Genomic DNA, 144179 nt, shown 5'->3' with positions numbered 1-144179 from the left:
GAGATTCCAGGAACCACACAACACCGCTGTCAGTCTCCCCAGCAACCAGAGGGAAGGAGAGATGGAAAAAGACAGAGAGAAATAGAAAGAGGCAGAGATATTGAGGATCAGCATAAGGGATGCAGAAAGTAAAAAAGAATTAATTGACAGATAGATTTCATTGCTTGAATTTATTAGAATGACAGCAGAGAGACTATGCAGCCCTCCCTTTCTATTCTCATTGACATTCATCCTCTCCCCCCTCTCTCCCTCCCTCCATCCGCCATGCCGTCAGCCCATCCCAGCACACTGAACACAGCTCTGATGCTTTCATTGAGCCGAATCAAATCAACAGCCTTCAGAACAGGCCAAGCATATAATCTCAACCCTAACTGTCAGTTTCAGAACCGACAAAAATCTGCTGTATTCTAATCAGTTTTTCTGCTGAATAAAGAATAATTCAACTTACAAACAATGTCATCTTCAATGTGACATACTCGAGCAAAACAGGCATTATTTTTGTACAGGCAGTCCAAAATTACTGGAAAAAACAAGTGTTGCATTTCATTTAGCAAATATGATGCAGGGCAGTATAATAAATTTAAGGTTTACTCATAACAAGTGGAGACAAAATCAAATGAAAAAATTTGCCAATGGAACCAGATAAAAAAAAAACCTTTCACAATAAATTGATAATAATAAACTACACATAATGTGACTTTAATATTGCGTGCAATTTTGCATATCAGGTCAATTTATCTTGTTTTTTAATATGTTTAGAATATCAGATTCTATTTTGTTTCATGCTGATGTCTTAAAATGTATGATGTTTAGCAGACCTTATTTTAGCCACTGGTAACAGGCAAAGAACTACACTTTAAAAAAGCTCAGTTTCATTTGAAAACATAAAATCATTCATTCTTGCTTTGCTCATTAGTCCAAATTAATGTGCAGAATCCTGCTTACACCAAGAGAATCCCTCATCAAGCCTCCTACACATCTCTCAGCCTATCAGATCATCCATCACAGTCCACGCACACATGACTGTAACCTCCTGCTGACACCTCCACAGCGCCTATTTATAGCCAACTCCAGCAAGACGTGTTTCAGAGTCATCTCTTCAGCATTGTTTTCCCCATCCACTAGCTAGTCTCTGCTAGAACAATCAGTAACAGAGGGGATGCTCTAATATCATTAAAAGTAGAAAATTTAGAAATTCAATGGGTTGTGGATTGATTTCCTTTTAATCTTATTGAGAAAGCTTTTCAGGAGAACTGCTGTGCTGAAACCCAGTGCTCCTCCTGTTTGCTAATGGAAGTCAGTATATATGTATTTTTATGAATCAAGAAACAAAAATAGAAAAGATTGTTTGGTTTCACAGCCATGGAAACATCCCATAATGCACACACACAAGCTTATGACTCATCTGACCATGTGACTGCTCCACTAACGTCAGGAGGACCTCTCTCCCCAGAGTGCAGTCAGCTGACTGTGGGTTATGAGTCCAGAATCAGTATGTGCTAAAAACAATATGCAGACAAACCGCAGAGTGCTTTAAATAAAGAAATAAATGTGCTGCTCTGATTCTGGGCTGTAGGGACTAACATGTCTTTTTTGGCTCTACAGAGTTTAATAGAAGTTCTCGATGTTAATTTACAGCTTATTCAGACCAGCTTATTGGTTTCTGGGTTCTTTAAAGCCCCATATGGATGGTTCTCTAAAAGAATAAAAGTTCTTATGAAACTTAAGCTCATGTTGTCATTTTGAGGTTTTCATTTTCACAAAAATGCCAGTTAAATGTACACATTGGACTAAAACTTTGAGTTTGCTCACACAGGGTATACCAAAATTGGGATCCCCCCACCCTCCCACCTTATTATACTTGTGTTTCCTGTCAAAAATGACCAGCCCACAAAACAATTGCTTAGAAATTATGGTATATTATTAGCAAATATTGGATTCAGTTTTTATATCAACCTGTTTTCTTTCAATTAGCACAGGTACCGTATTTATTTTTGGAACTGATTGATCCTAGGCCTCATTGATTGGCTTATGTGTCTTTGCTTAGGTGCTAATGTACCTCAGTTTTTGGCTGAACACTGGCAAAATGATCAACAACAAAAAATTGTTTAAAAAATAGCTTAAATAGGTCCAAGTAAGGTGGTTTTTGATAACAGATTTTTTTTAATTTTCCTTTTAGTACCTAGAAACTACAGCTAAAAATACTACAAATAATGTGCCTGTTTAAAAAAAAAAACAAATCAAAAGACGAAGCTTTCTCTACAGAGACTTTTTGTCTGTGTTCCAGGAAAAGTGATCAAGTACAAATCCGTGTAATCTTGGCACAAATGTCACTAGGGCACTAGCTGCTGACAGGTCCCACCGCAGGATCTAATAGATGCTCTGGACTGTAGCTGTCTAGGAACAGTGGAAGAGATCTTTTCCATAGGCCTTGCTCTCCTCACAGTCCCGCAGTGCATTTGAGCGTGTGTGTGACTCATCTCCTGACGATTTAACTCGCCTGTGATGCTTGTGTGTAGAGAAAAAAAATAATAATAATAATAAATATTGGTTTGTACAACGAACATCATGATAGTAAATGATTATGGTATTTCCTCAAAACTCTTTAAAGGGCTTCAGAATCATTCTGCATTTTTTTATAACATTGGCAGGCAGTACCAATTTAACAGTTCAATTGCATTATATATTAGACAATTCATTAACTGTAATGCAAAAGAGTTTCTGTATTTAGGCAGAAACTGTGTTAAAATTCTGTAATGAAAACGTAGTTATTGTTGTTCACAAAACGCACTGTTCTTTATGAATAAAACACACCTAAAACACAGACCATGAGGATAATGCATTGCAAGAGGTTCAGTTTCTCAGAGAAAAACGTTGTGAATGGTTACGAATGCATGCACAGCCTCGCTATTGCGTGTGCATCGTGACGCAGACGCACTGGTTAGGAGCCGCCTCATATAGCGCGGGGAGCTGTCCGGTGCTGAAACACAACCGAAGCGCATTGAGGCAACACGGAGGACATGCTGTTCACGCTCATTCACATTTTCTGAGCTCTAGACAAAAGGTACGAGGGCTCATTTTAATTTTTGTTTTGTTGTGTTTTTGTATTCACAAAATGATGCTCTGTGAAAATAATTAACATATTCGCTAGTCTGCTTTGTGAGAAAGAGCTTTTTTTCTTTTTCTTTCTGGCTTTGCTTGCTTAGATACCATCACTCATCAGCAGCACATCTCATCTCTGGTTTATCTGCTCGAATCGTCGCAAAAAGATCAGTGAAATGTATTCCAGCTAGACTGACTTTTTTTTATTTTTTTAATCTTGATTTGTTCTATACAAACATACGTGAAAATATCAATAGATCTGTTCTTAGAGATCCGTAGCCACAAGTGAAAGGTTACCTTGACAACAGGCGGTGACTCATCCGGTGCTGTTGTCGTTTAAAAACATGTTGTGTTCTGACTACTCATTGCTGCTTGAGCGCTCGAAGTGTCTCTTCTGCTCGGTCTGGGAAACAATTTTAGGTTGTAAAGCAACTCTAAGAACTGATTTCATTGTTAGTTTAAATTCGAGCAGAATTTTAGGTACATTGCATGCAATTTGTTTTTAAACACCAAGGATGCAACATAAATAAAAAGACTCCTAGGGTTAAATATTTTTGTGCTTGTTTATCTCTAGGCAGTATGATGTTGTCACAACCGAAACTGTCCGCCGGAGGGGTGGCAGTCCTGCTCGTTACCCTCCTCCAAACACTAACTGTGCAGGGCGCTTCTGTGCGCCACCATCGCCTGAGAGGCGGAGACCAGGGTGGCTTCCTTGCTCCCAGCTCCGATATGATCAAAGCTCTGGAGTACATTGAAAGCTTGAAACAGAGAGCCGATGGATCAGAGAATCCAACAGGGGATTACGACGAGGTGGACAAATTCCGTTTTCTAGTGCAGCTCGCCTCCTTACAGGATGAGAATGCACCCACGCGTGAGGACGCCACCCATTGGCCTGATAACAAGGTGCCACTGTGGGTTCGTTCTCTGCTGCGGGTGCTTGAACAAGCTGGAGAAACTCCAGAAAGCCAGCCAGCCCCCGGAAACGAGCGGCGTTCTCACAAGAGCAGACGCCCAATGGTAGATGCAGAGAGCCCTGCTGGAGACTACGGAGGCTTCGTGAAGCCACACAAGAAGTATCCGCTGATGTTTGAGGATGAGGAGAACAGCAGGGACACCAAGCGGGCAACTGAGGATTTGGATGAGCAGTACACCCCTCAGAGCCTCGCCAACATGCGCTCTATATTCGAAGAGCTTGGTAAACTGACTGCTGCACAGAACAGGAAGCGAGAGAACCAGGATGATGAAGACACCGAAGACGATGAGGACCTCTACAAGGTTAGGAACCTCGCATACGAAGACGTGATCGGAGGAGAGGAATGGATGCCATTAGAGGAGCAGCTGGAGATGGAGGAATTAGTTAAAGGAAGCCGTGAAGAATACGAACGAGGGTTAGGAGATAACAGAGAGCAGGGCGAGGTCATTGAAAGACGAGCTATACCTACAGAAGACGATGATGAGAACCCAGACGATGACACAAAACTCGTGGATTACTACCTGTTGAAGGTCTTGGAGATGACAAACCAAGCTCAAAAACGGGACCTGATGGAAGGAAGGAGGCGGCTACTATCCCAACCTTCTCTAATTGACCCTAGGGCAATCAAACAACTGCTGTCAGCGATTTCAATGAAGCTCCAGGTACCACCAGAGGACCTGGTTGGAATGCTCTTCATGGAGGAAACCAGAAAACAACAACGCCTTCCTGAGAACCAGCTGGTTAGGAAGCCCAGCCAACCTCGGCACAAGAGCCGTGTCATCAAGTATTACAACGGTCGACAGCCAGAAGTCACAGTGAGTGAAATCCCTCCAGATGTCAAGACTGAGGACATCCTGAAAGTCCTTGGGTTAGGGAATCTGGCCAACAAAAATGCTAAATTTTCGTTGTTAAAGCAAAGGCCCTACAAAACAGCCATGGCAAAGTACTTCAACCCCAGTGGAAGACTGGGAAGCTTGTTCCTGTCCGAGTTAAACAAAGCTCCAAGCAAAAGAAAAGATGATTACGATGATGATGCTGTGGATGAGGATGAAGAGTCGACCTTCCTCGCAGCCAAACTCCTGACTGAATACCCCGACACCAGCTCGAGTGATCGCAAGAGAGCCATTGATTCCACCATGAACGGGCAGTTGCCTTATGAGTTGTATGAGGAGGCCATGAAAGATTTCTTTGATCAGATTGATAATGGGAAAAAAAGCACGCACACCAAAAGAGACACCCAAGGGAAAGAGGAGCCTGAGGCACCCCAAAAGCCACCCACTCAAGATTCAGCACAGGAAACCATAGATCAAACCCCACCTGTGCCTGGAACAGAAGAGGGTAAAGAGTATCATGGGAAAATGGTTGCAGGAATGTGAAGAGCCTGAGCATGTATTTATTTTTCCTGCTCCTATTCTGACAATTCCCGCCCCTTGACCTTTTATCTCTTTGATCTGGTTGCTATGGCTACATGAACAACTTCTGAACTCTCCAAATTGCAAACTGGTTGTAAGAAGCTCCTACTAGCCAATCCTGCCACATAAGGGACTTGTCGGAGTATGACGGGGGAAAAAATAATGCTTACTCATGGGACATGCCTATATCTCCTCAAAAGTTATATATATATAAAAAAAGTAAACAGTTTAAAGTGCTTTAGTTTTCATGGAATTCTATATGTAAATATATATGGTATATCAATGTGCAGAAGTTCCAGAGCATTTTATGTCGTTTATGAATTGGTGGTCCTCGAAATGTTTTCTTGTTCCTATTGTTGGTATCAAGAGAATGTTGCTGTAGTCGTAGGACTCCGCTTGCTGCAATCTTTTCAAGCTATTTCATTATCAAACCAATAAAGATGGATGTGATTCTCATTTATAAATCATTTTGTACGTGTTCTAAAGTGTGAGAAGAGATACATGAATAAAGCATTACCGTATTATTTTTCCTCTCGCTGTATTGTGCTGCCTTATTACACGCATGATTCAACACAAAAACAACCATCACTTAAAGAGGAAACATTTATCAGTGCTGGGCTTGATCTTGAAAAAGAATAAATATCAAATCATATATTAATATTTACATCTCATGTCATAGAAAACCTAAGGATACCTGATTGATGATACAGGACCTTATACAGTGGCAAGCACAGTCTCATAATAAGAGATATTAATAGAAAACAAATCCATTACAGCACACAAAAATAAACTGCTGGAAGGATTTTTAGAAAGCACCAGATGCATTTCATCAGAGAAAATAGCAAACATTTGACTGAGACTAAATCATATAAAAAACAATTTTAATAACACAATATCAATATGTGCTCATAAAGCAGCATTAACATTCCTTCAAAGTGTTATAGTTTTTCTTTCTTGAGCTAAATGTCTCCTGAGACATGCAACATGTTTACAAAATATGAAAAGGCACTTCAAATAAGCCAAAGTTTAAAGTTTAACTGCAAACATATGATTATTATATAAAATGATTTTGGTATAAAGAGTTGAAAATTATCAGTTAAATCTATGGTTGCATGTGTATATGCATGCTGGGGCCATCATAAAAATTCTGCATTACATTTATTTTTATAAGTTGACAAGACATACCTATTCAAAAACACAACATGAACCCTGATTCAGTTGCATTAAATTTGAGTGGAACTGATCAAGATGTTCATACAAGTATAGAGAAGAAGAAAAATAATAATAATTTTTTTTGAAGCCCTCATAAATAAAGTCTATAACTTCTTGCAATGAAACTGCATGGACAGGTTTCTTTTCATTTTGTCACACTGTATCATGTCAGCTGCTGTCAGAAGGCTGGTTTGCTCATGTATTCTTCCATCGTCTGAAGAGAGAGAAAAACAGGTAAATGACTGATTACCCTTTTGTAATATGTTAAGTGCTATTTTAGTTTCCCGTGCCGTGCAGAGTTGAAGTCTCCTTCAAATGTATGGACCCTGCTTATTAGAATGATATACAGACAACAAATGATTAGATGCCATATGGGTTTAAAGGCAACATGGACTCAAAAATGAAAATTCTGTCATCATTTATTCACCCTCATGTCATTTATACACCTTATGCTATAGTCCTATGACCGCTCAATATGCCAGCTTCGAAGGTGAGTAAAACTATTATGAACTATTCTTTTAATGTGGTCTCTTTCTTTTTAGGCATACTTGGAAAAATGGCATTTAGTGGTACTGAAGGCTGCTTTGTAAAACCACACTCTCGGACTGACCACCCATTTATTTATCTCTCTCTCTCTCTTACAAATCAATAATGTTTAACGAAGCAGCTGCAGGTTCTTTCAATCTGAAATGTCTGGCTCAGAAACACTGACTGAGGCTGCCACATGTCCTGAACTCAATTTTATTTTATTTTATTTTTTTATTTTTTAATATTTGAAAATTGTCAAAACTTGCACAGATGGAATTTACACAGATGGAAAAAAAATATATTTATTATTTCAATACCGTTGAACTAATAAAATGAATTTTCTGTAAAATATTTCCATTTTAAATAACCTGAAAGTAGATCAAATTTAGTATCTCACCTCTTGCAGCATATCAGAGGCCTCTATAGACCTCGCAACAGACTGTTTGGACGTCTCCTGAATCTCTCCACCCATCAGAAACTCATCCAGGATGAAATAAGCTTTCTCAAAGTTAAAGATGATGTCCAGCTCACATACCTGTAATATTACAAAAACAGAAATAGGTCAATGAAATAAGAGAGTAAAAAATAAAATACTGTGTTCAGTGAGACAACTATGCACAAATAAATCAATTAAAATTAATTAATAACAAAAATGTGATGTATTTAATAAAAGAGACTTAATGTAAACGGATATATCAAAAGATACTGTATAGTATTTTTTATCAGATACATCAAATATTTGCTCTAGAGCTGAGCAACAATGTATTTACATTGCCAAAGTATTTGTCGAGTAACTCCACATAACGATGCAAAGTCTCTAAAGCCATAAGTTCATTATCCTGGTCCTCCAAAGCACAGCAGAAATAAAGACTTGCGTACCTAGTGGAAAAACATATAGAAGTTTAATTTTATTTATAAAAAATCTGAAAATAGTACACATTATCCTCACAACTGCCATCTACACAGTCTCTACAATCCAACTGCTGAAATGGCAAATCTCTGTACTTACGAAAGTCAGACTGGACAAACAACAGGTTAAGAGAGGTGTGAAATACAGATCTGAACCAGAAGAGTGCAAGTAACAGGATTTCAGTAACAAGTGTGAAAACTCACTCTCAGGTTTCAGTGCCTGACAGAAGGATTTGATGCAACATAAAGATCTGAACTGTGACCAAGAATATAGCCAGGCTCTGAAGCATTAAAGTATAGAAGCACAATTCTCTCAAATATTTCTATTCACACCGTCAAAACCAGTGGATTTTTTATTCAGACTATTTTATATTCAAGTCATGTTTACTTCCATTCAGTAATGTAACACTTATATAATCATATCAAAATCAAGCAAAGTCATGTTTTACTTGGAATATCACATGCTGATACTTCCCATTGTGAGCATCTGGGTCCATTTTCAGAAACCATTGGGTAATAGGGGGCCATTGTGTAGGAAGCTGCCACTAGGTTTCACCGGAAAACAAGGGGGACTCAGAAAGTGGCATGTCGTCAGCTAATGACATCAGTAATGGCAGGAGAACTGGAGTGAAGGACAGGACAGGGCAACAAACTCTATATGGACACAGAAACCTTTTCATGTTGTATTTTAATTAGGCCACATATGATCTTGTCTGCTGTCTAGATGTCCGCTTTGCAAGATTTTAGAGTCTTCTGCTCTTACCTTGTGATGATTAATGACCCAACACGAGAGCCTAGCAGCTGGGTGTTTAATTAATGCTGAATCTAACACCATCCATTTTGTTTGAAATCAGCATGCTCTTTAACAATGCATATGTGAAGAGCACATACTGAATATACCCCAAAATATACTCCTTCAGGACATTCTCCTTTGGACTGGGTTGAATGCTCACCTCTTATAGACAATCTTTAGATCCTTCCAGTGCAGGAAGTTGCATGTGCGTGGTTTCCGTGCCAACACCATAGTGGTCATGTCCTTCACAATCTTCTTCCTCTCTCTTTCCGGGAGGGGCAGGAACCATTTCTGCAGCCGTAACTTCCCCTGACGACTGAACAGCAACAGGAAATGCATCTGTTGGAAAAGAGAACAGGCATTTTAATTGGATGGCTCATTCTTTCATCTTTTGGAGTGGGTGTGGCCTAGTGTTTAATGATCCAGGTTGGTTATCCAAAGGTTGTAGTAATGAGTTACCAAGATTGTTCCTTTGAGCACACCCATGAGAAAGGTGCTGACAGTGAAAATACAAAGTCACTCTGTATAAGTGTGAATAATCCTTTACTATTCATTTTAAAATGAATGCTGCTTTTTGTATTGGTCTGTATGAAATATAAAACCAATAATTCATAGAAACCTATAACTGTATGCATTCAAAATGTAAAATGTCATAAATCTATTCATAAAATAATCTTTATGCAGGGTTTCTTCTGCAGATGCTACTGGAACTTTGGTGGATGAAATGCATGTTATTTCCAACTATTTCTTTCTCAAAAGTGCTAAAATAATATTTAATAGAATCATGATCAAATATAGTGCTTAGTGCACAAGATCTAGACATGCTGAGCTGTTGTGCTGCTCATGCAATGAACGTTAGGTTCATATCTGGCCTGCGTTGTCTTCTGATCCCATTTTCTTTCTGCTTCCCCCATAATTTCCTGTCTCTTTTCTTACGGTCTCTGTAAAAATAATTGCAAGCCCACAGATGAAATTTTAGGCAACAGGAAATACAAAGAAAGAGACAAACTGCACTTCAGACAGGCTAACCTTTTCACTGTCACAGAAACCCAGTCAATATGAGATTCAATATCCGTGAGTCAATGATTCGCTGTCAGCTACAGGATGGACCTCTGCGTGAATCTTTTCCACACAAGAACTATCAGCTCAATGCATTGATACTGAGAGCAAAACTTCTGAGAACTCTTCCTAATTTCTCCTCCCTCTCCTCTCAGTTTACACAGAAATCTGGCAATGCTTGAAAAAGCTTTGTCTTCTAATAGACATACGTCACAGCAGGGCAGAGAATATGTGATGCTCTCTTTGTGAGTCATACAAACTTGCAATAAGCTGCTTTTTTCACTGACTTATCAGGTCACAGGCCACACCGAAAACTATTAATAGAATTAATTTACATCGTCACTCATGGCCAAATATGATCCTATAATCCATAACATCGCTTCCTCAAAAAAAAAAATACAAATAAAGTCCATCACATGTTGTTCCCTCACATTAAAATCCAACTACAGATGTGTTTAGAACTGTTTCCACTGTGCTTAATCTGTGGATATTTTTCTCTCCTGATTCAGATGAGTCGACTTTTCACCAGAGAAAGCAATATTATTGACAGAGGACTAGCATTTTAGCTAAAGTGTTTGAAGTTAAATTCGATTTTTTTTATTCTTTTATTTCAAACAGCTTTTCTGCTTCACAAGACATTTATTGATGGACTAGAGTGTTACTTGTGGATTATTGTGATGTTTTTATCAGCTGTTTGGACTCATTTTTGCAGGCACCCATTCACTGCAGAGGATCTACAGGTGAGCAAGTGATGTAATGTTAAAATTCTCCAAATCTGTTCCAATGAAGAAACAAATACATCTACGTCTTGGATGGCCTGAAGCGGAGTACATTTTCAGTTCATTTTCATTTTTGCATGAACTATTTCTTTAAGTACAATGATACAAGAACATGATAATGGTGATGCATCGGTCATTCTTCACAGAACTCAAAACATCAAAAAAGCAACCAGTCCTAAGCTTTGTCCTTCTCTAAAGTCAATTGTTATGTTTAACGATAGAATTAATGAATCTGCTGCAAGCAACTCATTTTGCTCGCAAACACAAATGCACACCGATGCAGGAACACCAGGTGGGAAAATGGAACCATCAGGTGCTTCATTGTTATGACCAAAACATGCTGATGAGGGATGAAGGATGAAAAAACAAGGCAAAAATAAGGAAACAGAAGCATGCACTGCGTCAGGTCTACTATTGTGTTCCAGAGGAAAATTATTCTCTGAATTATTTTTTCAGCGTTGAACACCTATCACATGACTACAGGATAAAAAAAGAGAAAGGAAACAGAGTGCTGCAGATATTAAGTTACATACATCTTTATCTTTACATTCCACACTTTCCACACTCCTCTCTGTCCACACACAAAGTTGCACTATAGGGGAGGGTAGAAATGAAGCCTCTTAGTTTCCTCTTCAGCCTGTTCCTGCTTAGATTTCAGTTCTGTGATGCTCTGATTTCTGATTTTCCTTCTATCGTTAAAGTCGACACAGCTGTGAGCAGCTACAGCACACAGGAGAACATGCTTACAAACACACTCGCTGCAGTTTAAATGAGAACAGCAGACAATATCAGATGAAGCATTTTCAGAGGAGCTGCATGTATTGTGTTACTACTCTGGAGAGATTTTGCAAACACTTACCAAATTTCAATAAACCTAATCTAAGAGCTTAACAAAAACAGTTCTATGAACGTATTTACAAATGCATATTTTATTCAGAAATCAGAACCAGCAACTAGCAACCAGAAGAACAGCAGTCAAACACACAGTGTTTAACTCCTATTTGAACAAGATAAAGGAGTTACCTGGCCAAATCCAGTTAGCTAAACTAAGACTTTACACACAACTTCCACAGTAAAGTTATATATACATAATAAATATTCTTCTTTTGAATGTTCTATTTATTAAAGAATTCTGAAAATAATTCAAAAGGTTCCTTAACAACGAACACACAAAGTGTCAAAACCAGACAATCCGATATCAAGGGTAACGAACCAACCAACCAACCGGTTTATCCAGACAGATGAGATGACTTCACTAAAACGACACCTTTAACTCCCTCAGCAGTTAAAAGACATCCGATTCATTTGCTCAGACTTTGAATAAAACAATTTTGGTGAAATACATCAACTCTAAATGACACTGTTTTCTATAGTCGGCGATAAACAAGCAGCTAATGGACGGAAGTTTTAAAGCTCGCAGGTGCGCCCGCATACACGTCCTGACAGGTGCACGAACACAACCTGTGGAAGAAACTACCTGTCACCCAACACAAAACCTATATGATCTAAATGTGTGCTTTTATGCGAGTCAAAAGAATATACTGTGTAACTTACCATCTTGAAGTAAGAAATACGGAAGGAATACTGATATCCAAAAAATTAGTATTCACTTCCCGGCTGGTCAAGGCCGGAGTCATCGCTGCCCTTCCCAACTGTGTGGAGAGAAAAGCTGCGCATGCGCAGATGCGTAGCTGAGCGTTCGGCCTTGTTTTCGCCTCCACTATCTGACCTCTAATAGGTTGAAACACTGCACCTGGCTTGAAAAGGGGCGGGGCAGCACCCACTCACATATTATTTTCCTTTACGTTACCTTTAAATACAATTTTGTGAAATATCAGCCATCATAAATGATTTATGAAAATAGATATGTGATGAATGAATATGTTGTTAAGCAACACACTTAAGAGCACAATTAACAATAAATTAAAATGATATAAATTAAAACTTTATTTTTTTAATAAAAATAATAATATAATAACAACAATTAAATTACAGTTTGCTATTATGAATATTAATTTATTGTTATCCATCAGAAAAATAACTTGCATTAATAATAAATAATTGTAGTGTTGGGTCCGAGGCCACATTGTCGAGTCCTAGTCCTTAACCAATGGGAAACGATTTGTAATGTATTTTTATCTTAATTTTATGTTGTTACTTTTAATCTTTAATGATATTTTTTAACCTTTTATTACACATGACGTGGATTCGTCTGTACTCAGTCCAAGATGTCCGTGTCAAGTTTGAGTCCAAGTCCAAGTCCCCCAACTCTAAATATGTTTATTCATTATTCTTCATTTTATATTTCATTCTTCCATGAAAGTGTTTTTTAGAAAAATGTAGGTTGACACTTGATATTTCTTGCTGAAGTAATTATTTTGCAATTACTAAATATGTTGGGAATATATATATATATATATATATATATATATATATATATATATATATATATATAGGTCAAATACTTGGAAATTTACTATATTTGTTCCAAAACATTGCAAGTTTTGCAAGCTACAGTGAATCTTGGAGGGGTGTGGTTATTTGGAAGGTCACCTTTGTGCATTAAAAGGCTAAATAATGAAAAACACAATCTGTAGGCCTAAAGTTTTGTAACATGAGCACCTGACTACATTAATTTGCATGACCCTGTTGGTGTGTAATTGATTATCTATCATCTGACACTAGAGGGAGCCCTCTGGAGCTACAGTAGTCACATGCATCTGTCAGCTGTCATAATCACTGCAGTCCAGTTGAGAAGGAACAACAGTGCTACAAATGTGTCTCTACAGGAACATAGTGTGGTTTATCAAGGGAATGAGGGAGTATACAAGGTAAAGGTTTTTTTTTTTTTGTATTTCTTACGGAATTGTTCAGTTCATTGTGCTTTGTTCTTCATAACTTTAGAGTCTTTAGAAAAAGTGTGTTGCACTGTCTTTTGTAATTAGTATTTTTATTGATTCTAATCGCTATGAGACGGTTTTCATTGCCATGATCATTGAAAAAAATTTCTCAAAATGTTTCTGGCCTGAGCATATATTTAGCGGCTTTTCAGAACGGCTACAAAAACACAGTCTTTAATTGTGTTCTCGCAAGCCAAATGTTGTTAGATATAGTGGTTTCTTGCACAAATGTTGTTTTTGTAGTTCCCCGAGTCATCTCTTCTGACATGCATTCATCTAAGCCCTCAGTTTAAGGTCAGTCATCATTGCATCACAATGGGCCCTATTGAGACCCCTGCCACTCTCTCAAGTGCCTTGTCATCCCAAACAGAAGCTCCTTTGGATCAGGGCTCTTGTCTTAGGAGCTCTGTCTCAGATGTGCAGTGGTCACATAACAATTCAAGAACTGTGATAAAAACACACTTTTATGGATAAAAGTGCAGCTCATGCTGGTTGTGTTTCTGATTTGATTCATGTGCTGGATGTTGTCACTAGGTCTGGATTTGAGAATGCCTCTAAGACTTTTGTAGCAAAGGACCTGGATGTGTCCTTGGTGGGCCGTTCCTTCATGATCACCGGAGCCAACAGTGGAATAGGGAAGGCGACAGCCATGGCCATAGCCCAAAAAGGTGTGTTTTTCAGACACACAAAGCCTTTTTTGAGGTCACAATGTTATTTTTAACCATAAATATATTGTGGTGTTACTATAGTACATTGATGGCAGCAGATGGTACCATGGTACTATGGTAATATACCCAATACTGTATATCATAATGTACTGAACGATTAGCATTTTCATATAACATGGTTCATATACTGTACATGTTACGCTAAGTTACTTTTTGTAAGAGTTAACACTATTATTTATTATTCTCATGTAAGGTAAAGTAAGTCAAGTCTGGCCTAAGTTATTAGCATTTCAAATGACTTAAAACTTGGTATGTTCTTACACTAAGTCTTAAAAGGCAAAGCCTTGGTAGGCATATGGTATCAGTATCTGAAGTAGCAATAACGAGTTTGTTTATTTAGAGAAATTTAACTTTACATCACTTGCTCAGCAAAGCTCTACAGAGAATGGGTGCCATCAGAATGAGAGTACAAACAGCGGATAAAAACATCACAATAATCCACAAGTAATCTATACGATTCCAGTCTATCAATTCAAATCACGTAAAATGAAAAACCGCATGTTTGTAAGGAACAAATCCATCATTAAGATGACGTAACCTTAAACTGTCACCTCTGGCCAAAATACAAGTCCATAATCCATAATAAAGCCCATGCAGAACTCATTGTTAATACTAGGGTGTTGTATGGTTGCTTAAGTTTTCTACATTATTCATTTGCATTTGTTCGGAGTGTGTTGCACTGCAAAAATTGCTAATTGCAGAGAAGAATTCTGTAAAATCAGACTTCTCCTCAACAAACCATTTAACATTAAAGAATGTGATACCTATATTTTTTTCCCTCTCGTCCAAGGTGGCACTGTTCATATTGTCTGCCGAAACAAAGAGCGAGCCGAGAGAGCCAGAGAAGAAATCATCTCAGCGAGTGGAAATAATGTAAGTGCCTCATTTATTGCTTATGATACTCCAATGTTTAATTCTTAATGAAAATAAAACACCAAATAAAATGATCATGGTTTAAAAGGTTTCTGAATGATTTTCTTCCACTGGTCTTGTTGCATTCACTTTGTGATGTGCATCTATCTTAGGAGGTTTACGTCCACGTGTTGGACCTCTCCGAGACGAGAAAGGTGTGGGAGTTCGCAGAGGCTTTTAAGAAGGAGCACTCATCGCTCAATGTTTTGGTATGAGTGTCAGAGATTCCCATCATACCTCACTATATTAAAGAAAAAATACCAGCATTCAGCTGAAGCTTACAGGTGCAGGACAGATAAAGAAATATCCTCTCCTTTACTCTCGTCTCCCACACTTATCCCTCTCAGATCAATAATGCCGGATGTATGGTGAACCAGAGGGAAATGAACTCTGACCGACTGGAGAAAAATTTTGCAACCAATACTCTTGGTAAGACACAACAGTCAGAAATAGTGTAAAAACTGCATTATTGTTAAATATTAGTATGATTTAAGATGTTTAAATACGTTTTTAAAGGTAATTTATTCCTTTAATACAAAGCTGAATATTCAGCTTTCTCCATCTCTTTCCTGTCACATTTAATGCATCTTTTTTTTCCCCCCAAATTTTAAATGGTAGTGTATAATATTCTTTTATAGAATAAATATTATGTTATCAAATATTTAATCAAATCTCATTCTCTGCAGGTGTTTATGTTCTGACTAAATGTCTGTTGCCATTGCTGGAGAAGAGCAGGGACCCCCGAGTTGTGAGTGAAAAACAACATTGATCTCAATGTCTTGATTTATTAAATACAATTCTACCTGCAATTGCATTATTTCACAATGCATATGTGAAGACATAAACAGTTATGGTGTTTTTGACAACCTATGGCAGATGTGTTTATATTTTATTAAAAGCGATGTGTGCATATCCACAGAGTTACCTGTTTCTCTCTCATATTGTACCATATTTGGTAGTTTAATGTATTGTGATGATAATAATGTCTCTGGTAGATCACAGTGTCATCGGGAGGGATGCTGGTACAGAAACTTAACACGGACGACCTGCAGACAGAGAGAGCTCCATTTGATGGTACCATGGTATACGCACAAAACAAGGTGAGTTTTGTTTAGAGACAATATTTAGAATTTTTTGAATTAAGAGCATTTTGCCTTGTAATATAATATTTTTGTTTTCTTAGTGAATCATTGCTATTTTTATTTCTCATACATTTCATTTACCTTTCATGTATTCCTTTATAAGAATTTAGGGTTGGCAGCACAGAAAATAAATAAATTATTTAAAAAGTCAATTTGAAACTTTTAAAATTGGAAAATGCTAAATTTAAATGTATAAATTGTTTTTAAGTTAAATTAATATTGTCTCCAATTATGCCTTTCAACTGTAAAAGAGCAACTCCTTTTCAGTTAGATGAAAAATGGCCTCACATTTTTTTATTACGTCAATATAAAATGTTTAAATGTAAAATTAAGATTTAGAAAATTATTTAGAAAATTAATATATTTTTATTCAAAATATTCCCAACTACAGGAATACCACGTTTTTTTTTTGTTTGTTTTTTGGACACTACCAGGGTAGTAATACTATATTTAATACTAATACCTACCAGTTCTGTGGTAATACATTACAGTACTCTGGAATGTAAATATGAAAATTAAAACAGTACAATGAAATATATCAAGATACTGAAAAGTGTTGGCAGACATTTTCTTATCAAATTAATTTACAAGGATAATGTGAAATAGATTATAGATTAAATAATTGTATTCATGAAAAGAGACTAAAAGTCATGAATATTTTTTATTAAATTGAGATGAGCAGGGTTACCTTTCTCTCAGCTGTTGCCAAGCAACAGGTGACACAGATTGCCAGCAGTGGCATCTCCATTAAACAATATCTGATGCAGTAATGATTATGACCTTTTACTAAACACCTGTTATGTTTCTCTCTCTCTCTCTCTCTCTCTGTGTGTGTGTGTGTGTGTGTGTGGCCCCAGAGGCAGCAGGTAGTGATGACAGAGGTCTGGGCGAAAGCAAATCCTAAAATTCATTTCTCTGTGATGCACCCCGGGTGGGCCGACACACCAGGTATTACTCATTTTTAGAAGTCAACAAACAAAATAATGTGCTAATTATTAATTGAGAGCATGGTTATGCCAGTTTGGCATAATGATTCTGTTTACTTACAGTTTTAAGTTTAATTCGTTTGTCCATAAGTACTGTAAAAGAGCAACTCTAGATTTGTTTGCAGTTTAATTTGGGTTTCATTTAGATTTACTATTACTGTATATACTTAACTTATACATGTAGATTTCATTAATAGTTTTTATTTATATTTATTATATTTTTAACATAAAGTTCGTTTTTATTATTATTATTATTTTAAATATGTCTACATTGTTTTTTAAGAGTTTTAGTTATTGTAGTACATCAACTTAAACTTAATGAAAATTATAAATTTTAGCTCGGCAACTATATAAAATATTTTTTATGTATATATTTACATTTTATAAAAAAATAAATGTAACAACCCTGTATGTATAATATATATTTTTTATATTATTTAAATATATAATTTATGTTATGTTTTAAAAAAAAATATTTCTATACTAAAAATAACTTTAAAAATAACATAAAATGAAATGAAAATACAAATTTATTAGATAACTCTATTTTGCAAGCTTCTCTGTCAAACTCATCACTTGTAATCTCTGGGTCTGGTGCTCAGCGGTTGCCAAGGCGATGCCTCAGTTCCATCAGATGATGCGTGATCGTCTGCGTAAAGCGGATCAAGGAGCCGATACGGTCGTCTGGCTCGCCGTGTCACGCACCACCACTGCGTCTCCCAGCGGCCTTTTCTTCCAAGGTGTGCATGTTGGTTAGAAATGGTGACATTTGATGTCATGTGTCTAGATTTTTCCATTAGGACTCTTACAGGTTGTTTGTTTCAGATCGACAGCCCGTTTCAGCCCACTTGCCCCTGGCGTGGACACACAGCTCTCGACGGGAAGTCAAAGTGTTCATGGGCCGGTTGGAGGCTTTGGCGATGGCTGTCAAACCCTCAGAGTGAGATATTTAGGTATTACCTGTCAGATAGCTGAGAGATTTTACAGTATGTAGTACTAAAATAACACTCATGTTATATGTAATAAAGATGATATGAATAAAGCTTTTTTTTCTGTAACAACTACTGTAATTGCAAAATAATCATACAGAAACTAAAAGTATTCTTAAACAAGTATTTCTGAGTGAAATAGGATATTTAACAAGAAACAAAAGTAGGCCGAGGTGTGATTTGATCCATTGCCAATGGATTGGACTGTAACAAATTGTTTTCATACAGTTGAGTTTGTAGACAATTGTGAAAACTGCCATCTCCCTGAATCAAAGTAGCTTTGATTGTCATTAACCATAAAGGAAAGTCATTTAGAAGTAGTTTTAACATTTTTATCAAAGATTCTGAAAACAAACCTTTTTGTCATTATAGAATAACACGCGTTAATGAATTATGCACAATAAAAACCAGAACCATTTAAAACATGAATGGGGTCTGTTTTGATGTTTAGATGTTATGCCTGGCCACAACATGCCAGTTAACCCTGTAAAGCCTCACATATGAAATCAGTCAGATTTTTTTTTTTTTTAATGGAACAATTTATTGAACCTTATATTGAACCTTTATTTTAAAAAAGAAAAGAAAAAAAAGTTAGCATTTTGTTTTTGTCGAGTATCATATTTGATCAATCAGATTTTGCTCATATAATATTCTCATAATTCCATTCCTGCTCCTCTCTCAAAATGCTCATAAATGATAAAACTAAAACAATTAGGCATTTGGTTTTGTCAGGCAAAATACTTCCTGCATGGTGATGGAAATATGTGATATAACTTCCAAAATTAAATTAACACAGCATAACTAACAAACTCCTCATAAAATGGTGATGCTTCCTCTTAAATTGATCATAAACAGCATCCACCTGCGTCATCAATTTTCCGTGAGTATGTTTCTCTCAGCGGTCCCTGTGCCAGGATGAAACAGATTGAAATTCTTAATTTCCTGTGCTGGTAATTGATTTTTCATGCTCACTGTATGATGCATACGATGCTTTAACATCCTCACACATCAAAATAAATACCGCTAATCATCTTACTACTGGAGCACTGAAAGCGGCATGCACCATTGTCTTCTCAGATCATCTGACTGGTACAGTGAGAGTGTTTAGTAAGACAACAGCTGTGTGTTTTGTTGAGATGGGTCTCAGTGAATCCCAAGCACAGCCGTGCAGATCAAAGCCTGTGATTAAATCCACCTTCAGGTACCTTTGCTCCTGTGGTGAGAGGATTCAAAATTCATACATCTACTCAAACATGAGTGAATAAGCTGTCACAATAAGGGCGAAGAACCATTTTTCAATTACTTGTAATCAGCTGCTCTCAAGGTGATTTTTAGCAGACTTGTGAAGGCAGTTCCCCTCGGGTTCACACAGGTGTAGTTCATCACGTTAACCATGAACACAATATGTAACAACCACAAAGACCAAAATCTTCTTTTTGAACAGTGTATCAAATGTTTTAGCATTTAAGACCTAAAAAAGAAATAAACTTGCTATTATAAATGTGCTTGTGCTATTGTTTGGTTTGATACAGGTATCTTGATATCTACACCAGTGACTTTTGAGGCTTATCAAGGCTGCATTTATTTGATCAAAAATACAGAAAGAAAACAGTAATCTTGCAAAATGTTATTACAATATAAAATAATGGTTTCTATTTTAATATAATTTAAAATATAATTTATTTATGTGATTCAAAGCTGAATTTCCATCAGCCTTTACTCCAGTATAAAGTGCCACATGATCCTTAAGAAATCATTGTAATATGCTGATTTGTTATCAGAATGATTAATGCTGGCAACAGTTGTGCTTCTTAAAAAAAATGTGGAAACTGATACTTTTTTCAGGATTCTTTGATGAATAGAAATGTAAAAAGAAAAAAAGAGCAGCATTTATTAAAAATATAAATCTTTTCTAACAATATAAATATTTGCTATCAGTTCTTCCTAATTTAACACATCCTTGCTGAATAAAAGTTTTAATTTCTTTCAAAAAAAAAAAAAAGACAAGAAAAAAAAAGAATAAAAATTTACTGGCCCCAAACTTTTGAACAGTAGTGTACATTGTTCAAAAATATGTTTATTTTAAATAAATGCTCTTCTTTTTACATTTTTTTTTTTTTATCAATGAATTCTGAAGGATCATGTGACACTGAAGACTGGAGTAATGGCTGCTGAGAATTTTAGTTTTTTTTATGCTTTGCATCACAGGAATAAATTACATTTTAATGTATATTAAAATAGGAACAATTATATTTTATGTAGTAATAATAATAATATTGCACAATATTTAAAAAAATCCCTGTATATTTTTCAAATAAATGCAGGCTTGATGAACATAAGAAACTCCTGTAATAAACATACAAACTCGTCCTGATCCCAAACTGTGTGTGTATATATGTATCCTTTCATTGGATAATAAGAATTAAAAATGGGGGGAAATATCATTATGAAATAATTTTTTTTCTCAAATACTCAGACGACACAATTATTCGTATCCCTACAAAATTCTTATGAGTAAAATATCTCTGAAGTATATTCCCAGTCATATTTACAATTTTGAGTACTCTCGCATGATTATAAACATGAAATTATCCAGCCATGGCTTCCTGTTTCACAGACATTTAAAGAGGATGGAAAACGAAGCCCAAATTCACTTAATCATCCATCAAAATGAGAAAAACCAAAGAATATATTTCTGATGTGCAGCAAAAGATAATTGAGCTTCACAAATGAGCAAAGTGGCTTTATGAAAAGAGCTAGAGCAGTGAAAATTCCCATTTCCACCATCAGGGCAATAATTAAGAATTTCCAATCAACATAAAATGTTACGAAACTGCCTGGAAGAAGACGTGTGTCTATATTGTTCTCATGCATGGTGAGAAGGAAAGTTTGAGTGGCTAAAGACTCCAGGGGTCACAGCTGGAGAATTGCAGAAAGTCTATATTGTCAAACAGGACCTACATCACCACATGTTGTTTGGGAGGGTTTCAAGAAAAATTCTCCTAGCTCATCCAAAAACAAACTAAAGCATATTTAGTTATCAGACACGACTGGAACTTCAAATGTGACTGGCTTCTATGGTCAGATGAGACTAAAAAATGAGCTTTTTAGCGGCAAACACTCAAGATGGGTTTAGTGAACACATAGATAAAAAGTACCCCATGTGTACAATGACATATACTGCTCTATTTTTGATGTTGTGGGCCTATATTTCTGCTGGAGGTTCTAGACATCTTGTTTAGACACATGGCATCACTGATTCTATCAAATACCAACAGATAAAAAAAATCAGTAAGTGACTTCCTGTTAGAAATTTTATAATGGGCCATGTTTGGATCTTCCAACCATACAATAATCTAAACACAAACCTCAAAAACAACACAGAAATGGGTCACGGAGCACAAAACCAAGCTTCTGCTATAGCCATTCCAGTCCTCTGACCTGAACCTTACAGAAAATGAGAGGAGTGAACTGAAGAGGAGAAGCTGGGAATCTGAAGGGTCTGGAGTGGTTCTGGATGAAGGAATGTTCTCTGATCTCTTGTCAGGTGTTCTCGAACCTCATCAGGCATTATAGGAGAACATTTAGAGCTGTTAAACTGGCAAATGGAGGTTTCAAAAAGTATTGAAAAAAAACAAAAAACGGTGACGTTATTTGTGGCCAATGTGTATTAGAGAAAAACATTTATTTCATAATGATATTTCCCCACATTTTCTAATCTAAAAATGTGATCTGATCAGTTTGCCAACATACTGGTCTATGACGTATACACCGTTGGTACAGAAGGAAATCAAGGCTGTGGATTTTGCTTCCCGCTGCCTTTTTTTTTAGCTAACTTTTATTTCATGAGGGAGTATCGGTGAAATGGGCTCATCTGCTCTGTCCATTTCTAAAAAAAATTTGATTCTGTTTGGACCAGGGCCACACATAATTCAAGTTTGGCAGTAATGGCGTTTTAGAGCTTTAATAAGAGGAAATTGGAGATGGTGATGTAGCGGCTAATTCTCCCAGTCATTTGGCTGCTTTTTATTTCACGTGCCTCGGGAGACGCGGTCAGCAGGGACAGTGAGGAACATTTGTATTTGTTTAATAAACCAGGAATGAAATTACATTGACATGTTGAGCATCCGCACCATCTCTGTGCCTTGACGTTACTGTGGAAACCACAATGGCTTCTGCAAAAAGCAGCAAATGGTTCAATATCAATGTTTTTTTTATTTATTTTTTTTATTTTTTTTTATTTCCATAGCCACGTTTTTGACTGTTTTGTTAAGGGTTTTAATAATTCTGTCTTTTACACAGTATTTAAAAACAAAAATAAAACAACATGTGCAGTGCATTCACATTTTCCCAAGGAATTATTTTCATTTTGATCTCTACGAGGGTAAAACAGTGAAGAGACTGAAGCTGGATCCATTCATAGCAGAAATTCTCAAAAGAGTGGGAGTGATCTAATTAAAAATAATCTAGAACACAATTATGGATTTCTTATTTTGCTTCCTGATTATTTTCCCGACTGTATGGTTTATATTTCTTGGTTTGCTTTTAAATGAAGTCCGCTACCCAGAGTTCATCTTTTGTTTAAAAGGAACTTCCCAGTCCATGCGAAAAGCAGTCCAGAATCTTTTTATTTTTTCTGTCTTTGTGTTGCTCGCTCATCTCCTTGTGCAGCCATGTGATCCACTATGCCACGTACGTGTAGACTTTACGATCCTCTGGTGTCCGGGCCAAATATTCTCTTTCTATAAGTCCTTCAATGCGTTTTTTAATGACCACGGGGCTCGGCAGGAACCGTGCCTTCAGCTGCTGGGTCACCTGACGGGACACAACCAAACAGGTCATTAGAAATGTGCAGGTACATTATTGAAATTCATAAACAAAATAAAAACTCAAAACTAGGAAAGAACACACGCTCACCTCTGCTACCAGTACGTTGTGCTGCATCTTCTTCCTGGACTTCATGATGCGAACAATGGCAGCCTCAATTTCATGTTTCCTGTCATCGTCTACTTTCTGCCGCGTCTCCTTGCGCTCTGGGTCTGACTCGCCTTGCTTAGCAGCAACTGCAGGAGACAGATTTTGTAAAGCACTTTTCGAAATAAAACAAAATCTACATTTAGATCACTTCAGATTGCAAAAGTACAAAAGATAATCTCTCAATATCAAAGCTTGATTCAACTAACATTTTATTTAAAAAATCATCCTAATTGACCTATAATATATATATATACATTTATAATGGGCGTTCCAGGGGGCGTTCCCGGACCAACCGTCTGTATGTATACGTGGGGAATCAACACGTAGGATCCCTCAGAACCCAGATATTTGTGGCGGTTTCAGAATAAACATGCTTTCCCAGGATAAACGTACTGCTTTGGTGATATGTGCAGTTCTGTGCGCTGAAACATAAAAAAAAAAAAAAGAAAAGGCGTCGGCGTATCTGTATGCACAGGTGGCTCGGGAGACGTGGCCAATATGGTTTATCCATTTTACAACGCGAACTGGAGGTAAGCAGGCGTTTTCTTCCATCTTTTATTTTTCTTTGCCATAACTCCACAAGTTCTCCCTCCATCACTTCAGTCCACACTACACGACGAGTCACCATGGTTTCGTTTATGGTTTCGCGCATGCGCAGTGAGGGAAACGCGTAAAATCGGTTCGTAGCCCTGCTTCAATAGTGCGATACCTCACGAGAGGAGACCAACATTTCTGACATGTCAGAAATCTTTCCGACCAACCAATTGCCGGTCGGGAGAGGTTAATCGCCTCTCGTTTCCCCTTGTACACTGCACCTGCATGACAAACGACGCACGAAAATGCTGAAAATCGGCCCGACCCGGAAAAGAGTCGCACGAATCAGAATTCGGATGAAAATCGGATGAAAATCACACAGAATATGCCCGGCCGACATAGTGTAGCAACTTAAAGGCTACACATGACATTTCTCACTAGCGAAGTAATAACAGCGCTGTTTACAGACGCTGCAGCAGAAGAGTGTTTAGAGACACACAGAGGTACGTTAGCCTAATTCACACAAGCTCGCGTGCTCTCTCTCTCTTTGTGTGTGTCTCTGTCGCTCTCGCTACATTTTTTACATACAGTTTTAAATTTAAGTACAAAAACCGGACGAATCCCTTTACATAAATCATCGGATCGATGTCTTGAGGTGTGGTAACCGCAGTATAAGCAGAATAATTATTCCTTACATATATATATATATCTATATATATAAACTTTAAAACATTAAAATGAAAAATGTTGCATAGGCCATAAACATTTTTTGTGCAAAAATTCTGAAAACTAAAACTGAAGCAAAATCATAATTTTTTTTTTTTTAACTAACATTAAAGTGAAAATGTTATTAATAAAAGCTAATATAATAAGTACTATAATCACAAATTAAAAAAAGTATTAAATGTACTAAAAATAAATGCATGTACGTGCAAAAAAGGTATATTAGTTTCTCTGCTTTCAGGCTTTAACTAACATATAGTTGAATGTAAAGCTTACAAAAAGTCCAGTGTTGTACTGATTTCTTTCTGACATCACTATGTCAACCATTCATACTGAGTCAACAGCGCCTCCTTGTGGCAGCAAAATACCTGTTTGTATTTTGACTCTGTGCAATTTGGAGGTAAACTGGTCGTTGACTGTAAACACGTGGCCGCTCTCGATCTCTTTACTCTTGGGCTCTTTCGTGAGAACTCTCTGGGTGGGTTTCCCGCAGGCTAGAGACTGCAGGGCCCGGACCAACTCACGCTCCGGGATGTCTGTCTCCTGCTGGATCTCCTAAAGGGTTAAAGAAGGGTCAACATGGGTGAAGGTTAAACTGATTGGATAAGCAGTGCGTTTAGATCAGGAACAGGTGGATAGGAGGTTTTACCTCAAAGGTAAACTTGTCTCTGTTGTTGAAGAGCATGAGGATGGTCATCTGGAAGGTGGACACCTGCAGAATGTGCTTCCGTGTGTTTGAGCCTGTTAGTAGTGCCCCGCCGACACCAACATCTGAGCCATCCTCCTAAAGAAAGAAAGAGAGAGAGAGTCATTAAACCATTTATTTAATCAATAATTATAACCATTACAAAAAACCAACGTGTGAGAAAGATTCCAATGACAAGAAATCGTTCAGTCGTCAGTAAAAGAAAAAAATGCTGTGTGAAGCAACAAAATCACAGCCAACCAGAAGAACATATTTGATGTTTAATATGCTGTTATATGGAGATGGATTTTAGACCAATGATATTCCACTGTGGGTGGAGCTACTCGGCACAACAGGATAGAAATAAAAACCAAGTAAATGATAAGTCATGTCACCAATCTTGTCACACTCATGGCTGGTTGAAACTTTTCAAGGTTAAGGAGAGAAAGAAAAAAATTATATATATATACACTGTATATATATACTAATATATATATATATATATATATATATATATATATATATATATATATATATATATATATATATATATATATATATATATATATATATATATACAGTTTGTGTATATATATATATATATTAGTATATATACAGTATATATATATACAGTGTATAAATACATATATATACACTCACCTAAAGGATTATTAGAAACACCATACTAATACTGTGTTTGACCCCCTTTCGGCTTCAGAACTGCCTTAATTCTACGTGGCATTGATTCAACAAGGTGTTGAAAGCATTCTTTAGAAATGTTGGCCCATATTGATAGGATAGCATCTTGCAGTTGATGGAGATTTGTGGGATGCACATCCAGGGCACGAAGCTCCCATTCCAACACATCCCAAAGATGCTCTATTGGGTTGAGATCTGGTAACTGTTGGGGCCATTTTAGTACAGTGAACTCATTGTCATGTTCAAGAAATGAGTTTGAAATGTTCGAGCTTTCATTATCCTGCTGGAAGTAGCCATCAGAGGATGGGTACATGGTGGTCATAAAGGGATGGACGTGGTCAGAAACAATGCTCAGGTAGGCCGTGGCATTTAAACGATGCCCAACTGGCACTAAGGGGCCTAAAGTGTGCCAAGAAAACATCCCCCACACCATTACACCACCACCACCACCAGCCTGCACAGTGGTAACAAGGCATGATGGATCCATGTTCTCATTCTGTTTACGCCAAATTCTGACTCTACCATCTGAATGTCTCAACAGAAAACGAGACTCATCAGACCAGACAACATTTTTCCAGTCTTCAACTGTCCAATTTTGGTGAGCTCGTGCAAATTGTAGCTTTTTTTTCCTATTTGTAGTGGAGATGAGTGGTACCCGGTGGGGTCTTCTGCTGTTGTAGCCCATCCGCCTCAAGGTTGTGCGTGTTGTGGCTTCACAAATGCTTTGCTGCATACCTCGGTTGTAACGAGTGGTTATTTCAGTCAAAGTTGCTCTTCTATCAGCTTGAATCAGTCGGCCCATTCTCCTCTGACCTCTAGCATCAACAAGTCATTTTCACCCACAGGACAGCCGCATACTGGATGTTTTTTCCCTTTTCACACCATTCTTTGTAAACCCTAGAAATGGTTGTGCGTCAAAATCCCAGTAACTGAGCAGATTGTGAAATACTCAGACCGGCCCGTGTGGCACCAACAACCATGCCATGCTCAAAATTGCTTAAATCACCTTTCTTTACCATTCTGACTTTCAGTTTGGAGTTCAGGAGATTGTCTTGACCAGGACTACACCCCTAAATGCATTGAAGCAACTGCCATGTGATTGGTTGATTAGATAATTGCATTAATGAGAAATTGAACAGGTGTTCCTAATAATCCTTTAGGTGAGTGTGTGTGTGTGTGTGTGTATATATATATATATATATATATATATATAATTATTATTATGTGTACATGTGTATAACTGTCAAGAAATGCAATTTTAAAGATAAAAATTTCATCAGAATATTTATAAATATATATATTTTTTTAAATGAAGTATGGATATATATATATATATATATATATATATATATATATATATATATATACACACATATACACATATTTCAGATTTTATTATACAATGTTATTGTAATATATTACATTAGTTATGATACTTTGTAATTGGCCATTAAATGTACAACTGTCATGAAATGCAATATCTAAAAATATACTTTTATATTATTATTTATATTATATTATAATATGTTTTTTTTTTTTTATATTATAAAAAAAAAATAATAATAAATGTAAGTCTATGTATGTCTGTACCTTCTTGATGGCACCGTAGAAGGTGGCGTTGAGGTCTGCAGAACCCATGTGGTGCTGGAGTGTGAGTTGCCTGCCGCTGTGCTTAGCCAAATAAAACCTGCAGAGTAGAACTCGCATGAAACTAAGCTACAAGTGGAGAAATATCTGACATACAGACAGATTTCATGAGGGTTTAAAGTATGTCAAGCGGAGATTATCGGCTTCTTCTGATTCTGTACCTTGACACTTTTACTCATATAATATTATAAATACTGTAAAACTCAAACTGAAAAGAGAACACAATCTGATCATTTAGAGGCGAGTCGTACCTTCTGAAGACCTCAAAAGCATGGCGTGGAGAGGGTGGGATGTTGCATTTTGGCGTGGCTGACTGTGTGGGCCAGTAACCTGTGGTCAGAACTCTCACTGTGAGATCAACACCACAGAGGGACCCCTGCAACATCAAGACAAACCACACAGTTCTGCATTTGCATAGTTTCAATGTTCTTTTTCTGTAAATGTGGACTTGGAGTGAATAGGCCCTTAGGATGCAGTAATTATATTTAGCTTATGTTAACAACAGCATAAGTCAAAGCGGAATCTGTGTGTGAGCATATGCACCTGTGATGTCTGCAGGTGGTGGCGGAATTCATCCATAGTGGTATTAGAGATGCTCATATCCCTAAACATGCCCTCCAGTTTAGAGGTGAACTGACAACCACACTCCGTCTGAGAGAGAGAGAGAGAGAGAGAGTGAGAGAGTATCACATTAGACACAGTGGAATACAGGAAAACAGTGAATAAGAATAACGAAGGATATGTTCACCTTTAGTTTGGAGATCATATTTTTCTCCGAGTCATCTGAAACGCTCTTATTGGTTAAGAGTCTTCTTGCCAGGTGCTGTTTGTAGTAACGTTCAAATACGTCCTTCTCCTGCATGAACCTGAACAGTACCATGGCTTTATCCAAGATAGACTCCACCTCCTGTTCTGTCAGCTAAACACAAAGAATTATAAGGAAACAATTAAGAGATTAGTAATAACTTTGTTTCTGTATCATTTATATACTATAACAACACTTATGGTAACACTTTACAATAACGTCCCATTAGTTAGTGTTAGTTAATGCATTAACTAATAATGATCAACATTTGTTACAGTATTTATTTGTCTTTTTTTAACATGAGTTAATTTAAGAACAACTGTTTTTTAGTTCACGTAAGCTCAGGTACATTAAGTAGTATTAAAATATACAACCTTTGATTTAATAATGAATTAGTAGATAGACGTAGAAGTATTTTTTATTGTTAGATCAGGTTAACTAATATTAACAAATGTAATTTTATCCCGTATTTATTATTTTAATTAGCTTTTATTTTCACATTTTTATTTTTCATTTTAATTTTTGTTTAAGTTCAAAGAATTATGTTGTGTGCTTCTGTCATTTTAATTTACTTATTTTTTTGCAAATACTTCCATTTAGCTTTAATTTTCTTATTTCGGTTTCAGTTTTAGTAATTTTAGAACTTTAACCTTTATAACCTTAATTTTATTTCATTAGTTACCAAGGCAATATTTTAAATTTTCATTTAAGTTCTTTAAGTTTCTAATCTAATGTTTAGATTTTTTTTCATCTTTATTTAAATAATATTTTAATAGTTTTAGTTAACTACACGGTGTTGTTTGTTTATGTGGATGTACATTCATCCATCAGTCCATATCTATAACATATAACAACTGAAATGCATGACAGTTCTTTCACTGGACAGAAGTTGATAAAATTGTCCATGGAGCGTCTTCGATATTGAACCAAATTTATTGACCAAGTTTGTAGGCAGAGTTTTCATCTCAAGAGCTAAAGGTGGTAAAGCTCATCTCTTACCCCCTTCACTCCTTTTTTGAGTTTGTCGTCGATGAAGAGCGAGAGGTACTCGGGTGATCGGGAATTGAGGTTGAGGAAATACTCAAAGTCTCCAGCGATAGTCTGTTTGAAGAGCCTGTCGTTGTTGAAGGACTCCTGCAGGAACCGGTCGAAGCGTGACTTCAAGTCCAACAAACCCTAAATGATTCAGATGAGGAAAATGAACTCATCAAAAAAAGAGCATCCTACACGAATAATTACAATCCTACAGACTGTTGAGGATGTTATATGTACACATTTCCACTAGTCTGAACTCTTTGGCAGATTGATTTCCTCATGTTGGTAAATGTGTACCTGGATGTAGTCAACTGGGTTCTTGCCCTCTCCTTCCTCAGACACCAGCGCTTTACCCTGTTCTCTGAGGTACCAGCTCATGCATTCACACATCGTCTTCAGCCCGTTAGGAACCCGACCGAACAACTTATACATGCACGCCAGGTCTGAGAGAGAAAGTGAGAAAAGATGAGAGCAACTGAATGAAATATGAAGCAAGAGAGAAAAAATAAAAAGCTAGGGATAGATTGCAGATTAAAACAAACAGCTGCTCACCTTCCGTCTTTCCATTCTTGAGCATGTGGACCAGGCCCGAGTTCTCCATCTCCACGATGGTCTTCATATGTTTGGAGATGAGCTCTCTCTCTACCACCTTCACAATGGGCTCCTCTGTCGATTTATCCAGGCAGTGCATCACTCGTTCAATCTCTTCGTTTATCCGAGCCTCCACTTTCTTGATGTAAACGCTGGCGCTGTTCTCCGCTAAGAACTTCTGACTTTCCATCTGCATAGATACACACAAACACATAAAGATAGCATTCCTACCAATGGTCAACACAGCCAGTCAAACATAATATAATAATAATTATAATGACAAGCAAAGAGAGTAAAAGCAATATAAAAGCAGTACCCACCTGGAAGAACTCAGCAGACATGTCTAAAAATGGGATTTCAAAATCCTCCTCGTAGACGGACCGACCTTCTAAGCCCAAAACCATCAGCATCTGACAGGCATTCCTGATGGCCCCTCTGCCATAAAACATGAGAGCACAAACAAGATAAAAACCCATTCCTCTACAACGAGTCAATAGACTGACAGCTGAAAGCTTTCATTCTTTAACTGAAGCACTGTAAAGAGAGACAGAATGACAGAAGAACACACCTGTCCACCACCTCTCCTCTACGTTCTCGAGCGATCATGTCCAGTAGAGTTTGTCTGAGATGATCTCTGATGCAGCCATACCGCACAACCTGATCTCTGAAGATGATCAAGCCGAGATTGTAGACGTTCTCCACGTTATTCTGCTGAACATACACACGATCCTAGACAGAGAGCGAGAAAGAAAGCATTCACGGAGGTTCAACTCCAGGCTTTGTAGTGTCCCAGATGGGGATGCACCAAAATGAAAATTCTGGGCCAAAATCAAAACTTCTGGATGCACTTTAATAATTAGTTATTTTATGAAAGAAAAAATAATTTTGTAAGCCTTAATTTGACCCAATCTTAATGATATGGAATTGAAAGAATATAAAACAAGAATAAAATACAAGCCACACTTTTACTGAAAGTAAAACAATAAAACTGGACAGAAAATATATTCATTTTGAATATCAATATATATTCTGTATTCGGTTCTATGAAAAATAATCAGATTTAACCGTTTTTGTTTTTTTTAATTATCCAAATAATTTTTAGTCCTACAAAGCTATTATTCTCAGAGCATAGTGAGCAGAGCATAGTGTCATTTTACCAGTGTTGCCCAGCACAGAAGCACTATTGCAAAATATATTTTTGCCCATTTTTCTTTTCTTTTCTTGGTGGCAGAAATTTCGGTGCATCCCTAGTCTTTCTGATTTCCACAAATATTTTCACGATGTGACAAGTTCAATATTTTTTTACATTTTATTCTAAGACATAAAATACATCAATAATACTTGTGATCTTTCAATAATGGTGACTTATTTAGTCATGTGACTGGTGTACTTCATTTATAGCCTACGTTTAGCTCTTTACCTCTGGCGACTGTATTTAGGCTTCAACATTCAGAAATTTCATGTTCACTTATTATCATGAACAAAACGTGCAAGAATCAAAAACTTTCGTTGGTCACAGAGCTTATTTTTTGCAATAATCCAAATCCTACTGGGTATTTGTTTTTGTTTTTTGAGTGATGCTAACTTCCGGGTTGGCTTATTACTAAAATGTCACAACTGCAGCGTCTTTGGTCAGGTCAGTAAATCTTTAGGATCATTAAATTTTTTTAGAAGATTGTGTGATCCATGAGTCCCTCCCTGAACCTGCTAAAAGACATCAGAAAATCTGTTACACAAGTTACAACCTGCTAAAAGAATTCTAAACAACTTACCATGTACATCAAAATGTCTCTAATCATGACCATGGCAGTCTGATGATCATTCCATGCTTGATTTAACGTCTGCAGGAAATTGTTATTTAAAGAGTGAAGCACGTCTTCACGCACCTGAAGACAGAGAAAAAAAAATTAAAGCTGCTATGAGAGCAGCTCAAACATGGGTTTCATCCACCTGAGTGTACAATGACAACTCCACTGGGACAGGCAGGTTTCTGCCATCTGCTTCATCTCCAGAACTGACATCATTAACAGCCAGCACCAGAGATAAAACCCCAGGGTCTTCATTAAGCTTTATATAAATATATATGTAGTGAAGATGTGAGACAGTGAGTCATCTCAAATCAATCTGTTCAATTTAAATTCTCATCACATGCCATCAAATTCATTTTAAGATGTAAGCCGTGGTGAAATCACTGTAATGTCGTCTCTTGTGGCTTACTGCTTATTTAACTACATTTAACTTCAGCAACTAAAGATTGTGACACTTCATTGCACTCAAAGCTGAATCCAGATCTCTAGGACCTCATGTGTTTTCTCTAAAAGTGAGACAGGGGCTCATACTTTGTTGATGAGGTGTTCGGTGACCACTTCTCTGAGGCCCGTGTAGAGCTTCTCCCCATGTTTGTGAAGCACCATGGTATAGGCGTTCCTGTAGAGCTCCTCAAAGCTCAGCCCGCTGTTGTTCTTCCGCTGGATCTCCTGGATGGCGTTCTTCAGAAGATCCCAGATGTTATTCACATACTTCTCATCCATGGTCATCTACAAAAAGAAACAAATCAGCAAATTAATAAAACACAGAAACGCTTGTGAAAATTAGCACTGTATCAGCACTGACCAATATTGAATCAATTACCATCATCATTCTAATTGGACAAAGATTGGTTTAATAAAACAGTGTGTATTTTCAAATTTAAGCTGCATACTCTTTCTGATTGGAAGTACTAAAAAGTTATTGCATATCGTTCATATTATTACACAAGCATATTATAATGCCAAGTTATGATTTAAAATTTACATATTATAGTCAAAACAGAAATAATACACTTACATATAGCACAAGATCTGCTGTAAACTAGCATTAAATGTTTCTGATTATGCTCAGCCTAAGTCTGCATTTATCAAAAAATGCAATAAATACAGTTACACTGTGAAATATTCTAATGTAAAAAAATTAAACGTGAATACATTAGGGATGGGACGATAACCGGTTTTATCGATAACCGTGATAAAATGTGCTGAAGGTTAGTAATATCGTTTAAAAATGAATTATCATTAAAACCGTGTTTGATTATCGCGGTTTTAATAACTCGCTATTAAATCATGTCCAGCCAGCAACAGTCTGACGCAAGCGCAGCGCACAATGTTTTTTTGTTTTTTTTTTTCGAGAAGGAATGGCGAAAGTCAGTGACTTTTCTATGCTTTTCTATGCTTTACACTTTTTATTGTAAGGAAGGAAATGCCACAGAATTTAATCTTTCTTTAAATTAAGTGCATAGAGTTGCTTGTTTTATTAGTTGTTTGTTGATTATTAAAAATAAAACTTGCTGAAATGTTTTCAGTGTGAGCATCAACTATTTTTGAACACTTTCATCTCGTTTCAACAAAACCGTGATAATATTGATAATCGTGATAATTTTAGTCACTATAATCGTGATATTAAATTTTCATACCATCCCATCCCTAGAATACATTTTGAAATGCAAATGTTATTCCTGTGATGAAAGCTGAATTTCCAGCCTCATTACTCCAGTCTTCAGTGTCACATGATGAGATATATATATATATATATATATATATATATATATATATATATATATATATATATATATACATACATTTTTTTTTAATTAATGTTGATAACCTTGAGACATTTTTAATGGATAGAAAGTTTAAAAGAACAGCATTTAAATGAAATTAAAATCTTTTGCTAAACCATAGATTTCTTTATTTTCACTTTTGATCAATTTAATGCATCCCTGCTGACAAACTATAAAAAAAAAAATCATACTGACCTCAACCTTTTGAACTGTATCGTATATATCAACTCAAGTTTTTAGACTCTGAGACTCACTTTGCTCTCTGCACACATCACAACCACAACGAATCACATAAAAGGAGACCAAATTGACTATTCAGCACAGGAAACCGTAGGCCGCTTTCTGTCTTTCTTACAACATTCTAAAGTGCATTTAGTGTGCCAACAGGACTGCAGGTCACTTACTTATATGCTCAACCCTAGATACTGGGCCAACAAAATTAATTTTCCTTCACGATCAAATCTACAGGCCAGCTCCAGAGCTCCTGGTAGCTTCAAATGACTCAGCAGAGATAATCTCACAAAGAACAATTCTAATGGCTAATCATATGTGTGAATTACATTTTTAAAGCTGTGAGTAATTATGCAAGTCAAAACAACACTTCACTCATGCTAAATATAATGCTTGACACGGTGTTAGTAATAAACGCCAACTGTGATAAATCAACACAATGTAGATTCAGACAGAGAGAACGCCTCGCTCTCACCCATCTGTCTCTCTGCTAAGACTAAAGACAGACAGGTTCTGAGACTCATTGATCTGTGTAGACTAGTCTATGGATTAATGAAATTAATGTGGGTGAAATCTTTACAAGTGGGTGTGAGTGTGAATGTCCACCTCCTACAACATTTTGCTAAAAGGCTACCTGAATCACACTTGGTTTGGCAATCGTTGGATTCTGCAGAAGCAAAGAAGAACCAGTTTTTCCATGAACAGGAATCCCTGAAGCAAAACGTGTGCATGTGTGTCAAGCAAGTAGGCAGGCCTAGGTTTCCAAACTGGGTTTCTGTAGGATCAGGACATGTCAATACAAAGCCCTGATGAAGAAAGTCCAGGGAGTCTTTGAAGAGTAAGATATACATTACTTTTTTTTAACAAAAATACAGTGAAAACAGTAATATTATGAAATATTATTACCATTTTAAATAATATTTATTCCTGTGTTTGCAAAGCTGAATTATCAGCAGTCATTACTCCATTTTTCAGTGTAGGAAATTATTCTAATACGCTGATTTGGTGCTCAAGAAACTACTTAAAGTGTAACTAAACCCCTGCTCAGAGCCTGACTCCACCCACTGACAATATTTGAAAAATGCTGAAAAGTGGGCAGATCACAGCGGAGATAGAGGGGACGAACCTAGGGCGGGGCTGAGCGAGTGCGGCGTGATCCTGAGACTCGCAGTGACGGATTGATTGACAGCTGCTGTCAGAGACGCTAAAATGGAGAGTGACTGTAATGACGCAAGTAGCTTTGCAACAGAGCGATCATTTGAAGTAGAGGACTTTTCTCCCCCACTTTTACCTGAAGTGGAGGGTGTCGAGGTGTCTGTTCATATCAATTCGAGCCGCTGGCTCAAACTGCGGTCTTAACTCCCGCACTGTGTCGCTTTTCAGCGCGAGCTGTGTGGAGAAGCCCATTTCCACCTCCATTGTGTTGGATAAGCAATCCCGTGTAAAACGCAGTTTGCACACTCGAGCTCTAGGCAGGAACTTGCGGTCTTCCAGGCCAAATGCATGCAACCACTGGCGCTTAATTTTAAAGTCTGCTGGTAAACTATGCAGTCCAGCAGTGCTGTCACAACCAGCAACACACCTCCGTACCATCCTGACCACTGTACTAAATACAGATAAATCTACGCTAACTTGAAGATCTAAATAACTATATAATTGCTATGCTAAATAGATGCTTTATTAGTCTATCCTGGTCGTTACCAATACTCGCAATTCCAGCTCCTGACTCACTACAGTGATTTTGATGGTTTTATACTGCCAAGGGCGTGGTAGCTCGTACCAAGGGGCATGGTGAGCTGGAAACTGCCTACTTCACCTGCCACCGCAACATCCAATAGGAAAAATCAACTGCAGTAGCCACCGTTAAACCTGAAGAAGGCAGCACTCACACGTTTTACACCATATATTGTAGAATTAAAACACTTTATACTCAAATGCCAAAAAAGTTACTCGAATCAATGTACAGCACTAATAAAGCCCCATTCTTATAGATCATTAACTAAAAAAAGTTGGTTTAGGGTTTAGTTACTCTTTAATACTTTTGTGCAAACCATGATACGTTTTTTTTTTTTCAAGATTTAAGAATAGAACGTTGAAAAGAACAGCATTTATTTGAAATGAAATCTTTTGTAACATTATACATGTCACGTTTGATCAATTTATGGCATCTTTGCTTAATAAAAGTATCAATTTGTTTAACTTTGAATGGCAGTGTATGTAAACTATCAAACGTCTTTGCACATTTCTATAAAATGATGAATTCTGGAACAGTGAACCCAATGGTACTGAAGGGCTTGAAGATTAATTAAAGTCAGATCACAAAATTACAGGTGACTATCTGCAGTAACAGGACTCAATGTTTTGGAGGTCATACAAAGCAAGAACAATCAGAAGAATCATAACTGGTTAGGTCTGCTTTCACCTAACCATTCTGACAAAAATATGTCCATGACACCATGACCTTTAATAAGGAACTGCATGTTCATGTTTCAAGGAACAATGAAAAGCTAAAAAGAAACTTGACAAATCATTTGATTGCAGAAGAGAGCTGAGAGCAACATATTGAGAGGGTAATACTATGATGACAAAGTAAAGGCAGCTGTGAGATTTCTAATGAATTCCTCTGACAGGGTAGGACACATCCGACCCAACAAGTAGCCTAAACGCAGCTTCTGAACAAGATTTTATCTGAACAAAAATGCCATTTACAGAGTCCTGCGGACACGCTGAAAGGTGTCAGGGGGTTTCCAGACCTTCAAGAGAAGAATATTTCCGATGCACAAACAGAAAACAACTGCATGGAAACATGTTCAATTCTCTGCATATTATCAAGTAATTGTGACCTAGTTCATTCTATCAGAGCATCACCAACACACTGACAGTCCTGCAATGCACATCATTTGTTCTGAGTGGAGCTAATAAAAGAACAGAAAATTGCAGAATATTGCAGAGAGATGCATGTCACTCTGATGCAAAGTGTGCTGCAGTTACTGTGAAAGACAAAAACACAGCTGCTGAGGAGGACATCAATCATCAGTGTGATAATCTACACAACACTAACAAACACCTATTATACCTTACAATTAACTAAACCTGAGACTTTCCAAATGGGGTCTGGGGAACACCAGGGGGCTAAAAAAGAGTGCTAAGAGGTTCTTAAAAATAAACAAATAAAAATACTGAAATAAAAAAAAAAAATGATTAATTTTTTTTTTTAAAGATTAGATGTGCATACAGTACAGCTGATGGGCTTTATTAACTTCCATAGTAGGAAAAAATTATAATATACTAAAATACTTAAAAAATATCTTATTTTGTGTTCAACAGAGGAAAGAGACTCATACAGGTTTGTAATGAGTGGAGGGTGTAAATTATGACAATCTTCATTCTGAAAGTGAACTAATCCTTTAAAAATTTTCCATTATATAACGGTCTTTATACATAAAAACATATAGCTGCCTTTCAAATTTTAGAAAGGGACCCCTCATACCAGGATGATCATAATAGGGGTCCTTAGCATCTAAAAGACTGGTCTTATCTACACAACATCAGCCTGAGCCTCAATAAAAAACAGCACCAACCTATGATAAGAAACTAAATTAACCAGACAACAAAACCATAACAATCAGTTTAGCTATATATACAGCATCAATGACAATTAAAAAAAAATCAATCATCAACACCACAAACAACAACCAGTCACAGAAAAACACACAACATCAAACCTTTGAGTGGCAACAAAACAGCAACGGGCCAGCCTGACTACCCAAGACCCAAAACCAGATCAAAACACTGAAAGAAAACAAGCAGATCAAAGGGAAAGACTTCATGATCTCTGATGGATCTACGGTGCTGTACATATCTACAGTTTTATGGTGAAAACATTAAGACTCTGTACGAGAGAATCATTGAGTTTTGAACACTTTCTACATTGGCTGTTTCAATGTAGTTACTGACACATATCAACATCTTTAAAACCCTGACGCTAATATTATCATGATTCGACTAATTTTATATTCCGTAGACTCTACTAATCTCTAAAACCCAACCTCAAAACACGTAAACCCGCTGTGGCCTGCTGCTCTGACCGATCCCCGGCTCTCGAGTTTTTCCCGCGACCGCCTGAGGCCCGCTCGTCTCGGCTGATACTCACGGGGAAAGCGCGGATCCGCATTTTGGTGTCCTTCTTGGTGCCGGGTTTGAGGCTGGACATGTTTGGGTTAGGGAGCGATGCCATCAACAGACGTTAGGGTGGGTGTGCTGAGGGGAAACACGGACAAATATCGCCCTCTTTCCCCCCAGGTTTGAGTCCTTGTAGCTTACTCTCTCCCTCTGTCTCTACAGCGATGGCGGACGACTGGATGACATCTCGCGAGAGTGATGATTGTTCTAACAGGAATGCATCCAATGTCGCGAGAAAAAGGGCCAGCTGGGGCTGACATGTGGTAAACAGCAGTTTGGCGCTGAAGAAATAACAGCTTTCATGGATTCACCGGTATCGTAGTTTAAAACAATATCATGAAATGTGATAATGACATCTAACTCCATTTGTATGTTATGGCAGTATTTCTTAGATTTAGTTTCCTAATATTACTATATCTAGGATTATTTGTATTTAACCTTTATATTTAGTCATTTAGCAGACGGTTTTATCGATAGCTTCTTACAAATGAGGAACTTTTACAAACAATTTACTGGTAGGTTATTGTCGACATTAACGGGAGATTCTTTGTTTTGAATCAGAGGTAATATAGAAAAAAAGGTAGCATATAGATTTACAGAAGACATACAGTGGCCCAAAATATTTTGGACACTTTCTTAAGCATCACTAGCATTATATTAACTGAATATTAAACAAAGTTGCCTTTAATTTAATGAAATGTAGCACAAACACATTTTACAAATAAAATTTGATAACACAATTATGCCAAATTTACACTGCTTCCAAGGTGGAACAGAAGGGGTTTCTTAAGTGGCATTTAGGTTGTCTTTACACAGACTGTTTAATACTGCTCAGAAGTGTCTTAAATGCATTTGCAATCAGAATCAGAATCAGAATTAGAATGAGCTTTATTGCCAGGTATGTTTACACATACGAGAAATTTGTTTTCGTGACAGAAGCTCCGCAGTACAACAGAATGACAGCGACAGAACATAAAACACATAATAAAAGAATATAAAAATACAAAAAATACAAATAAGTAGATAAGAAATGACAATATACAAATTGACAATTGTAGGCAGGTATATTCCAAAAATGCAGTTATGTATGTACATGTATATTATACATGTACATATACATCAATCTTATACTTTGATACTTAGGGCTGAGGTGGTTTTGAGCAGGCATCATTTGGTCTTGCTTTGACGAAGCATTGCGTCTTTGCACTGAATTTTGAGCAGACACAGAGCAGCGTTAACATGGCTGTGTAAAGATGCCTTAAGTTTGATATTTTGTTATTATACAATACAGTTCATACATTTTAACTGCTGGTTGTCTGGGAGGCAGTGCACTTGATACCACAGTGACTGTAGGCTGGTTTGGCACATTCAGTCATGTTTTTTACAACTTTATCGTCATGTAACACACAACAGCCAATAGGAACATTGTACAAAGTTAAACTATTCTTGAGAAATGTTTATATAAAATGGATAATAAAGAACAAACCAGTGAAGCGTAGTACAAAGTAAAACAAACAATCTTCACCCTGCAGGTCTTTTCCGCACCATCTGTGTGTTTGGACATGGATAACGACGTAGACAGCTGGATTGTGAGTAGTGAATTGAAACAGTGCTGGACCGAATCCATAGGTATGTTCTGGGTGCTTATGCAGCTCAGTCCATGGGTGGGGAAAATTATACAATTATAAAAACCCTGTTAATTGACTGGGATTGTAGTGATCCCCCTGCTGTTTTTGCCTTGTTTTCTTTTAAAGCTAGTACTAATTCTGTTTTTGGTTGAGGTGTTAGTGAGCCCAGTAGGGGGTGTTCATTCTGTGATCTGCATGGATTTTCATGCCCCAGTATATTAATTAAAACACTTTATTGTGAGAAGGCAACGTCCTTTAGATGAGACATTAAAGCGAGGTTGCTGCGGTCGGTAAAAATCCCAAGGTGTCTCTTGAAAAGAGGGGCCAGATTTACCTGCTGGCAAGCACAGCTTTCTAAACATTGGCTCCTGTCCACTGATAGCTGGTGTGTGGTGGGCTTTCTGGTGCATTATGGCTGCATCTGGTGCATTGGAAGGATCTGATCTCACAATGCTCTGTTTAGGAAACAAAGGTGACGTTTACCCCAGTGACTGTTTGTGTGGTAAATCTGAAGGCTTGATTTTATTGAATAGCTATTTGCATCCTTTGGCTGTTGTCTTCACAGTTGTTTTGCTTATTTAATAATCTTTGTAAGAGAGAGCTCTGCTTTAGAAATACTTTGAAACATTTGATATTTGTTGCTTAATGCATCTCTTTAGAATAGTTAATAAGCTGGATTTCTGTGCTATTATTGCCAATCTATAAATATGCATACGCAAAAAAACATTTGAACAGTCATTGATATAAGCATAAGTAAATTAACTAAACTTATTAAGTTAAAGTTTCTGAAATGAAACATTAAAGGGATAATTCACCCAAAATGTTAAACATCATGTCATCATTTACTCACTGTTATGTCATTTAAAGCATGTGTGACTTTATTTCTTATGTTGCACTTAAAAGAAGATACGTTGAAAAATTAGTTTTTTTTTTTTTTTTTTGTCCACATACTGGAAGTCAGTGGTTTCCACCATTCTTCAAAATATCTTCTTTTTCTTCCACACATACATTTTTGGTTGATCCATGACTTTTTTAAAAGATCGTCTTTTGATATATGGAGGGTCAAATCTTACAGAAATTAAAATAAAAAAATGTAATGATAGGAAAATAAATAAAGGCATTATTAACTAATAATTTTTCTTCTTTAATTTGTATAAATTCATTCGTTTTTTTATTTATGATTATATTTCTTTATTAAAAAATTTTGCCTTGTGCCTATACTGATATGCAATAGCTAAAAGCAGGATTGCCCAATTGTTGCATGTTAATGATAAAAAAGACTTTAAGCACAGACTACTTGAATGTATTAATGCCATATTAATTACACATGTATTAATATATGTTAATGCCTATGATAGTTTTAAAGACTTTCCACAAAGGTTCATTGCAGGACATAAATGGTACTGTTGCGTCAATGGCGATCACAACCAGCAGGTGGCAGTCTAGCAGTTTAATCACGGTGACAAGTATGCAATGTTGTTGCCAAGTGGTTGGATACCTTAAATGCTAGGCGGCTATTTGATATAATTATATATATATTACTTCTTTGGTATGTGTTGGCGCAAAAAGAGTTTCTCCACTAACACATGCACAAACAGTTGATTTACTCGGGTGAAACTGATCGGCTTTGATAAATGTTTACTTGCACGCCCTGAAGAGTGCAAGTGCAATTACAGCAATTGACTTAAAAACGAACTTAAATGTAGTTAAAAATGAAACATAATTTAAGCAAATAGAATCAGTTGAGTAAATCAATGTAGGCCTACTTGTTGTGCTTAAATGTACTGAACCCATCAAACATTTCTAGACTCCAACTGCATTTTGGGTGATGCTGCTGGAAACCTCACACCCAGGTGCAAAAGCTGTGTGTTGCTCAACAGTTAAGACACAAATTAAACAAAGACAAGACAAGACAAGGCAAGAGAGTGATGGGGTGTGGCTGCATGGGTGTCTGTACAGTCTGATAAATGTGTCAGCATGAGGGAATGTTTATGCAGTCACATCTAGATATTCAAATGCACATTGGTCAGCTATGTGTATTTTTGGAGTTGGTCGTGGCGCTTGGCTTGCTGCATAACTGACCATGATACTGGAGTCTTACATATCTGAATGTATCAGCTCGTTTGCCTTCATAAAATGCTCAAAAAGAAGATTAACACAGAGTTAGTGAGCGATTATGAAAAAATTGAAACAGTATTACCACCTCAATTAAAGTGATGTGAAGACAAGATAAACCAGTCCAAAGGCTCAGTCTGCAGCTCAAAGAAATATCATTAATGGCTTGACAGTCCACTCAAGCTATCATTGTTCACAACTCTGTTATTGTTTCACTTTGCCATCACGGGAAAAAGTAAGCTTGTTTAGTGCAGTGTAATTATTTATCACACCAATATTACTTAGTTTTTGTACTGTTAAGGATATCAGTGTGAAGTACCTCTAAAAGTGCATTTTTTGCAAGAAATCATCAGCAAAAGTAGAAAAGGTCTATGCACATATATTCAAAGCACTGTTTAATCATTACAACTCATTTATAATTTATAATTCCTAATGATTTCTCTCCAGTTTTAAATGATTGCTTCATTAATTATGGCATGCCTTTGCAGAATTCGGTATAAGGTTATTTATTTGTTTTATGCATATGACTATGACACAAATTGTGCCTCTGAACTATTTTCAGACGTTATGGTGAAAGCATCTGAAGTGGAATTTAATATTGCTAATAAAGTCTAAATATAGGCCTTTGAGTGCATCAGCATTTCTATGCAGGGGTCAGCGGCCGACTAATGAAGGAATGTGCCAGCAGGCGTCTTTTTCCCTCTTATTACGAATGTTCCTAAGTGCTTTAATGTGTTTTTTAATGTGCTTTTCATTTTAAATGACACCAAATTTGCACTAGCATTGTAGAGATTTTATGCAAGGTCTCAGATGTCTATGCAATGCAAGCGTATGCAGAAAAAATATTGCATTTGATAAAACATAAGACAAACCTGATTAATGGAGTTATTTATTTTTGTCTGAAAGTCCTATCAAAATAGCAGCTTATTTGAGCCAAGAACCAAGGCTTGTCTGGCCATCCACAGCTGGTTTATTTTAAGTGACATAAAAAAAGTAAAAAGTAAGACAAAAAGTAAGTCTGTTGTTACTTAAACCTACTTAAAGCTAAAATAAAGACATGTAGATATAGCTAAAGACAGAGAGAGCCAATGGTAATTAAATTTCACGTTATTTCGTGTAAGCAGCGGTCAGTTTCACAAACCTCGGAATAAGAAACAAATTAACTTTGGGATCCAGACGACCATCCCAGTTAGCTTCAACTCAGAAACCATCTGTGTATTTCCACAAATAATCAATCATCCATCAGGCGAAATCAAAGAGAGAGCAGTCACGCACCGGACTGCATCGCTTCCCCACACCCCCTTCTCTCTCTCTCAAATCCTTCTTTTGCTGAATCTGTGGCCTTCGATCCATGTGAAATGGTTCTCCTTGCAAAAAACACAGAATCCTGCTTTTTATTTCTGTGAGGCTTGTTCATTAGTCAGCTTTGTCAATAGTGAGGCTGTCCTTGTGACTGACGGGCCGTCCTGGTGCATCACTCCCGATTTGATTCTGCAAGTAAGCAATAATATCAGAAAGAACTCACAGCTAAATCCAAACTCAGCATTCAGTTCAGTATCAATCTGATTTGCAACAGAAATGCTAGAGAATCTTTTATTAGTATAATGATCATAAAAAAATTTGCACTATTAACATTGACCAAAATATTAAGAGCTGTTTGCACTACTAAACTAAAAAGTATCTAGAATCAACACACACACACACAAAAAAAATAAAATGATCTTAGAGATCGTATATAATACAGTACAAAAAGTATTTGGACACTAAAACGATAACATCAAACCAAATGTGTTCATTTAAGACACAATTTAAGCCAAACATTTCACAAGAAGAAGTTTAAAATGATAAACCTAAATAAAAAAATAAGATAAAATGCATTGGGCTGCATTGTGGTTTGATATTTTACTTGTATGTAATAATATTCAGACATTTTAAGTGTGATCTATACTCTACAATTTATACTACACTAAATTTAAGATTGATGTATTTGAATTGTATATAAAATTACCATTTATTTGGATTGGTTTTACCAAAGAAATTAATACAGTTAAAATGCATATTGTCAGTCATGAATACATGACACATGTAACAGGTATGATTTTTGCATGTTAAAAAGGCATGGCATAGTTTATTATTTGCATAAATCTGTTCATTGTGAAAACAATTACATATTATTACTATTACCTGTTTCTTTTATTTATGATGAACAAATTTGCATCACATCAAGTTTAACATGTAAAATCTTAAAATTAAATGTTGTACAGTATGTACAGTAAATATCCTAATACTTTTTTAGGGCTGCTGCATGCTTGTCAAATCATATTGTATATAAGCAATTCTAAATAAAAACCAGGTTTGAGGCAAGCATATTATTTAAAGAACAACTGTAATTTAGCTCCCACAGTTTACACATTCATTTGCCAAAAACAACTCTGTGAGAATAAAAATACCTTTTCTTTCTGACAGAAAACAATATACATGTAGATATCTATCTTATTCTGTGTATACTTTAAAAGTACATTTTAAGATCACCCCATCAGGAAACGACTGCTCTTGAGCTTTTTGTTGTATAATGTCGTTGAGTAAGGACATTGTTTTTTGCATTGGTTTATTGCGTTGGATTGACCTCTTCAGATCAGCATATTGGTTTCTAGGTTTTTTAAAGCATATTTAGATTTATATTTAGTTCTTCTGTGACATCAGGCTGTCAAACCCTTTTGGTTCTAAGACCTTTTTATGTTGGATTGGAGTATTAAATCTATATGTAACCTTACATTGGTCTTTTGTAAATGTGTGCAGACCTCATTGCCCTCGGGGGTGGATTCTATCATAGAAATAAATATGTAACTCATTGCATCATCTGCTCACACAGGTAATGTCAGTGCATTATTAAACCCACAGTGTGATGAAGGCCTGGGTGTCTCATTGTGTGGGTTGCACAAATGACTGTCTTTAGCTCAGCTATTTTGTGGCCTGTTGTTTCACTTCTCTCCGTCTCTTATCCCCTCTGCACAGAGAGTGAGGGATGTGACCAATCTAGATCGCTTCCACTATTTTTGACACTGGATAAGTAACATCATTTGGACCATTTTTGGCATGTTCTGGAAAGACAAGTAAATGACCTCATTCCATTTGTATTTAAGATCAGCCTTTCAACCCTGTTACCTAAATTATTGTGAGAAAAGTTAAGCAAACAAATGTTTTTCTTTAATTTATGGAAAATATAAATTTATCAGTAACTATCAACCAAGATTTGGTCCTAAACTACCCACTGATAGAGCTTAATTTAGCTAAATTTATTTATTAATCTATGTTGCTAGAAAATAAAATCAGGCAAATTAGGGTTTTAATCTGTATTTAGAGAAGCCCCAAACATCATTTTATGATGAAATAAAAACAATCATTCACCATTCCTTTTCTCTCTATCCTTCCTTTACAATTTATAATAATATACATCTATTAAAAAAAATAGAAATAAACTTCTGTAGGTTAATAAACCATTATTTTATATGGTAAATCATATTTATATTTTATTTATATATATAAGTGTACTATATTTGTTTGTGGTATTTCATTTTTTACATTTTACAATAACACAAAAATAAGCTTTCTCTCTATTTCAGTCTCTCCATCCGTCCTTCCTTCCTTCAGTGGCAGTGACTCAGGTCTCTGGAGTTTGTTTTTCCCCATTTCTTCTTCTCCCAACCCTCCCTTTTCTCTCTCGCTCTCACTCTCTCTCGTCTTTTAATGCATGAATCCTATAAGCAGATAATGACATCCCAATAGAAGGCATTTGTTGCTCGGTCTGGGCGTGGCCATCTGCTGTTTTCAGGCGCTGTCATGTGATTGGCTCTGTGAGGGTATAATTATGTCCAGTGCATAAGAGAATTCACTTTCTCCCTTGTGCTCTCTCTCGCTCTTGTTTTTAGTGGGGTGATGTTGTATCATGTGGTTGTTAGGCTACAAATGGAACTCCCGTGATATATAGTGAATAATGTAATGACCTTGTTTGTTTACCTTAATCGAAAAAGGCTAACTGCAGTTCACAACACTTGAGTGAAAATGTAAACACACACAGGCAGACTGTTGCTCATGCTTGGTGACTGTTGTAAGCAGTGCTTCTTTTCTATAAACACACGGCATGGCTGCGTGTGTGGAAGCGTTTGGCACTTTTTTGGAAATGGATGGCAGCCTTGTGCCAATAGCATTTGGGGGAAAAAGGCAATGAAGGCAATGAAGATCTATCTATCTATCTATCTATCTATCTATCTATCTATCTATCTATCTATCTATCTATCTATCTATCTATCTATCTATCTATCTATCTATCTATCTATCTGTCATTGTGTCTGTCATTCTATTTATCAATTGGTTTGTCTATCTATCTAAAAGTGTATTGAAGGTATAATGTTTGAAGAGCTCTGAAGAAGAGTAATGTTAGCACCTTTGAACATGTCTAGATTGATCTGACCAGCAGCCCATCAGTATATCTGTCACAAATGAAATCATGAGCGGAGAGCATCATGATTTTAATAATGAAGAGAGCTCGGCATTAACAGACATGCGCCACGTGTGAATAAACCATTCATTAACTTGCTAGGAGTGATCGTCTGGGAACAAGAGAGCATGAACAATACGATTATGTTAGAATGAAAAAATGCGTAACCTCAAGACAGCTTAGTCGTGTCTGGATTCTTTCTCTCATTCTCTGCCTCTCTCAGTTTCTCTCTCCCTCAGAGTCTAATCCTTTTTTCTATTTGCACGGGATTAAATTCATAATCAAACGCATCCTAACAGCTGAGATGAGTCAGACAGCCATCTGGATCTTTGAAGTTTTTGTGTGCTATGATAATTAGAGCATTTCTCCAAACTAACTGGACAGAAACATTCTTTTAATACAATTGCGTTTATTTATTGCCACCGGTAGGATTTTATGCATTCAGTATTGTTTATCAACATAGTGTAGAACATCACAATATGTTCTCTGAACACCCATCATGTTTTGTGAATGCTGTGTTGACATATTTCATATTGAAATTGGAAGCTCGTGGGACATTTGACATTGAGGGGGACCTGGAATACTGTAAGAGTTAGACAAAATCTTTTTTACATTTTAGATTAAATCTGAATTCTTAGATTTTAAATTTATTTTAATTGTTTTAAATATTGTATATTATATAAATATTATTATATAATTATATATAATTGTAATGTTATATATATAAATATATATATATATATATATATATATATATATGTGTGTGTGTGTGTGTGTGTGTGTGTGTGTGTGTGTGTACACAAGGATTATATATAATATAAAGCATTAAACTTTGTTTCATTGAATTAAAAAAAGAATTAACAAAAATAGAAGTAGACCATTAAATTATTGGCCTGATATTAAAGTTATGTGTTGTTTTTCTTTATACTGTACAGCTTTCCTTTAGTTTTTTTCCATCATGCCCAAGTTTTGTGGCTGACACTGCAGATCCTTGTCTCTTCACGTGATGTGGCTCAAGTTACAAGTCTTTGTGATTATTCATCCACTTAAATAACTATCATTTTCTTTGCACATATGTACCTACTTTGGCATTGTCATAGAAAGTAATAATTTTTGGTTTAGACATGAACACTTCATAGAAGAATCTCTGAGTTGTCATTTTGTAATTATAATGATTCCAAATGTATTATAATGTAACAGTGATGGCAACCTTGATTTGCTTCTTACCATCATTAGGCTGTAAAATAAGAGTGCAGGGACATTCTCATTCAAGAGAGCATTTTATTGGTCAGAATTTGCATAATAGCCAAACTGAATTTTCAGAAGCCATTAATCCAGTCTTCAGTGTCACATGATCCTTCAGAAATCATTCTTAAATGCTTATTTAATGCTCAAGAAACAATTATTATTACTATTATTATAAATGTTGAAAACAGTTCAAACTGCATAATAAATTATTTTTCAGAATTCTTGAATAAAAAGTTAAGAAGAGCGGCATTTATTTGCAATAGAAATGTTTTTTTACATTAAAAAATGTCTTTATTATCACTTGCTGAATTAAAAATCTTACTCACCCCAAACCTTTTAACAGTAGTGTATTTTGTCAACTTGAGCTAGTACACTAGCATATCCATGACCTCAAAACTCACAGACATGGACTAAATGGACCATAAAACTCCAATTATGCAGTCATCTGGTCTTTAACTGCATTTTAATTACATTTGAGTGATGACTAACCAACATGAGGACAAGAAAATGGCCTTGTTACTTTATAGTCGTCGCTTTAGGTATCATCAGGGAGATGTCAATAACTGCTGATGTGTCTGCTTTGAATAATAATGCTTCTGTTCGTGCAGTTCCCTGGGAATTGAATGAAATAATAAGAGGTGCATTATGCGGTTTCCTCATGTTGTCTCAGATCAAGACACTCATTGGCTGATCAGCATCTGCTGACCGCACATTCACAGTCGATGATTTGTACAGTATGTTCTTACCCTGCGTTTTCTTTCCCTCTTTCCCTGTCTGGCTTGTCTGCTCTCCTCTATCTCTCCTCTCTCCATCAGCTGAGGCAGAGCGCAGCAGGAATGCACCAGCTGTGAGCCGTACTGCAGTGCCAGGGGACTGTAAATAGGGACGGACTGAAAGTGCTTCCTGTCTGCAGCCAGCAAAGAGGACATACGGGACTAGATCTGAGCAGCTCAGAGTCAGGTAGGACCGCAAACTGTCTGTGTGCCATTATTCAGAGGGCTAGACGAGGACTTCCTGTCCACCGGTGGCCTGGGAATGAAATTGGAATGGGTATTTAGTAATCTAAGGATGTTTGGCGTCCTGATATTCAGCGAGGTGCCAGGGTAGAAGTGAGCTCGGAAAGGTTTGAGATGAGGCATTGTATGTTGAGCACGCTTTCTTTTCCTCTGTGGTTCATTTCTTCAAGTGCTCTCGTTTTTCATTCCTCTGCCTTTTTTGCATCACTTTAAAGGTTTTTCGGTTCAGCTATGGTTTCCATTGGGAAGTTATTGGTGTGTTGGTTCCAGGTTTCACCAACAGATTAAGGGTTCTTTAGAAAACCACAGATTGCTTCTCTTTGGAAGTTCATTGGAAACTTTGGAACATAAAAAGTTAATCTATTACATTACAAGAATTTGTAAAAATCCTCTTATCGGACTATACTTAAGGGCTTTTCCTGTGGTGGTTTTTCTTTGATATTGTTGGAACTTCATTTTCATTGGATTTTCTTGGATTTTTATTAAAACTCAAATAAATTTTCCCGTGGCATTATGGCAATTTTTTAAAAGGTCATCTTATAGCATAATTGGAACTTCGAAATGTTCTCCCTTAACATAATTGAAGCTTAAAAAGATGATACGGTCAAATGGTCAACATGAAATTCAGGTACATCCTATTTACTTTTTTAAAACTTATTTAAAGGGGTAGTTCACCAAAAATTACAATTCTGTCAGCATTTACTCAACCTCATGTCATTCTTTTTTTTGACTGTGCATGGAATACAGAAGAAGATATTGTAACTAATATCTCAGTGTTTTTTTCATGCACCAAAAGTTTAAGGGGTTTAAAGGTTTTTGGACCCCATTGTTCCAAAAGTTTTGAAGAAGAAAGAACATCATAAAAGTTTTGAACGACATGAGGGAATGAGAGAGTAAATGAGAGTAAATGATGACAGATTTTTTCTATCATTGGGTGAAATGTTTTCAATGCATTAACATACAATAGTGTACATACTGTGTAGTATGGTTTTTATTAATATTTTGAATTATGTTTTTATATTATAATTTTTCATTAAAAGTTTTTTTTCCTTTTGTATTTTGGCATGTTCTTTTATCATTTGTATGTGTTTATATATACAACCCGAATTCCGGAAAAGTTGGGACGTTTTTTAAATTTTAATAAAATGAAAACTAAAGGAATTTCAAATCACATGAGCCAATATTTTATTCACAATAGAACATAGATAACGTAGCAAATGTTTAAACTGAGAAATTTTACACTTTTATCCACTTAATTAGCTCATTTAAAATTTAATGCCTGCTACAGGTCTCAAAAAAGTTGGCATGGGGGCAACAAATGGCTAAAAAAGCAAGCAGTTTTGAAAAGATTCAGCTGGGAGAACATCTAGTGATTAATTAAGTTAATTGATATCAGGTCTGTAACATGATTAGCTATAAAAGCTTTGTCTTAGAGAAGCAGAGTCTCTCAGAAGTAAAGATGGGCAGAGGCTCTCCAATCTGTGAAAGACTGCGTAAAAAAATTGTGGAAAACTTTAAAAACAATGTTCCTCAACGTCAAATTGCAAAGGCTTTGCAAATCTCATCATCTACAGTGCATAACATCATCAAAAGATTCAGAGAAACTGGAGAAATCTCTGTGCGTAAGGGACAAGGCCGGAGACCTTTATTGGATGCCCGTGGTCTTCGGGCTCTCAGACGACACTGCATCACTCATCGGCATGATTGTGTCAATGACATTACTAAATGGGCCCAGGAATACTTTCAGAAACCACTGTCGGTAAACACAATCCGCCGTGCCATCAGCAGATGCCAACTAAAGCTCTATCATGCAAAAAGGAAGCCATATGTGAACATGGTCCAGAAGCGCCGTCGTGTCCTGTGGGCCAAGGCTCATTTAAAATGGACTATTTCAAAGTGGAATAGTGTTTTATGGTCAGACGAGTCCAAATTTGACATTCTTGTTGGAAATCACGGACGCCGTGTCCTCCGGGCTAAAGAGGAGGGAGACCTTCCAGCATGTTTTCAGCGTTCAGTTCAAAAGCATCCAGCATCTCTGATGGTATGGGGGTGCATAAGTGCATACGGTATGGGCAGCTTGCATGTTTTGGAAGGCTCTGTGAATGCTGAAAGGTATATAAAGGTTTTAGAGCAACATATGCTTCCCTCCAAACAACGTCTATTTCAGGGAAGGCCTTGTTTATTTCAGCAGGACAATGCAAAACCACATACTGCAGCTATAACAACAGCATGGCTTCGTCGTAGAAGAGTCCGGGTGCTAACCTGGCCTGCCTGCAGTCCAGATCTTTCACCTATAGAGAACATTTGGCGCATCATTAAACGAAAAATACGTCAAAGACGACCACGAACTCTTCAGCAGCTGGAAATCTATAAGGCAAGAATGGGACCAAATTCCAACAGCAAAACTCCAGCAACTCATAGCCTCAATGCCCAGACGTCTTCAAACTGTTTTGAAAAGAAAAGGAGATGCTACACCATGGTAAACATGCCCCGTCCCAACTATTTTGAGACCTGTAGCAGAAATCAAAATTGAAATGAGCTCATTTTGTGCATAAAATTGTAAACTTTCTCAGTTTAAACATTTGCTACGTTATCTATGTTCTATTGTGAATAAAATATTGGCTCATGTGATTTGAAAGTCTTTTAGTTTTCATTTTATTAAAATTTAAAAAACGTCCCAACTTTTCCGGAATTCGGGTTGTATATATATATATATATATATATATACAAATAGGTTTTATTTATTTAATCTAATATTAGTATTTTATATTATTTTTGATTTATTCACTTAACAATTATTTAACTTTTTTAATAAAAACTGCAAAACTGCAAACTGCACTGATGTAATAAAGTTCATGGCAATAACTAGGGCTGGGCGGTATGACGGTATGTATCTTTTGATTTGTTTGGGTGAAATAAAGTGTCTATCATTAGGGATTTTGCTATATCGTGTATTCCGAGGTATGCAAATATATTATACACCTTTGCGTGCTAAGGAAACATGAATGTGGAAGTTTTTTTGAATGCGCCCCTCAGACAGCATGTAATTGCGAATTTGGGGCGTGCATTATGTTTAATAAAATTAAGTGCAATAAGCAGTGAAAAATAACTCAATGCGGTGTGCTTGCGCTGACCGACACACAGCCGAAGTGCGTGCACTGAAAGCACCTCAGCATGCGATAGCGAAAACAGATTTTTTTCGTGTTTTATTGTGTTTGAATGGTCAAATATGCACAGTTATGTTATCCCCATCATATGGAGTTTTCAAGTAAACAAGCTGGTTATATGTAAAACAGTTGGATGAAAACCAGATCTGTTTCAGTATACTGGATCCATGCCTTCGGTATTAAAGGGACAGCAGCCTTATTTACCTGCCATTGTCTGTCAATATTAATGTTAATCGTTTTTGATTGATAAAGTGAAGACTATGCAGTTTTATTTATACACTTTATTCAATTTCTGTAATATTTCTTACTACAAGTTAAATAAACCTAGCCCACTGTAGCTGAATAAATTAAAAGTTTGTTTGATATCTATTTGTTCTGTTGTGCTTGTAATTTGTTTCTTTTTCTTAATTTTAATGACAAAAATAAAATAAAAACAGTTATTTCGATGTACTATAGCTTGACTTGAAAAAAGTTTTTTTTTCTGTCATTGTAAGAACTAAAAAGGTTCTTCAAAGGCGTTTGACCATTTATGTTTTATATGTACAAATGTACTAGTTTTAAATCTGTTTCTCCTCAATTAGAGTTAAATGACACTCCATGGGGTTGCTTTAGTGAGATGTGTGAGTGTTTTTGTACCAGGTGAGTGATTTTAGAAGAGGAACTCTACCAGCGGCTAAGTCATGTGGAACATCTGAGATAAAACACCTGGCATGAGTGAACTACAGACCTCAAGTTACCTCTCAAACACACACACACACACACACACACACACAATGCGTGCATGCACAGAACTTCACATGCAAACACAAGTACCTGCTCTCACAAATTCATGCAGTGACCCACATTAAAGAAACGTCATTTTTCAAGCAAAACATTACACAAAAGGATGTTTATTACTTTAGGTTTCAAATGATAAAACTATAGATGCAATGTTTTAACATTATTTTTTTGCAGATACCACTTGGTTTAAAACTTTTCAAGTGTAACTCACTTGTTAAAAGCTTTTTTTAAAGTGTGACTCACATGTTAAAATAGTTTTGCGGGGCTTTCTGTTTAAAGCAATTGCTACCCTCTTCCTGTGCAAGACGTAGTGCTGTGTTATCTTTAGCAGTGTATGATGAAAGTTGTTTCCTCATTTTGAAGCCTTGACTTTTAGGGCGAAAATATTAGTTTGAGGATTATCGCTGTGTTTTTTTATACGCTCAGGATTTGGGAAAGTGTTTACGAGTGTGGCAAACTTCTCAAAGTCTCTGAGGAGGGCAGTGGTGCTTTCTGGGAGAAAATGACACAGCTCTCTCTGTGGCTGGTACACCCAAATGCAAATAAGATAAAAGCAGGTTTCTATGGTGATAGAGAGAATGATCGCTGAACACACATTCCCAGTTGCTTCGGTCTGTGCTTTATCATGTGATCACACATTTAAACTGTAAACACGCACGCATGCTTACATCTAAATGCAGTGTTTTGCATGCATGCTATTCTATGCTTGGTCGTGCACTGTGACACACCAGAGCATACGTTAGTATCTGTCCCAGAATGCATTGCGGTGAACCACATTGGCTGGTGACCCATGTGTGAGTTCCTGTCTTTCATTCAGTGGAGATACAGCTCTCGCACTACACGCAGGTAAAAACTAAGCCCACGCAAACATCCTCAAATATATACATTTACTTTATGTATTCTGTTTGCATCTATTGCTACGAAATGATTTATGAGAAGAAATTTCTGAAAAATAATGCTCGTTTCATTATGAATTTATCGGTGAATTATATATTTTATATTTTATATCAGTTTCACTCTGTGATGTAGGTTTTTATTTTTTTATTTTATGTTTACCTTTTTTGCAGTGTTTTAAGTATATACAGTTGGAAAAGTTTTGTATCATTTTGAAAATGTGGTTTCAGTAGCTTGTTGATATGTACTGTATTCAGTATGTATATACTGTACACTGTAAAAAAAAAGTTAATTTGTTTAAAAAAAAAAAAAGGTTGCAAGGTTGCCTATTTTTAGGCATTTTGGTCACTTTATGTTTTGCAGTTTGTAACCATAAAAATATTATTTTAATACTATACATTTAGTAATTATTATATTACAATACATTTCAATTATTATAATTATTAATATATTTATATATATTACTATACAGTATTTTTCACTGTATATGTACACTTTATGCATATTTACATAGTTTTGTCTTAAAATGACATTTTACTTTGTGTATTCTAACATGCATGACCGCTTCCTCTTTGTCTCTTTGTCTTGTGAACATTCAAGTTCTGGCATGCAAGACATTTACATGGCCTTTTACGTACATATCACTTTGTAGGTTTCCATTTGTTGGATTTTGCTGAAGTCTAGTAGCTACCGATCACTGTCTCTTTCCTCTGATGTTGCTCCACAACTTATTTGATTATATTCAAAGTCGGTTTGAAGAATAAGTGATGTAAATCTGCTGCCAAACGCCATTGTCCGTGTAAAACACATCAGTGACTTTGCTTCCGAATGTATGTGAGGTACAGATGACGATTTGTTATAAGTGCATTAAGCTGTTTTTAGGCACTCTTGAAAGTTGTTAATGTAGAGCTTGACATGAGATTGTGGTTTTTGTTTATTGCGATACATCTGTAACTGGTGATAATAATTGGCGGGAGGAGATGAACAGCCGTTCTCTTTAGTCATTGAAAGTGGTTGTTATTTTCCTGTTTCTCTCAGAGTAAACTGAAATGCTTCTTTCTCAACATGCTTTGGGTCAAACAGTATTAGGCTTTGTTAGGTTTGTAAGACCTTGTTCAAAAAGAGGACGTTTGCAAACTTCTCACTCACTGTTACTTGTAAACTTCCTGTTTTCTCGCTGTTTTAACTGTTTGAGCAAGTGAAACTAGTTTAGTTTCCTAATTTAGCAACTGAGCTGAGCTGAGTAAGTACAGAGGATTAACTGGACAAAATTTTAACATCAAATACAACTAATAGCACTTCATGAGTTTAACAAATGACATATTTTCTCAATACATTTTTGTTATTTAACAAAGAAGGTGTAACATTATATATATATATATATATATATATATATATATATATATATATATATATATATATATATATATATATATATATATATATATATATATATATATATATTAGGGCTGCACGATTTTGACAAAAATCATAATTGTCGATTATTCCCCTGAAATTGTAATTGTGATTATTAATTACAATTATCACGATTTACATTGAATGAGGTTTATACCATTGTTTGATGCAACTGCATGCCGTATTTTTATATGAGAAAATAAACAAGCTGAAAACACTAACTGAAAAACATTTAATGCTTATAGTATTAAGCCTTAAAATGTCGTCTATACATCGGATTGGTTTCATCTTTAAATTATAAAAAAAGTAAAAATATAAATGATATTATAATGTGAAATATGTATACACACACACACAACAAATAATGGCATGCCTTTTACATTACAATATTCTTTATTTTCATTTATTTTTATAATATTAAAATAGTCTCTGGATTTTTTGAGTAATTACAGAGTCTCTGGACTTTAAACATGACATTAGTTGTAGCACTGAATCGTTTAATGAAGCATAAAATTGGAATGAATATATATATATGGAACTTGGACTGAAAAACCATAAGGGTGTATACATCATACATATAGATTTATATACCATCTGAAAGCTGAATAAATAAGCTTTCTATTGATGTTATTATAGTGCATTATTTGGCTGAGATACAATTTTTTCAAAATCTGGAATCTGAGGGTACAAAAAAAACCTGAGAATTTTTTTTTTTGAAAATCACCTTTAAAGTTGTCCAAATTAAGTTCTTATCTACGTATTTTATCAATCAAAAATTACGTTTTGATATATTTACAGTAGGAAATTTGCTAAATATCTTTATGGAACATGATCTTTACTTAACGTCCTAATATATATATATATATATATATATATATATATATATATATATATATATAAATTTCATAAATGAATAGTTAACTCAACAAAGCATAACATTTAAAGAAAATAAATAATACTTTAATATATAATATATTTAAATAGCAATTCGAACAACTGGGTCAGTATGATTTAGATTTTTTTTTGGTTTTTTAATATATGCATTTAGTGATTGTTGAATTTTGGACATTAGACTAGTTCATTTCAATAGGTAAATCATGACATCACATTTATGTGTTAAAATGGATAAGACAGAGATCGATTCGCTAGGTGATGAAGACATTGCAAATATGTAAACATAGTCTCCCCAGAAAGCCATGAAAAAGCATCAGTGTTGTTACCTTTGAGGAGAAAGCCTCCAGAGATCAGTAGTCCTGGAGAACTCTATGAGTTTTGCTGTCTTTGCATTTCAGTTTGCTACAGCTTTAGATTATTTCAAGCTAAATAATGAATCTGTGCCACAAAGAGTAGCTTCAAAATCCTTTAATAGTGTTTGCGAACCGATTATAGTATCATCAGAGGTAATTGCTAGAAAAGTGGTTCTAGCTTCCTGATGTAGAGCAGTGCTTTAATTTGGGTCGTGTAGTAACTCCTTCGATAAATCAGTAAAGTAGGCCAGCACGATGCTGCTTTTATCAAGGGCATTTGAAACATCGCCGGTGACTTTCAGCAATGCAGCTAGACGCCGAGACCCAGCGCCGAACCCTTGAGTCACATTCACGTTATTCAGACGATAGCTGTGGTCTGTGAGCGTCATCTTAGCAAAATGCACAGAGAGAGATGGCCTAATATTCCGAAAAGCAGGGATTTTACTGAATAATTTATTAGATCATTTAGCTTCGAGTAGCTCTGCTCAGATAATGTACTGAAATATGAAAGATGTGAGGGACCGTGCAAGAGAAAGGGTGTGGTTTGCAGGGTTTAAATGAGGCTTTTCGACGACGTGATGAACTGTAGAGGCGAGAGGTGTCCAGACTTACTGAGTAACGAGAATATTCTCTAACCCAGCAAGAGTTCACATCCACCAGCCAGCACAATTTACAGCATCCTGACACATACCAGTGCTGAGACGAGAGAAAGAGAGAGAGAGAGGCATCACTATGAAATACTGGGGGTTTTTGTGCACTAAAAAATGTCTGCATCGTTCAGAGTGCGTATCTGTACTTTTGCTGGCACAGGTTTGCGAGCTAGAAAAGGAGTTAATCGGAGGCATCATGCAGTGATCTTTGATAATGATGGTGCTCACAGCTGTCTTTGTCACCTCATGGTTATTTTTCTGTTCAGAAGGCGAACTTCCTGTCTCCGCTGCATGTTCAGGTGTGACTTTCATATTTTGCATGATTCAAAATGGCCCCGTGAGCACATAAGCCATGTGAGTTACTCTCTGATCTCCAAATGGGTTATAACACCAGCAGGGACTTTTTCTAATGTGGTGGGGTGAGCGAAGCTAGAAAACAGTGGATGTGGTGAGAGCCGTTGGTTGATTTTAAAATAAACAGAAAATATTTGTAAAAAATTGTTTCTGTTGGAAATTAAGATCAGCCCATTTGAAAATTTGCCAGAGTTTGTCAGGCTAGTGATATCAAATTTTTGGTAGCTAGAACTGCAAATTCTTGTTTGTTTTCTGAGTTTTGTCTTTAAAATAATCAGTGCTTTTTTGTCAGGATCCTGTCACCAAACTATCAACGTGACTGACCAAAATATCCGAATCCTAACTTTGGATGGTCATGTTCTTAATTTGTAGACAGGATCCTGAAACGTTTTGACAGGCAGAAATTCTGTTAACCAAGTTTACACGACTTTTTAATCACTATTCACTGATTATTTGTGAAACTTTTTATTTGAATATTTTTTTCATATTGTGGTATGATTTATTACCCCACCACTAATTTACGGCATGTAAAAACAAAGCAATAATAAGTATTATTCTAAAAAATAATAATACTTTTATCCAGCAAGAGTGCATTTAATTGATCAAAACAGTAAAACCATTAATCATGTTACAAAAGATTTGTATCAAATGAATGCTGTTCTTTTGAACTTTCTGTTCATCCAAGAATCCTAAAAATGTTCAAAATCACACTTGCCTAATCACTTAAATATTAGCAGCACAAATGTTTTCAACATTATTAATACTAATAAATGTTTCTTGAGCAGAAAATCTGCATATTAGACTTATTGTCATGGGTCATGTGACACTAGATCACAGGAGTAAATTACATTTCAAAATGCATTAAAATAGAAAACAGTTATTTTATATTGCAAAAATATTTCATAATATTACTTGGTTTTTAATCAAGTAAATGCAAAGAGTTAAAAAGAGACAAAAATATATTACCGGCCCTAAACTTTGAATGTTAATGTTGGTCAGAAGATCTCTCCCTGTTTAATTTGGGCTTTGAACACCAGACTTTACGCTGCTAGTTAAATATTTGCCATGGTAAGACTACTTTACACCAGCATACCCATCTCTCTTTCTGTAAACTATATACTGTCGATCCAAATGACTTTGACCTACTGTGTAAACAGCCACACCCAATCACTTTCATTTCTTGCTTTTCAAACTTGTTCACTCAGACATGTTTAAGCTTAAATGGTGAGGCATTAAAAAAAGACATGTGAGAGATGGTATGAGCGTTTGAGAAAGAGAGAGGCACGTCAGTCTAGTTGGAGCCAGAAAATTCGATCTGAATGTGTGTTTGTCGATCGTGTGTTTCTAGATGTCTGTTTGGCAAGTCAGAGGTCAAGAAAACTGAAGAGTTCTGATGTCATGAAGCCAGAGTGACATAAATCAAGTCACCCCAGTCAGCTTGTGCTTTTACTCACTTCTCTGTCCATTAGAATGCATTGTTAGAATAACACAAACACAGAGTCCACATAAATATGAGCATTTGTTTTATTTATTGATTTCATTTACTGAGCTAGCATGGACATGTTTGAGTTTGTGCACACCTATGCTGGGGAAGCTGCTTCGAAACTGTCCAACCATCGAAACTGCCAAGCTAATTATCATAAATAGTAGTTAAGTCAAGCTGTCCTTTTGAAACTATATTATATCAATTTAATATCAGTATAAATATACACTACAGTTTAAAAGTCTGGGGTCAGCAAGATTTTTATTATTATTATTTTTAAAGAAATGTATATTTGGATGCATTAAATTGATTGAAAGTGACAGTAAAGAGAATTGTAATGTTGCAAAAGATTTCATAGAAATTACGTTCTTTTGAACTTTCAGTCAGAAAAAAAGTATCACAATTTCATACAGTTTTTACTGTGTTTTTGATCAAATAAATGCAGCCTTGGTAGCACAAGGGACTTCTTTCAAAAACATTACAAAATATTACAGACATGAGTTGTTTCAACTGTAGTGTACGTCTGTCAGATTAACTGTGCAATTACGGGATTTATCTGTCACAAACATGTAGTGACAGGAATTTAACTTTATTATAAATACAACTTAACTTCATTTTAATATAACTTAATACAACTGATAAAATTCTAAAATATACTAATTTAAATAACCAAAGTTGAAAGAGTTGCGATGAAAAGGAGCATTCGGCTAAATATTAAGCTTCAAAAAATAAATTTCAAATGTTCAAATGGATTAGCGTAATATTACTTGGTCACTGAATCATTATTTATATGAATCACTATTCACTGAAATGGATCAGACTTCAATGCTAGACTTTTTTGAAAATGGCTGAACAATGTTATTTAGTTTTGTCCCAGCGCTGGTGCTCACACACAAGCAGTCATTTAGAGTGATACACATGTAAAATTATAGGGATGCAAAACTTGAGTATTTGGACATTTTATTAGTCTGCTAATAGATTTCCATTTATCTTATAAATAGAGAGCAATCGAGTCTTTTCCGTGGAAAGTATGACCGTCTTTTCTTCTCGTGTGACTATTTCTGCCATTTTCGTCACTCTTATACCAGAACAAGCCTTTAGAAGTATGAGGACAGGAAAGCATGATCGGAAAGGAAAAAGACGAGAATTATTGGATAAGACATATTTTCCTTTATGTGTAATAGTTGAAGGTCAGTTGAAGGTAATGGGGAGTGAAATGAGAGTGCATGTGTGTGTGGTTGTTAATATAAACCAGAGTTGTACTGTAGCTTTGGTTTTTGTGTCAACTGCATAAATTATCATATATTTATATCACTGATGCCGGCCAAAGAGTTCCTAAACAGGCTAACGATTTTAATATTGGGCCTAATGTATTTCACATGAACGTTTTAAATTACAAGTAAACTAGTGTGTAACTTAAATAGGATTTATTAGGAGTTTAAATGGCCACATGAACCACCCTGATGTCTAGACATGGGGAAATCAACTTTACAACTGTACCTTTAATAAGAATTTATTTTATGATGTCAAAATATATTTCCATTTATATTCAAGTGAGGTTGTGTTTTATTACCCATACGATACATGCACAAACTGAAACAATGGTAGATTCTAAAATAGGCATAATTCATTATTATTATTTATGGCACAAATGTACATAACAAATGTTACAGAATCCACAATGCAGAATTTAACCTAAATCTCATTTACGTTTCTAAAATTGAATGAAAACGAGTGCAGTAGTTTACATGGAAATAAAGTTGTTTTTAGTCTGTATATTCTGTATTCTCTTTTAATTACTCAAATTATATAATTTGACACCTTCTACAAACAATTTGTTTTGTATTCTGTTTGTCTGCAATTATATGAAAAAGGTTTTTTTTTTCAATACCGTATATCAGCTATTACATATAAACTATATTATATATATATATATATATATATATATATATATATATATATATATATATATATATATATATTAGAAAATATATAATTTTTTGTAATATATTTCTAATGTTCTGTCTTATAAGTTATAAGATGTACTAAATATATATATATATATTTTTAACTTATAAGGCAGAACATTAGAAAAATATTTAAAAAATAATAATAATTAACAGAAATTCAAATGTTGTACTGACATCTAACTGATATAAGTTTAGGTTAAAGTACTAAAAGGACTAAAACTAAAAAATATATAATAATTAAAGCTAACCAGAAAACAAATAATGAAGTGACAAAACTACATAAAATTACAAAATGAAAAACGAAAATATAAAAACTAAATCAAATTAAAAATATTAATAAATACTATAATAGTATATAAATAATACTAATATAACACTAGTTTGATGATGCTAGTTTACCTCCCATGCACATGCTGCTGACATTTCAGGCTCTCAAGCTGTGGACTTAAAAGAGCCAGCTCTTCTGACCCCACACACACTTGAGCTTTTCACACTTCCCTGAACCTGCTTCATAAGTCAGTCTCTAAACAATTCTCACAAAAACTAAATTCCTTGAGTTGAAGGGCCTGTAAACAACAGCAGAGTAATTATTTTCTGATGTTTGTATTGACTTAAGCCCAGATCATCTTATATTATTATGATTATTTCATTGTGAGTTGTGTGTCATTTTTCCAGAACTCAACTAGAGTCATAACCGCAGTCATTGCTGGGTGAGGCTCAAGTATGCAAATAATGCAATAAAGTTTTTTTTTTTTTTTTTCAGAAGATAATGAATAAGTGTCCCAGTTTCAATGCTTTATGGCCCTCCAGGAAAATATTGTGTAGTTTAACTCCCATGTGGGAGTTTGTTAGTATTGAGGTGAAGAAATGTAATGTCCGCAACACTGCTAACTCCCATAATTTATTAAAAAACAAGCAACGTTTCGACCCTCAGGTCTTCATCAGGCTTAATATTTCATCAGGTTAGTATTAACATCAGTGAAATAATTGAATGCGACCCAGTTTTCCTCCATGCCATTTAATAAATCGCTTATGGTGTAAATATATCAAACTTTCAAAGCGTATTATTGGAAAAAAAACGCTTCTTTCTAAGCCACCTCGATGATATATTTCCCTCCTGAAATGGCCCAGATACTGATGATTCAGAGTCGAATTAAGACCAAATCCTGCCTTTTCCAGCAGCAGATAACGTTCCCACACAATGCACCAGGTGTACAGCTGTGTGTGTGCGCGTGTCCCACTGCAGTCTGGTGCCCAATGCAGACAGACTCCTGGGAAAGCACGATGTAATCTCACAAGCACACTCGTTTTCTTTTCTTTACCGACCTTTCCTTCCTTTTGTCCCCTCCCCTTCTCATTTTCTTCTCTCTTCGGTGAGGAACTCACAGAGCAGTGGCAGCAGCAGCAGCACTTCCTGGTTGTGTCGGTGGGCGGTTCCAGCCAGCGTGATTGGCGCTTCAGTGTTCTGCGCAGTGCTGCTGTTTCTCGCAGGCTCTCAGCTCACACAAACACAGTGGCGCAACCAGAAGCCACACGCGCAGCCTTAGCGCTCTGTCTCTCTATCTGTCTCTCTCTCTTTCTCCTCCTCTCTGAGAATGGTCCACCCGGTGCCTGAGGCTCTGCTGTCGCAGCCTGCCGCCCGTGTCTGATCTCTCACACACATACATGCACTCAATACTAATCATGATGTGAGAGGTAAGAACTGCTTTTCTGTACCGTCTCGCTCTCCTGTCTGTCTGTCTGTCTTTTGCAGTTCTAACAGCCACGGCTTGAAGCATTGCACCACTTATATATGCTTAGTGTGTGTGGGATTGGGGGTTGTTCAGTGTGTGTGGCCTGTTTTTGACTTTATGGGGTGCCTTTGTGGTGAACTGCAGTTTGTTATGTCTAGGCGATCGCAAACAACACAGCACGCCGGGGGAATCTCAGCTGCATTTGGAAAAGTTACGTGGTTGCGTGTGCATTTGGCAGGAAACTCCCCCACCCCTGCGCGAACGGCTACTTGTTTAGACAGTGGCAACCATGCGATTGGTTAACTGTTGAACCTGAGAGCACTTCTCCTTTTTTAAACCCCCCTCTCGGGTCTCACTTCCCTTCTGTTTGTTTTATGCGCATACTAGCGTGTTCAGGTTTTTTCTTTTTCTCTTTTTTTCCTCTTACGACAGAGCTGCACTCTCCACTCCCCCCACATGTAAATTACGTGTGACATGTTTAACTGCTGATTCCTAATATGGCTCGTGCTAGATTTCAGAGCGGTAGGACCCAGTCAGGCACCCTGTGACTGCACAGGGGCGTGTGTGTGAGAGCGTAACTGTCTGCGAGAGGGAAAAGAGAGGGGAGAGAGATGTTGACGCAGGTTTTCACTTCTGTCTGAGTGCGTCACTCTTCTGTGCAGTCATGTAAGTAAACGCTGAACACACTCACACTGCAGAGAGAAACATATGGATTCGAGCTCTCGCATGTCTGCTCGTCGGCTGCTCACGGTAGCTTTCCTGCATTGAAACGGAAACATGTAAGGAAAGATTGCTTAAGGACAGGTTGTGCTGACTTTTATTGCACTTATATGGGTTATTGTTTCACTGTGCTGCAGAGTATTTAGAACGGTGGGAAATTAGAAAGCGAGAAACGAATGTCGTCGTTGAGAAGTCAATGCTAAGTACTGACTGGTGGCATATGATTAAAGCAATTGTTTCGGTTGTTTGAAGAGACCATTTTTTGTGGGGGGGGGGGGGGGGGGGGAATAAACAAATGATCCGTCAGGGTGGTCTGGCGCCAAGTCTTTGGGTTTGGTCGACAGCATCCTGTAGTCGAGAAAGTGAAAGTGTTGCGAAAATGAGCACATGGAAGCACACTTCACTGTATTTTGCATTTGATTCTGTTAAGACTAGCTCGGCTAGACACCATTAGAGACGAAAACAATGAATCATCATGGATTTTAAAGTTGATGCTAAAAAACTGGTTTAATCCCATATGCTAACTTTTAAACAATGGTTGATATGATTAATGTGTTGCACCACCATTAGGTATTATAATAGCATCTCACATCTCCTAGCGAACACATCTTATCCTCGTTCTCGTTAACATTCTTGCATTTCTTTCTTCTTTACATGCTAGAGTTTTATCTGGGATATTTTTTCCATGCAAACAATTCCTGTTGTCTTTAATTCTACTAATGAAATGTGTCTGATGGCAGCCGCGTGTTGGACGTGTCAACATGTTTGTGAGTTTTGCGCATCTAGAGGGCGTCGTAGAAAAAAATTACTTCTTGTTTCAATAAATTCCTAACTCTCATCAAACTGCATTACTGTATTGCTAACTATTTTCATTTGAATTGGTAATAACATACTAAATAGCATACTAAATCATTAATCTTTGATCTCTCCCATTCACATAGCTTTGTAGAACATTTAGAGCCGTGCACTACTGGGTTAGAAGTTACTGAGTTACTGGGTAGAAGAGCATTTGCTTGAATCTTTGTGCTGTGTAACCATGGTGATGATGCTATTTTCAACCCTTTCCAACATGGCAATCATCACCTACACACATCTGAGTCAAACGATGGAAGGCTGTGGTTTAGATAATCATCTTAGCTGCCCGCACACCTTTCTGATCTCCACCCAGATTCAGGCCAATTTCTTCATGCATTAATGCTGGAAAAAGATGCTAATTTGGGTTCAGCTGAATTGGAGCATTGTAATCAGCATTTTAGAGCATCCACACGGTGCCTGATTACAGATCAGAAGATTTTTGGTTCTGAATTGCATAGTGACATTCTAAAATACATTCTTTTTCTCAGACTGTCTGATAAGTTGAGAAAAATTCTCAAGGTATGCCCTATGAAAATCCTATTTACTCCCCCTCATGTCATTTCAAACTTGTACAAGTTTCTTTCTTTTGTTGAGCCCAAAAGATGTTTTGAAGAATGTAGTCTACCAAATAGTTGACAGTAGCCCTGGACTTCCATAGCATGGAAAGAAATATTATGGAAAGCAATGGATACCGTCAGCTTGGTTACCCGTGTTCTTCAAAATGTTCTTATAAGGTTGTAGTTGTGTTGTTTTGAGGATTTTTCTGAAATAAACTGACAGATTTGTTCTTGAAAGTTTAATGCTATGGTTTGATCTTCGACATTACGGTGATGTGCGTCACATAACCTTAATTTTTGAGTGTATTTGTTAAGATTCTTGGGTTGCTATATGGTTCTTTGGAGATTTGAAGAATTTCTTTATGTTGAGGTCAATGGCTTGTTTTCTGGATTCTTTCATGCAACTAAAGCTTTTAAATACACTGATCTCTCTATATATTATAACTACTAACTAACGACATAAAGTTCTTTTTGGAACTTACTAAGGTTCTGTGACATCATACTGTTAAAATCTTCTTGGTTAGTGTTGTATTTCCTTATCCTTCTATTTATAAAGTTGTTGGTGCGGCTCATTAATGACACACTTTTACAGCCTTAAATGGTAACGTTTTCCCATATAGGATGTAGCTAGTTTGTTTATTACAGATGTTATTTAAAATCTGCTTTTTTAATATTAATACTCTGCGTGTCAAAGCTTTATGCAGGGAGAGTTTGTTTTCTGTTTCCTAGACACAGACTAAACTCAGACGGATTTTAACATTTCATTATAATTCCTGCATTTAAAAAGCTGTTCTTTAATATTGCACGGCTGTCCAATTACAAACAGAGCCACAGAAGATCAAATGTTCAATCAAGCATTTCTCACTGGCAGGAGCATATTAGACATCAGTACAGATGTAAATAAAGCCATGAGCCAAAGTGCAAAAAGAATGAAACGCTTAATATCTCATTCATGTGAATCATTGAAATAGTTTCCATTTCTGAAAAGAGAACATAACATCCAGTTCTCCTCCCAGTGGCAAAAATGTTTGACTTTTTAATGGGCTTTGATTGGCACGCTTCCAGATCATTCTGTCTCTCCCTTGCTATCATTCTTATTTTTCTCTCCTTGTTTGACCTTGCAGCAACTTCTAAGAATTGTTATTCCACTGCAACGGATTGTGGGAGATATACAGTGATATATTAGCCAAATCATTTAACTGAAAAAAGGGACCAAAGAAACAGCATCATGTTCAAGTGAAAGTTGATCTTAAAGTAGAATCCAAGTCTGAGCATGAATTTCCTCTAATTGTCATGGTGATTATTCCACTTCTCAGTTAACACAGATAACGCAGGCATGAGCCTGTTTAATGCAAGATCAGAATCACGCTGCATGGCCACTTTATCCAGAGCAATCACTTTCTTTTCATTTCACAAAATCATTTAGCCTGTTTTGAGTGTCCATCGTTCCCAGGATCCAGTTTGCCTCAACACTGAAAGTCTTATTGGATTAAAATATGTCATTCCATAAACAGAGCTCTGTGTGTGTGTGTGTGTGTGTGTGTGTGTGTGTGTGTGTGTGTGTGTGTGTGTGTGTGTGTGTGTGTGTGTGTGTGTGTGTGTGTGTGTGTGTGTGTGTGTGTGTGTGTGTGTGTGTGTGTGTGTGTGTGTGACTCTGTGTGTGTGTGTGTGTTTTGTGGACATTTGTTTCTTTTACAGCTCTTTGAGTGAACATAGCGGTTTGATTTTGTTTTATAGTGTACTTGACCAAGGTAGCATAGTGCTCTTACAAAAATTTACCATGATAACCATATTTCTGCTAATGAACCAAGGTTGTTTTTATTTATTTATTTATTTATAATATATTATATAATATATTATATATTATTAAACATTTATATTTCATTGAATGTATTATTTGTTTTACATGTATGTATTATGTATTTATTTATGTTTTATTCTAAACTATTTAAATTATTGTAATAAATTGTTATAAATAGTTATAAACTATTTAATTATAATTAAATATTTAACTTTATTATTCGTTTTGATTTATGTATAATACATTAAATATTAAATATATAATCAATAAAAATAATACTAAAATAAATATAGTTCTGTTTCATTTATTATTTGTTTTAACATGTCTTTTAGGGATGGGATGGTATGAAAATTTAATATCACGATTATAGTGACTAAAATTATCACGATTATCAATATTATCACGGTTTTGTTGAAACGAGATGAAAGTGTTCAAAAATAGTTGATGCTCACACTGAAAACATTTCAGCAAGTTTTATATTTAATAATCAACAAACAACTAATAAAACAAGCAACTCTATGCACTTAATTTAAAGAAAGATTAAATTCTGTGGCATTTCCTTCCTTACAATGAAAAGTGTAGAAGTATAGAAAAGCGTAGAAAAGTCACTGACTTTCGCCATTCCTTCTCGAAAAAAAACAAAAAAAACATTGTGCGCTGTGCTTGCGTCAGACTGTTGCTGGCTGGACATGATTTAATAGTGAGTTATTAAAACCGCGATAATCAAACACGGTTTTAATGATAATTCATTTTTAAACGATATTACTAACCTTCAGCACATTTTATCACGGTTATCAATAAAACCGGTTATCGTCCCATCCCTAATGTCTTTATTATGTATTTATTTATGTTTTATTCTAAACTATTTAAATTATTGTAATAAATTATTATAAATAGTTATTATAAACTATTAAATTATAATTATATATTTAACTTTATTATTTGTTTTGATTTATTTATAATACATTAAATATATATAATAAATAAAAATAATACTAAAATAAATATAGTTCTGTTTCATTTACTATTTGTTTTAACATGTCTTTATATATTATATTATATTATATTATATTATATTATATTATATTATATTATATTATATTATATTATATTATATTATATTATATTATATTATATTATATTATATTATTAAACATTTTATGTGTTTGTTTGTTTTTACTACTAAAGAATGCTGATTACATTTTTAAGATTTGTAACATTTTCTGTAAGTGGTGCTCACACATGCAGAATTTGTTGCACCAATGTCAGGGTGTTGCTTTGCAGTTACCAAAGACTTGAGACTGGTTTTTAGCAGTTTGTTGTGGATGGTTACGAGGGCTCTGATTGGTTGATAGGTGGTTACTGGCCCAAGTCAAAAGAGGCCACTCTCAAGTCTCAGTGATAATCTGGTCTCTAAATAAGAATCATTGTGTAAGAAACTTTGAAAAACTTTGTCATTTCTGTTAGTTTCTTTTCTTTTTTTTATGAAACTGGTGGCTAATACCAAGCTAGCACAGTTCTATTAATAATAACTGGAGTAACTATGTCATGTAACTTACGGTGATTTGTTTTGTAAAGGTGTTGTTTCTGACCCTCTCTCGGACTGGGCTGCTGCTCTTAACTGGCATGTGGTCGGGAGCATTGCTACATCTCTTCAGATGACTGGCTCACCACGAGTCGCGCAACACTTTAGAGAAACAGGAAATGACCTCACCATTCACTTTCCACCTTCACAGTCTCTGTTAAATGATATGTCACCGCTCTTAGCTGTAGCTGTGATGTGCTATTTGGGTCGGTTTTCCTCAACCTGCACTGAACTTCAGATTGTGAAGGGCTGCTTTGTGTGTGTTTGTTTGTATAAGAAAGAACCCTGTGTGTGTGTGTGTGTGTGTGTGTGTGTGTGTGTGTGTGTCTATCAGTTAGGTGTGTGTTAGTCCAGGAATGTGTGTGACATTGTTTGCTCGGACTGACAGAATTCTGCAGACTTCAGTGCATTTCTGGCATTTTTAGGGGTGTGAAGGATTTATGCTGCTGGAGAGAGTCTAATAGAGAGTGAGGGAGAAACAGAGCGAGGGCGAGTGACAGAGAGATAGTGTGATAAAGTGGAGGATGGGCTGCGTTCCAATTCTACCTTTGCTGTCTGTCCTAAATAGTATGCAAGATCAACACAATTTCAGAGAATTGTGCATTTTCTATATGTATAGAATATCTGTATAATCTATCACATCCGCTAAAAGGTGCGGTAATCAGTATAATATGCATTGAATATTGCAGTGCACCCAACTTTATCAATTTTTAGATGAAACTGGATCAAAAATATAAAATAAGTTTATTTCTGAGATGATAACTGGACATTGCTTGCTGAAGTAAACAGAGGTCATGTGATAGTCTTATGATGAGGACTTCATGTGATGATAATGTAGCATGATATAGTTTGAAATGCTTATTGTTGCATAATGCAACATATTTTGAAAGAAATTATAAGGATTATACACTTAGTATTTGGGTGATTTTTCTTTCTTTTTCTGTCCCATAAGATGATTTAACTTTGGTCATTTTTGACCGAAAATTTTTATATTTTGAAATTGTAAAAATTGTGGCTTCATTAGAATGAGACAATACTTGGTGACTTTTGTCACATTAGCAATATGATATGTTAAAGGGTCAAAAACACACACACACACACACAGACTCCCAAATCTTTTTTTTTAAGAATTTAATAGTCAAAAGTGCTTCTTATTGAGTTTGGTTCAGTTAAAGATGCATAACTTCTTCCATAGTGAAATGATTTAATCACAGACTCACTTGATGAAAATGTTTGCTGAAGAGCCCTTTAGGAAGGTCTTTCAAAGCTGTTCTGTCATTTTCTCTGTTGCAGGTGGGTACTGAGTATCGTGCCCTTTCTTGCGTCTGCCGCTGCTTGAACCTGCTTATAGTACCAGCCTCAGCTTTCCTGCCTGCTTGCTGCCCACATCAGTGAAAGGGCTGCTCGCACAACCTTAAAATCTCTGTGACCCCACAAGACCCCTACACAAACACACAGAGCTGAAGTGGGCACTATTGAATCAGCCAATCAGATTCAAGGATTTTTTGCTTTGGGATCCATTACTGCAGTACACTTTTTACCTAGCAGCAACATTTTTTGTCTATTTTGCTTTGGCCTGGTGTGCATCCACAAGGAAAGAGAAGCTTAATGATCTAAGGAGAGAAACATTCTTAAAAGGACAAACACAAGCACACCCAGAGCACTTTGGGATTTAAAGGAATTGAAGTTTGCTTGCCGCTAAAGCGTGTTGAGATGGCGATGAATATGGCTCACATGCGGGACACAAAATGGCTGACTCTGGAGGTGTGTCGGGAGTTTCAGCGGGGAACGTGCGCTCGCTCCGATGTTGAGTGCAAGTTCGCGCATCCTGCCAAGAGCTGCCAGGTGGAGAACGGGAGAGTCATCGCGTGCTTTGACTCACTGAAGGTAAGAAACACATCAGACTCAAGCGTTACTTGCAGGTATATCATATAAATAGATTTAGTTTCTGGTTGAAATCTGCCTGATCTTTCATAACTGAATATGTCACATTAATGTATTGATTATTATTAATTTTAATTGTATAAAAATGTATTTATTTAATTAGATTTATTTATTTACTTTTTTTTTTGCAAGCTGGTTTAGAACTATCATCAACCACATTAGTATGCCCATAGTTTGTCAGATGATTGTTTTTAATTTTATTTTTATTATGTATTTTTAAAAAATTCTGTTCTTTTGTATCTTTATTTTTATTTATTTATTTTTATTTCTATTTTACTTGTATTTTTATATTTATTATCACTTTAGTTTTATTTGTAGTAATTTTTTTTTTGTATTTTTGAAATTCTTTACATTTATTGTTATACATGTATATATATATATATATATATATATATATATACATGTATGAAAAGTTAATTAGCAAAAACAGATTTTATCAATTTTCAAAAAATATGTTTTTTTCATTGTGCATTTCAATCTAAATCAAACTGCAGTTGAGTTATTTTGATTAAGTTAAAAATGATTTAAAAATACAGCTAACACAATAAAACAAAATAATACAATACACAAATGAACTCTTCATATGTGTGTGTGTGTGTATATATATATATATATATATATATATATATATATATATATATATATATATAACATTTTATTTCTAACCTTTTATTGATTTATTTTTAACATTTTAATATTGTTTATATTTTGCTTTATTTTAATTTTTATTATTTTATTTTATTTTTGATGGTTTGGACACATTCTATTTTTGACCATTGTAGAGAAAGTACAGGAAAGGAAGAGCAAGAGGAGAAACAAAAAAAAGATGTTGCAAGCTAGACTAAAACTCTCATTGCCCACGTGAGCGGGCTTAATGTGTCAAAGCATTTGCGGCAACCACTTGGCCACAGCAACTTTTGTTTTTAATTTTCTTTTTCTTCATCCCTTTGATGCAAATATTCTGACTAATTCATTCATTAATGATAGATTTTTACAAGGTTTTACAAGTTTACTCATTTTACTAGTCAAACAGCACTTTTATGAGCATGAAAACAAGCAAGATTAGTTTCCATATTATCTGGCTGTATAAATGGCCCAGTGTTTTACCTCAGAATGACACAGCTGAGGCTTTAGCTGTAAATTCCTTCTTCCTACTTACTTTGGAAGCTAACAAGAGCGTTCCACACACTATATAAAAATGTAAATCAGCTGCACTGTAAAGTGCAGGGACTTTTAAATGACCATTTATTTTACAGGCTTACTAGTCTAGACCACAATACTTATGGGAGGAACCATCACCATGCCAACACATCTGCATTGCCGTCATGATTGTTATTGAAACTGATGATCATTGTCACAAAAAGAACAAGCCTCAGCCTTTATATGACAGGAATCCTAAATGTTTTGCAGAGAAGTTCCTGAGTTACAAAACATTTCGACAAATGTTCAAATCCAGGTCTCTCACAGAAGAAGACTAAACATAAACTGATTATTCTGCACTTTGCCGTCTTATAATAACACACTGAATCTCTTATGTTTGGACAAGACTAGCTGAGGTCTCTGCTTTTTTCTGCAGTTTTGGTTCAGTTCCTCATTTGTTCGAGTCAAATAGACACTCATCGCAGCTAATGCACTCTGAAACCACCAGAACCCGAGCCTGGATGAATAAGAGGACATTAAGCTGATTTGGCATTCACGATAATGGGTTTCATTTAATGCTGATAATTATATGGCATTATTGTATTTTTAAACCCTTTGACTATTCAGCACAAAGCCACTAGTAATAGTACAAATCCTCAAAATATGAGAATATATGTACAGAGAAAGAAGCTAATGCCCATGTTTCCGTCCTTCCCATTTCCCTTCTGAATGGAGTATTTGCTCTCTTCAGATCCAAATCCTTTATGATGAACAGCCTGATACAGCCAGTAGCTGCTCCTCCATGAGCCCCCTGCTCTTCCCGCTAATAACTCCAAAAACCACATCCATCAGTGCAGACCCCAAGATTGGTCCAAAGACAGAAAAGTCTGTAATGCCTAGCAGAAGCCATTTGGATGCGTATATTGGGACGTATATATAATTAATACTTTACTTTTTATGTAAAAATATGATTCATATTTTCTATAAAAATAGAATATACTATAATATAATTATATTTTAGATAATATTATTATATTATACATAACATTTTACTTGCTATAAAAAAAATGAGGAATTATTATTAATTATTTAAAATAAATTAATTTTAAGTACATTTTAAATGGATTTCTTTTAAATAAAATTTGTGGCTCAAGAAAATGTGAGTAGTGGTGGTACAAGTGTATTGTGGATGCTACCAGGACATCCTGTGGTTGCTAAGGTATTCACAATGTTTTAGAGCATTGCTATGATGTTGTTGTATGTACTGTGATGTTGTATGTACTGTGATGATGAGGGTGTACTGTGTGGTTACTAGGGCATTGCAAATTTGCTAGTTGGTTGCTATAGGGTGTTGGCCCACGTCTAGTGCTCTACCGCTGCGACCAAAAATCAAATACTTCACCTTGTGATTTTATATGACTCATGTCCATTCTTCATCTTAGATTTTTTTTTCACCCGTTTTATCATCCGCCAACACTTTTTTTTTTTAGCACACCTTTTCTTATTAATCCACATAATCTGACACATCATTCATGTCTATAGCGCAAATCAAGTGACTTTTTTTAAACCATCTTAACCAACATATGAGCAATAATAATAATAGTGATTTGTCTTAGCAAGCGTGTCTAAAAGGTTTTTCCACTATCGTTTATGCCTGATGCTTTGATAAATGAATTGTGGCCTATGTCACATCTGTCCAGGATCAGTTTCTGTGAAGTTCTACCAATCCATTACTCTAGTTTATGTCATCCGATGTTTGGCTTAGTGTTGAGCTACTAAATTATTCATAAAACTAAATATATTTAAATATTAAAAAGACCGCATGTGCTGAATTATTAAAATGTTTAAATTTGCTGAAATATTAAAAACATCAGTTATGAGTTTATTATGTGTTAATTTGCATCGCCAGGACTTTGCAAACAACTCCAAGTACTGTAAAAGTGTGTGTGTGTGTGTGTGTGTGTGTGTGTGACCACTTCCTTCCAGAGCAGTAGGGAATGCCACTTTGTAATTTTCCATCTATTTTTACACGGCAGGAGAAAAGCAAATACACACACACACACACGCACTCACACACACACACACACACACACACACACACACACTCACACTCACACACACAAACACACTGGCAGGGGGATTCAAGCTAAGTCTCAGGTCTGCTGGGAAAGCTTGGCAATGTTTCAGGTGTTCCCCTCCGCAGACACACACTCACTCACTCACTCACTCACTCACACATACTGTACACACACAGACATTTGTTTATATTGGACACATGCAGTAGTCGAGACCCTTTAAAAAAATACACAGCATTTACAAAAAAATACTATAGGTTTTTTTGACATTACAATGAAAGTAATAACATTTATTTTTTTATGACATTGAATATTTTTTGTTTGTTTGTTTGTTTATTTATTATTTTCATTATTTTTATTATAATTTTCAAATGGGATTTAAATAACACAGGAAAATTAATAAGAGTGTAATACCAAACCATATTATATTATATTATATTATATTATATTATATTATATTATATTATGTTATGTTATGTTATGTTATGTTATGTTATATTATATTATATTATATTATATTATATTATATTATATTATATTATATTATATTTTATTTTTTGTATGATACTTTATGATAAGTTTGGAGTCAGTAAGTTTTTTTTTTATGTTTTTGACAAAAGCCTCTTATGCTCACCAAGGCTGTATTTATTTGAACAAAAAAAAAAAAAAAAAAACATTCATACTGTGAAATATTATTACAATTTAAATAAAGTGCTTTCTATTGTAATGTATTTTAAAATATAATTTCTTCCTGTCATGAAAAATCTGAATTTTTTTGAAAACGTCTGCATAATAATTTTGTGGAAACCATGATAAAAAAATGTCATGATCCTTTGATAATTAGAAAGTTCAAAAGGACAGCATTTATTTAAACATTTAGAACTTTTGTAAAATTATGAATAATAAATATCTTTACTGTCACTTTTGTTCAGTTTAATGCTTCCTGAATAAAACTGTTAATTACTTTATATTTGTGTGTGCGTGCGTGCGTGTGTGTGTGTGTGTGTGTGTGTGTGTGTGTATATATATATATATATATATATATAAATACAGTACAGACCAAAAGTTTGAACACACCTTCTCATTCAAATATATATATATATTGGTCTGTACTATAAATATATTTGCAGTGTATTTATATATAGCCTAACCCACCCAAACATTTGCAGTGTATTTACTTTCTTGGAATGGATTATACAATATTATGTTATATTATAGTATTTAATTTATTCTATAAAATATCTACATTTTATATTTTTTCTGAAAATGTAATGTAAAATTTTTTATATATTAAATATACTAAACATTAATTTGTTGACCTTTTATTACCTAAACAGTTCAAACTAAAGGGCAAGATAATTTATTACAGTTAATAATATTTGTGACCCTGGACCACAAAACCAGTCTTAAGGCGCTGGGGTATATTTTTAGCAATAGTCAAAATAACAATTATATGGGTAAAAATTATTGATTTTTCTTTTATGCCAAAAATCATTAGGACATTAAGTAAAGGTCATGTTCCATGAAGATATTTAGTAAATTTCCTACCGTAAATATATCAAAACTTAATTTTTGATTAGTAATATGAATTGCTGAGAACTTCATTTGGACAACTTTAAAGGCGATTTTCTCAGTATTTAGATTTTTTTGCACCCTCAGATTCCAGATTTTATAATAGCTGTATCTCGGTCAAATATTGTCTGATCCTAATAAACCATACATCAGTGGAAGCTTATCTGTTCAGTTTTCAGGTGAAGACTGGTTTTGTGTTCCAGGGTCACATATACCGTCATACACCACAGACACAGAGCCACAGTACTGTTTTCTAAAGGAGGAAGAGTAAAAAACAGATGAACTATGAACATGTGTTTTGCGTCAGACGAGTTGAGTCGTATGAGAAGATCTACTGTGAATTAAGGCCAGTTAGAGTCGTGAATCTAGTGCTGGACTCGTGTTAGTGTGTGTTTTGGGAGAGAAAGAGAGGTAAAGAACTAAAGAAATTGTTTCAGTGCAGATGTGGACAGAAGAACATTGTCTATTGTGTGTGTGTGTTTGTGTGTAACAGCTCTTTTGGCCATGTTGAATCGTGCTGGCTGGATGAAAAGCACACTGTGAGGCTGCTGACGCTGACTGCCATGGGCCAAAGTCCAGACACACACACACATACACACACTGCTCAGCTTTATCTATCATCCTTCCATCTGACAGAATGATAGATCTGTTATCACTGGATGTATAAATATTTCCAGACTGGCAGAGAGAGAGAGCGAATGTGACAACAAATGAAGTAAATAAAACTGACAGAAAAGGAGTTTTAATATGAAGGAAAAAGAAACCTGTAAAAAAAATAACTGCAATTTTCAAAGAGAAAAGAAAGCGAGAGAGAGAGAGAGAGAGGAACAGCTATGAATTTGGTGTTGTTTTACACTTCTGCTCTTAGCAAAATGGAAGATCATAGAGTGGAAAAGTGGCTTTTGAGTGAAGCTGATGTGGGTGAGAGATGTTTGAGCCTGCTGGCCAGTTTCCTCATCTCTAATGAGAAACAGACCAGCCATATGGCTCCCAGAGCCAAGATGGCCACTGCACAGGTTTTGGTGGGAACAAAGAAACAGGAAGATCTACGTGTGGGTCAAAACAGACCAAATAGGTGCATCTTCATCCATGAAAACATTTGACTATATGTAAATGTTCCTGACTTGTATGCAATTCATCGTTGTTTGTATAACTTTGAAGTAGATAAATCCTTTTTTCATGTCAGAATGATCGTGTTTAATGTCATAATTACCCCCGGGAGCTTTTAGACCCGATTTTTTTTTATACTTTCTTTTAAAAAACATATAAATCTTACTGATCCTTAATCTTTTGAAAGGTAGTGTATGACACATTATGGAAGTTAAATCTGTTTCATGTAGTGGTTTTATGTATGTCACTGCGTTATGAGTGCAGCTCACAGCTTAACGATTAGAGCAGATCGTGGATGGCCTTCTTTAAATGATATAATTAGAACAGGTATCACATGACCAGGCGCCTAAAACACACTGGTGCAGACACACACATGCGCACACACATACTAATCCAGAAACAACACAAAGTATCTATGCTTTCAACAGTGTATTTACATTCATGCAAATCATTTGACTGAATATAGTCAAATATACTTTCCCTTCCCAGCAGCCCTCATGAGATCCGACAAGAAAGAGGTGAAGTTGAGATCACCCAGTAGTAGGGCGGACCAGCACTCCCCTTTAACGCTTTTCTCTCCATTTTGGCTCGAGTAAGTGCAATTATGCAATATACCAGAGGGATCTTTCCAGTTTAATGGCGCTGTTTGCTGGTAACGAACGCTCCTTTGACCTTATTCAGTCACACAAGACAAATCTGAATGCTAAATAGGATGTTCAAAGCCGATGTAAAATAGACGATATTTGTACACCTGCAACCGCACATCAATTAAATTCTGTTTTAGTTGCTTCCAATGGACTACATAGTCTAATGAACTGAATTACATTCATCAGTAAAACACTGATAATAATACATTTTTCTTGATCACCTAATCAGTGATTTCTAGTTTCTGGTTTCTGACGTTTTTTTTATTTTTTTAAGGGTAAAGTGTGTGATTTTGTGCCACTAGCATCACAAACCTTGCTAAAATAATGATTGCTTTCAAACAGGTTTCCTGAACATTTGGAATTGGTCAGAAAGACAGATAGTCCCGCCCCAACCTCACGTCATTGGTTGAGCTCAAGAAACGACACACTTTTACACTTAGCTTTAAATCTGAACTTATTTAGCTGTAAGGACCTTTCAGGGTTACATTAGCATTCATCCATCAAGCTTGAACCTGCCCTGCCCTTTAATATTGATCCTCGTCAAAAGAAAAGACAAACAGATCAAGACATAGCATGAAGACATCAGAAGAATAACATTTCTAAGGCTAGATGCTCAGAAGAGATGTTATGTGCGATTTGTTGTCAGTGGCGAGGTGTGGAAGCCAGAATCTCTTGCGAATGCTACTGTGTAGCTACAGTGATGTTGCTTGACATTAGCATGTGAATTTATGAAATTACAGATTTTTTGACATTTAGCTGTTGTTAATTGCATTTTATGTACTTTGCATTGTTATGTATGACTTCACCAGCTGCAAAACTGTTGCCTGCAAATCCATTAGCAAAGGCATCTTACTGTTAATGGACTTAATTTTGACAGCAAATGATTTAATCTGGGTTTTCTTGACTAAAGATGCCAAATGGTAACTAATTTAAAGGGTTTTCCTGTGACGGTGGCAGCTGTAATTATATAGAAGAGACACTTGGCTTAATGTTCCTGCCCTCTTTTCAAATCAACACAACGCCTATGATTATTTCAGTATACATTCATTATGTTCTCTCCCACAAGCTTGATACTCCTAGGAAAGAAAAATGACAAACAACGCCTATTTAATATCTTCATTGTTTCTCCTACAATGGGCACTTTTTTTTCTGAGTTAAAAAAGGTTGCCTGGCTTGAATAAAAGTTAAATAAAATATCACATGAAAAATAAATAAAAATATTAAATGAAAATCAGAAATGTTGAACTGGTAACTAACAGAAATAAGTTTAATTTGAAATAGCATATAAATTAATAAGTTGACACATGTTTTTTTACAAATTTACTAGAACTTAAAGTAGTTACAATAAAACTGAAAATATACAAATAAAAGCCAATACAAAAAATTCTACATTGTCAAATGCTAAATGTTTTTATTTTTCTCAAGTAACTTTAGGAAACATTTGATACTGAAACATAATTAAGAAGAGCGAGCAACCTCTGATCAATAAAGTTTTCCTCTGGGTTTTCTTGCAGTTCAACATTCAGTAATAGATTATTGTTTTTTTCTTATTTTGGACCATTTAGCTAGCTCAGCTGAACTCAGTCAGCTTCTACACAAGTCATCATAGCGGCTGGGTCAATCTCATGTTGCACACACTCGAAGCCTTCAAAGCTCACGTCATCTCTGACCCCATATCAACTCAAGTGTGTGTGTGTGTGTGTGCTCACTCTTTCTGTATATGGCTATTTTTGACACCAAGCTTACATTCCAAAGTCTGAGACCAAAGTCTTTCTTTTTAGTTGTGTGTGACTCACTTTATTTACATTCGTTAGGTAATGGCAAACACACAACACTCTTGTCAGGGTTTCACTACACTAAACACCTATTAAAAACCAAAGCTAAACATTATCCTGCTACTGAACTCTAAAGTCAGTTTATTGTATGGCTAATGTTTGGTTCCATCTGTTAGATTATACTCCACCATTAAGTTAATGAGATATCATTATTATCTCAGTTATTTCTATTTTTTAGGTAGAGATAGAGAATAAAGAGTTCGAGAAGAGCTGCCTCAGACATTTTGGGCCAAGATACCAAAGTCTGAGATTTCAACATGAACTCAAACATTTCTTATCAGCTTAATACAAAATCGAATTATACGGACTGTGCTACGCTAAAAAGTTTTTGTTTTTATTTCTCCAAAATCATTTTAAGAGAAACATCTTAGAAAAAAAAGATACCTAAAATGATAGATAGATAGATAGATAGATAGATAGATAGATAGATAGATAGATAGATAGATAGATAGATAGATAGATAGATAGATAGATAGATAGATAGATAGATATTTAGTAAATTTGATTAACAAGCACTAGAGAATGGGACTGAACCAGTCTCACCATGTATGGAGACAGAGCAGTGAATGGCCTACAGCAGCCCAACCAGTGTTAGTGACACGCTCATGGAATGTACACTCACAGAAAACACAGACACACTGGGCATTCATTAGAGAATAAATGACTGTTTGAAAGCATAAACATGAGCGCAGTAAATCCACAGAGGACGTTTTCATTCCTGGATCACGCCATAGAAACAAACCAGCACTGGGATCTGACACACACACTCACACCGAGCATGAACCCAACCAGCAGACCGATAGAGCTGTTTATCTGACATACTGTTTTAGTGTGTCCTAACAAAATCATCAATTCCTGCTCCTTCCCTTTCTCTCCCGCATCTTTTTCTTTTCTTTTTTTTGTTTTATTTAAACATTTACACTAAAAATGTAACTCACACCAGTGAGTTACTTGTTAGGTTTTTTTTGGAAATTAAAAAATAAAGTTTGCTCAAATGCTATGCTCTCTGGGAGTCATGTGCACTGGAGGAAATGCATATAAGTTTTAAACCTGAATTGGCCCTTGCAAGAGTTAGATAGACTGCTTATCGGGAACAGCCTGACCCTGACCTACTTCAGTGTGTGTGTGCGTGCGTGCGTGCGTGCGTGTGTGTGTCTGTGTGTGTGTGTGCGTGTGTGTGTGCGTGTGTGTGTGTGTGTGTGTGTGTGTGTGTGTGTGTGTGTGTGTGTGCACTGGTCGTCCAGCCCTGTGTGTCGCTGTGAAAGAGAGCGATTTCATTGCTGCGTGACTCAGCTTCTAGTGAACTCTGGGAGTGGACCCTGCACTTCCTGTAGAGCTGAGTCATCAAAGCTCTGTCTGACAGGAAATGCATCATCAACCTCGACGCATCGATCTTTAAGAGGGAGGGGTCACCAAACTGCATTATTCATTAGCGCATTAACCATAACACACGGATGGTACATGTGATACACTTCATTTCTAGAGATTCAAATTGTTCTCGTATCACATTAACACATTGTTTGTGTGCTTTTAATGCGCATTTTGTGTGTCACATTATAGGTGAAATTAATATAGTTGCAGATATTTTTGAGGCAGTGCGTGTTTGAAAACACACACTCGTAAGTGATGGTACAGATGTGACCAGCCCTCCACAGACTGTTTGCTCAAACCTTATGTCTGTCGTGGTCATGGTATCCTAGCAACAGAGCCCTCCATCTAAGCCCAGCTCTTTCTAATGTGTATTTATGAAAAAGGATTGAAAACACACTGAATGCAATTATCAAAGCTCTGGAATAATGATGAAAGACAGACGAAAGGAGTCCGTTTTTTAAATGCTTGTGAATCTGATGATAGATGCCTATAACAGAGTATATAGTTACTGATTATACAGCTCTTGATTTTGATTGGTCAATCGCTGCATTCTGCAGTAATTTTTTTGTGTAATATCTGTTAAACATTATATTTGAGTGTTTTTTGTTGTTGTTGCTAGTTTTATGTCTTTTATCACATGGCTGTATCAAATTATTTCAAATCAATATTTCATTTGTTTATTTGCTAAGAAGACACAGAATAATATATAGTCAGCTGGTCATTATCCCAAAATAAACCCCTTTGGGGTGAAATGGGATCTCTGTGGTAGTTTATTTTGCGGTAATGACCAGCAGATTGTACGTTGTCTCATAGGAGCTATGATTGAAATGCAATACTGTTTACTGCATACTTAGCAGTTTATACTACCTAATATCTGTTTATACGACATGCTATTAAAATAGTATGTGATATTGTATGCAACAATAAACATAACAAATATTAATATAATTCTCACTATGACCTCACTTTGTGCACATCTTATCCAGAAAGTGGATTAAAAAATGAAGAATCGGGAATAAATAGATGTTTATTTTGCATTTTTAGTCCAAATTTATGAAAAAATCTGTTAACGTTTGACAGTCTGATCAAATAATGAGTAAAACTTAAATTTACTTCCATTCCATTCATATCTCTGGAAATGGAAAATTGAGAACACTGCATCGTGGGATATAATATATCCTTATAAATTCTGTATACAGTTCTAATATTTATTTATTTATTTCGTAAATAAATTTATTACTCCAGTCTTCAGTGTCACATGATCACTCAGAAATCATTCTAACATGCTGATTTGACCAGTAGTGAGTGTGTGTGTGTGTGTGTGTGTGTATATCTGTTTATTTTAATATATTTTTTGTATTTTAATATCGTTTTGTTATTATTTTTGCATATATTTATACTTTTTTGCTCCATATCAAATAATAAATAACTGTAGAAAGTATTTCAAACACATGCAGACCACAGCTGCATTTTAGAAGTTATCAGCTAAGTGTCTTTGAACAATGTCAATGTCAATGTCAATTTTATTTCTATAGCACTACTAAACACAACACCAGATGACCAGTGTGCTTTACATCAATACAAAATACAAATATAAAAACAATACAAAAACAGTACATTTCATCTTTAGTCATATGCTAAATCAAAAAGATAGGTTTTTAGCCTAGATTTAAAAACAGACAAGGATGGAGCAAATCTAATACTAAAAGGTAACGCAGTCTTGGAGCGGCCACTGAAAATGCACTATCACCCCTGCTTTTCAGCTTTGATTTCGGTATACATAATAATCTCTGGTTTGACGACCGGAGAGACATAGCTGGACGATGTTCTACCAGTAGATCCGAAAGATAAGTAGGGGCCACACCATTTAAAGATTTAAAAACCAACAGAAGAATTTTAAAATCCACACGGTATCGTACAGGTAACCAGTGCAAGTGACGTAATACTGGAGTAATATGGTCCCGTTTTTTAGTACCTGTTAGAAGTCTCGCCGCCGCATTTTGTACCATCTGCAACCGGGATAAAGCTGATTGGCTGATCCCATAATACAATGAGTTGCAATAGTCAAGTCTCGATGTCAGAAATGCATGAATAAGTCTTTCAAAGTTATTAAAAGATATAATTGTTTTTACTCTGGCTAAAAGACGGAGCTGGAAAAAGCAGGATTTGACCACTGAGCTTATCTGCTTGTCAAATTTCAAACCATCATCAAACACAACACCCAAGTTCTTTACACAAGTCTTTGCAGACAGTGTTACATTACCTAGGGTTATTTGAGTAAGAGTATTTGATGAGCCAAACACTATCATTTCGGTTTTATTTTCATTAAAATTAAGAAAATTTAGAGATAACCAAGCTTTCACATCAGATATACAGGCCCTAATTTTTTCCAGTCCATCACAATTTGATTTTAGGGTTAAGTAAACTTGAGTGTCGTCCGCATAGCAGTGGAACGACAACCCATGTTTCCTAAAAATAGACCCTAATGGAAGCATGTATAGCGAAAAAAGAATTGGAGCTAAAATGGATCCCTGCGGAACACCACAAGACAGAAAAGTGATACCTACCCAATGCTCCAGACGAGCAAGAAGAATAGAATGATCCACCGTATCAAAGGCCGCACTCAGATCTAGTAGTAATAATACAGTAGAACAGGGAAACAGGACCTGAAAGAGATCACCCCGACTTTGGGGGTAAAGGAGGGAGGGTCGGATAATCCTATGGAGTCTATACGGATAATCCTGGAATTATAATCCTAATCCTGTGTCATACTGGACAGCTCACATTGCTGCTAATCAGCTGTAGCGCCCTAAAGCCACTGTGAACACTCTTAATCCTGTTACTGAGATCCACGTAATCTCAGGCTGATAAGGAAATCATACAGAGAGTTAAACGTCTATGTGGATGCCAGTTATTGCCTGCATGGGGACCAGCCAGTCATCTCAATGTCTTACTGATAATATGAAAATGCTTTTGTGTGAAGCCCTCTCACAAACGTGTTTTAGGTTTAGGGATAGAACATATTATTAGCTCAATAGAACTAAATTTCGAGAATAGAGTACACATATCTGAATGATGTTAATTACTGCAGACAGCTCTGTGACCTTTAACCCCACCCTTTCGCTCTAGATGAGCCAGGCGTGTGGTCGCGTGAGAAATGTGTAAGTAAATCTTGACAGGCGTGAGACTACGACAACAAACATGCACCGTGAGAACCTTGACGGTGTCAGAGGGGTGTGTACGGCACAGAAACTGTTAACAAGAAAAGAGATGGCAGAGGAAGCAACAGCTGACCAAGATCTGACTCTTTCTCTGCTTCTCTCTTTCTTTCCCCGCCAGCCACAAACCTGTAGTCAGAGATGGAGGAATAGATGAACAATGAAACAGAAAAAGAGAACTACAGTTTTCTGTGAAATATGGTGTAAAACTAGCTACTATGATGCTAAAGTGTTTTTAGTGTGTTGCTGTGTGCTTGCTAAGGTGGTACAAATGGAAAAATTGTCCACAGATCTGGTCCTGTCAGTCACTTTGAAAAGCAATAGTAATATTTATTTGAGATATCATTCATATCCTTAACACAAAATTAGTAAACTTAGTTATACGCCAAGATGTAATAGTTATGGTTAGGGGTCTGTTTAAATCACTAGTCCTAAGTATGAGCAATAATTGCGACACGCAAAAAAAAAAAAAAAAATTTGCTTTGCTAAATCATAATTATAACAGAAAAGTCAAGATATAAAAAAAAAATTCAAATATTTGAAATTATGATGCAAGATTATGAGATGATGAAATATAGTCCGAATTATTTAATTTAGTCATAATTACAACATAAAAAGACTAAATTATGACATTTATTGATAATTATGAGATCAAAAGTCAAAATGATGATGTTTAGTGAATTTTAAGAAAAAGTGTGTCCAAAAATTTAGGACAAAATGTTGAAATTATGAGACAAAAGTCATCAAAAATCATGACAAAAAGTTTAAACCAACAAAACATGAGAGCAAAATCACACGATACTAACTCAATTATGAGATAAAAGTCAAAAAGATGACATTACATCATAATTTCAAGATAAAAAGTCACAATTCTGACATAAAAAGTTGAAACGGGTTTCCATGAGAATAAATTCACTTCATTAGGCAAAATGAAGAGCAGGACTTATTTCAGTAATATACAGGCACAGAATGAGGGGGAAATTGTTAGATCACTATTGAGCACTTAGACACACACACAAACACACACATTGTAAAACACGTCCGCCAGTAAACTGTAAGTCAGCGCAAGTACAAAGGGACTCTGTTGCTGCGGGACAGCAGTGGCTGACACTATACATGTGCATGAGACCTTCCTCCACCCCCTTCAAATCACACACACTCACACCATTTAATCTGTGCTAGTGATTTTATCCATGTCGGTGATGCTACAGTATATCGATACATTTTGGACACTATTTGTTTGCCTTCACCAGCTGTAAAACAGAACTTTAGCATGTTTTCTGTGCAAGTGAATGATTCAACACAAAATAACTTTCCTGTTATTATTAACAACTGAAAACTAAGCTAATTCAATATGATGGTATAAACTGTAGACTGATGATATAAGAGGTGTTTTAAGGAGGCATTTGGACTGAAATTCTCTCCTATCCTTGTACAGTCAGCTAAACTTGAGATGGGCTGAGTTGACTTTTATTCCCCGCAATTTTATTCCAGCTGTGAAAGGGAACGTCAGCCAATTTATAATGATGAGAGAACCCTTCTTGTTTCTTGTTTCATTCAGAGAGAGTCACGTAATACTAAATCAATTTTGGTGCAAGAAACTTTTACTGACATTGACTAATTGGATTTCAGGGAAGAAAAATGCTACAAGTGTGTCTGCATTAAAGTATAATTCACAACATTTTGTTAACAAGTACCTGTGAAATAATGTACATTTGTCTGACTGATATGCACTTAGCTGCAGTTTTTATGTGTGTTAATTACATAATTATTTTTCATTATATGTGTGTTAAATGTATGCATAGAAGCTGCACCTGAGGTGATTGAAACTTACCTTCTGTGCTCAGTGCTTATATGTTGCCATACACAAGCAGTGACCTAAACGACCTGTCATAGCAGTGCTGGAAAGAGTGCATCCTCTCTCTCTCTCTCTCTCTCTCTCTCTCTCTCTCTCTCTCTCTCTCTCTCTCTCTCTCCATCAGCTGTCAGGAGGCCGAGTGACGATCAGGAATGACTTTCTCTCCAGCCTCTCTGATTTCACTGACAGGGCTGTCTGTGGTGCAGAGACTGACCTGAGGATCCTGTTTCAAATGCGTTTCCTGCCTTGCGAAACTGGAGGTTTTTTTACCTCTACGTAAAAAAAAAAAAAATAAAATACTCGGAAAGGAATATTAGCACTTATGATAGGTGCTTCATGAACTTGCCAGACAGAGATATATTCAATCGAAATAGGAATTTTATATTAGATTTAAAAAAATGCTTTTCTTAATTCTTTTTTCTGTTGTGTATATTTAAACAAGGGCAGAATAATTGGACATTAAAAAAAAGGTTCGGTTTTCAAAAAAAAAAAAATTTGAGTAGATCATTGTAACAAAATTCTGTATGGCTCAGTCCAGTCAGTGCAAGCTACAAAAATCAATAATTTAATTTAAACAAAATAAAGTAAATGGATAGATAATGAATTTTTGCATTTTATCAGGATGATTTTGCATATTTCGATATTCATTATCTTGATTCCTTAAAAATGCATTTGCATTATACAAAAGAATGCATTATTTGTATTAATATTAAAAGTATCCATATACTTTTGGGGTACACTGTATATTATAATTTTTCATCATGGGCACTTTTTGTTGTTTCACAATTCTTTTTTTTTTTTTTTTTTTTTTTTAGTGTTAGCAGCTATGAAAGGAAGATTTATTTTGGTCAAAATCTATAATTCTAGGTTTAATGTAATTCAAAGTATTTTATACAGAGTTATATACAGAATACAACTTGCAGTGTATGTAAACCTGGTCAGCTACTGCCAGAAGTGCAAAGAAGTACAAAATGACAACTAAAGGATAAAACAGTAATAGTTAAATGTTGGTAAGGTTTGGTTAAGAGCTCCGTTGCTCCAGATCACACTCCTCTAGATCTAACATTGTCTCCCACTGAATGACTCTTCAGTTAAATGAATCATGTTCTTACATGTGTGTGTTATGGATAGGGGTGAGTGGGGTTAGATGGGGTGAGTGTAACTCGACTCCGTTAGCCCTGACACGCACAGCTCCCCTCATATCACCCTTCTCCCATAAACAAGTCTTTCTTTTATCCTTCAACTTGATTCTCTCCTCATTCTTTCCCCTTCTTTCTCCTTTTTGTCCTCTTCCTCTCAGCAGGTCAGTGAGAGTACAGTAGTATCTCTGGCACATGCTCAGTAGGGCAATGTCACACCTTTAACAGAAAATTCTCACCCACACACCCTTCAACTTGCACAGACCCGCATAAACACACACACACACACAGATCCTTTAAACATTTTCATTGCTTACATTCACAGTTGTATCTGACTTCCTTCAAATGTTTGATTGTGACAAATATTAAGTGTCAGTGCAGGAATGTGTGTGTGTATATATATATATATATATATATATATATATATATATATATATATATATATATATATATATATGTATATGGATAACAGACTGGTGATGTTGATTAGTGGATCACTGTCTAAATGTGCAGGAAACATAGTGTAATTATTAAATAAAGCATTATAAAATTATTTATTAAATAAAATATAATAGCATTTTTATAACATTTTAAAAGGTAGGTGATGTTTTATTAGTGGATCATTATCTAAAGATGTGGAAAAAATTAATAATTAAAAGCATTATTAAATTATTTATTAAATAATATAATAATAATAATAAAACATTTTTGTAGCATTTTAAACCTTGTTTGTGGATTGTTGTCTAAAAAACATTGTTAGCATTAAATAAAAGCATTATTAAATTAAATTTATTAATTTAATAAATTTATTAAATAATATAATAAAATGATGTATAATTATATAATGGTTTATTATAATAACAGTAGTTGCACATTAAGATATCAAATATATTGCATAATTATCTTTTTTTTAATCAAGTGACATTACACAGCATTTTAAATAATAATTAACGTCTCATTGTTCACTATGTTTTTATGTTTTCTGTAAAATGAGACTTACACTGGAAAAAAATAAATAACTATAATAGCAACAGTTGCTAAAGTAGGATTGGTTAGCAACATTTAGCAGGGTTTAGCAGGGGTCAGATAAATTAGGAAACTGTAAGTCTTTGTCAGTCTTGTTATATTTGCATGAATCAAATTAGCTGGATTGGCGAAGGAACTAAAGACTCAGTTTTGAGAGAGTCTTCATCTTCTCATAGCCCAGTGTTGTTTCACAGAGGCCAGCTTCACTAATGTCTTAAACAGATGGTAGAAACTTCAGCTCACAGAATACCAGCCAGACACTCTTTGATTGGCCGGCTCACGGCCGAGTATGTGTGCCTTTTATTTATTTTCTACATGCTGCGTAGATAGGAGCTCAAACTCACGTCACACTTCTAGAAGCTTCTGCTGAGCCTCTGTCTCTGTGGTATATCACTGACCAGTTATACAAAGTGAATTCAGTTGAAATGAGTTCATATTAGACATAAAAGGCTTAAAATAACTTAATATCTTAATGCTCTAACATGTTATTTTAAGTGAATGTGTTACCAGACTGCTAATGTGTTGTGTAAATGTGATTGTTAAACAGGTGTTTAGTCAAATCAAGACTTGTAATAGATAAGTCCCTAGTTTATTTGTGTTGGGAAGAACTCATTAATAGTATTTGCAGCTGGTGGAGATCTTCACTTTTTACATCATCAGTGACCAGGATGAACTGATGACGCCTGTCAGCATATGATAGTGGAGGAAGACAAACCCAGAGAGGGGATAACATTTAGGGTTGTGCTTGTGTGTGATAGTGCTGAGGGACATCTGACTCCCTGCTATTTTCCCCTCGAACTGACTGACTTGACCTCTCGCTCACAATGTTTGTCTAACAGGTCCTAGCTGAATTGTAATGTAGATGCACTACAGTTCTAAGTTTGGGTTCTTTGTCTGTATGTTTGTTGTTTGTTTTGTGACAGTAAAGACATTTATAACATTACAAAAGATTTTTGTGCTTGGTATTCATCAAAGAATACTAAAAAATGTAAAGCAGCACAGCAAATCAGCTCTAAAATGATTTCTGAAGGATCATGTGACACTAAAGACGTAGTGATGCTGAATATTCAGCTTTGCATCACAGGAATAAATTACATTTTAAAATATATTACACTAGAAAAGAGTTATGTTAAATTATAATAATATTTCACAATATTACTGTATTTTCATCAAGTAAATGGAGCCTTGGTGAGCAAAGAGATTTTCAAAAACATGATCAAATCTTACTGACCCCAAACTGTAGAAAGTTTTAATTTTTTTATTTGTATCTACTTCTGCTATCATAACTGTAAATAACTTAATTTTATTAATTAGTACACCCCCCCCCCCCCCTCAACAATTTTACAGTAATTTAAAAATATTAATAAAGAATGAATACAAAAAGCTGTATTCAGAACTTTAGTGTAAAAAAAATTATCGGCTCTAACAAAAATGTATCTAAACAATGCTGTATTATGGGATGCCATGAATAAAATATTATTTATTTTAATAGTTTAAAAATAATTGAATAATATTTAACTCCCAGAATGTTATTAAATAAATTATAAAATAGTTATTTAAAATATATGTTAAATATAAATTAAAATATAAATATATAAAAAATATAAAAATAAATATATAAAACATATAAATAAATATAAATATAAAAAAATATATAAATTATAAATGTTTATTTGTTGTTAGTAGTTTTGTGTTTGTTAGTTCATGGAAACCAAGTTCCAGTTAACTGCATCCTCTTCAAGCAATTGTAAATGCTTTGCATAAAAGCATGTTTTGGCATTGTGAGTTTAGGAGAGAAGTCGATTCACTCTCCAGAAACATTTTAGCCCTGTGTAGTCATCCAAATCCATCCACTGATCACAACTGCATAACACTCTCCCAAAGTGCTGGTTGCTGAGATAATTGAACATTTAACCACTGAAATTGGCAAAAAAGCTTTATTCTGGTCACAGCAGACAGACATGACGACACGCGTCAGATGAGAGCAGGTTAACGAGCGGCCGATGTCCTGACATACTCGCCTACACAGCTCAGATAAAGACACTCATCATCTGAGTGTGTGTGGACGGGGGGGGGGGGCACACAGGTTACTGTAGATCCATAAACCCTTCAGATGAATTTCTCTCGCACTGATGTGACTCGTTAATCGATACTCAGCTAATCAATTGAGTGGCAGCCTGTCAGGGCCGATTCCACATGGGCTGAAAGCAGCTTCAGGGTTGCTGTCAGATGCATTAGAGCAGAGGGCTTTCCCGTGCACTCAATACTGTCAGCAGGAATGGGAACAGGGTGTTCCCTCTCTCTACTGTTAAACAGAGAGAGTGAACCAGAACAGGAGATGCCAGTTGCATGCAATTTACTATTCAGTGTTAATTCAATTAATTTTCAAATGCAAAAATGTTCTGATTGGTATACACCCATGCTAGGTGTTTAATTTGGTTTGTGTTACTGTACTTTTGTACAGTGTGTTTTGCTGGGTAAATTTTTCAGAAAAGTATGTGTCTACTAAAAAATTTGCACGGTGCCTTTTGAGTCTGTGTTATTTCAACATCAAGATACTATTATAGCTTTTATTAAAAAGTTTTTACAGTTTCTCTTTTCATTTTTGTTTTTAATTATAATTTTCTTCTTTTTTTACAGCTTTAGTTAGTACATAAAATTAAGCTCTATGTTGACATTTAATTTCAGTTAAAGAGAAATGGTTAGTCCACCCACAAAATGAATATTATTACTTAATTTACTCACCCTCATATCGTTAACCCTCATGACTCATTCTGCCTAATAACTCATAAAAAAATAATAAACAAATAATATAAAAAGTCATACAGGTTTTGAAAAACACAGTGAAGAAGCAGGGATGACAGAATATTCATGCTTTTAATGTCAGTCTTACTTTTATTTTTTTATTTTTTATTATTTGTTGAATACAATTTTTGTTTTATGATTTTTTTATTACATTACGGATGACTACTTACTTGAATTAAATTATTACAATTACTAATACTATTATTTTCACGTGTACAAATGTCACATAAACATGAGTTTAATATATATTTTTTTCTCTTTCTTGTCTTCTTCTCACTCTCCCTCTTTGTCTCTCTCAGGGTCGTTGTTCCAGAGAGAACTGCAAGTACCTGCACCCTCCTCCTCACCTGAAGACACAGCTGGAGATTAATGGCCGTAACAATCTGATCCAGCAGAAGAACATGGCAATGCTTGCCCAGCAGATGCAGCTAGCCAATGCCATCATGCCTGGAAGTCAGCTTCAGCCAATGGTGAGGCTCCATTCTTATGACCCCAAGAGAGATTAGGCCGTTTCCATACATAAGGAATTTCTGTAAATGTTAGTCTAATGTTTGTTAAAGTTTATTTATAGCTTGTCACTTTTATGAGTATATGCTAAATTAGGTTTTTATTTTGATATATATATATATATACAATGGCCCAAAAACGTAGTTATATTAATATGTACTAATGATATAATAATAATAATAATATGTTTAATTTATATAGTGCCTTTCCCAAGCTCAAGGACGCTACATAATGACAGTAAGGAACAAACAATTTTACACATAATTACTTAATGGACAAGAAGGCATTTGCCCAGTCCAAGACATGAGCGATTGCAGTTGCATATATCAATACAGTCAAAAAAACAAACATAAACCATAATATTATACAACTGACAGCATAGAAAGGTGGACAGTTGAAGCATAAATCAGGTCCATATGACTAACGGTACTCAAGGAAGCATTATGACTAGTTAGATGGAGTTTTGGAAAAAGTTTAAGAAACACATGAAGGGTTATATTTGTGTTTAGACTTAAATTCATGCAGCGTGGTTAATGCCCTCAGGGCCAGGGGGCCAAAGAGTTCCATAGATTAGGAGCTATAACAGAGAAAGACCTGCCACCCATAGACTATAGATGAGATTATGGATGCATATACTTATTATTCAGCATCTTTTGGGCTGACATAAGGACAGAGTATGGCAATACGCCGAAGTTGAAAGAATGCAGCTATAAATTATTAACTATTGTAACCATGCACTTATAAAAAACAATGAAAAAAAACATGCCATGATGATAAGATCATGGTATATGAATATGGCAGTCAATTCAATAACACTAAATCATGTACTTCCACGGTACTTAAGTGTATGTAAGTGTGTGAATAGTCAAACAACAATGCTTATTTTTTTGACCCTTGACTATATCATTTGCATAAGCCACAGAAACAGAAAGTCGATTTATAGCAGTGTCACTCTATCAGTTTCATTTATTATTATTTTTGTCTGTTTCAGCCTATGTTTTCGGTCACGCCAGGCCTTGCAACCAACGCCAATGCAGCTGCTGCAGCAGCTGCTGCGGCTGCGTTTAATCCGTACCTGGGCCCAGTGTCACCTGGGCTGATGCCCACAGAGATGCTGCCCAGCGCACCTATGCTGATGGCGGGCAGCCCTGCAGTGGCATCCGTGCCATCCGCTGCCAACGCCGCAGCCGCTGCTGCTTCAGCAGCGGCCGCCCAGAAACTCCTCAGAACAGACCGACTGGAGGTATGAGGTCACCAGAGAGCCATGACATCATGACACACTGCCAATATCTCTGCCTCTTTCTGTCAGTGTCAATATCTCTTTCTTTCCCATGTACACACATTTAAGTCTTAATCTCTGCATACATGCAGGTGTGTTACAGCCATACTGGGTAATATGTTAGAAATAAAGGGGCTGCTGCCCTCTGCTGACCCCTGGATGAAAAACCACATCTCCCCATCTGAGAAAGTTCTATAATACTGGCTATGTACTGAATTAAATCATTCCACAAACTGCACAGTGTATAAAGAATATATGTATGTGCAAAGGTATTTAGAATGGACTAAAAGTGTTTTAAGCTGTAGTATTCTAAACTGCCACACCTGTTTGGAATAAATGTGGATTTAATATATGGGTTTATTTTTAATGCAATTAATCAAATAATAAATTATAATTAGTTATATTGTAATATATTGCAATTTTATTATAATGTATTTTTTATATTTGTAAAATTACATAAGGTGGGGTTATCCATGCATACAGAAAGTTCACATGGGATGCACACTATACATACTGCATACTACTAAAGCGAGTGAATGTAAGGAAAGCAGCCGGACCTGATGGGATTTCTGGCCTTGTTCTGCGGTCCTGCGCTGATCAGCTCGCTGGTTTGTTTACATCCATTTTCAGAGTCTCTTGCTACATCGGTGGTTCCCACCTCATTCAAAAAATCTGTCATCATCCCTGTGCCTAAGAACAATAAACCCTCTTGTCTGAATGACTATCGTCCAGTTGCCCTCACATCAATAGTCATTAAGGTCTTTGAGGGACTGGTTAAAAACGTCATCTGCTCCTCCATACCGGATACTTTGGACCCTCTTCAGTTTGCCTATTGCCCAAACAGATCCACTGATGATGTCATCTCTCACAACCTGCACTCTTCTCTCACACACATTGACAGCAATAACAGGAACTACTAAGGCTGCTATTTATTGACTATAGCTCAGCTTTTAATACTATAGTCCCCTCAAAGCTAGCTTCTAAACTCATAGACCTTGGCCTGAATTCTTCACTCTGCAACTGGATTCTTGATTTCCTCACCGGCAGACCTCAAGTGGTGAAACTAGGCCAGTACACCTCCAGCTCCATCACCCTGAACGTAGGAGACCTGCAGGGCTGTGTCCTGAGTCCTCTGCTCTACTCTGTCTACACAAATGACTGCGTGTCTTCACACAGCTCCACATCTATAATCAAATTTGCTGATGATACTGTGGTTCTGGGCCTCATTCACAACAATAATGAGACCGCATACTTGGATGAGGTAGAGAAATTAACATCATGGTGCCAGGACAACTGTCTCTCTCTAAATGTGAGCAAAACTAAAGAATTAGTTTTGCTCACAATCTATTCTTTGAACTAAAGAATAGATTGTGGACTTCAGGAAGAGACAGCAGCAGCCCTATACTCCTCTTATGATCAGCGGGACACCTGTGGAGAGGGTGAGCAGCTTCAAGTACCTAGGTATAAACTTCTCAGAGGACCTGACTTGGACTACTCACATTCAAACACAGGTTAATAAAGCCAGACAAAGACTGTACCATCTGCGACAGCTGAGGAAATTCAGGGTCTCACCAGCAATCCTGAAAACTTTCTATTCTGGGGCTATAGAAAGTGTATTGACTCAGTGTATATCAGTGTGGTATGGGAACAGCTCCAGTCAAGACTGCAAAGCCCTGCAGAGAGTTGTGCGCTTAGCTGAGCACATTTCAGGGTCTGCTCTCCCCTCTCTGCAGGACATCTACCTCAAACGCTGCAGAAGTAGAGCTGCTAAAATCATCAAAGACTCCACCCACCCCAGTAACCATCTTTTCACTTTGCTGCCATCTGGTAAGCGCTTCCGTAGCCTGATGGCAAAAACCGAGAGACTCATGAGGAGTTTCTTCCCCCAGGCCATCAGGCTCCTAAACTCAAAACCAGCCTCTTAACATCCTCATGCCACCACTTAATGTACACTTTATCAGTAAGATATTCATCTCTCACTACCTCACATATACACACTGACAGTGTCACCCTGTTTACACATTTGCTTCTTGTACATTCCTGTGTATCTTAATATTTAAGACTACAGTATAATGCACATATGCACATTGTACATCCCTGTATATCTTAATATTTAAGACTACAGTTTACTTTCATGCACATTATTTTGCATTCTATATTTAATTCTACAATATACATCTTTTTTATATTTTATTCTTATATTTTTATTGTTTACTTTTATTTCATTCTTACATAGCTATATTTATGTATATTTTCATCTGTGTTGTTTTCTTTAATAATTGCACTGTCCATGGAGTGGACCTGACTCACATTTCACTGCTGGTTATATATGCTCTATATAATTTTGTATGCGATGAATAAAATCTTGAATCTTGAATCTTGAAGTACTTTTTCTTTGTTTCAATAGTAGCATGCCATTCTGAACATAATTAAAATAAAATTAAGCTTACAGGGTTTCTTTATTAATGAAATTTGGCTAATGAATGCACAATTCAGTAAAACACAAAACTTTGCAGTCTCTCAATATGCAAAGCGATGCATTATATTTCTGTGTATTTTCAGGTGTGTCGTGAATACCAGCGTGGCAACTGCTCTCGTGGAGAGACGGACTGCAGGTTTGCCCACCCTGCCGACAGCACAATGATCGACCCCGGTGATAACACAGTGACGGTGTGTATGGATTACATAAAGGGCCGCTGCTCCAGAGACAAGTGCAAATACTTCCACCCTCCTGCACACCTGCAGGCCAAGATCAAAGCGGCCCAGCACCAGGTCAATCAGGCCACGGCCGCCGCTGCCATGGTGAGCACATCCTCTACTGTACATTACACACACATTGTGATAGAATGCTGTTCTCATGCATCATACTGTATGTGGAATTAACACTTGGCAGATGGTATATACCTGGTCTCAGGTTAACATTTACATTTATGTGCCATTTTTAAAAGATGCATTTAGAGGAATAGTTCACCCAAACATTTGCTTACCCTTAGGCCATCCAAGATGAAGATAAGTTTGTTACTTCATCAGAACAGATTTGGAGAAATTAAGCATTACATCAGTTTTTTACCAATAGATACTTTGCAGTGAATGTGTGCTGTAAAAATAAGTGTCCAAACAGCTGATAAAAACATCACAATAATTCACAAGTTATCCAAACCACTCCAGTCCATCAATTAATGTCTTGTGAAGTGAAAAGCTGCGTGTTTGTAAAGAAAATAAAATATCATTAAGATGTTTTAAATTCAAATCGAGTCCTCCATCCATTATATTGCTTTCTGTAGCGAAAAAGTAATCTCATCTGAATCAGGAGAGAAATATGCACAGATCGAGCACCATTTACAAGCAAGAACAGTCCTACACAACTTTACTCAAATATGTTTGTGGATTTTGATGTAAGAGGACAACAGCGGATGGACTTTTTCACTCGAGAGAGTGTTATTATGGATTATTATGAACTCGTATTTTGTACATTTTTATCAGCTGTTTGGACTCTCATTCTGACGGCACCCATTCACTGCAGAGGATCCATAAGTGAGATAATAATGTAATGCTAAATTTTCCCAAATCTGTTCTGATGAAGAAACAAACTCATCTACATTGACCGGTGGGTGAGTACATTTTCAGCAAATTTTTTTTTGTTTGGTTGAACTATTCCTTTTAAAAAAACAAAATATTTTAATTAAAAAAAAATACAGCAGGAGTCTTTAAATAAGGATTTATGACTACTTCATGTTAGACCACATAATGTAGAAGGAACTTCTTATATGGTTACATATTTGATCTCAGGTTAACATTGACATTTCTGAAAAAAAGTTTCAGCAGTCTTTAACAATAAATAAGGATTTATGAATATTTCTTATGCATTACATTTTTTGATAGAGCTCTGTATAAGGTATAATATACCTAGTCATTTCCATTCCCATTTAAACTGCACAAATATGTAATACATCCTGTCAAGCAGAGGGCAGCGTCATAGTTATTTTTATGTAACATTTCTACACATTAAATGTATGTTTGCAATCCAGCGCAATGTTATCCACTGTTGACATATTACAAGTATGTTTAATGTCAATGAAACCCTGTAAATGTTACCATAATTGATGTACTTGTTCATTTAATCTCAGTACAGAGTTTTCTAAAACAGAATGGACTGTATTTCTGCATGCCTTAGTCCTGATATCCCCCTATATACTGCATTCCAATGATTTGTTTTTATTTGTTTTTTTTCTCACCTACCCGAAATGCACTGCTGCCCCCATGATGCACCTCTGCTTGCTGTTTATGTTAATGCGCTTGAACCCCATTGGCCCATTGCCATCATGTGCTCGCTGCCTGCTAATTAAGACTCAGTCGGCTGTCAAATCACTGAAGCGACCCCTCGAAGCCACCTTTGACCTGGTACTATGACCTTTCACCTTTTTGCTTGGCATGTTGCTTAATTGTAGTGTCTTAACAACAAAAGAAAGATAATTTGCAAGCATAGTCCTTTTGTTATCTGTTTATTTAATGCCTCTGTTGTGTTCTATGTTACCATATCGTGTGATCAGCTGACTGCGGCAAGCATATTGAGCAGCTGTGAAACGAAAAACGAGATATGCAAGTCTGCCGCAATCAGATCATCACACGTGTGTTATTCCAGGGCATAAAGACAGGGCTAGATGTTCTAAACTTTAGTGACATGGCTTCTATATGTTTATGTTCAGTATGCATGTTTAGGATCTCTGTGTAGTGCATGTGTCTATGGGAGGGGTAGCAGCAGAAGAATACTAAAGCTCCACCATTAAAGCAACAGAAAAGATCTAGTCTCGTTCTCACACTTATCATGGAGTGAGCAGTGCAGTTTATTTTCCTTTTTTTCTTTTCTTTTTCTTTTTTTTAGTTATTTTCGTCACTTTTGTCTGCAAAACATTTGAGTAGTGCTACGCTTGCTTCATTTGCATTGAGTTAGCAGTATGGATGTTGTAAAGTTAATGAATTAATACTCTCCTGATGTAAAACTAATAATGTAAATCACAGATGTTCAGTGCTAATTTTTGTTTTATAGCGAGAGGAACTGGCTCTTTGGCTTTGGCTTGTGCCGTAGACATGTATTAGCTGCCGCTTGCTTGCTTGTTTGTCAGAATCGAGCCCTGTGATGTTTTGCCCTCTGATGATAATTCTGTCTTTTTCTTGTTCCTTTCCTGTCTTTACTCTCTTCTACACGTCCCAACCCGTTCCCCATTTCCTCCACCCCCTTTCCCTGTGGTCTTATCGAAGCAGGGAATTCCTCACAGTGTTATGCCACCTTTACCAAAGCGACCTGCGCTTGAGAAAGCCAACGGTGCCACGAGCATGTTCAGTCATGGCATGCTCCAGTACCAGCAAGCTTTGGCCAACATGCAGTTTCAGCAGCAAGCTGCCTTTATTCCGTCAGGTAGGGCTTCTCGTCAACACTGACCACTCCTTGATCTCACCTTTGACCTTTCTAAACCATAGGGGATGCAAAAAGACGTGGGATTTTTTATTTTTATTTTTTTTTAAGAGACAGGGTTCCCACTGCCATTAAAAAAATACTAAAGGAAAATTGTATGTTAAATAGTAACAGACAGTATATTTAGCATTTTGTTTAGTAACATACTATTATGTGTGTATGTATATATATATATATATATATATATATATATATATATATATATATATATATATATATAATTTAATGCATAACATAGTATTGTACGGTATAATTTATTATAACAATATTTTAATATAGTATAAATATTCTAATACTTAACATTTTATAACTATTTTATATAGTGTAATAATGTACAACATAATAAATATAAATATAGACATAAATATAGTGTATAACATAGTATAATTTCTTATAACAAAATAAATATTAATATTTAACAATTTAAATAGTATTAATATTATACCACTTTATATTCTATAAAAACTGTTATTTATACATAGATACACACACACACACTGTATTGTATTATACATATATTATAATAATAATATGCCAATCATTGCCATTATAATGATCTAAATATTATAATATAGTATATGTCATATAAATATAGTATAGTGTAGTATGGAATAATATATTACAATAATATGCATATTGTAATATTTAATAATATTATAATAAGTTATACTATTAAATATCACAATATGTATATTATTGTAATATATCATATATAATATTATAGTAAAACTATAATAATCACATTAGATAGATATCTTCTAACTGGTATTTATCGTCTGGTTCCATCAAATTACTGGGATGCAGCATTGTTTATAATCTGTGCAGGTGGTCACTCCATCAAAATGATTTCTAAAAATCTATATCCAGTATTTCTCTATCTCAAATTTCTGGAAAAGTCATAGGAAACCATTTGGTCAAAAGGTGTGGGAACTTTGTAATATATGCACAGTAAACTGAGCAATAAGAAATGGGTCTGTCTGTCAGTTTCTCTGTATCACCTCATCATTGTATAACATTTCTACTCTGGAACACACCTGTAGTTGAGCTCGTGTCTGTCACTAAGAAATAGAGTTGCCAATAACCCTGGGATGCTCCTCAGTCATACTAACGTCTGCTATGGTGACTGTCACATATACACAAGTTTCTGTGAGCTCACAAATACATGTGCTCCCTTCCTGAGTTCACGTTTTAACTAATCGGTCTCTTATGGACATCATGCTGTATCACTGTAATGATTATTGTCTTCCTTTAATTATGATTTCTTCACTCTAACCAACCTTATGATGGGCTGTTGTGATTCTTCTCCCTTTCCAATCCACTTCCTGTTGCAATGCATGATGGGCAGGCTCAATATTGTGCATGACCCCTGCAGCGAGCATGGGTAGGTTTCTAGATTTCCTCCTCTAAATTGTTCTCACGCCCTCAAAATCCACATGGCCGACAAACTGGCATTGATAAGTGGGCATCTCTGTGAGTGCTTCATTATAAAGCACCTGTGATTTAAAGTTAAAGTCAACATGAAACAGTAGTTTAGTAATATGACATATTTCTAAGTGAAACTGAATATTCAAGAAGATATGTTAAGGAAGAACTTGATTTGATCCATCAGGAACTGCAGTGGATTGTAAAAAGTGGCCTTTATGCACCTGAATGGCTAAAGTTACAGGAGGTGGAACAACAATAAATGATGCAGAATTATATTATTGTATATTATTGCATTTTGATTTCATGTTGACTTTAAATACACACAAATATGGTTTCTTTCTCTGTGAGTTGTAATTATAGCATTTTGTGTATCGTTTTGTGGGTTTTGGTGGTTTTTTAAAGAGATAGTTAGCCAAAATATGAAAATTCTGTCATTTACTCACCCTCTTGGAAGACAAAAGGAGAATTTTTGAGTAATCTTACCGTGCAATTTTAAATATGCAGAATGGAGTACCACGTAATAAATACCACGTTTATGAGATGCCATGCCTTTGTTTCCTTCTCCTTGTAGCTCTTGATGTGATTGGCTCATATGACACTTTACCTGCCCTTATGTCTTCTTTAGAACAATCTCTCTTGCCACCACTTTTGATTTGCCGTTTGCTGATATCACCCTCAATGCTCACTTTTCTTTCCATACCCCTCTGTGTCCACTCACTCATTGTGTTTGTGCACCTGTTGGCCACACTCCCTGTATGTGTGCTTATACCATTTTCCCTCTGAAAAGTTCCCATGATGCACGGTGCTTCCCAGGCCGCTGTGTCCGCAGCAACCACATCTGCCACAAGTGTTCCCTTCGCATCTGCATCAGCCAATCAGGTTTGCTCTTTTATGGCCTTCTCTCTCTCTCTCTCTCTCTCTCTCTCTCTCTCACACACACACATACACACACTCTCTCTACCTTTCTCTTTCTGTCTGATGAATGTTTCTGAATGCTGGGGGTCCTTTTAAAGTGATCTCCCCCCTTGTTGGCCTACACAGGTTTTTTTTTTTTTTAATAAGTCGTGCCCTTTCTGTGGTACTTCAAACAACAGATTCACAATGAAAGTTTATTTGACCTGAAATTTCCTCATTGCATACATTGGCTGTGAAAAACAAGTGACTGGGGTATTAAGACAGAGCTATGCATAAGTAAACTGAGTTGTTTGAAGTATCTTCCCTACAGGTTTTATGCACAAAATGCACTGGAAATTAATCTGAAATTGCCTGAGCGCTGTGAAAATGCTGTAAAAATGTAATTGAACCGCAAGAAAAAATGTGAAATTTCTATTTAAGCACCGTTACAGTACCATTTCTTGTTATATGTGACGGTTATAAATAGCATTTTAATATTGTTTTTTTGTGTCCTTTTTTATTTTGAGGACTCTTCTCTATCAAAGCTGACTACCAACGAATACATGCAATTGGTATGTATGAGGTAGTTTTTCCTGAGTCTTTTGCTTCAGGTACATCTTTTCCGGCTGTAAAGGTTAATTAATTTCTTTCCCCCGCTTCAATTTGTTGTTTTGCTGATTAAAGAAACAACCAGATTTTCCACCAGCTTTAATTCTGCTCATATGAAAGCTATTACATGTCTCAATGATGTCATCAATACAAAACTGCGTTACAGGCCACAGAATAGCATTACAATGAAAAAATGGTTTGCTGTAAATTACAATTTACAAATATGACCAAGATTGTCCATGGATTAAAACATGAATAGAAATTATAAAGCAGCTTACCTTCAGTTATTGAAATAAAAAGTGAAGGTCAACAAGTTGGAAAAATGGAATGTGCATGGGAATCCACTGCCTCACATGAGAAAGATTTATACTAATAATAAGCAATGGTTCATCATTTTCTGGAATGGAATTTCTTAATTTGTGTTGTGTTTAACTCATTCTCTTCTTAATTGTCATGGGGAGGGAATGAGGGTGAGGGAGAATATTTAGTCTTTGAAAAGAGTTTTGTAAAAAATAAAGGTCATAATGAATCTTGTTTTATGCATTCTCTCTCTCTTTCTCTCTCTCTCTCTTTATCTTCAGATTCCAATAATATCTGCAGAGCATCTGACTAGTCACAAGTACTTGACGCAGATGTAGTTCCAGTCCACAACAGTAAGTGATTTTTATTGAAATTTTCCAGAAACTGCTCCAATTTTGCTCATTATTTACTCTCATTTACACTCATGTTATTCCAAACTCATATGTGGTTATTTGTTTGAAAGAACATAAAAAGAAAATTCTGAAAAAGTTTTATTATGTTTCTTTTTTTTGGTGCACGGGGGGGGGGGGGGGTTAATTTTATGAAGATTATTTATTAACTGTCACTGTATGGAAAAGAACTTTCCAAAATTCTTATTTTGCAACAAAATTCTGAAGAATTTGAAATAATGAAAGAACACAAGAAGCACAATTCTGAAAAAGTTATTTTCATAGTGACCGTGTGTCAAGCTCCAAAAAGGAAACTAATGTGCAGGTCTCAGCCTGGTCACCACACTAAGCTATTATAAAGCTTCAGAAGACTTAATGCATGTTTACACAGCTTAGTTAAAGGGATAGTAAATTAAATTAAAAATTACATTCACGCATTTAGCAGACGCTTTTATCCAAAGCGACTTACAGTGCATTCAGGCATATCAATTTTTTACCTATCATGTGTTCCCGGGGAATCGAACCCGATGCAATGCTCTACCAATTGAGCTACAGGAACACACAAAATACACAGTACACCCAAAAATGAAAATTCTCATTTACATCATTTACTTACCCTCAAGTTGTTTCATACCTGTATGAGTTTCTTTCTTCTGTTGAACACTAAAGAAGATAATTTGTAGAATGTTCTTAATCAAACAGCTGTTGGTAGATAACAACTTTCATAGTATAGAAAAGTATGAAGTCAATGACTACCGTCAACTGTTTTTTTACCAACATTCTCCAAAATATCTTCTATTCCTGCTCTGACACACCTCAGCCAATAGTTTAACAGAACAGTATGTCATTAACAATGCTGTGTAAATGTAGGGACACCTAGTTGTTTTGTGTAAATTTGGTATTAGAATACAATGATAAAGTCACATGAATTACTTTTATGGCACTTTTTAACTTGAAATGGTTTGGGAAATAATTCAACATTCTAAATAATTGAACTAATGCCAAAATTGTCATATTTGGTTGAACTCTCACTTTAATATTTATTCTCAAGTGTTCTAAATACTTTTTTTTTTACTTTTCCTCAGATCACAGGAATGTGCTGATGACCCGGCCAAAAGGCAAATTTCAAAATTTTTACGTCAAGATCACCGCCGGATAGAATATATGATAAAGATTAGAATTTGTTCATCCATGATAGTAGGGTTTTATTAGGGTGAAACTGAATGTCCTTCTACATGATGTGTAGAATCTGAGTGAACTGCATCATTATGTCAGATAGGATGGCATTTTTACTCTCAAGCTGGATTAAAAGAAAAATTAATTTTCATATCTGACTTAAAACCGTTTTGGCATGTTAGTAGACCAAGAGATATTTTTTTGTGATTCACACCTTGATTTTTTATTTTTTTTTCCTTAAAATTTGTCTGAAGGTTAACAAAGTTACAAAAGGTGCACCTTGAATTGAAAAGCGAACTGAAAGTTGATATGGCACAAAACATCCAGCAAATTAATTCAATGTATGTCGTTTTCTGTATCTTTAGTTCTGGCTTCTAGTCAAACTAGATTGTAAGCGCAGAGTCGAGATTGACAGATGAATGTTTTGGGTAGAAACTGATCGCCTGAGACCTTTCAGAAGCTCATTCTTGCAAGCTTTATGTACCATAACCACCGGCTGAATCTCAGACACCGATCTAGAGTGTTATATCAACAGTGTTATTATGTTTACCAGAGATTAATGTTTTTTACAGCGCTTGTTTTTATACATAATTTCACAAGTGTGTGGGGTTTTTATGAAACGTGCCATTTTTATTTGTAGATCATCCATTAGGCCTTGTAGAACTATGAAGCCTTTTTGACTCCTATGAGAACAGGGTTGCCTTGCTCCTAATGCCCTGTTTCTTTATATTGCCTTGATCGAGAGAATGTTGCGTTAGAGCGGTAATCGAGAGTCAACGTGTGTCGTTAGGAGAACGTCCAAGGTCTCGCACGGAAACGAGAAACGAGCGATTGCGTTCCAGTCTTCACCGTAACGGTGTGAGGACTCTAAAAATGATGCTGAAAAAGCACTGCTTGAGTATTTCTTTAGAGATTGTGAGTTCGAGACTCGGTACTCAGAAAGATTAGTTTAGTGGTGGGTCAGGGTTTGTCTTGGGATGATTTCGATTTGTTTTCGAATATTTCATAACCGCTGGATGATGTAAAAGAGGAAAGGAGAATATAATGAGACGTTTTTTAACATTAAGTTGTGCCAAAGTCTTTTTTCCTCTTTTTATTATTATTATTATTTTTTTATTTTATTTAAATGTTTTTTGACTGGGTATACTGATCACGGAAGGTGAATAATTTGTATAGCTTTGTTTCACGTACAAGGCTGCTTGTAAATCAGGAAACAGACGCAAGGGTTTTAGTGTCACTACCAGACTCAAGATGAAACGAATGAATCTGAGTTTCTCGGCTCAAATTCACTTGAGTCTGGATTTCAGCCTGGTTTAGGTGCACAGACTTGAAAGGATGCACGCCATTGCCGTTTCTTCACTAAAGCCTTATATATCAGTGTTTGAACCCACCCAAACATTCTTTCAATCACAAATGGTAAATTACAGCGGATGAGATTTTATTCTTCACACTTATTTTATGTGTATATTAATCACGTTACACTTAACGCTCACTCTGTTTCAAAGCTTTTGTTAGAAATATGTGTTGCATATAAAGATTTTTTTTTTTTTTTTGTATTTGACAATATTGTCATAGAACTGTTTTAGAATGTAGGAAATGAATTATTGTTTTTCTTACTGTCACTTTCTTTTACATCATGTTAAGTTCATAATGTTTATCTAGTAGTGTTGTATTCTTAATTCTTCATGTTAGTTTTCATGGTAGAATGTTTGAATTGCAAGGATTTTGGTTTTGAATTTGTTGAACAAAATGTTTTATCTTGTCTTAAAAAAAGAGTGAAAACGACAGAAAGAGAGTTTATTTTGTAGCTATGGTAAGGTTGATATTTTAACCCTTTATTTTGTGTCGAATCAAGACCACATCTACAATTAGCTGGTTAAAGTATCAATTGTACATGCTAGAGTAAAAGAAGTTATTTTCTACTGTATGCATTTCAGAATTGAAAATCGTCTTGTAATATTTCAAAAAGTAAGAAAATCCCTCAATGTCAGGCCAAAATGAGCAGCAACTTGTGTCCGGAGATTTCTGAATATTTAAAGATGTAAAACAAAGGAGGGAGGTCACAGGGTCGGGCCTTGAGCTGCAAACGAGAGAGAGCCATAACTTAAGGGACGAAGGTTGACTTTTTGCACTTCTGTACATAGTCAATATAAAGAAAAGAAAAGGAACATGTATAATATTGAGATCTTATTTTGAATAATAAAAGATTCTATAACTATGAGAAATTTTCTTAGGATAATTTAAGAATTAGAGTAATAGTCCAGCTAACAAATGATGCTTGCAGAAATATGGCACAGCTATTTTATTATCATTTCCGGCCATCATGTTCAGAAAAAATATATATATATACCATATATATAAAGCTCCGCATTGCCTGCATACAGTACCGACACGTACAGAGAGTCTCACAAATTGGCAGTACACTCCGACTCGTCATGATTTCCACTGTGGGGAATTCGGTTTTGTTTACAAATAGATACTACACCTTCAAAAACACAGTATTTGTCATATGATGGACATAAATAACTGCATGAAGAATAAAAATTAACAGAGTAAAATTCTCATAATAGATAAGTACGTAGATAAGTTAATTTCTCACAGTACCGTAACTATCATTGTTACAGCATAGTGTAAATCAAGTATCTCGATCGATGAATCTGAGCCTGAATTGAGGCACATTCACCGATAATCCATCTGAGTATAACCGTAAGACCAGTACAATTATTAAAAAGGCCTTTAAACCGACTCTAGATGCTAGCAAAAGACGTCCACTTAACACACGACAACAGAAGAGTTGCTTTGTTACTTGGTAATGTGCCTTCAGCAGGAAAAGGACCAACCACACACACACACACGAAAAAACAAACAAAATGAATGTAACTGTCAAATCCTCCGCTGAGGTCAGCGTTTTACTCATTTGAGGTTGCTGCACAAGAGCTATAAAACCAAAGCATCACTTTCCTTCATTAAACACAATGCCTAAAAGCTGGTCGGCCGTTGCAGACGGCGAAACCACAGGTGGTCCTACCTGCTGAAAGCACTTGCTTGGATGCTTAACGCCCTCCATGGAATCTTACACCTGCCCTTTGCTTATAGTTGCTGTAAGATATTTGTGCTGCATTCTAAAAGACTTGTTTTATGCACATTTATTATTGTTAGAATTGACTCTTACTGTTATGAGTAAAAAAACTTAATAAAATGGATTTGCTCAAAAGGTGTCTGTGTGGTGTTTCACTTTCTTCAAGTTCAAAAGGGTCGAGTTTCAAAAGGAGTTAATATTTATGTATAATGTGGTTTTGCTTAAAATATTTCTATAGGCTTTCTTTTTTGGAAATTGAACTTCATGTGCCTTTTTGTTGTGTTTAAAATCACATTTAGCATTGTTTTCGTCCTCACTGATTGATCACAGGTGTGTCTTGTTAATTGATCTTGATAAGCCTTTTGCTTTATGTGTGTGTGTGTGTGTGTGTGTGTGTTTCATATTACATTTGTGGTCTGTTGCTTTGAATGATTGGCTTTCAAAACAAAGTATTTTGAGAACATTATATTTAGGAATCCTTCCAATATGCATTAAGTCCAAAAAATACAAAGACTCTTCACTTTACTTTGTTGAATGAGGATAAATGAAAGTAGTAATAAAATTAGTAAAACATTACATTTTATGTAATTTTGTCATTGTGATAGTAGTAAATTCTTGCATGGAATGAAAGCATTGTTTTAACTATTTTCTTTTACCTAAACATTGCTGATGGCTCCATAGGAAGGAAGACACTCGATCTAAAGCCATTTCACTTATAGGATCCCTCAAAAAAAGGTCACTGGCAAAGCTTTTTGTAGAGGCCTATTAAAAGTTAAATATTTGCTTTTATCAGTATTCTCTTTTATCTTCATGATCCATATGTTGCTTGCAAAAATACAGTCAGACAACAGATATTTTTGAATGCCTGTTAATGGAAAAGGATGCTCTTTGCTGTCAGATGATGTACAGAAGTTCAGACATCTACCAGCAGACGTCTTGATAGCATAACATGCTTTTTCTGTGAAGCGTGTGATGACTCCTCTGTTCTTAAGGCACATTTGCAGTTGAAATGTCCACTTAATATCAGACTAGTCCATATGACCATTAAGAAGGTACACACATTTTTCAGTTGTGTTTATTTTTTATTATTGTTAACAGGACACCATAATCTATTTTTTTTCAAGTGGTTTCTCCCCCACAAAACACTTGAAAGGCACTGAATATATGAATTCAGACATTAAAATCTGTGTTGCAAAACAGGCCACCCCATCCCTCCTTACAATTGCACTGGAAGGGCTGTTTGCAGGTTCCATGCAGGCACCCTGGGTAAAGCATGCACTCATCACAGTCGGGGCCCTGCCACCCAAAGAAGCACTTGCACTGACCGGGGGCCTCACAATAACCATGTTCCTCACTACATAAGCAGATAGCTGTTAAAAATGAGAGGGTGAGAAATCAGGAAATTTGAATACATTTAAAAATATTCAAAAATACAATATAAAAGATTCGATATGTACGTTATACTTGCTTGTTATTGCAGAATTAGATTTGAACAAATGAAAGAAAGAAAATATAAATCACTCACGCTTAGTGCAATAATTGCCTTTCCATCCAAGTAAGCAAATTCTGTTGCCTGCGTCGTCACAGGTAAAGTGACCGAACGAGTCATCCCGTGAACGGCAGAAATTAGAGCACTCATCGCCATAATATAAATCATCCAGTGGTGTCAAAAGTATTGACATTCATTACTTGAGTAGAAGTATAGATACTAGGGTTTAAAAAGACTTTTGTAGAAGTTGAAGTATCAACTCAAGCTTTTTACTCAAGTAAAAGTGTAAAAGTACTGGTTTAAAAAACAACTTAAAGTATAAAAGTAAAAGTAATGTAAGGGAAAAAAATGCCATTAAGAACAAAAGCTTAGGCCGCGCCACAGGGGCCTATTGTGCACTACTTCACCTCCTCAAAAAAACATTATTCTAAAAGCCATAGGCCATAATGACTATAATGTTATATTAAAATGTTCATGTTGAAAAATTTGGGATGCACTAGGCTACCTGTTTCAGCCGCATATATGCCCATTGAAAATGAATGTACTTTAGTACAATGCAAATACATTAAAGAACTAGAGATATGATGACTAGTTGCCTAGGGTGACCATATGAGCCATTTTCCCAGGACGCGTCCTTGCAAGAATTTCTATATTGCCTAAAACATCCAAAGTAGTTTGACCAATAACATGCAGGTATGTTACATAATCAACCAATCGTGGCGTGTGATAAGGTGAGATCTACAGAGAACGATCAGAGTAACGCAAATACACGTACATGTTAGGTGTTTGTTCGTTCATTCAACTTGAAGCATCGCTGCGCACCAATCATTGTATGACACCAAAGTACCAAGAGAGTGGTTTTAATGCATAAGGAGCCGTCTGCTCTGCTCTCTATAGCTCTTATGAATGCCATACAATGATCGATCTGCAAAGCACAAACAGCCAAAATCTGGATATTTTAGGAAATATAAAAATCCTGGTAAGGACGTGTCCTGGGAAAATGGCTCATATGGTCACCCTATAGTTGCCTATAAGTATTGTTATGGTGCAAAAAGTCAAACTTCAGAGGCATGTCATCAATAACCTTTAATGGAATGTAAATGTACATCCAAGTTTAGCTGCAGGAATCTGCAAGGGCAATGGACAAGAACATTGGTGGAGGCTAAAAAACAATTAGCCTTGTATGGTTGTCTATATACAATAAAGATTATAGTGCTGTCAAAATTAATGATTAATCCAATTGATTAATCAAAAACTAAAAATGAAAAATAACTCATAATCCTGATACCTTCTTGATTGATAGCTTCCTGTATTTGCTATGTCCAGTGTGTGTGTGTGTGTGTGGGGGGGGGTAACGAGTTACAAAGTTGGTATAGCCTACTTATCACAACATTGTCAATCGCGTCGTCAATCGCAAACGATAATTTATTAAAACGTCTCGCTACCGAACTACCTACAGTAGCTTAATTTGTGGAGGACGAAGAGAAAGCACCCATTTGGTAAATGAGCCAGTGAGAAATAATCCAGTGCCATTTCGATACTTTTAAAACGGTACCGGCGCCTAAACGGTGCCTGAAACGATACTTAAAAAAAAAGACCCACAAAAAAACTATGGATAACATTAAAGAACATTACAAATATTTAAAATAAATACATAGCTTTCACCTTGGATGCTCTAATTTCCCAAGTTGTGCTCAATCTAAGGCATAATAATCTAAGGCACACATAATGTTTCGACTGTATCTCTGTCACTCACTCTGATATTTAGTTAAGAAGAGTGCTGTCTGTCACTGTCTTTAATCCATTCTGTGAATGACTGTATGCTCATTCTTTATAAAGTAGCAACAGTCGTTTGTAAAGTAGGGTAGGCCTACTGTGCAAAAGTCTAAGGCACATTAGTATTTTCACCCCAAAAAAGGGTTTTAAGCCAGTTATTTATATCTTTTGCTGTAGTGTGTCAGTAGGAAATATCAGTTTGCCATTAATTTTATTAATAATCTAGTGAGATTTTGAATGCACAAGCAGTCTGATAACGGCGAAATGAATGTTTGGAAATGTAAACTGATATTTTATACTGAAACAGCAAAGTATATAAATAACTGGCCGAACACCATTCTTTAGTGAAAATACTAACGTGCCCAAGACTTTTGCACAGTAGCTGGTGTATGTATGAAGTACGTACGATTAAATTAAGTATATTTAAATAAGTGTTAAGTGTTTGTTCATATGTGTTAAGGGCTAGATTTTCGCTGGAGGAAACAGCTGTTTAGTGATGAGCGGGGAACGCAGCGAAAACTTTACAGAAGATGAGAAACCGACTGCTCCCTCGTGACCTTTTGTAAACTGCATTTATGACAAAGAACTGCACAGATACGGATATTCTAACAATATTTCGAGAAACACATACCTTGTGTTCTCTGTGTTTGTTTCCGCTCGCGCTGCTCCGCCGCGGTCTGCGGATTGAAGAGCGCGCTGAAAGACGGAGAAGAGACCGGTCTGACGCCGGTTTCATATGAAACTTAAGGGGAATGACTCTGAGGCGATCACAAATTTGTGTACGGTTTATGGAACTAAATGCTACAGCCCCGCTAAAAAAGCCTAGCGATGCCCGTGCTTCTTGTGTACATTTCGGAGAACCAGGACAAATATTTCAATCGATCACTCAGGCATTTAAAAGGCACCGAAATCTGCTTCCTCTTATTCAGTTAGGTGCATACCGGTTCCATACCCAACCTTACTTTTAAGAAATATATTTTTTGATAAACGAACCTAAAACTGGCTATGTCCTGGCTGGAGTGTGATGTGATTTTTGTCTTGTGCAGGTGCGATGGATCGCGTACAAACCAATAGAGTGTCGGAATGGTATCTGTTTATACTTCTCATCCAACCACAATCAAATTCACTCCATCCGGATGGCGCGATTTGTCTGGATAGTTTTTTTTTTTTTTTTTTGAATGATGACAAGCCGGAATGAAAACAAGCCGAAATGAAATAGCAGTAACGAAGCTATTTTTTAAATGTAAGGAGTAGAAAGTACAGATACTTGCGTGAAAATGTAAGGAGTAGAAGTAAAAAGTCGGCTAAAAAATAATTACTCAAGTAAAGTATAGATACCCCAAATTTCTACTTAAGTAATGTAACGAAGTATTTGTACTTCGTTACTTGACACCTCTGAAATCATCACAGACTACACGGTAGGAAAAACGTAGCTCACTTTGCTCTCCTAGATGCTCTCCTAGGGACCATTTCTGCCCATTAGTAAGATTTATTTTGGTGTGGAATTGGCCAATTATATTGTTTAGATTCTCTGGAAAAAAAGGATAATGAATAAATACATTTTAAAAATCAGTATTTCAATAAATGGCAAAAAGAGGAGGCATAGCTACCGGTTGGCTGATCATTGGAGGATTCTGCATGCCATGCTTCTATTATCACTGTTCCCTGTAATGACAGTTATTTTAAGATGTTGTAGACACGCCTCCACTTTTCCAAAACCATGCCCTCCAAAGACGCGCACAAACGCTTGGGTGATCGTAAGTGCTTCAATTTAGTGTCACAGGTAAGAGTAAGCAACTGAACTTTAGTAGTGTTACGTATCATCAATGCATGTTGTGTCAAGTACACAGCACAATTTTCACTAAAGTTCCGTATCAAAACTGTTTTCAGACAATAATGTGATCAGTGACAAACGAAGCTTGGCTTTCTGTCTAGTAAAGTATTTCCTGGCTTTATGGCTGCTGGAAAAGTTAAAAATCAGCAGGTGACACTGTTGTCAATACTCCAAGGCTTTGAAGCTTTTAGTGGCAGAATTGAGGGAAAGCCTAAAAGTTTCATTAGTCTTTTCACTATTATTACTGTACCCTAATCCTGTATAGGTATTTAGATGTTAGTTGCCAAAAGCAGCAGTTGCAACATAATATCCTCAGATGACATTCTGACAATCTTTTTTAAAGGGGTTGTTGATCAGCTTTTTTCGAAGGTTTGAAGTCACATCCATCAGCTGGTGTGCCTATGACAGCCACCAAAGGCCACTTTTACCTGATCATTGTATGTTTGTTTTGGACTTCAATTTCCACCACCCTTTGCACAGACTACCATGTTTCAATGCTTTCATCTGTAGGACAGCAGCTCCCCAGGAGCAAGGTTGGAGACCACTGCCTTATATATACCATGTTCCCTGAGCTTTTGGTTGCTGAAGCATTGCACTATATTTGTCTTTGACTATCTGAGTTTATTTGCTGGTGTTGCATTCTGGATTACCTAGTTCTGGTACTTCTGTCTTTTTGCTCTGGTTTTTGATTCTTGTTCTGGATCATACTTTAAAACTGCACTTGAATCTTCTATGTTGCCTTAGAGCATTTGTGACACTTGATTGTGTTTATGGGGTGCTGTGTAAAGTGTTTATGCTTTGTTTAAAAAAATCATTATTTTCACATATTTTACTTTATAAAACGGTCTGTTGATTTCCTGGTTCTGTGAAGCCCCTCCCTCAGACGTATACAATACCCTCTGATTGGTTAGCTGACCTAAGCCCCTTTCACACTGCCATTCCGGCAAATACACGGGAAAAGTGTTCCGGCAATTGTTCCCAGATCGCTAGATTTTGCACTTTCACACTGCCAGTGATTACCCGGGATATGTGCGTGCTTTCACACACAACCCGTAAAGATCCCGTAACGACACGTGACATCAGGGCGTGACGTGTAATGTACGAGTCGAAAACGTTAGGCACGTTATACTTTCACTGAAGCAAGCGAACGATCTCGGCATCAGGGCGGAAAGTGAGGAACTAACTGATCTCTGCTTCATTACAGTTTGCACATATTTTTTCATCGCGAACGTTGATCTTCCTTCAAAACAGCTGGTAAAAGAGTCGCGCGATAACGCGCGTCATCACTTTGACATGGCATTAGATCTGGCTTTTGTTCACACACCGCTCGTCCCGGGACTGAACCCGGCAATGTTACTAGGTCCCCGACCCGGGTTCAATGCCGGAATCAATCCCGGGACGTGTTTGCTTTCACACAGAAGGCGACCCGGCAATGTTCCGGCAATTTGCCGGGTCCGACGTGCAGTGTGAAAGGGGCTCTAGTGTGTTGTGATTCACGAACTGCCTAGTGCATGTCACACCCCCTTATCATTACAGGGTTTATGGGTTAAAAATTGGGCTTTGTGATGTCACAAACCCAGGAAGAAGCTTCTTGTCTATACCAGTATTTTTGTAGTCCTTAAACAGCGATTTCTTTAAAAGAAAATATATCCCTTTGCATTGAACTTTGAGCGTTGTAACTTTGCAGACGTTATTTTTCCTTTAACAGCAACATTACACATGAACTAAAGTTTAAAATATGAAATCATAACCATCACCCCTTTAATGTTCACTCTTGATCTACTCACCAGCCACTTTAAGTTGAAAGGCACAGTTATTGGTGCATTAGTGGAGATGAAGCTCTGGCCTGTGCTCAATGTTCCTGTCAGTCCAGTGCCATCAGAACATCCCAGTCTATAGGATATGACGTCCTGCGTGTAGTTCAGGCAAACACGGAAAAAAACCTGACAGTCTCTGGACTGTTGACACACACCGCTGTTCGTGGTTGTGAAAAAGTTCACTTTCAACTCAAACACACCAGAGGATTTGACCTAAACAAATAGTAAAATGACGTGTATCAGCACATTACACATGTAGCGGATACAGCACTTATTAAAAAAGAGATTTCACATTGAAATTATTATGAAATCAAATACTCACCAGTTGCACTGATATCAAAATCAAAAAGCATGTTGATAAAAGCTGAGCCATTTTGTATCTTATTGTCTGCTGTTGATTGAACATTTTAGAAATGTTTGATTTTTCTGAGAACGTGTGGGAACACTAATCACAACCTAAAAGTATCAGTCAATTTTTTTTTATTTTTTTTTACAAACTCTCCAAATTAAAACGGTGGTTATGATGTGGCTTTATTGGATGAATGAAATTTGTTTTAAAAAGTTTTTTTTAATATATGTTGAAAACCTAGCAATTATTGCTATGACAGTTCAAACTGGAAACTTACACCTGCCATCATCTTTCAGATTAAGGGTATTTTTTCTTCACAAGTCGTTTATTGGATGAGAAAAAAAAACTGCCTTTTTATCATTATCCAATGATAGAAGGACAGAATTCCTGCTCTGTGATCCACATACACTCCTACTCTACAGGAGCTGGAGACCACAGGTAGAGTACATTCTCTTTGTGATTGTGCCATAATGAGCATTTAGAAGGACAGCAGAACAATCTCCAAGACTGATCATTGAATCCAAATCCACAATCACTTCTTTCTCCTTTTCTACTGATGCTCTTATATGACACTGATATTCCCAGCTCCCCCTCCACTCCACCTCCCAGTAACAGCGTCCAAACACACTCTCTCTACACAACACCTTGCACAATAAATCAAATCTGTCTGGATTATCAGGATACGGCTGGACTTGTTTACTGCAAGTAGCCACTCTATTCCCCCCAGACAGTCGATGAATTGCAGTTTTAGTCACTTCCTTATTGGCCTCACGAGAGAGAGCAGGAGGTAGGCGCTCGGTCCAGACACTCTTTCTCTGCACAACACCTGAGGCCAGTGGTCAAATCTGTCTGGATGATCTCGATACTCTGTTTGAGTATATGTAGCCACACTTTTTTCCTCAAACAGACAAAGCTGTTTATGCAAAGTGTTTGGATCAGGGCCGGCCCGCGGCATAGGCGGTATAGGCAAATGCTAAGGGCGTCACTCATCCATAGGGGCGCCAGAATGAGTGAACGAGTTAATTTTTTTTTTTTTTTTACATATTTTTTTTTTATAATAGGCTACTATTTAAAAACCATTAATTCGAAATACTACCAAATAAAGCAAAAAAAAAAAATGTCCGGCTCTTCAATCTTCCCCCGCCCATCGAGTGCTTGAAGTGCGTCAGAAACAGAGCGTGCGCACGATCAGTTGTTGGTAATTTGTTGTGTAGCGCATAGACATCATATAGGTAGACGCCGAACTATAGGTAGATCGAACGCTACTGCCTATTGGCACGAACGAGCCGTGGAGCCGCCATCTTGGACCGGTCGACAGCTCCACTCAGTGTAACTTGTTTGCCAGGTGCAATGAGCTGTCAGCGCATTAAAATTAATCATATCTCACTGAATACCTAACTGATTTTGACGCGGGTTTTTTTGCTGCAAAGTTCATTCATGCAGCTATGATACAGGACACATGGTTCAGCGTATTTTAATATTCATAATAGGCTTTACAGTTACATATTATATTCTGATATAAGATATAAGTGACCAGACGCCCAAAATCTATGTGAGGTAGAATATTTATAAATATGATAAAGAAGCAGAAACAGATAGTTGCAGTAAAATAAGATATTTTAATAAGTTGAAGAAACAATTAATTATAATTTGTGACATATACACTCTCTCTGGTTCTCTCTCTCTCTCTCTCTCTCTCTCACACACACACACACACACTCTTCTCCCTCCCTCCCTCCCTCCCTCCCTCTCTCTCTCCATCTCACACAAACACACACTCTCTCTCTCTCTCTCTCTTCTGTGACTGTTGACACCTTAGGAGCTTGTATTGCTGAAGCCTGGCGGATCAACCTCTCTGCAGCTCTCAGCACCTTATAATAAGAATACAAATAATACATATTTATATAGCGCTTTACACAGTACTCAAATACACTTTACAGAACAGAGAAAATATGAACAAAGCAACCTCAATATACATTACTTCCTGATATCACGTGCGCAAACACAAATAACAGTTATGTTCTGTCGAACAATGTATGCATTAACTTCAGATTGGATTGTGTTGGTAATAGGCACTTAACGTTACCTAACGCTAAAAGTGAGTATCGTGCATCTAATAAGTGCTTTTTCGAACTTCTTTCTGATCTGAATAGTAATAGTAAGTTATGTGGGAAACACTTGAGTTGAGGGAGGTAACGTTACATAGTCTAACTAACGTTAGCTAGCTACGATTTCAGTACAGTACTATCAAAGATCCTTGCTCCTTCTCAATTATCTGGATTTAAGGACAAACTACAACCATTAGTACAATAGTAATGTTAAATCTTACTTGTGAAAAGTAATCCCGAGCCGTACTTGCGATGGTCCGCCGATTAGAACAGGAAAATGCTGCACAGTGCTCTGGTATCTTAACTGCTGCTACGCAACGAAACTAGGAGTACGACCGGTTCAAGATGGCGGCCGCAAATCTCATCGCCCAGCGGCCAATAGGGCGTCTACCTATATGATGTCTATGGTGTAGCGTGCCCGACGCCGCATCCAATGTAGACAGCACTGCTTTTGTTAACACACAGCTCGTAGAAACGGGCCTGGCAGCTCGCGCCAGTTCTAGACACGCTGAAAGTTTCCTGATTGTGACGGAAGGCCGAATTTACATGACACATTATAAATGAGCATAGTCTGCGATAGATACAGTGCCAAAAAGAAGAGAAGAGGATAAAGTCAGAGGTAAAGAGATGTAGTGAAAGAACAACTTATTGCATAGGAGTACTATAATTTCATGGCAGTTATTTTTACCTTAAACTTAATGTTACAGTTGTTCTGAGTTCTGAGTCCCCAGACTGTGATTTTGTACAATCATGTCAGTTTTAAGACGCATTTTTTATTATCACTTTTTTATTAATGTTTTACTCTACAGTTGTGCAGTTTTGGGGGGATACCGTACAGGCCAAAAGTTTGGAAACATTACTATTTTTAATGTTTTTGAAAAAAGTTTCTTCTGCTCATCAAGCCTGTATTTATTTGATCAAAAATACAGAAAAAATGTAATATTGTTATATATTATTACAATTTAAAATAATTTGTTTTCAATTTATTATACTTTAAATTATCATTTATTTCTGGGATGCAAAGCTGAATTTTGAGCATCATTACTCCATTCTTCAGTGTCACATGTGACATCCGGTCTATCACATGATCCTTTAGAAATCATTCTAATATGATGATTTATTATGAGTGTTGGAAACAGTTCTGCTGTAATGTGTGTGTGTGTGTGTATATATATATATATATATATATATATATATGCTAAATCATGAACACAATGACAGGGTGAAATGGGCTGTGATGCATGGGGCGCCAGGTAAAATCTTGCCTAGGGCAGCAAATTGGTCAGGGCCGGCCCTGGTTTGGATCCAGGGTGAGCTGATGGGAATCTGATGAAAATTAACATTTAATTTTAATTTTAACTGTTTAATTTAAATCTGTATCTCAGTTTGTATAAAACATGCATGTTGTATGAGTCTGAATTTGTTGATTTTGAAGGGAAGTAAATCATTAAACAAATGCAAATGCAGATGCAGCATATGCACAGAATATAAAAATGAAACTCTAAAAATATATATACACAAAACATTTTATCTTACCACTAAGAATTCTCCTAAACGGCAGTAAAAGTTTTTAGCTAAGAGTTTTTTTCTTAAAACCTATTCACAAAGCTGCTGAGACAAACTTTTACTAAGGAACAGACAGAAGTCTTAAGCTAAGAGTTTAAGGGCGGGGTTGACCTCTTTTGACCTCTATTGGCCAATTTTTACGGCTTAGAAGAAATTGTAGTAAGGATGCCGAGTTTGAGCGCGGAGCAGTAGAAATGATACAATCCGAATTCCGGAAAAGTTGGGACGTTTTTTAAATTTTAATAAAATGAAAACTAAAGGAATTTCAAATCACATGAGCCAATATTTTATTCACAATAGAACATAGATAACGTAGCAAATGTTTAAACTGAGAAATTTTACACTTTTATCCACTTAATTAGCTCATTTAAAATTTAATGCCTGCTACAGGTCTCAAAAAAGTTGGCACGGGGGCAACAAATGGCTAAAAAAGCAAGCAGTTTTGAAAAGATTCAGCTGGGAGAACATCTAGTGATTAATTAAGTTAATTGATATCAGGTCTGTAACATGATTAGCTATAAAAGCTTTGTCTTAGAGAAGCAGAGTCTCTCAGAAGTAAAGATGGGCAGAGGCTCTCCAATCTGTGAAAGACTGCGTAAAAAAATTGTGGAAAACTTTAAAAACAATGTTCCTCAATGTCAAATTGCAAAGGCTTTGCAAATCTCATCATCTACAGTGCATAACATCATCAAAAGATTCAGAGAAACTGGAGAAATCTCTGTGCGTAAGGGACAAGGCCGGAGACCTTTATTGGATGCCCGTGGTCTTCGGGCTCTCAGACGACACTGCATCACTCATCGGCATGATTGTGTCAATGACATTACTAAATGGGCCCAGGAATACTTTCAGAAACCACTGTCGGTAAACACAATCCGCCGTGCCATCAGCAGATGCCAACTAAAGCTCTATCATGCAAAAAGGAAGCCATATGTGAACAAGGGTCCAGAAGCGCCGTCGTGTCCTGTGGGCCAAGGCTCATTTAAAATGGACTATTTCAAAGTGGAATAGTGTTTTATGGTCAGACGAGTCCAAATTTGACATTCTTGTTGGAAATCACGGACGCCGTGTCCTCCGGGCTAAAGAGGAGGGAGACCTTCCAGCATGTTATCAGCGTTCAGTTCAAAAGCCAGCATCTCTGATGGTATGGGGGTGCATAAGTGCATACGGTATGGGCAGCTTGCATGTTTTGGAAGGCTCTGTGAATGCTGAAAGGTATATAAAGGTTTTAGAGCAGGGGTCTCCAACCTTTTTGTGAGTGAGGGCTCCCTGAAGGGATAAAATAGTCTTGAGGGCTACTTGTTTGATATAGGCACACACACACGCACACACACACACACAGTTTCAAGTTTTGAAAAATACAACTACAAACTGTAATATAATATTTTAAACTGAATATAGAATATAAAAAATATATTAAAAAATATATATATAAAAATATAGTTTGCTTGGATTGATCCTTTATTTCCTGTTGTATACTGAGGTCAACAGTTGGCAAGGGGAATAACCAAGGAGGGATGGAGGATATTGAGACCGTGTATATTCCTCGCCTTTGCATCACCTATCCACCCAAAACTCATAAAATTAGTTTCATTATGTTCCCAACAATCTGTCAGTACACTTTTTACAGGATGTGAAACACTTTGTCCCTGGACATTGACCCAATATGCCAACATTAACTTCATTCGTCTTATACCTAACGGTATTTCTCCCATCTCCACCTGCATAGCTGATACCGGTGATGATTTAAATGATCCACTGCAGATCCTTAGGGCTTGTGCTTGCAATACATCTAATTGTTTGAGGTTTGTTTCTGCTGCTGACATATAGGCAATGCATCCATAATCAAACACAGATCTCATGAGTGCCCAGTATATACTTAGTAGGGATGCCCTACTAGCTCCCCACTCCCGTCCTGATAAACACCGAAGAATATTAATAATATTTTTGCACTTATTCTTAATTTTATCCAAATGAATTTTCCATGTGAGTTTTTCATCGAACCAAACTCCAAGAAACCTTATAAATTTTACTTGCTCCAGAGGATTCCCATATAATTTCAAAGAGAGGCGTATGCTTTTGAGCCGCCTTGAAAAACAAATGACCTGTGTTTTTGATACAGATAATTTAAACCCCCATTTATTAGCCCACTTTTCAACTTCCTCTATCACATTTTGCATTTTTTTATGAACATATTTTATATTGCGACCTCTTATCCACAAAGCCCCATCATCTGCATATAAAGATTTTCCAATGTTATATTCAACTTGTGAAAATATGCCATTAATCATTATGTTGAATAATAATGGGCTGCATACACTACCCTATGGTGTTCCATTCTCTACTGTATACATTCTAGAATATTCTTCACCTACTTTAACTTGTATTTTTCTGTCAAATAAAAAGTTCTGAACCCAGTTATATGCTCTACCACCAATTCCTAAAGACTTTAACTTAATTAATAATCCTTCTTTCCAGAGCATATCGTATGCCTTTTCCACATCAAAGAAGATAGCTACCACTACTTCTTTGTTTGCCTGTGCTTTTCTAATGTCTGATTCTAGACATAATATAGAGTCCATTGTATTCCGTCCCTTACGGAATCCACTCTGATAAGGGGACAGCAGATTTTTACTCTCTAAAAAATACGTTATTCTTTCTGTGATTATTCTTTCCATTGTTTTACATAATTGAGAAGTTAGTGCAATAGGCCTATAACTAGAAGGATCTGATGGGTTTTTCCCAGGTTTAAGAATAGGTACTATTATAGCTTGTTTCCATATTGAAGGGAGTTGTCCAGTTTCCCATACTAGGTTAAATAATTTTAATACTTTTTCCAGCGTATTATCTGTCATGTTTGCCAGCATTTTGTAACACACTCCGTCTCTTCCTGGAGTAGTCTGCCGAGCAGTTTTGATTGCTCTTTTTAATTCAAACATGTTTATAGGTAAGTCTAATAAACTATCTGACATCTCATCTTCCTTCACCAAATTAAGATAATTCTTTAATGTGCTACTCCTACACTGCTTTGCTTCTTTTGAAAGATTATCTGAACTATGAATTTTCTTAAATGTTTCTACCAAAAGTTCAGCCTTATCTAAATTAGTGACAGCCATTTTATCTGTCCCTATAATCACTGGTAACTCATAATTCCTTCTAATCCCCCCCATTTTCCTGATCATATTCCATACATCTGACATATGTACTTTTCTTCCAATACTATCACAGTACTGCTTCCAAAAAATACTTTTTTGTGTTTTTATTGTTTTCCTTACTACTGCCTGGGCTCTTTTATACTGAATCATAGCATCCATAGAATGCTGCTTTTTAAGTTTCTTAAATGCTTTATTCCTTACTTTTATAGCTGCTTTACAACCATCATTCCACCAAGGTACATTCTTTACCTGTCTTTTTCCTGTCGTTTTAGGTATAGTTTGTCCAGCCGACTGAATTATTTCATTAACTAGTTTACTGTTGAATATATTTACATGCATCTGGGATTCTTCTTGCAGAGTCATACATCTATTTTCACAAATTACTCGAAATACTTCCCAATCTGCCTTTTCCAACTTCCATCTAGGACTTCTCTTTTCTTTTTCATAGCATATTTCTGTACCAACCGTAATCACTACCGGATAATGATCACTCCCTATTGTAGTATCATTGTTTACATTCCAAGTAGTGATCCCTGCCATTACAGAATACACAAATGTTAGGTCAAGTGCAGTCTCTGTATTTTTTATACTGTTATATCGTGTTCCCTCTCCATTATTAATGCACACCAAGTTATTATCATAAATGAATTCTTCAATTAGCTGTCCATTCACATCAGTATTATTACTTCCCCATAATGTATTATAGGAATTAAAATCACCACACCACACTACTTTGTCATGCAAAGAACTTACAACAGCTTCTAAAATAATTTGACTTAATTTTTCACATGGATTATAATAATTAATAATATCTATACTCCCTCTTTTAGTCCATACCTTAATTATTATTGATTCATATTCTTTATTTATTTGTTCTACCTTATATTTCATCCCATTTTGTATAAATGTTGCTATTCCTCCTCCTCTGCCATATTCTCGATCTCTTCTAATTATATTATAACCATTTATTATAAAATCCAATTGTGGTTTTAACCATGTTTCCTGAATACATATTACATTAGGTTTCTCTGTTAACATATCAATGTATTTCTTAAGCTCCTGGCCATTTGCAATTAGACTCCTTGCATTCCACTGTAGTATGGTCAATAACATTACGAAGATCCAGCACATGCCTGAGAAGACTGTGTCTCTTCAGTAAGGGAGTCTCTTATGGTCTCCCATTGCAGTCCTTTGACATCTAGATATTTCTCTGCAGATTTAACAATTATTTTAATCCTTTCATTTCTGCTTTTTGTCTGTGCAGAACAATTTATTATTTCTGCCATGAACATTACAAAATCATTCTTTCCCACTATCAAAGTATCTTCCTTCAATTTATTACATCCTTGACATTTCTTTCCTGAGTCGGCCATATCGTCGTTGCGCTCGGCCTGCTCCGCCAGTTTGGCCCTCTGATTCATTTCTTTTCTGCTAATTTCTGATTCTGATTATTTCTAATCAGGCACTTCGGCCTGCCTCTTACTAACCTCACATCCTCTGTAAGCAGCACTGTGTTCCCCTCCACAGTTACAACACTTCAGCTTTGTACCCTCCTGGCATTTTCCACATCTCTGCTTTCCCTTACACACCGCCGCTACATGCCCATATCTCTGGCATTTAAAGCATCTGATTGGAGGGGGAATATATAACCTTACATCGTAGCACATAAAGCCAATGTACACTTTTTCTGGAAGTTTTTCCTGATCAAAATTGATCATAACCGAAAGACTATCCTGCATATTGCCATTTCTGTTCACTTTTAGACGTCTGACTTCATTTACTCGAGCATTTATTATGTTTCTTTACACATCATCAACCGATACGTTAACCGGAATCCCTGTAATGACTCCTTTTGTAAATTTCTTGTAAGTCTTGAAACATTCCACTTTCTTTCTATTGACTATGTTCATTTTGATTGCTTTCCCTTGCTGTTTTTCATCCTTACACACAATCATCAGGGCTCCATTTCTTAGTACTTTGGCACTCTTTATTTCACCAATTTCCTTATTTAGCGATTTTGTTAGTTGTATTGGATTCATACCTCCAAACGAGTCCCCGTCATCCACAAGTTTTGCAAAAATTACATGCTCCTCCCTCCGCTTCTCCTCCGTATTTGATCCTCTGTCTGAGTCACTTTCATCAGTTTTATTTTTCCTTTTCTTTTTCCGTTTATTATTCCTAACCGATTCCCAGCTTTCACATATCCCGCCACCTACTTCCATCTCTCCTGGTTCATTTCCTGATCCGTCACTTCCTTCCACACACTGTCCATTCACAGTCCAGCTGTTGCCAACCACCCTGGGAGTCGACATCCTCCTCCCCAAAAAAAACCCCAGCCAGAATTCTACCCTCCCAACGAGGCGGCAATATAGTCAAGTCCCTACTACAAAGAGAGGCATTCTGGATTTTCACTCTCAACACAGTGGACCCTAATGGTCTGAATGAGGAACTGGGCCTCTCATGTTTTTTATAATTCACACTGGTTTACACCTGAGTGCCTAATTATGATTAATTAATTGATGTACCACACCCATCTAGGCTTGTGGCCAATGATTTGAACTTCAATGCTATAAAATCTGTATGTTGCCATTCATTGTTTGACTCTAAAGAAGACGCGTGAGCGTCGAAACGTTAGTCGTTTTTTATTAATAAATTATTAAAACGTTGTGTGCTCCGGTTGTTTCCTTGGTCCTAGCTAGACCTTGGGTTTCCTCTCTTGAACATTGTGTCCTGTTCCGTGAGCACCAACCAGGCTGAAGCGCAAGTGACTCCCTTCTAGAGCAGCAACTATCTATACATCGGTTTCGTTTTTCGTTAATATGGAGAAAAAAATGGTTTCCTGTTGTTTAAGAGACATGTGCAAAACAGGTAGGTGAGACATCCGGTGTGGTTTGCCTGTATTTTACTGTAGATAATAAAGAATATCCAGAAGGTGTCAGACTCACTCTGAAGCCAAGGCAGGACGATGAACTGGTAAGAGACTTGTATTCACCAGACACACATTAACTCAAAGCAACTGTATAATTTCATGTACAATTTGCGTACATAATGCAAGTTATATCATCTAGAGGAACACTTTCCTGCAGTAACAATACTTAGATTCATTATATTCACTGTTTTTCTTTTCTTTTTTATCAACCTGGGATCAAATCAGCAGTCACAAATTATGGTCTTAGATTTTATTTTAACAGCCAAACAAAATAATATTGGAAGCTTGTGTATAACCTTGTTATATGTAATGAGTGTTTTTTGTTGTTGTTGTTTACATCTATAAAAATATAAAAGTATAGTGATTAGTTATCCAGGGTGTTGTGTCGATATTACCCCATATGAGTATTATGTTTGGGGGAGGGGTTGGTAGTGGCTTTAACGAAGGTGCATTCGTCGGCAGGGAATTAGGCACAACACCTGTTCTTGACCGCTACAGATGTGTGAGATGGCAGCTGGTTAGCGGGAGATATTAATAGGCCTACTATATGTTCGTAGATCTGAGACATTTCAGCCTTCGTAATGAATTAAATCAAAAGCTCAAACAGTGTGGAAAAACAGACAAATCATATTTGTGTGTAAAAATTGCTTTTATTGTGTTTGGTGTGGAAAAACAGAAACATTGATCAAATGTGTAGGCCTATGTGTATTATGATCAAAGAGATGAGATTTCAACTCATTTGCATTTGATTTACAAAATCTGTAAGCAGTGTTTGGGTAACGCTTTACAAGTAACGCGAATTAAGTAATCAGATTACTTTTTTCAAGTAAATAGTAAAGTAATGCATTCGTTTTTATTTAGAAGAAAATATCTGAGTTACTTTTGTCTTGGACTGAAGGGCAGCTGTATACTCTCCTCTGATCATCTTTATTCCAGCAGTCTGTAATGCAGTTCATACAGTAACTGTGTCCACAGGGGAAGGTCACTGGATCCTTCAGTAGATCCAGACAGACCGGACAGCTGAACTGATCCTGCGGCCATAAAATACTGGCTTCTGCCATTTCAGAGACGCATAACACACTCTACAATCAAGTTTGTTCTGGTGTTCGTTGAACTGAAGATAGAAATGTGTTCTTTATTCTGTGTTTGAGAGCAATGTGCACAAAATAGCTGTGCGTCTAAAATGTATTTTATTGCCAAAAGATATGAAAGTCTAAATTCCACTCTGTGCGACTCCCTCATTGAAACTTTAAAATCAATAGTTATCAGTTTATAAGTTACATTTAGTACATTAACACAGCTTTGCCCAGCGGGTATCACACTCTTCTTCTTCGCTGCTTGACGCATGCATGGAAGCATGGAAGTAATAGAACGTTTCTCACTGATACGAGAGAAGGAGCATTATTATGATAGTTTCTCATTATTATGACTTAAAGATTCATATTTTTTTACTTAACTGTGGCTGGGATGGGCCTCTGTGCTTACGCCCTCAGACACTCTACATCACTTGAATCACACGGCTGGGAAATACTCTCAGCCAATCAGATCCAAGGTCCAGAAGTAACTGTTGTAAATGTATAATGGACACACACAAAGAGTGGGCACAAAAAATAAACAATTCTGTCTGTGTATGATTCGTCATGTAGCTCAATCCTTGGATCATGGAACAAAGACATTTGTAATATCTCAATCTACTCTCTTAGATTACACAGTTTCATTGTTGATTTCAAATATATCCTAAAGCCAGGATAAAGCGGGTGAGTGAATGTTGTCTGGACTCTGTGAATGAGGGTCATTGGGTCAGAGACTCTGTAGAAGGACAGAATTCCTGCTCTGTGATCCACATACACTCCTACTCTACAGGATCTGGATGGTTCAGGGAGTTTAGTCTTTATGCTACTGTGCAAAAATAAGTGACAGGACTGAGAGCACTGCAATATCCAGGACTGATTATTATATCCAAATAAACGATCTTTAGTTTCTCCCTTCCTGCTGATGCTCTTATATGACACTGATATTCCCACACCACCACTCCACTCCACCTCCCAGTAACAGCGTCCAGACACCGTTTCTCTGCACAACACCTGAGGCCAAACATCAAATCTGTCTGGATGATCTGGATACGGCTGCTCTGTTTGAGTATATGTAGCCACACTTTTTTCCTCAGACAGACAAAGCTGTTTATGCAAAGTGTTTGGATCCAGAGTGAGCTGATGGGAATCTGATGAAAATAAAAAATGCATTTAAATTTTAACTGTTTCATTTTAATCTCAGTTTTATAGTACATGAATGTTGTATTATTTTGTTGATTTTGAAAGGATCCATTAAACATTTTTTTTTAGCCATTTCTGTGTGTGTGTGTGTGTGTGTGTGTGTGTGTGTGTGTGTGTGTGTGTGTGTGTGTGTGTGTGTGTGTGTGTGTGTGTGTGTGTGTGTGTGTGTGTGTGTGTGTGTGTGTGTGTGTCATAGTGACTTACACTGCAGGAATTCCTCCCTGGTCCTGGGTTCATTATTGGAAAAAATGTTGATGTATGTAACTAAGAAAATAAAAACATGTCATTTGAATAGTTATTAATTTGAATAATTATAGGAAATAAGTGTTATTTTCATATTGGATTTTACTATACTCCAGTTTCTTCAACATTGTTATAAAAAAATTTTTTTTTCAGAAAGCAACTGTTTCTCTCACTGTACCTCCACCAGTTAACTGTTCAATTTTCTCTTTACAGATCTCCTCCAATATTTCTTTCAAGTGAGATACAGATGTTCTCACATCATCATAAAGGAGGACAGGACTGACAGCAACTCTGGGAACACCTGTAGATTCCAGAGGTTCAGAGAGAGACTGGAAACTCTAGAGAGAATAAATACAGAAACATCAAAGATAAGAAGAAACCAAAACTTCATTACCAGCATCCTCCCCTATATTTTATTGCACCTATTTTTCCTATAGCATGTCCAACACCAGGGTTATCAACAAGGGGTTTGTAAAGCCTTGGTGTCACTATACATAGTCACTTCACATTCATTGATGATAATAATATTTTTTCTAAAAAAAATAAATAAATTATAAATTCCTGAAAAATCATATATTATCATTTTAGAGTAAGCATATTATTATCCATATTATAAATCTAAATGCAAATATTTAGTGACCTTTTGTGTCTGTTTGCTAGAAATGACCTAAATTACTGTTTTGCAGTGTCCATTTTTGAACTGACTTTGTATCAAGTTGAAAATAAAGAATAAAAAAAGTTAGTCAACATTGCCTACATTTAGTTTATTTCTAAAATCTAAAAAATGAGTGTGTGAGGGTGTGTGCATGGGCTAATGATCATGATCACTTATGTTCTAGACTTGTGTAATGGGGTCCCTGCATGGGTCGGTTCACAGCCTGAACTCCAGCAGTCTCTGTACTGTATTCATTTTGTAAATTTAATTTGTAGTAATTTCCTTAATGTTCTCATGGGCTCTTCAGGCCCATGCAATCTGAGTAATTGTCACTTACACACACAACCTCACACTTTTCAATCTCTAGTCTATAAGAAAGAATCTGCTTTAAATCTACAGTATATTGGGAAAGGAATGTGAATATAAAAAGACAAATGTAAAAGTCATTATCACATCAAAATTGAAAATGACAAAAATGACAAGATCTGAACAATTTGTGTCTATTATATAACTGGTATCAGACAACATTTTTATATACAAAACTGATATGTTTTGACGAATATTATGATATTATTTTAGTGTCTCAGATAATAGTTTTATAACATTTCAATTACAGTTAAATTAGGAAATAAATCTCTTGTCAAAAGATATTCCTTAGGACAACAGTGCTGTTAGTCTCTGTTACCTGTAGGAAATAGATGTGGTCGTCTATGTGTAGAAGCTGCTCCAGCTCAGCATCTCTCCTCTTCAGATCATCAATCTCCTGCTGCAGTGGCTCCAAGAGTCCTTCAGCTCGACTCACTTCAGCCTTTTCCTGATTTTTGATCATCTGCATCACCTCAGAGCGGCTTCTCTCAATGTATCGGATCAGTTCAGTAAAGATCCTCTCACTGTGCTCCAATGCCGTCTTTGCAGAGCTCTGTTACAACATACAGACAATAAGATCATCAGTCTGTTAGCCACGGTGGGATTCAGTGGAACTGGAAATGTGGTCCAACACTAACCAGATTAGTCTGAGTCTCACCTTGTGAGTCTTAATAGTCTCTTTGAGCTCTTGAAGCTGCTTCTGTCTCTCTTGGATTCTCTGCTGACATTTTCCTTTTATCTCTCCAACCTGATTCTGAGGCATGGAAAAAATTTACACTTTAGAAATCTTCAGTCATCATTTGTGAAAAGATGATCAGTTATCATCAGTTTGTTTGAATGGTTTCCAGATATTTCAAATATATTAATATTAATATGGGATAATCTCATCATAGACTCCATAACTGGTTTAATAACTGCAATCAACACCATTTACTTATTTTTTGCATACCTGTTTCTCAGTCCTCTCTGCTTCAGCAGAAACAGTATCGTGATTTTTGTGTTCATCCATCACACACATGAAACAAACACAACGCTTGTCAGTTCGACAAAAAACCTCCAGCAGTCGGTCATGTTTAGAGCAGATCATCTTCTGGAATCGTCCAGTATCAGTTAGTTTATGTCGCTTACTTGAACGAGATTCCTCATGACACTCAAAGTGAGTTTGACAGTAAGAGTCAAGACACACCAGACAGGACTTTACAGCTTTGCGTTTTCTTCCAGTACAAACATCACACTTCACATCTCCAGGTCCAGCGTAATTGAGAGAGTGACCCATCTGGACTTTTTTCTTCTTCAGTTTCTCCACCATGTCACTAAACATCACATTCTTGTTTAAAGCAGGTCTTGGACTGAAGGTCTGTCTGCACTGAGGGCAGCTGTATACTCTCCTCTGATGATCTTTATCCCAGCCATGGGCGTCAGTTTGGTTTGAAATGTGGTGGGGACAGAGACGCATTCAGAAGTGCATTTTCAGAAGTGGTGGGTACAATGATGCATTTTTTTTTCTCTTTCGCGCAGGTCATGTTTTGAAATACGTCCTGTATCTTATTAATGTAAATAAATAAAAATGTATACAAAAATGTGATGATGTCCGACTTGTTTTATGAAGAAGAAAGCCGTACAAAGCATTAGACATATGATATATGACCCACTAATCTGCTTCATATCATCATATAAGTACCATGTTGACAATATGACATGGCCATGACGTGGTTTAATGTACCTAAACAATGATTACCAATTTTCTCTTTCATGTTGCTTTGTTATAACCACTGAAAACGGGGAAAAAAATCTAACCCAAAATCGGGCCTCGCTCTACATTATCCCGCTTATTACATGGCTACCCACCAAATAAATCAATAATTTGACACAAAATATTGATTTAAAAAAGAGTTTATTGATTTAAACACTTATTTGTATTGTATTGTATTGTATACAATTGTATTGCTTCCGCTAAAGAAAATAGTTCCGTCTCTACGATTAGAATCCTGCCGCGTCCACAGCAACGCTCTGTTTTTCATGGCAACGGTGTTATTATCAAGAAATAACAGACAACACAACTTAAGCACTACAAATTTTATCAAGATTGAAAAAGCAAAAATACGTGTAGCACATGAACACTATTGACTATCACACCATGATCTGAATGCTCTCAATTCACAACAACATGCATCCATCCAATCTACATCAGGCATTTTGACTAAAACTTGATCCATTCCTCATCATCATCATCATCATCATCACAACTATTTCAGAATTCAGCAATAGATTCAAGCAATAATTAAACAAGATACTGACTACTCAACAATCATCTCCCCCAACACTTGCTGTATGAACGCAAACCGTAACTAGCTAATTAAGTTGGTGGCTAAGGAAGTCTAACGTAACATTAATTGCAAGAGAAGAATTAAAACAGCCGATCCCTTGTGTGCAAATGCACAAGACCTAGCTATAATACCAGCAAATCTTAATAAACATAAGTTATCGCGTCTTACCTTTGTGTCAATGGTCTGCAGACCCATGCTGTGTGTACAACAACATCCATTTGTTCTACAGGTTATCACTTTGATATGTTATAGTCCATGGCACTAGGATGCAACCTTGTGATATTGTATGAAGGCTAAATGACTTGCTCGTCTATGATACATTCGCCAGAAATTCTGGCCAATCCCAACAAAGACTAGGTAGCCTCGTTCCCGCTCGTTCACTGTCCATTTCAAACTGTCAACTCATTTGAAAAACATTCTTTAAAAAAAAGAAGCGCGATAGTCATATAGACGGTTTTATCGGGCGCACGCGCCTGGACCTAAGTTAACTTCCGGTCTGTGTTGTGTATATCGGTCTGGCTGCAGTGCCTTCTACAAACGCGGTTAAAGTCAAGGCGATGAGTAGACTGAGGGCTCAGGTGGTTGTGCTGCGGGATGTGTTTCCCATACATTTATTTATTTTTGGAAACTCACCACAATTTTAAAACTGATCGATTTTCAAAAAGGCTTCGCTGAATAAACATGAGTAACGTTATGTACTGCACGTTTAATAATAATAATCCCTTACATTTATATGTTTAAATATCAAAACGAGGCACAGGTGTTTTTTATATCGCTGTATTTCTGAAGGAAGACTTGCATGTTATATGCCTGATAAAGCAGCGTGTGTGCGCGTACTTTGTTTACAGCTGTTACTGGGGAAACCTCCATTTCTCGCGCTTTATGTCTATGCTTTAAAACATCTCCTATTGGCAAAGAATGGATTTGCATTCTCATTAAGTCCGCCTGATCCATGCAGCAAACATATTTTGTTTGTTATCAAAAAATATCTACTCTAGAGGGACTTGGCTGTTGTTATTGATTCTATTTGGAAGTCTACCGGAAGTTAAGTTAGGTCCGCAAAAGCGCGCATGCGCAGTAACGTTTGTTTATGTTGTTGCCGTTGAAACCGTCTATAGAGAAAATAATAACAGTGACACGATGACTCCCCCTCCCCCAACCTAGAACGTATCCCAATGTTACAGTTGTTGCAGTTTTAATGAACAGAAAAGCGTGTAGCCATCGCAGCAGCAGAACTCGAGGTTTAAAAACCCTCGAGTTCTTTTACTTTAAAAAAAAAAAAAAAAGGTGGTGGGTACAAAATGACTCATGACGAAATCTGGGGGGGACGCGTCCCCCCCGTCCCCCCCGAAATCGACGCCTATGATCCCAGCAGTCTGTAATGCAGTTCATACAGTAACTGTGTCCACAGGGGATGGTCACTGGTTCCTTCAGTAGATCCAGACAGACTGAACAGCTGAACTGATCCTCAGCCACTGAAATTTTAGCTTTTGCCATTTTACTGCACATACATTCAGACAGAGAGCAACAACTATCTACATCGGTTTCGTTTCTCGGTAATATGAAGAGAAAAAATGGTTTCCTGTTGTTTAAGAGACGTGTGCAAAACAGGTGGGTGAGACATCCGGTGTGGTTTGCCTGTATTTTACTGTAGATAATAAAGAACATCCAGTAGATGTCAGACTCAAGCTGAAGCCAAGGCTGACTGTATAATTTCATGTACAATTTGTGTACATAATGCAAGTTATATCAACTAGAGGAACACTTTCCTGCAGTAACAATACTTAGATTCACTATATATATATATATATATATATATATATATATATATATATATATATATATATATATATATATATATATATATATATATATATATATATATAAAAATTCAACCTGGGATCAAATCAGCAGTTACAAATTATGGTCTTAGATTTTATTTGAACAGCCAAACAAAATAATATTGGAAGTTTGTGTATAACCTTGTTATATGTAATGAGTATTTTTTACATGTATGAAAATATAAAAGTGTAGTAATTATTTATCCAGGGTATTCGCACAACACCTGATCTTGACTGTTATATATGTGTCAGATGCCGGCTGGTTAGTGGGAGATATTCATTTGTTCAATCTGACACATTTAAGGCATTCGGCATGAATTAAATCAAAAGCTCAAACAATGTGGAAAAACAGACAAATCAAATGTGTGTGACAAAATTGCTTTTATTGTGTTTGGTGTGGGAAAACAGAAAAATCCAATGTCCTATGTGTATTATGATAATGTGAATGATAAAGTGATGAGATTTCAACTCATTTTTCATTTGATTTGCAAGCTTACAGAGCAGTGTTTTTGTAACGCTTTACAAGTAACGTGAATTATGTAATCAGATTACTTTAACTAGTAAAGTGATTCATTAGTTTTTAATTTCAAAGAAAATATTAGTTACTTTTTCAAAGGAACACTAGTTACTTTGTTTTCCCATTTATTGACTGACAGCTCTCCTGTCCCAATGTTGAAATAAAATCAGAAGGCGTTCTGTACGCTGTGAAAACATGATGCTCACGTGATCATTGTGCATTTACTCATAATCTCACTTGCAGAAAACAGAAAACAAAAATCAGTATTCCTCTACATGAATAAAAATTGTTAAATGCAAACTCAGAACATGACGAAAGCATGCAAGAATGAAATGTTAAATAACCCAAATGAGAAAGATGAAAGATGAGAAAAAGTAATGCAAAAGTAACTGAGTACTTCCCACGAAAAGTAACTAATGCAATATTTCAATGTATTACTTTTAAAAGTAATTAACACAATCTGTAAGTATGTTTTTTCAGCAGTATGTTCTTTGTGGTTGAAGATACACACCTTTTGACAAACACACACCTTTTTGCACACGTCTCAAAACAGGAAATTTAGTTAAGAGAAACTGAAACTTATGTGTTGTTCCAGCCATTGTCTGTGGAGGAACATGGCAGAAACCAGTATTTCAGTGGCTGAGGATCAGTTCAGCTGTCCGGTCTGTCTGGATCTACTGAAGGATCCAGTGACCATCCCCTGTGGACACAGTTACTGTATGAACTGCATTACAGACTGCTGGAATAAAGATGATCAGAAGGGAATTTACAGCTGCCCTGAGTGCAGACAGACCTTCACCCCAAGACCTGCTTTAAACAAGAATGTGATACTGGCTGAAATGGTGGACAACCTGAAGAAGACAAGACCTGCTCTCATTTATGCTGGACCTGGAGATGTGGAGTGTGATGTCTGTACTGGAAGAAAACGCAAAGCTATAAAGTCCTGTCTGATATGTCTGGAATCATACTGTCAAAGTCATTTTGAGTGTCATGAGGAATCTCGTGCAAGGAAACGACACAAAGTGACTGATGCCACTGGACGAATCCGGGAGATGATCTGCTCTCAACATGACAGACCGCTGGAGGTTTTTTGTCGTTCTGACCAGAAGTGTATTTGTTTGATGTGTCTGATGGATGACCATAAAAATCACAATACTGTTTCGGCTGAAGCAGAGAGGACAGAGAAACAGGTACGAACCGTGTTAGTGCTTGCAGTTATTGTACCAAGTTACTGGGTAGTTAACAATGATATTGTCACACAATAATATACAGATTAATATTAGTGTAGTTCTGCTGTTCTGCTATTGGTAGTGGTTCTGATCTGTGTACTCTTCATTGTGTGTGTGTGTGTGTGTGTGTGTGTGTGTGTGTGTGTGTGTGTGTGTGTTTTTGTGACATATCAGGACACAACTCTGTATAATGACGTGGGTATGACACATTACAAGGAAAGGGTGACTTATGAGGACATAATCCATGTCCCCATTTTTCAAAATGCTTATAAATCATACAGAAGAGTTTTTTGAGAAAGTAAAAATGCTCAAGGTTTCCTGTGAGGGTTTGGGTTAGGTGTAGGGTTAGTGTAGGGCCATAGAATATACCTTTTGTACAGTATAAAAACCATTAAGCCTATGGGATGTCCCCACTTTTCACAAAAACAAACGTGTGAGTGCGTGTGTGTGTATTTCTTTCTTTAATGGAAAGGTGTACAAAAATAAATTGTTTCATAACTGTACTCCATGTATTCTAATAGTTAAGAATATCTTGGTGTAGTAGGCTACTTGGTCCTATTGATAGATTTTGAGCTCAACCCGTGGAAAACCTCTTCTCAAGTATACAATTGTTTGTTCATCAGAAACAGGTTGGAGAGACAGTGATAACTGTACAGAAGAAAATTCAAGAGAGACAAACAGAGCTTCAGAAGCTGAGAAAGTCTGTGCAGAGTCACAAGGTATGTATAAGAGAAAAATAACTGTCAGAATGAATGGACTGATTCTAGTGGTTCTCTCTTTGTGTCGTAACAGCGCTCCGCACAGGCAGCAGTGGAGGACAGTGAGAGGATCTTTACTGAACTGATCCGCTCCATTGAGAGAAGATGCTCTGAGGTGATACAGATGATCCGAGATCGAGAAAAGGCTGAAGTGAGTCGAGCTGAAGGACTCTTAGAGCAACTGCAGCAGGAGATTGATGATCTGAGGAGGAGAAATGCTGAGCTGAAGCAGCTTTTACACACAGACCATCATATCCATTTCCTACAGGTTTATTAAGATTTTATTATCATAGGCTGTACTGCATATACTCTTTAATTGACATTTGATTTGAGACACCATTAAAGCATTCTTTATAATTGCCAATTGTTCTGATCAGTGCAAATGTTGTCAAGAGTGTGTTGTGATGAATAAGCCTAGCACTTATACTTTCATCTACTGTTTGTGATGTTTTAAATTTCTTGGACTGTATTAATTCCTATTTCCATGATAATTTACATATTTGCTTTTGTTGTCTTCTTATAAATGCAGAGTTTCCCGTTTCTTTCTGTTCCTCCTGCATCTTCAGACAGCACCACTGTCAGTTCTCTACTCACTTATGAAGATGTGAGAAGCTCTGTCTCTATAATAAGTAGGAAATTTGGGATTTTCTGCAGAGAGGAGATAGAAAAGATACCTGGTGGAGGTAAAGTACAGACTCATCTTGTAAAACAGAGTTAATACATGAATGAATTGATATTGTGTGTCAATAAAATAATTATTATTGATGACAATTAATAAATTGTTAATGATAATTACAACTCTGTTGTTATTAGTAGATTATTATTTGATTTATAGTAATATTAATAGATGAATATTATTAAAAATTTTAATATCTGTTTGTTTCTGTATAGTGAAATACAGTATCATTCCCAATATCAAAATCCTCACACCCATCACTGAACCCAAAACAAGAGAAGACTTCTTACACTGTAAGTGTTATAAATAATAATACAAATAAAGCAAACACAAGACAGATTTATATACATTTAAAGGTGAAGTGTTATATTTCTGTATCAGTGTCAAACAGTATTGCATTAGGATTGTTTGAGTTGCCTGACAGCTTGAGTTCGGGGTTTGGAGATGCTACAAACTCCAAACAATGGAATTTTTAATAAGTTTTAAATAAATTTTGAGAAAACCATTTCACCTGAAAACTTAATAATAGATCAGTGATCTGTTGTTGCTATAGTTTTGTATCTTTGATGGATTGTTGCTTCATTTAATGTTTTGACAGTTAAGATTTCTTTATTAAAATGCAGATTGTGTTTTTTTTCTATCCATCAGATTACCATCAGTTTACTCTGGATTCAGAGTCGGTGCATAAAAACATTTGTCTGTCTGAGGAGAACAAAGTGGCTGCTTGCACTGCTATAGTGCAGCCGTATCCAGATCATCCAGACAGATTTGATGTTTGGCCTCAGGTGTTGTGTAGAGAGAGTGTGTGTGAACGCTGTTACTGGGAGGTGGAGTGGAGTGGCACTCGCGGTGTGGGAATATCAGTGTCATATAAGAGCATCAGCAGGAAGGGACATTATAATGAAAGTAAATTTGGATATAATGATCAGTCCTGGAGATTGTTCTGCTCTCACTCTCTATATTTATTTAGTTACAAAAACAAAAAATCTGAACTCCCTGTATTCCCCAGCTCCTGTAGAGTAGGAGTGTATGTGGATCACAGAGCAGGAATTCTGTCCTTCTACAGCGTCTCTGACACAATGACCCTCATACACAGAGTCCAGACCACATTCACTCAACCGCTCTATCCCGGGTTTGGCATAACTCAGGACTCAACAGTGAAACTGTGTCATTTAGCAGTATAGATAAAGTAGAGATTCTACAAATCCTCACAATATGACAGTTATGGGCTATATATTATGGAGTAATAATATTTTAATAATAGTCGTGACCCAGTAAACGGCATGGAAATTATCTGTATGTAGGCCTACGCTTAATCAAGATAATAAAAAAACACATCTTGTGTAGGCTATATCAACCATCATATGTAAGAGTAAATCAAATTAAATCTGTCCATTAATATTTAAGATTACGGAGTAACGTTAGGCCTACCCAGATTTTAAATGTCTTCAGCACCAAATAAAAATGACTTCAACACATAAAATATGACATTTATTCACAGATATATATATATATAATACAAAAAATTACTTGATTTAAAAGTAGGATATCAGTCATTAGCTACATTCATTCTTACCACTGAAGTGTACAGTTTGTGCAGCGGGACCTTCTTTTGATCCGTAAACAAAAACCTCTGGCTTAACATCATGTTCTCTTCAGTTAGGCATTTTAAATCCTTCCTGGATCATATTTACTCTCATAAATATATTAAGTATAAGTATAAAGTAATCATTCAATAAAGAGATCGATAAACGAGCGAGTCAGTCAGTCAGTAAAACGGAAAATGACCGTTACATTTTTAAATCTGCGAGCGCGCGACTCTCTGTGGAAGACAGGTGAATGCGCGTGCTGGAGAACCGCATGCAGATCAGAAAGCTATTGAATGAGCTTTGTTGTTGTTTGACTCAATAATCAGACTTTGTTGATACTTTATTCACTTTGAATCAACAACTCTCAACTAGAGCTTAAGATTTTTGCCCGAACCCGACGGGACCCGATAGGACCCGACGGGTTCGGTCGGGTTCGGTCTTAATTTATATCATCTAACGCGGGCTCGGGTCAGGCTCGGGCTTGCGCTCCGGTTTGCGAGGTAATCGAGCAGGCATTTGATGTGTTTCGGTTAGCGCGAGAAAGATACGAAAACGGATGCTGAGTAGGTGTAACGGAGGCTTGCCTCTGGTGATTACGTTTTGGTTGCACCAGCAACTAAAGCAAAGTCTGAGGTGTGGAAAAGTTTTTAACATGTTAATGAGAATAATGAGTGAATAATAACGCACCATCAGTGAGCGCAGGAACGCGCTGAAGACAGCAATCATTTTCCAAAAACATGTAAGCTTAGCCTAATCGATGTGAGTAATAAAGTTTTTTCAAATGAAAACTAAATATTCATTGAGTCTTAAATGCATAATGTGGACACAGTATATACGCTAATGTTGACATTATTCTTTTATTATTAAATGTCAGCTGCTAGTGGTGAAGCAAATCCGGAGCCTTTATCTTAATTTCGTTATTGCCAAATACCCATCTTAATTTAAAATTTATCTTAATTTAACTTGTTAAAAAAGACTCGTTTTTATTGGTGCGTTGGTCTATTTATGGGCTAAGTGTATGTCTATTTAGAGTGCTGAGATGTTAAGATGTCACAGAGGACTTATTTTATTTCTTTATTCCAACTTCCAAGTGGTCTAGTCTACGTTAGTTATAAATAAATTATGTTAAAACATGAATAAATTACTCATTTTTGACAAAGGCAAAAGAGCTGTGTGCGTGTGCACATTTGAATTATGTCGGGCTGTAAACGGGCTCGGGCTTTTACAAAGCTGTCAATCAAAATGTTCTTGTCGGGCTCGGGTCCTGTCGGGCCTAACTTTTAAGGCCCGATTACAGCTCTACTCTCAACTAAATGCTCACTCGCGTCACTGCTGATCACATTCTGGTTTTGTTCTCTAGATATCACTATACTGCAAGTTTCAAGGTAGGCTATATTACATATGGAATCTGCACCATCTCTTTTAAACTACATTTGTAGTACTACTTCGAATGGTCAGTTTCATTAGCAATGACCAGTTTCTCTTCTGCTCTTCAAGAACTCAAAATGTAGTTTGCCACTCGTCATATTAACATATTCTTTTTCAGATTTAGTTTATTTTAGTGTTATCAGCAAATGTGTGACCTGTTGACCAGACTATAGTGGGCGTGGCAGATTGTGCACAATATTATTATTACACCTTAGTTATATGTTGACATATATTAACATATAATATACAATAATATATAATATAATTATCAATATATTTATCATTAAGCACTATTATACAAGGTAATTTTGATTTTATTCTAATATGTTTATTTTATTGTTATTTTATTGTTTTATTTCACACATCATAGACCAAATGTATTTTAATTTATTTTTTCCAATATGGCATTTTCTATAATGTATTTCCATAATGAAAAATAATATAAATATATATGTGATATTTTATTATATAATTAGCATCAAACAAACAATATAATTTTATTCTCAATGATTAAATGTTAAACAAAAGATTGAAAAATGATTGCGTAGCTATCAATTAGGTAATTAAATTAATTATGTAAAGTTATTGAGCAAAAGAAGAAGTAGTATGGCACGTTTCCATCCTGTCTCGTTTATTCATCGCACTGTTAAGAATTTCTTGTATGTTAATCATGAACCTACTCTGAGTTGACCAAACTAACTTCCGGATGCGTTTTTTGATACAGCATACCTCAAGAAACAAGATTTAATCAACCAAAAGTTCAGACTATATGACAGTGTTGCCAATTGACCTAATAAGTTGCAAATTGGTCCTCCAGTTGTTCCTTATACAGTATGTACATTTAACTTTTCCGACCTCTTATTGCTACCTGTCCCAACTTGTTTGGAATGTGTAGCTCTCATGAAATCCAAAATGAGCCAATATTTGGCATGACATTTCAAAATGTCTCACTTTCAACATTTGATATGTTATCTATATTCTATTGTGAATAAAATATAAGTTTATGAGATTTGTAAATTATTCCTTTCCTTTTTTACTCACAATTTCAAAATTACTCGAGTCTTCAGTGTCACACATTATATGCTGATTTATTATCAGTTGTGCTGTTCTTTCTTTTTATTTGATTTGATTTGAATTTTATTTTGTTGTTCTTCTTTTTTACATAAGAATAATAATAATGCTTTTATTCAGCAAAGATATGTTACATTTATGAAAAAAGTGACGATTTCTATTTGGAATAAATGCTGTTCTTCTTTTATTTGTATTTCTTTGACTTTTTATTCTTCTTTCACAGCAGTATGTCACTGGGGCTCATACCCCATTCAAAAGGGTCTAGCAATGCCCCTGATTCAGAGGCTCTTGCTTTGTGCAAGTGGACCAAATTTTAGACATTTTAGACAGATATTTTATATTGTTTTGGCTTCGGTAAAGGAGAGACATATAAAAGAGATAGAAAACATTTTGAATTTGTTACATTTATAGTTACTTCATGCATTGACTCTCTTCTCTTTTCTTTTTTCTATTCTTATTATTGTTATTGGATATATATTTTTGTACTTCACAAACCATAATCATTTTCACACTACATGCTACATACTATTTTTACCAAGTGCTTAGCAGTGCATACTCTGCTTCCAGAGCTTTTCAGTATAATAAGGTTGTGGAAAAGAAAAACTGAAATGGATTGTATTGTCATCCGTCTATTGATCAGCAGCTAGTAAATTTGACAAATAATAAAACATAACTGTCTTTTATGATTTTTAAGTGTATTTCAGGATCAATTCCTAGGTCAATGCCAAAACATATCTGTTGATAATTTCTCATGCCTGTAAAAAAAAAAAAGGTAAAAAAAAAAATATTCATACTCTTCTTTGGTTCTTTTTATTAAGTTCTTTACAGTAAACATATGGGAAAAAAAGTAAATCTTCGCAATTTTTTAGGTGATGTGCATCTATCTTTCTGTATGGTGTATAGATATTAAAAATGTATCCTACTAATAAACCACAGAGATGGTTTAACTAACTGTCTTGTTAGTGTTTTCTTTGTGTGCATTTTGCTTCTCCATGTTAATTCTTTTCCTTTCTTCTTCCTCTTTAAATCTGTTCTCGCTATTGATTTTCTTCTTCTCTTCTTCTCTTCTTCTCTCAATCTCTGAACATTTCTTTCATTTTGAACTTTATTGTATTGTTCCTGGAGTGCTTGTTTTTCGGCTTGGATACTGCATCGTTCCTCCGCTGCTCTTTGCTCCTGTCTCGCTCTCTGTAATTCTGTTTCTAGTTGTAATCTTTGAAATTCTGCCTCCATTCTCCTTTTTCCCTCCTCAGCATCTTCAGCCCTTTTATGTTCTCTATGTTCACCAGAGTAATCATTTCCCATTTTATGTGTTTTGAAGATGGAAAGCCGTTATGCCAGGAGAGAGAGAAACATTTGTTCATTAAAGTATTAGAAATCCTCAAAGTACATTCAAACATATTGATAAAAACACACACATACTGTTAAATAAGGGATGTAAATATCTACTCCGACGACATATCTCAAATTTAGCCAAGATTTGCATTGTTTATGGAAGCCCTCTGTGAATGGCCTATTTCTTACTTTAAAATCCCCATGAAATGAAAATGACTGTTTTGTTTTTAGTAGAAATACTGTTTTCATTTAAATTATTTTTTAATTCTAAAATAACTGTTCTGAAGAAAGAAAACTGTGCTATATAAGGCATTTTTTTCTGAGGTCTTTTAAAAGTGCATGTTTTACTGTTCTAAATCTGTCATAAAAGTGAGCGTGTAATCTGAGATTGCCTCTGCAGTATTTTGAATATGAATATATTATAATTATTATTTATCATAAATGCATGAATTTCCATGATCAGATTCCAGCATTTTTACAATCGTAACTTGAATGTTATTTTTTCTTCTTCTCGTGGTATAGAAAATCAATAGCTCATTGGACTACTTTTTACTGTAATGTTTAAAAGATTTGTTCACTTAAATCTGTAATCAGAGAAGTAGCTCCGGCTAGAATGTTCTTCCGCGGGATGCATGCAGTTCTGTTTATTAACCGCTAGAGCGCCATAGTGTTGCATATTTTGAAGCGTTGAAAAAAATGACCCACTAGAAAGCGCCAGTTCCCTTAAGCGACTGAAAAAATCTTCTGAAAAATCCATTGAGTTTAACAATATGAAATGCATGCAATTCATCCGTAAATGTATAAAAAAAGATGCCCAAACACGTGACCTCCATAAATGTAAATAAATAGTTATGAAACATTCTCCGTCTGATAGATAAACGAATGAGAAAAAAAAACATTAATCAACAGTAACACCAAAAGTGTAGTATAATTGATATACTAATAGTTTTAGTTAATATTTTGAATTAGATTTTTTTATTTTTTATTTATTTTCTGTTTTAATTTTATTTCAAGTACATATATTTTACTACAGTAACTATTTATTTATCTTTGTTTATTTGTTATTTATTAATTAATTTACTTATTTATTTTTGTGTGGTTGAAGTTTTAGTTAACTATAATAACCCCACCAGCAATACTAACAAATTATGTTAGTAATGTATGTATTGAAATATATATATATTAATATATATTAAGTAATATATTTTAAGTAACAAATATATGGACAATAAAAAGAAAGTCCCAAAAGCTAGATTCCTTTCAGAAAGCCAGCATCCAGAAAATAATAATAATAATAGTAATCTTTTTTTTAAATATGTATTTATTCATTGATTTATTATTGTTAATATTATTAGTAGTGCTATATAACTGAATAACATTGTTAATTAAAGGCACATTAACAGATTGAGACAGGAAAAAATATGTCTATGAAATATCCTTATACAAATGTGTGTGTGTGTGTGTGTGTGTGTGTGTGTGTGTGTGTGTGTGTGTGTGTGTGTGTGTGTGTGTGTGTGTGAAAGAGAGAGAGAGAGAGAGAGAGAGGGAGAGAGAGAGAGAGAGAGAGAGAGAGAGAATATACAGTACAGACTTCACAGGGTGGGTCTCCATGTTGTCAGTAGCAGATTTACAAATATAAATATCATATATATTTTTGTCTGGTAGAAAGCCAAGAGTGTGTGTCTAATTAATTATAGTGAGGATACACCCTCAAGAGTCATTGCCTCTCCCTCCCTCTAAAACACACACACACACACACACACACACACAGAGAGAGGACTGCTTTAGCTCATCTTGCTTCCATTAGGACAATTACAGTGTGATGCGTCTGAACTAGAACATGCTGTTCTGTTACTGAGCTTTCTGCTTACTCGACAAAAACACTGCTGAAATATGGCTTGAGGGCAGACATATTGACATGATAGTGTCCCGACCTAACGTTTCTGAATTGCAGTTACTGCAGGACCAATAATCATTTTAGAGGAGTAATTTGCATACGATATAACATAAACTACAGTCGTGGCCAAAAGTTTTGAGAATTACATAAATATTGGAAATTGGAAAAGTTGCTGCTTAAGTTTTTATAATAGCAATTTGCATATACTCCAGACTGTTATGAAGAGTGATCAGATGAATTGCATAGTCCTTCTTTGCCATGAAAATTAACTTAATCCCAAAAAAAACCTTTCCACTGCATTTCATTGCTGTCATTAAAGGACCTGATGAGATCATTTCAGTAATCGTCTTGTTAACTCAGGTGAGAATGTTGACGAGCACAAGGCTGAAGATCATTATGTCAGGCTGATTGGGTTAGAATGGCAGACATGACATGTTAAAAGGAGGGTGATGCTTGAAATCATTGTTCTTCCATTGTTAACCATGGTGACCTGCAAAGAAACGCATGCAGCCATCATTGCGTTGCATAAAAATAGATTCACAGGCAAGGATATAGTGGCTACTAAGATTGCACCTAAATCAACTATTTATAGGATCATCAAGAACTTCAAGGAAAGAGGTTCAATTCTTGTAAAGAAGGCTTCAGGGCGTCCAAGAAAGTCCAGCAAGCACCAGGATCGTCTCCTAAAGAGGATTCAGCTGCGGGATCGGAGTGCCACCAGTGCAGAGCTTGCTCAGGAATGGCAGGCAGGTGTGAGCGCATCTGCACGCACAGTGAGGCGAAGACTTTTGGAAGATGGCCTGGTGTCAAGAAGGGCAGCAAAGAAGCCACTTCTCTCCAAAAAAACATCAGGGACAGATTGATCTTCTGCAGAAAGTATAGTGAATGGACTGCTGAGGACTGGGGCAAAGTCATATTCTCCGATGAAGCCCCTTTCCGATTGTTTGGGGCATCTGGAAAAAGGCTTGTCCGGAGAAGAAAAGGTGAGCGCTACCATCAGTCCTGTGTCATGCCAACAGTCAAGCATCCTGACACCATTCATGGGTGGGGTTGCTTCTCATCCAAGGGAGTGGGCTCACTCACAATTCTGCCCAAAAACACAGCCATGAATAAAGAATGGTACCAAAACACCCTCCAACAGCAACTTCTTCCAACAATCCAACAACAGTTTGGTGAAGAACAATGCATTTTCCAGCACGATGGAGCACCAAGTAAGTAAGTAAGTAAGGCAAAAGTGATAACTAAGTGGCTCGGGGACCAGAATGTTGAAATTTTGGGTCCTTGGCCTGGAAACTCCCCAGATCTTAATCCCATTGAGAACTTGTGGTCAATCATCAAGAGGCGGGTGGACAAACAAAAACCCACTAATTCTGACCAACTCCAAGAAGTGATTATGAAAGAATGGGTTGCTATCAGTCAGGATTTGGCCCAGAAGTTGATTGAGAGCATGCCCAGTCGAATTGCAGAGGTCCTGAAAAAGAAGGGCCAACACTGCAAATACTGACTCTTTGCATAAATGTCATGTAATTGTCGATAAAAGCCTTTGAAACGTATGAAGTGCTTGTAATTATATTTCAGTACATCACAGAAACAACTGAAACAAAGATCTAAAAGCAGTTTAGCAGCAAACTTTTTGAAAACTAATATTTATGTAATTCTCAAAACTTTTGGCCACGACTGTAGATAGTCTACTCATGAATAGATAGATAGATAGATAGATAGATAGATAGATAGGTAGGTAGGTAGGTAGGTAGGTAGGTAGGTAGGTAGGTAGGTAGACAGACAGACAGACAGACAGACAGACAGACAGACAGACAGACAGACAGACAGATAGACAGACAGACATTTCAGACAGTGAGGGTGTGGGATAGTGAGTCCTGTCATATCTGGTATATAGTGTACTATTCAGTGCATGTATCAGCACTAGTGTGTATCCCATGGCCGCGGGCGAGTCGCAGCAGGTTAATTGTACAAAGTGTTGCACTGAGATGTATTCTAAGAATTTCAGGATGTTAATGGAGAACATTGTCATGCCAGCAGCATGTGGGTTGTCAGGATTCTTGGCTAAGGTTTAGCTTTCCTGAGAAAATAAAACAAGTCTCTTTTATAAGGCCATTGTTTGATTTAGATTACAGAACAAAGTGTATCATCATGGAAGATCTTGTATGAAAACAAGGAGACACTTTAGTTTATGCATTGCAGCTCTGACAGCTTCTATTGGTACAAACTCTTGACTAGTCAGGGTAGTGCCATATTTAATTTTGTAATGAATGAAAATACTTGGAATTAGTGCTCTGCATTTATCCCATCCAGGTGAACACACACACACCAAGAACACACACTTGGAGCAGTGGACAGCCATTTTTTGCTGCGGCACCCTGGGAGCAGTTGGGGGTTCAGTGCCTTGCTTAAGGGCACCTCAGTCGTGGTACTGAAGGTGGGAGAGAGTGCTGTACGTTCACCACCCCCCCCCCCCACCCCCACCCCACCGGCTGGTACGAGACTTGAACCTGCAACCTTTGGGTTAAGATTTCCCACCTCTAGCACTCAAACACCCACTCAATCTTCTGTTCCCACAGACTTGGGCCCTATGATCACTAAATAAGGCATTTCTTTTAAGGTCACTTAACTGGTTTTGTGTGTTGTATAAGGCGAGCCCAGACTGGAACCACATGTATTATTACAGTGGATGTTCTAAAGTCTAGAATAATAACAGAACAAGAGAATGTCTCAAGCTTTAGGTATGTACGTTTGTAAATCTACTTCAAGGAACACCTCCAGTACAAAACAATTGCTACAATAAAGGAATGTGCTTCTAAGAAAAGTACAAAACGCCCCCTTTAAACAAGTCTGATCAAGTGTGTGGCTGTACAGTATGTATGTCTTTAATGGACTGGATTCAAAGATGTATCCAAACACTCAACAATTGGTCTAACACAAATCTGTAAATTGTGCTGAAATGTTCTCATTGTCCCTGGTGGTAATATAAACCCAGCTGGAATCAAATCAAACTTCTAATACACTTATTGAAGAGAGGACTTATTTATGTGTGTGTCTGCCTGTCTGTCTATGACACATGCAGGCAAATAAGCACAGAGACTTGTGAAGATCATTAATGCAGTAACTTTATAACACAATTCAATTTGGCATAGTCTCTCTTTCTCGATTTGACTGATTGTTATTTACTTCTTTTATTACTCTGATAACAAAAGTTCCTTTCACAGACATTCACAAAACCACAAAGAAACAAACCACAAACCTGCAGAGCCCTGAACAGGACAAAGACAATGCCAGGCCCAAGCAACAAGATAAAATGATGATGCAACATTTATAATGTCATCAATTTTGCAATGTTGTTCCCTTATAAAGAACATTTCTCAATCATCCATATGTGTAACAGAACTATAAATTTTCACATTCAGTCATGCACCCTGGCTGAGCATTTACCTCTTGTGTCTTGTACTTCTGTACTTCTTGATATGAGGGATCATGGGGAAAATAGCACACTAACACTATAAAACTACTGAGGAAACTTCTTGTCAACAAATGTATCTATGTGTGCGCGATTCAGCCTACAGTCATTTGATCAATATTATTGTGTTTGCTCTGAAATGGCTCTGAAAGAACATATTTTACTGAAACATTGTAATGTATCAATGTATCATCCACATAGAGACTTTGGAGAATACAGAGGATTTTTGTGTGATGTTACAAATGAATCTAGAACTGACTCAGCTGACTCATGATTGTTTGTAAAAAATTTGTAAAATATTTAGTCACAGCTTGTTCTTCACACATTTCACTACTTCCCATATCTTATATTTCTACTGCCTTTTCAAATTATGATGTGCCAAAACAACTTCGACTCACACTTGAACTCAAAATCGCACTTAATAGGCCTTGGTGTGTATAGTTTGTGTGAATTTGTTTGACTCTTTTAGGGCATAGGCTTACTGGTTATTGGGTTTAATTTTTAATTTATTTAAGATTGTCATTTAGTCTGTATGATTTGGCATTTTAATTTGTATCTATTTGTTTTTGTTGTGCATTTGTGATGTCTTCCTGTTACTATGCAGTCATTTCCATGAATTACCATGAGAACATGGTTGTGATTTTGAGTATGTTACAAAATACTATCTTTGACATAATAAAGGAGAGCATGTGTACCTGTAATCACAGAAAATATGAGTCACCAGTGTACACACTCTCCTCTCTGTGTGTAAGTGCATGTTAGTGCA

General features: G+C 36.2%; 7 protein-coding genes across 30 annotated transcripts in view; 4 read left to right on the top strand and 3 right to left on the bottom strand.

The window, feature by feature from the left end:
* The window catches only part of LOC132154536 (secretogranin-2b-like), a 209893-nt gene extending 203876 nt beyond the window's left edge, over positions 1-6017 (top strand). Inside the window, exons 1-2 of one of the 3 annotated variants that reach the window (XM_059563129.1) lie at positions 2919-3064; positions 3677-6017. In XM_059563129.1, the coding sequence (XP_059419112.1) occupies positions 3682-5451 (1770 nt within the window). In that variant the 5' untranslated portion in view covers positions 2919-3064; positions 3677-3681 and the 3' untranslated portion in view covers positions 5452-6017. Of the gene's footprint in view, positions 1-2918; positions 3065-3431; positions 3583-3676 lie in introns of those variants that run through there. The other 2 variants (XM_059563128.1, XM_059563130.1) reach the window with 2 other exon arrangements.
* Positions 6018-6141: 124 nt separating this feature from the next.
* On the bottom strand, positions 6142-12480 carry LOC132154563 (AP-1 complex subunit sigma-3-like). Of its 2 annotated transcripts, none has more exons than XM_059563176.1 (5): positions 12322-12480; positions 9090-9268; positions 7998-8106; positions 7625-7762; positions 6142-6913 (listed from the first exon to the last, which is right to left on the bottom strand). In XM_059563176.1, exons 1-5 carry the CDS (start codon positions 12322-12324, stop codon positions 6878-6880), a joined length of 465 nt encoding a protein of 154 aa, XP_059419159.1. In that variant the 5' UTR covers positions 12325-12480; the 3' UTR covers positions 6142-6877. The 2 variants fall into 2 exon arrangements, with proteins under 2 accessions (XP_059419159.1, XP_059419160.1); XM_059563177.1 differs by lacking the exon at positions 12322-12480 and adding an exon at positions 9959-10091.
* Positions 12481-13465: 985 nt separating this feature from the next.
* On the top strand, positions 13466-18520 carry dhrs12lb (dehydrogenase/reductase (SDR family) member 12-like b). The gene is made up of 10 exons (XM_059563167.1): positions 13466-13598; positions 14202-14335; positions 15186-15268; positions 15421-15516; positions 15655-15736; positions 15994-16055; positions 16303-16407; positions 17307-17397; positions 18038-18175; positions 18261-18520. The coding sequence occupies exons 1-10, from the start codon at positions 13543-13545 to the stop codon at positions 18377-18379; spliced, it is 966 nt and encodes a 321-aa protein (XP_059419150.1). The 5' UTR covers positions 13466-13542; the 3' UTR covers positions 18380-18520.
* A 3707-nt stretch (positions 18521-22227) lies between these two features.
* Positions 22228-38319, bottom strand: LOC132154534 (cullin-3-B-like). The gene is made up of 16 exons (XM_059563125.1): positions 38100-38319; positions 32460-32657; positions 31893-32006; positions 30689-30849; positions 30441-30555; positions 30082-30310; positions 29827-29972; positions 29494-29670; positions 28438-28608; positions 28233-28340; positions 27941-28065; positions 27633-27729; positions 25308-25442; positions 25027-25213; positions 23342-23487; positions 22228-23239 (listed from the first exon to the last, which is right to left on the bottom strand). Exons 1-16 carry the CDS (start codon positions 38181-38183, stop codon positions 23108-23110), a joined length of 2325 nt encoding a protein of 774 aa, XP_059419108.1. The 5' UTR covers positions 38184-38319; the 3' UTR covers positions 22228-23107.
* Positions 38320-48430: 10111 nt separating this feature from the next.
* Positions 48431-104851, top strand: mbnl1 (muscleblind-like splicing regulator 1). Of its 18 annotated transcripts, none has more exons than XM_059563145.1 (13): positions 48431-48577; positions 69139-69732; positions 89885-90055; positions 90294-90329; positions 91084-91335; positions 93934-94173; positions 95719-95772; positions 96631-96787; positions 98190-98225; positions 99057-99148; positions 99691-99735; positions 100354-100425; positions 101547-104851. In XM_059563145.1, exons 2-12 carry the CDS (start codon positions 69559-69561, stop codon positions 100408-100410), a joined length of 1314 nt encoding a protein of 437 aa, XP_059419128.1. In that variant the 5' UTR covers positions 48431-48577; positions 69139-69558; the 3' UTR covers positions 100411-100425; positions 101547-104851. The 18 variants fall into 18 exon arrangements, with proteins under 18 accessions (XP_059419128.1, XP_059419127.1, XP_059419130.1 ...); XM_059563144.1 differs by lacking the exon at positions 48431-48577 and adding an exon at positions 53286-53426; XM_059563147.1 differs by lacking the exon at positions 48431-48577 and adding an exon at positions 62095-62289 and having other exon boundaries at positions 99709-99735.
* Positions 104852-123310: 18459 nt separating this feature from the next.
* Positions 123311-129132, bottom strand: LOC132154543 (tripartite motif-containing protein 16-like). 3 transcript variants are annotated; one of them, XM_059563140.1, is made up of 7 exons: positions 128959-129132; positions 126223-126671; positions 125932-126027; positions 125593-125826; positions 124431-124590; positions 124214-124273; positions 123311-123957 (listed from the first exon to the last, which is right to left on the bottom strand). In XM_059563140.1, the coding sequence occupies exons 1-7, from the start codon at positions 129107-129109 to the stop codon at positions 123428-123430; spliced, it is 1680 nt and encodes a 559-aa protein (XP_059419123.1). In that variant the 5' UTR covers positions 129110-129132; the 3' UTR covers positions 123311-123427. The 3 variants fall into 3 exon arrangements, with proteins under 3 accessions (XP_059419123.1, XP_059419121.1, XP_059419122.1); XM_059563138.1 differs by lacking the exon at positions 128959-129132 and having other exon boundaries at positions 126223-126677; XM_059563139.1 differs by lacking the exon at positions 128959-129132 and having other exon boundaries at positions 125932-126021; positions 126223-126677.
* Positions 129133-130537: 1405 nt separating this feature from the next.
* LOC132154537 (tripartite motif-containing protein 16-like) lies at positions 130538-133878 on the top strand. Of its 2 annotated transcripts, none has more exons than XM_059563132.1 (6): positions 130538-131148; positions 131817-131906; positions 131980-132213; positions 132475-132628; positions 132837-132914; positions 133270-133878. In XM_059563132.1, exons 1-6 carry the CDS (start codon positions 130540-130542, stop codon positions 133803-133805), a joined length of 1701 nt encoding a protein of 566 aa, XP_059419115.1. In that variant the 5' UTR covers positions 130538-130539; the 3' UTR covers positions 133806-133878. The 2 variants fall into 2 exon arrangements, with proteins under 2 accessions (XP_059419115.1, XP_059419114.1); XM_059563131.1 differs by having other exon boundaries at positions 131811-131906.
* Positions 133879-144179: the final 10301 nt, after the last annotated feature.

The sequence above is a fragment of the Carassius carassius genome, chromosome 12 (assembly GCF_963082965.1).
Source record: "Carassius carassius chromosome 12, fCarCar2.1, whole genome shotgun sequence".
Classification (NCBI taxonomy): domain Eukaryota; kingdom Metazoa; phylum Chordata; class Actinopteri; order Cypriniformes; family Cyprinidae; genus Carassius; species Carassius carassius.
Note: the sequence above shows the minus strand (reverse complement) of the source record. Positions and strands in the feature narration are given on the sequence as shown.

Coding starts and splice junctions, on each gene's coding strand:
- LOC132154563 (XM_059563176.1), bottom strand. Junction 8,107..9,089: donor CTAAAGATTGTCTATAAGAG/GTGAGCATTCAA, acceptor TTTTTCCACTAG/GTACGCAAGTCTTTATTTCT. Junction 7,763..7,997: donor TCGACAAATACTTTGGCAAT/GTAAATACATTG, acceptor GTAATATTACAG/GTATGTGAGCTGGACATCAT.
- dhrs12lb (XM_059563167.1), top strand. CDS start 13,543: ATGTGTCTCTACAGGAACATAGTGTGGTTTATCAAGGGAATGAGGGAG. Junction 15,269..15,420: donor TCTCAGCGAGTGGAAATAAT/GTAAGTGCCTCA, acceptor CATCTATCTTAG/GAGGTTTACGTCCACGTGTT. Junction 18,176..18,260: donor CAGCGGCCTTTTCTTCCAAG/GTGTGCATGTTG, acceptor TGTTTGTTTCAG/ATCGACAGCCCGTTTCAGCC.
- LOC132154534 (XM_059563125.1), bottom strand. CDS start 38,183: ATGGCATCGCTCCCTAACCCAAACATGTCCAGCCTCAAACCCGGCACC. Junction 28,609..29,493: donor TCAAAAAAGGAGTGAAGGGG/GTAAGAGATGAG, acceptor CTTTGTGTTTAG/CTGACAGAACAGGAGGTGGA. Junction 23,488..25,026: donor CAGAGTCAAAATACAAACAG/GTATTTTGCTGC, acceptor TGTCTCCTGCAG/TTGCTGCTAAGCAAGGCGAG.
- mbnl1 (XM_059563145.1), top strand. CDS start 69,559: ATGGCGATGAATATGGCTCACATGCGGGACACAAAATGGCTGACTCTG. Junction 69,733..89,884: donor CGTGCTTTGACTCACTGAAG/GTAAGAAACACA, acceptor TGTCTCTCTCAG/GGTCGTTGTTCCAGAGAGAA. Junction 91,336..93,933: donor TCAGAACAGACCGACTGGAG/GTATGAGGTCAC, acceptor GTGTATTTTCAG/GTGTGTCGTGAATACCAGCG.
- LOC132154543 (XM_059563140.1), bottom strand. CDS start 129,109: ATGTGCAGTAAAATGGCAAAAGCTAAAATTTCAGTGGCTGAGGATCAG. Junction 125,827..125,931: donor AGACTATTAAGACTCACAAG/GTGAGACTCAGA, acceptor ATGTTGTAACAG/AGCTCTGCAAAGACGGCATT. Junction 124,591..125,592: donor ACCACATCTATTTCCTACAG/GTAACAGAGACT, acceptor TATTCTCTCTAG/AGTTTCCAGTCTCTCTCTGA.
- LOC132154537 (XM_059563131.1), top strand. CDS start 130,540: ATGTGTTGTTCCAGCCATTGTCTGTGGAGGAACATGGCAGAAACCAGT. Junction 132,629..132,836: donor AGAAAAGATACCTGGTGGAG/GTAAAGTACAGA, acceptor GTTTCTGTATAG/TGAAATACAGTATCATTCCC. Junction 132,915..133,269: donor AAGAGAAGACTTCTTACACT/GTAAGTGTTATA, acceptor TCTATCCATCAG/ATTACCATCAGTTTACTCTG.